Genomic DNA, 144179 nt, shown 5'->3' with positions numbered 1-144179 from the left:
ACTTTTATATACATTGGTTTAACAATAAATTTAATAAAATCCGAAAGAGGGATATCCCATTGAATGGACGAGAGAGACAGAATATTCAATTGTTGCACACTTGAAGTCATTGTGGTATCTATTCGTAGGGTTGCCGGTTAAGTCGCGATTATGGGCTCTGCGTTCGGGAATATAAAGTTTATTTTTGTTCATCATAGTCTGTGGTGTTAGGCCTGGTTTTTTTGGACGGCCTGTCATAGTTTGGGATAGGGGTGTGTAATGTTATTTATGTTGATTTTTGTGCGCGGTTTGGGGGCGGGCTTTAGGGCCGAGCGATATGCTCGAGTGATCGCGGCCCTTACAGCTGCCGACTTGTTTGTTTTAATGGTTTCATCAATTGTTGCGTATCCTGAATGGATTTATGGTAGTTTTACATGCAATATATTGTGTTGAGGTTATTCAAGAGTTGGGAGCACTTGGGATGAGCTCCGTTACTGGAATTAAATTTAATAAATCTCAACGCTATTATTATATATTTATATCCAAGGAAACTAGATATTGGTTTGGATTTGAGACGGTATTTGGTTAAATCGTCTTCAAACTATTTAATCTTCCAATAATTCGGTGTAGGTATAGGTTCCTTGCTTGTTCCCAACTAATATTATAAATGTGAATGTAAGTTTGTTTGTTACTATTTCACGCCTAAACCAACGAACTCATTTTGATGAAATTCAGTACAGAGACAGACTAGAGCTTGGGAAAGGACATAAGCTACGTTTTATCTCGAAAAAAAGACTTGGAGGGGTTAAAATAAGGGGTGGAAGTTTGTATGGAAGTTCGTCACTATCGAAGATGGCACCATGAAACTTTGTATTTGGGCACTTGATTAGAACTAAATAAATATTTGTTCTAGCGTTTTTGTAATTTGAAAATCTATGTGGGGTTGAAATAGGGGATGAAATTTCGTTAGGAAGCCCAAACAAAGTTGTGCTTTTACGCCAAGCGTCAAATTCTTATTGATTAAATTTGTTAAAAAAATAGAACGCTTAAAAGTAACAGGAGTACTTTCAGAAAAAAATAATCCTATTCGGAACTATAATATGTAGCTCAAGTGCATCAAACCCGCAATATTTTATGATTTAGCAAAGGACGGAGAAACGAAATAAAGTTTATTATAAAAACGTATTAAAATAATTCATGTATAGCAGCAGCAGTTTGTTTATGTGTATTACTTACGAATATAAAAAAAAATGCAACCCATAGTAACTATTCCACGCGGACGAAGTGGCGGATGAAAGTAATAAATAATGCTTAAATTAAATAACAAACCTTTATTTGAAACCGTAAGTAGCCTAAGCCATTATAGAGAGCAAAAAAGAAGAGAAAAGAATTGATTTTTAATATGAAAATCTTCGTTAGTTAAACTTCTAGTGGAGCACTTTTTTTGTGGGAACTGAATAATACTGAGCTGTCACTCTTAACTATAATATAATGCTCGTTCGTGTGACGTCGGCTCGAGTCGATTTTACTTCTTAAGAACACACTGTTTTTTACATATTTCTTTGTAGTAGATAAACCTTTAAACTAAGTATTTTACCGATATAAAAAGTTTATATTCCATCTTTAGAAATCTGCATTACCAGCGGGTATTTTATCTATACATACATATAAATAAAATTGGAGTGCCTGTTTGTAATATTGAAATAACCGTTTTTTACTACATGTATATGAATATATATACGGTACTTTCACCAAAAAAACATTTCTTAAAAAAAACTGGTTTTCTGTCTGTTTGTTCCAGCTAATCTCTGAAATGGCTGGACCGATTTTGATGGGACTTTTATTGGCAGGTAGCTGATGTAATAAGGAGTAACTGAGGCTACGTTTGTTTTAAAAAAAATATTTTATTTTAGAAATATAAAGTAATGTTCAAGAAACAGTCTAACTCTAAAAATAATTTATATGGCAAAACAACGTTTGCCGGGTCAGCAAGTTCTCAATAAGTTAGAGATCCCTTCGTTAAAATTGCAATAAAGTAATCCAATTAAATAAAATTCACGATGTGAAAGAACTATAATTATTTATTTATTTAGAAAATGGCCTCTAGCCGATCGAGTTTTATAATAAGTCATTACTAGATATATTGTAGGGATGTTTTATTAAGCCTTAATTCATTAAATAATTATTGTTGAGAAATATTTGAATCTCTTTTAATTAACGTTAATCCAGAAATACTCGAGTTAGTTGAATCGACGGTCTTATAAGTTATAACTATTGATTCTAAGCTCAGATCATTTATACGTCTAGATAGACTGTGACAGCTGTGAAAACGTTTAAAAAATTGAGGTTGACAGTCAACCTCTATGTTGAACAATGCACACACACTAACACAAAGTGACATACTAATCGCGAGTATAAGACGTGTTATTAAACTGATAAATATTGTGGTCGTGATATGTTTGTGGCCTACTTACAAAATAAATACGTAAGTATTTTAATTTTTTTGAATTTTATGTTCTAAAGAACTAAACGAGGACGAGGAAGTATGTCAGTGAAATAATAATAATAATAATGACACACTCTTACACAAATTATCTTGCCCCAAACTAGGCATAGCCTGTACTGTGGGTGCAAGACAACGATATATTTATTACAATATAATTACTTAAACATACATAAATACATATAAACATCCATGACTCAGAAAAAAACATCCATATTTATCATATAAATGATTGCACCTATCGGGATTCGAATTTGGGACCTCTAGCTTAGTAGTCAGGGTCACTAACCATTCAGCTATATGGGTCGAAATATGAGATGGAAAAGAATTGTAGAAAACAAAAAGAATCTACATTATAACCATTATTAATAATATACATATTACAAGTAATAAAACTAATTTAATAATTCAAACACTGTTTCCTTAAACTACACTGCTTCATAAGATACATAATAGCTTTAAGGGTAAATGTATACACATCTATAATAAAGTCCCAGCCACTGTTCAGGCATTATCTATAAATAAATTTAAATGTTTTATAAAAAAATGGCTCTGTCGTAAATCCTATTACTCCACTGCTGAATATCTAAATGATCGGACAGCATGGGACTAGATTGTGATTATTTTATAGCGATAGAAATAACTGTACAATATTGTATATTTTTATTGAAAAGAGCGCAAAAAAAGAATGCTGGGAGAGTTTCTTGCGCCGCTTCTTCTCTCTCAGAGCGCCATTTGTTTCCGAAGCGGTAGTAGTACCTAGTAGTTATTAGAAATGACATCAATAATAATTCTAAAGGAATCAATTTTGAGAAAATGCCTTTTATGCCTTTTACTAACAACGAATAGGATGTAAATACTACGTAATAAGAGGCAAGAATGCCTAAGTAAAAATTGAAATTTAGTTTAGTATGAAACGTGAAGTAATTTGACAAAAGTTTGAAATAGTAGTAATTAGAGGATGGCGATTGGCGACGAAGTATATATTATCCGGCTAAGTTTAAAAACGAAAAATTGCTTAAAACGTAGTGGATTTCGGCTATCTCTGTTTTTTACAAGATTATAGCCGTCATCTGTCAATCTATCAATGACTGCACGTTTCATACAATCGAATGAATCGCTGCTTTCTTAGAGAGTTTCGCTAGCCTGACTAACAATGTCAAAAACATGAGCGAGAATGTCAATTAGATGACAGATGACATAATCCAATACTTACCGATTAAGAAGTTCATAATTATCTGCCTGCTATTAGTAAAAATTCTAGTATTGCATTAACAACTAAAGACTTGACTTATATTATAATTATGAAATGGGAATAACAGATAGGTATGTTTTTACGTATTTAAACCGCTTAATTCACCGCAATTGTACAAAAACAAATATAGAGAATGGATTCCTGGATTCTTAAAAAATCTTGACATGCAACAAAATTGATCACTGGATGGGGTCAACAGAATAATTTGATTCACAATGCCCTTGATTGCAATAATTTCGATCGATTCCTGAACTATTGTGGATTTTGGCGCGATCTGTCAAAAATCGGGACGTGTGTGATCGATCGTGTCATTTGAATTGCGTTCTATTTTTGAAATGGTGTCATTTTTATTGGATTAACTCTGCGACTTTTATCAACGTCCTACTTACTAGCATTGTTCATCGTGTTAGTATGAGTTTAAGGGACATTACAATATAAAAAAATTAATGTTAAACGCTACACTAACATGTAAACTCTATTTTATCGTTATTATTTTATGATTTATAAAATGGTCCTTGTATACTTTGCTGAAAATAAAATAAAATTTTATTGATATATATATATAAATCCACGATGGCATATCTCTGTCTGTTATATATTTATTGTTAATACTCTTGATTGGGGCCAGCATATTGAGGGATTGGCAAAGAGTCTGCAGCGCGGTTAAAACTATTTAAGCAATGAACTGTAATTGTTTGAACTGATTCCTGCCGCCGAATTCATGAATCATTCAATTCACCTCCGCATGACATGCCACAAATTAGGATATCATCCCCACCATCTTGATATGTGGCGTTTCTCCTCAGTGATGGTTTTAAGTAACATTCTTCCAAGTACAACCAAGCCGTAGAATGAACTTCCTTGGGCGATGTTTCGAGGACAATACGACATCAAAAATAGCGCGTACACTTTTCTAAAAGGCCACAAACGCTCCTGTAATTCCTCTGGTGTTGCAAGAGAATTTGGGCGGGGGTGATCACTTAAAACCAGTTGAACCGTACGCTCGTTTGTCCTCCTTTTCCATAAAAGAAATATGGCGTGACTAGATTATTTTAGTTACATATTAATATTATGTGCTATGGTATATTATTATGGGGCAGTGCTGCCGATATCAATTCCATGTTGGTGCAGAATAACTATTCGCGCTATTAGATAAGAAACAAACTTGATATGCTTACAACTCAGTTAAGTCGAGTCAGTCAGTTTTCAGTTGTTTTCATTTGATGAGTCATTTAAAAAAATATATAAAATAATTTAGAACAAGGGTGTATTTAGTAATATCTCTTGATTTAAATTGCCGTAATTACCCTCACAACATTAGAAGAAGTAGCTATTTGAGATCCGGCTGTCTTTTACTTATGCTCATCGATTCCAAATAAATCGTTTGAAGAAGGTACAAGATCAACATTCAAGTGAACAGCTATGTTCCAATCAATCATTCGGTTCCAAATTCAAAGGCGCGATTCCATAAACTTTATAACTTTTTTCTTATCTTCTTGTCAAAAGTTTGATGTATAGGACCTCTGACGTAACGAATATCTGAAGGGGCATTGTAAGCAACACACGATTGAAGGCGGGTATTATTAAAAATGATTTTAGTATTCCAGACATAAAATTTGTATTTCGCTCGAAACAAAAGAATATCTCATGAAATCGAATGGCAGATAATTTAATCATCTTACTACAATATAGGGTTAATCACATCTTATTATAAAAGAAAGTCCTCCGCCGCGTCTGCCTGTCTGTCTGTCTCAAAAACTACTGCACCGATTTTCATGTTGTTTTCACCAGTGTATAGCGTGATTTTCGGGGAAGGTTTTAATATATGATTTGTTAAGTTTTTGTATACATTTTTATATTCATTAACGATATTTGTTGGAGGTGTCGGACAAAAATAAGCCGTTTGGGAGCTTTCAACGAAAACGCTGCCTTAACCCCTACGGGTTATCTCTAAAGATGTAATAAAATAATATAATGGTGGAATTGTGTATCATATTTAGGTCTACAAAAAAGTCCGCATATGTCTATTTCTTAAGGAATGTTATCCTTACTATATCAATTTTAATATTTAAAAAAAAGGATTGTGTGGTTTTATGAAAACACGGTAAAAGTGAAAAAATTTTCCACATTATGGACATTTGACTAAAAAATTTTGGAATAATATTCCATTAAGGGTATAAAACTCGCTTTATCAATTTTAATTTTAAACTTGGAAAACTGGAATGATAATGGGAAATAATAAAAGTAACAACATTTACATTAAACAAACAAAATAGCGTGGAGCACTGGCACAAATAAGTAATAGTCTATACACTACACGGTCAGCTGCTGCGAACTATAGGCGCCGCCCGACCGTCACGCGACATGCAACACACAGACGAAAAAGTTTGAGACGATGTAATAAAAGTTTCACCTTAAAAATTGGCAATTATAAAGCGGTAATGTAAAAGCCGTTTGCACAAATACAATATTAATCCTTTTCATTTTATAGTCAGATGTATACAAAAAATTAACAAATTACATACTAAAACCTTCCTCGAGCACCTTGCTATTCATTAGTGAAACACGAAGATAAGCGCAGTAGTTTTTGAGTTTATCGCGAACAGACATACGCGGTGGAAGACTTTGTTTTATAATATGTTTTAGACACCTCAATAACCTTCAAACAATTTTTCCAAACGGCAACACTTGAGAGCCTTTGGTATTGATTCTCAATTTAAATTTGGCAACACTTAAATATGGCGTCCGTCCATGTAGTAATGTGTTTCTGAACCCTAATTTCGGAACCCCAATCAAGAGGAACGTGGGGAGAACGCCCCTCCCAGTTGACCTCGACCAAGTGGGGTTCGATTCCTGCCGCAATATCTTGTCTGCGGTATTTTATTCAATTATCTCAAATGAATTATGGTCGCGGAGTCGGGATCGTTACTATGACAGCGGAACACGATTTACAAGTCGAGTCACTGATGTCAGATTTCAATACAAATATTATACATAGAACAGTTACCGTCTGACTGTCTGTTATCGACCATATGGGTACCACAAGGACGCCTATTTCCGCCGTGAAGCAGTAATGTGACATTACTGTGTTTCGGTCTGAAGAACGCCGTAGCTAGTGAATAAACTGGGCAAATGAGACGTAACATCTTATGTCTCAAGGTGACGAGCGCAATTGAAGTGCTGCTCAGAATCAGGGTTTTTCAAGAATCTTGAGCGGCACTGTATTGTAATGGGCAAGGCGTATCAACTACCATCGGCTGAATCGGCTTATTTTCATAAAAAAAACTGGATTCAAACCTGGGTCTTCTGCTTTCCGGATCACCCAATGTACCATCTGAGCTATTACAGTCTTGTATATAATGGTTAAATATTTCTTTGTGTTCTTATGTTATTGTAGCTGTTTCTCATTAAAACTCGGATAAAACTATATTCTACTACTAGATCGATTTCTCGCCCCTGAAACTAGAAACTACATGTACACTAAATTTCATTAATATCATTAAATATATATATATATATATATATATATATATATATATTATTTAAACTTAAATTAAAACTATGGCGATCTTGTGCGAGAGAGGTAACCTAGCTCCGCCCGATTTCTCAAGGCCGTTGGCTCGGTCCCCAGCCTTAAGTGTTTTAATTAAATTCTCGCAGCATGCCTCCCATATCCTTGTATATAAATATATATATATATTGTATATAAATATATATATATATTCAAGAATTGTTCGTTTAAATATATAAGATTCCTTTATTCTTTCCATAATTTTTGTAAACTATTAGAGCAAACAATTTGATACTTTGTTTCATGAAAATATATGGGAGGCATGCTACGAGAATTTAATTAAAACACTTAAGGCTGGGGACCGAGCCAACGGCCTTGAGAAATCGAGCGGAGCTAGGTTACCTCTCTCGCACAAGATCGCCATAGTTTTAATTCTTAATTAGAAGCATTTTTAATTTATTACAAACATAGTACATTTTTCATTACAAAAATAACAAAACTATGTCATGTTTATTTATTTATTTATTTATTTATTTAAGATTACCTACAGAAACTACAACATACATTCCACTATAATTACAGCATACTTAAAAAACTGATAATTGCGATTCTACTTACAGGCAATCGGACATGTATGAAACATAATTTTATGACGATTGTTTGTCGGCTATAAAATAATAACAAATTATATAAATCTAACAAATATTTTACATTTACTTCTACACATATAAGAAGAAAAATATATAAGAACATATTTAAATTAAATTAGTAAATAAAAAAACACATACTTTTTGACGTTGATTGTCGGCTAGATACTAATAACGTATTATATAAATCTAAAACATATTCTACAACTATTTCTACACAAATAAAAAGAAAAGTACACTTAAAGAACAAATTTATATTAAATTAGTATTTAAAAAATTACAAAGCCTACGCCTAAATTCATTTTCAGAATTATGGTTAATGTCTAAACCCTCAATCCTTGAAGATAGATAATTGTATGACCGCGAAAGCCTTACTAAAGTTGAATTGGCTCCAAGCCTCGTTCTGCGGAGTGGGATTTTAAACAATGCAGTTGCCTTACGAGGAGGTCGATGGGGAATATTGATGTCAAACAAACTCAATAGAGCAGGACACTCAATTTTACTGTTTATTATTTTGTACAGAAAAGTCATATCTAAGTATAAACGGCGGGATTTTAATGAAAGGGTTTGAAAATGACGCAAACGATCGTTATACGAGATCAAGTCTCGTACGTCAGGCGTACGGTAGGTGAGGTAGCGGATTATTTTCTTTTGAAGCCTTTCAATCCTGTCACTGTGGATATTATAGTCAGGGCACCATACTTGGGAACAGTATTCCAACTTAGATCTCACAAAGCTATTAAAAAGGACTCTTATTGTGGATATTTTTCTAAAATCTTTGGCGTTTCTCATTACAAATCCTAGAGACTTAGAAGCTGATGCAAGGATGTTGTCAACATGCTCAATAAAATTAAGTTTAGAATCAAGTGTTACTCCCAAATCGCGTATGCTATGTTAAGTAGTATTGGTAAACAGTTAATAATTTTTCATACAATTTTTAACTTCAGTCGTCACGCCGAAGTGAAATGAAGTCATCCGCAGGGCATTTGCCGCTCTTAATATACCAGCTGTTTTAGAGCCAAATGGTATTACCTGCCGCGATGGCAAGCGTCCTGATGGAATGACGCTGGTGGCTTGGGCACGGGGAAGGGCGCTGGTATGGGACGCTACTTGCATCGACACTCTGGCTCCTTCTCAGGTCTAAGTTACGTCAGTTGGTGCTGGGGCTGTTGCTTCGACTGCCGAAGACAGCAAGCGTCGCAAATATGTTGGTCTCAGTGAGTCGTACATCTTTGTGCCGTTTAGTGTCCAGACACTTGGCCCGTGGGGCCCAGAGGCGCGGAGAATGTTCAAAATACTATCTTCGCGCCTCAATAAGGCTACTGGAAACCCAAGCGCTGGCAGCTATTTCAGTCAACGGATCAGCCTTGCTATCCAACGCGGTAATGCTGCCAGTATTCTTGGTACGCTTCCAAGTAATGATAGTTTTAATTTTATGTAGTCGTAGTATTGTAAATATAGTTAAAAGATTTGTTTTGTTTGAATAAGAAATCAATAATAATATATTTTTAACTAGATTGAATCATTAACATGGCCCCAACTGTAAAAGTTAGATGTACAAAGACCGAACCCTTACGGCCGTTCCCAATTCAGTCTATCTCATACTTAAATCGTAAGTATCGTTGACTTTTCTGTCCCAATAAACTTATCGACGGTAACGCACCTTATCCGTAAACGCTGTCTGTCAATGGGACGACGTATAGCTTACCAGCGATAGAAGTTTGTATGGAAATTGCAATTCACGCGTCCCAATATAAGGCGATAAGGACCAAATAGGACAGCTTCAGATTATATAGCCGTTATAGATTTTTCATGTCTGTCCGTTTATTTCACAGCCACTATTTGCCAAAACTATAAGAACTATACCTACTGTTGGAACTTGGTAAGTAGATGTATTTTGTGAACTGCATTTTTATTCAAAAATAGAAAAAAAAAAAACAATTAATTTTGGGTGAAACTCAAACATTTTTTTTTCATCAAACTAATTTATATAATTTTCCTTTCTATATAACTTTTATATTATGTTACTTGCTGCCACGGAACTCTTCATGGGCGGGTGCGACTCGCACTTGGCCACTTTTTTTGTAATATATAGTGATTTTAATGAAATTACGTAATAATTAACAATGAATTAAAATACATAAATATCGGAATAAACATAATATTATTAAGTCAATAGGGTTACAATCACTGTAGTACTAGTACTGTATAGAATAAATCAATGGTTACTATCACGTAACAATATCGCGTGTTCATGAATGAACCGCGTCACCAAGTCTCCTATTCCACAAATGGTGAATGGACAATGGATTGTCAGGATTTACAATTTATTGCGTCACATTGTTCTTAGCTAACTTGACCGCGTTTAGCAAAATATGGACCACACCGGACGCCATTTCTAGCTATACAGGTTGCTCTAACTTCTACTCCTATAAACGTGAAAAAAGACATGATCACAGATTTTGGATTGCTCATCTAAGTTGGTGCATGTCCATTAATTTCTTTGATTTTATGCAAATAAATAATCTGTAATCCCTATTAGTGTATCTTTAAGAATCTATTTACAATTATTCTTTTCTTTATTCTCTTTGCATCTTCTACCGCATTTATCACAGGGTGGGCTCAAAGTAGCTGTTGGGGTTGATACCAGCGCCGGAATCCCACCACCGGAAGTTACGTCAAAATGCTGACTTCCACCGCACCCGCATCACGCTGTCGGTATGTCTGGTATTCAACATCCATGCGGTTAGAAATTTCTTGCCTCCCATAGCGCTTTGTGGAATCAATTACCGGCTTCAGTTTTCCCGAACCGATACAATTTAGGGACCTTCAGGAAAAGAGCATACTCCCTTCTTAAAGGCTGCCAACGCATTTCTTGACCTCTGGTGTTGCGGCTATCCATTTCCATCACGTGAGCCTATTGCCCGTTTGCCCCCTCTTAAATAAATCGAAATAACGCGTGTCATGGTAGCCGGCTATGACGTAGCGCCTCAAAACCAATGATATCGCGAAATATAACAATCAAATATTCAAGCGTCGCGGTGAAGATTAATAAAGGAGTGACGTCATTCATGTTTCAGTTAACACGGCCGATTGCCGTATTATGTATTATGTATTTTTATTTTATTGGATACCATATCAATACAGTATAAATGTTAACCTCAAAATTCAAATCAAAACTGAGTTGTTATTTAGAATCCTTAAAACAATATTGTCCTCATGCCCATTATAATGAATGAATGAATGAATGAAGCCTTTATTGCAAGCAAACTAAAAAGGTACATTTTTAACTTATGCTACAACTTAATATACTGAACGATTATAATTATATTTCACCAATCACAGTAATGGTCCAGCAATCTTTTTGAAATCATCTTCCCATCATATCGTTTGTCTCCCTCTATTACTTCCCTTATACTAGACACACGTCTCTATTCCAAGTACCGCTGAGTCACAGTAATTATTATGAAAATTCGGTAATCTGTCGCACTCTATGCAGCTATAATAAGCAATTCAACAGTACTGAACTTTTTAATAACAGTAAAGGCGGCTTTAAAAGGAGTGTTAATAAAAATCTAAAGGAAGGTTAAATTTAGAATAATTCACAAACACACACACACACGCACTCTCACCAAACCACACACGCACAAATATCATGTCTTATTATAAATATTGTAAATCCGTTATTAGATGTAAGTCCTACAAAATAGTATTATTATAACCTAATTTAAGTTCTGTGGATTTTGTGATGTTTTAAATAAATAAATAAATAAATTTCTTTTTCCACGTATCTTGGATACTCTATAATCTCTGCCCATTATTATATGACTAACTAAATAGATAATTCTAGACAACGATGTTCTGTAATTTATAAAGTATAACAAGTACCAAAATATAAACGTATATTTCATGCATTAATAAGTCTTTTACTTTTTCTTCTTACCTTTTTTAAATACTCGTCATTTTTCGAGCAGCCTGTATAGCCACCAACGCAAACGACAACGTAATAATCCGCACGCTACACTAAAGGAAAAAACCGAACCGAATCAGGACTTATAAACTTGTCACGGTTCCAGTTAACGACACATAACACTATAGATTTATACGATTCATAGAGGACCTACCATTCGATTTAGACTTTATTAAAAATGTATTGAATTTTTGAGATTTATGGTTGTTGTGGAATAAAATTGACAACTTTAGGATATGGAGCATGCAGAATATATACATTTTACAACGTCTTGAGTGTTATATAAGTAAATATGTTTCAATATATGGTTCGATTTATCCTCAATTATTTTCCAACAAATTTCTTGAAGATAAATTGAAGTATTTTTGAAGTTATACTTCTGTAGGCGTTGAAAAAAAATATGAGAGTGAAATTTAAACATTTCTGACATTTCCGACATTCATATTTTTTTTTTGGTTTCTTCGTCCATTACTAAGGCAGGCAAAGGGTTCAAGCCCATACAGCCGTTTGCAAGATTTTTACAATATTGTTCTTCCTACAAACATAGAATAGCAGGAGTAATAAATAATGTTGAGGATTTTTGCTTTGTTACGCCAAAGAAGTATAACTGCTTTTTTTTATGGAATAGGAGGACAAACGAGCGTACGGGTCACCTGGTGTTAAGTGATCACCGCCGCCCACATTCTCTTGCAACACCAGAGGAATCACAAGAGCGTTGCCGGCCTTTAGGGAAGGTGTACGCGCTTTTTTTGAAGGTACCCATGTCGTATTGTCCCGGAAACACCGCACAAGGAAGCTCATTCTATAGCTTTGTAGTACGAGGGAGAAAGCTCCTTGAAAACCGCACTGTAGAGGACCGCCACACATCCAGATGGTCGGGATGAAATCCTAACTTGTGGCGTGTCGTGCGAAGGTGGAATTCGGCGGCAGGAATCACGTTAAATAGCTCTTCGGAACACTCCCCGTGATAGATGTGATAGAAGACACACAATGAAGCGACGTCTCTACGCAACGCCAAGAGATCCAGCCGTTCACAGAGTACTGAGTCCCCGACAATTCGAGCTGCTCTACGTTGCACGCGGTCAAATGGATCGAGCAGATACTGGGGTGCGCCAGACCAGAGATGACAGCAATACTCCATGTGTGGCCGGACCTGCGCTTTGTAGAGCGCTAGAATGTGGGCCGGCTTGAAGTATTGCCGTGCTCTATTAATGACGTCCAGCTTCTTCGAAGCCAATTTGGCTTTGCCCTCCAGATGGCCACGGAATTGGCAATCGCTCGAGATTTCGAGACCCAGTAATCCGATACTAGGCGCAGCTTTAAGAGAAGTGTTCTCGAAGAGCGGTGATACGACAAATGGGGTTTTTTTAGTGGTAAACGCGCAAATTTGAGTCTTCTCGGGGTTAAATTGGACAAGGTTCAATTTACCCCATTCCGCGACCTTCTCGAGAGAGGACTCGATAGAAGACACAAGTTTCTCCCGGCACTGGTCGACGATTTCCCGAGAGAGACCCGCATGGCCCGTGTATACGGCATCACCAGTGCTGTCGTCCGCATAGCAATGTATGTTGGAGGTGTCCAACATATCATTGATATGCAGAAGAAACAGCGTAGGAGATAGCACACAGCCTTGGGGCACTCCAGCATTCACGGGCTTCGGGTTCGAGCAATATCCGTCGACAACGACCTGTATGCTACGCCCAGTGAGGAAGCTGGAGGTCCACTTGCACAAGCTCTCGGGAAGCCCAAATGATGGAAGTTTTGGGAGGAGCGCCTTGTGCCATACACGATCAAAGGCCTTCGCTATATCCAGGCTAACTGCCAGGCCTTCCCCCTTGCTTTCAAAAGCCGCCGCCCATCTATGTGTTAGGTATACCAGAAGATCACCTGCCGACCGTCCATGGCGAAAGCCGTACTGTCGGTCGTTGATCAACTGGTGACCCTCTAGGTATACTAAAAGCTGGCGGCTAATTATGCTCTCCAGGATTTTAGAGAGCAGGGAGGTGATAGCAATAGGCCTGTAGTTCGCCGGATCCGAACTGTCTCCTTTTTTTTTGGATTGGATGGACAAGGGCTGACTTCCATGAGTCAGGGACTACGCCTTTGGAATAAGAGTGCCGGAATAAACGCGTTAGCACCGGCGTCAACTCAGGGGCACACGTTCTAAGCACGATTGGAGAATTGCCATCCGGCCCGCTCGACTTCCTGACGTCCAACGAAAACAGAGCTCGCCTAACAGTTTTCTGTCTGAACTGTACTTCAGGCATAGAGCTCTGACACCGCGGGATGGTCGGCGGTGTATTTCCGTTGTCGTCAAGAGTCGAGTTGGAGGCGAAAAGAGCGCACAGGAGCTCGGCTTTCTCTTTTGCCGTATGGGCCAGGGTGTCATTCCTCATGTGCAACGGCGGCATGGACGGCTGGTTGAAGTTACCAAGAGCATCTTTCGACAACGACCAGAACTTGCGTGTTCCGGTCGGGTAACTGGAAAGCTGCTCGCCGATTTTGACGACGTGCTTAGACTTCGCACGGGCGATTTGCCGCTTAAAAAATCTGGAGGCACGGTTATATTTCCTCTAAAGAACTTTGCAGTTCAGATCCTTTGTGCCCAGCGCCGCAACCCAAGTTCGATACGCCTGTTTTTTGCAGTCAGATGCTGCTTTAACTGACGCATCGAACCAGAGCTGTGATCTGCCACCGATCGGTACTACAGAGCTTGGTATAAAAATATCCATGCCCTGCAGTATCACATCGGCTACTGCAACGGCGCAGGCACTAGGATCATCCGAAGGGAAACAAACCTTGCCCCAAGGGTAGGATGCAAAAAAGGAACGCATCCTATCCCAATCTGCTGACTTGTAGTGCCAAACGCGGCGGGTCGCTGGTGGTCTGCGACGTAACCATCGGGATGTGTAGTCAGCAGAAGATCTAATAAGGACGGCATGTGGCTATCCACATCCGGGAGCCGCGTTGGCGACTCAACCAATTGGAACAGACCATACGCCAATGCAAAATTATGCACAGATCGCCCTGCGTAGTCTGTGGTACGTGATCCAAGCCATTCGGCATTGTGCCCGTTGAAATCACCCAAGACTACGATTTCAGCGGAGGGGATCTGTGCAAGCACGTCATCAATTGCCGCTTGAACGCAGCCCATGAGATGATCGGTTTCTGCGTTACCACTATGGGACCTGTAGACACACGCATAGATACGGACGCGGTCCTCTAAATCTACGCGGAGCCAGAGAGTAGACAGGTCCCTACCCTCAAAATTGCCGAGACGGCGACAGCAGATATCCTCCCTAACGTACACACATACCCCGGCATGAGGCAAAAAATTGTGCTCAATTTTGTACTCGGGGTACGTTAAATATGAGGTATCGCTAGGTCGAGATATCTGTGTCTCCGTAAGGAAACACAAGGCCGGCTGCGCCGTCTCAAGGTGGTGGTGGAAATTGCAAAAGTCCACGTTGAGCGTGGAGCGGGGTGCCGTGGTGTTTCTGCCTCGTTTGCCCTCGGTCATGCGCGGTTATGTGCCCACCCCAGAATACGAAGGGCAGCCCGAGCGAGAGTGCTCGGGGAGGGATTCTCCGGCTCTGGTAGAGCCGGTACCCTGCTGGGGTAATGTCTCTTTATGGACCGCTCTCATATTTTGTTGGGGGGGGGGGGGGGGGGGTAAGGGATGGCCACCGGTCCTCGACACTAACTCTACTTCACGCTGGTATTCTGTGCGAGTGTGGTAATTAACCCGGACGAGTCTGGCCCGTTCTTGCTTGCATATATAAGTACACACAAACTTTTGTTATGGAGAAGAGGACGTTAGTGTCTCGTGATGTTAAGTGATTACCGTCGCCCATATTATCTTGCAAAACTAGAGTATTAAGAGCGTTGCCAGTTTTTTACGAAGGCTTCTTTGAACAGGATGTCGACTAGAGAAGCACCACAGCGATGGCTTTCTCTCCAAGCGTTAGTGTGCTGGAACTATTTTCCTATAGTAATGTCATGTCGATACACTCTAAAATAAGAGGCGCTATTTCAGTTGTAGAATTTAATAGCACATATTGTAATCTTGTAAGTATAATGTGAATGTTAGTTTGTTTGTTACGCTTTTACGCCGGAGCTACTGAACAGATTTTGATTTTTGATTGGGAATGGCCATAGGTATCATGGTTCCTGCGGGATTTGTGAAAAACTTCAATGGGCTACGACCATACCAATAGTAGGTTTAGTTTGACATAGCAAGCTTCCTCGAAATAAGATTCATATAATATGTTGGGAACTGGAGCGAAGACGGTAACCGGAACTAGAATAGGACATGAGATAATCTTCAATTCCAAACCTGCTTATTATATTTCAAAACCCTTTATCTAGGTGGACGACGGCGCGGTTATCAGCAGTATTTAAATAAAAGTCAAGTAATTTTTCTACATTTAGCTTTATGAAAACACTTTAAATTATGTTATGCTACCTCAGATTCGTTAAATTTTAATATTTTTATTTAAAATAGGATATCACTTATTTAAAGTCAAAACCTACCACCCACTCGAAAAAATATGCCTCAGACCTGAGAAAAACGGGGGCAAGAAACTCAGCGGGCTTTTTTTTCAGAGAAATATTGTTGCAATGTAATATCGAACAATAAAATTTATTTTTTAATAGCCTGAGGGTGGTCGCTCCATTCCCAATCTGTGGTATCATTATGAAACTGATTTATGTTATAGTAACCTTTAACACATTAATGTCTATTAACAATTCTTTTGAATTTCGTAATACATTTGTATTGAAAATTTTCCGGGATCTTGTTTTTAAAGCATATACATCGCCCCCACAAAAGATTTACTAACTCGTAGGTAATCTGCTTAGCTCAAAATATTTTTTTTATTTCCAAAAGATGGACCACAATTCCTTTTTCTGCCGCTTCAGTAAAGCGATATATGTGTTTCAGTTTAAATTCGAGTGAAGTTACTCGGTAGGCTGTGATAACACATAACATGTCTCAAGGCGACGAGCGCTATTGTAGTGTCGCTCTCAATGACGGGGGTTCTTTCAAGAGTTCTGAGCGGCACTGTCTTAGATGATTAATACGTCTAGATAGACTATGACAGCTGTGAAAACATGAAAAAAAAATTGTTTAGAACTAACCTCTATTTGAGCAATTCACGCACACAAACACAAAGTGTCATTAACACAAATCGCGAGTGTAAGACGTAGCTTGTCACGCACACTAAATTTATATTCCATGGCCTGTTTTTATCGTTTGTCTAACAGCAAAAATCTCTTGACGTATAAATTATCTAAGTTCACTGTAATATAATGGTCTGGGTGTATGCGTTATTATTATTTCTTTCATTCATAATTAGACCATTCAGGTTTACATTAATGATATACTGGATCTACCATATGGTCAGAGAAAAGGGTAAATCCACTTCCCTTGCCTTTTTAACCTATTGAAGTCAGTTTCTGAGAATCTTTATTGCAAAAAACTATTCAATATCTTGAAATGTCCAAAGCTTCCGATTTCGTAAGTCACGAAACTTTATTAGGAAAAATGGAAAGGTATGGCATTAGAGGCCCTGCTTTATTTTGGTTTAAATCATATTTAATTGGACGCCGGCAATTTACGCAAATAAACGTGGAAAACGTAAAGCAAGAAGAAATAACTCAACTGTAAAAGTGGAGTTCCTCAGGGCATTGTTTTGAGTCCTTTGTTCTTTATTATTTATATTAATGACTTTGATTCTCTCGATTCTCAAAATATTATTAATAGGCTTGATAATAATGAATTAGTTGTGAATTTATTGAAAACGAAGTGTATGCAATTTTGTGTAGAAAATGACGTAGACAAACTGATTTAAATATTATTTATAATGGAATAAATATTGAAAAAGTTGACAGTACTATACTTCTAGGTGTTATCATAGATTTTAAGGACCTTAATTTCTCTGATCACATTGATAAGGTATGCTCTAAATTTATAAATTCTGGTATGGTATGGTAGGACCTTAGAAGACTGAGGAGAATGGCTTCTAATAAGATATCTTTGATGGCGTACCATGGATGTGTCGCGTTAGTACTCAGATACGGTCTTTTCATCTGGGGAAATGGCACAGGAGTACATCAAGCATTTGTTGCTGAAAAAAATGTATTCATTGTATATGTGAAGTTAGTCCGACCTATTCATGTAAAGACTTATTTAAAAAGTTCAATATTTTGACATTGCCGAATATGTATATATTTGAAGCGTGTAAATTTGTAAAACAAAATAATCATTTATATAAAAGGCCATTGAATTAAATCCTCGTTCCACCAGATTACTGGATAGACTGGTTTATGGCCACTGTACCAGAACAACATAATACCCAAATAGTAGCTACGCAGTGTGTATGAATTATTTAATCATTTCCTCTAGAAATAAAAAAATAGCACAGAAACGATTTACTGGACTCGTGTTTATTGATAATCGACAAAAATTTTATCATGTTAAGGATTTTTGAAATATTAAGTGTTTTTTTGCATGCTTATTTATATTAGCCGAATAGAAGACACTACAATAAATTTAAGATCTAGATGTATACTGTATTCGATGCAATAAATAAATTTCATTTCATTTCAGAGAAAGTACAGTATAAAATCACTGAAAACTCTCATAATCGCCAAGTAGTTGTATCTGCAATTCTCTTTTTTATGACAATAAGGGATGAAACGAGCACGACGTTCAGCTGATGGTAATTGATACGCCCTGCCCACTACAATGCAATACCACTCAGGATTCTTGAAAAAACTGAAATTTCTGAGCGGCACCACAATTGCGCTGCTCACCTTGAGACATAAGATGTTAAGTCTCATTTGCCCAGTAATGTAACTAGCTCCGACGCCATTCAGACCGAAACAATAATGCTTATACATTACTGCTTCACGGCAGAATTCTGCGCCGTTATGGTACCCATAATCTGCAAAGAAGACTCTCACTGGTAATTCTAGAATATGCTTACAAATTACTTGGGAAGGCTCACATGATAAATCGTGGATTGTAAGTTCATTTTAAAATGGATATCCCAAAAGTAATGTTCAATACGATGAAAAAATAGTACATGCCGTATCAACTTCAATAAGCAACCCTTGTTAACGCTTCAGTGACTGTACGAACATTTACTGACAGCCATGAACCGACATTCGTCAAGGTGTGTGAGAACAAATAAACAAACTCCGCCTCCGTACAAAAGGCTTAGGAATACAGTGTACAATCGCAACAACTATGTGTAAATTCAAACTCATATTCTATTTTTTCTACTCCTCTACTTTTATCTGTCATTTATACAACCACGATCAATAATATAAATATATATACTTGGCTGAATGCGCATACTGTGCACTGCCAAAGAAAAAAAAATTATGAGTCTTTGAAGAAGTCTATACTCTGTGGCACAAAAAAGCATTATTTACCGTACTATAAATATTCTAAGTATAATGTCGTAAAAAAGCAGTATTTTTTTTTGGTGCCACGTACGACTAACTTGGTTACGGTAGGTTCATAGAAATATTTAGTAACACGTTGTAAATACTATATTACATACACGGACTAGTAAAAAACTAAGGACTCCATGTCACCTTACATAAAAGTGTAGCACCAAAACAAGTCTATTAACGTGTAAATACATAGCCACACTTACACTACTACAGGCCGATATGCGGCCATTATGAAAATTGTCATCGTCTGTGACAGATCAGTTTGCGTCTCAATAAAATATTTTAAAAATACCGTCGTGCGTTGTGAAAAAGTGTAAAAACGATACTATATAAGTATTCGTGGCCATATCTATACTAATATTATAAAGTTGCAGTGTTTGTTTGTTTGTTTGAACGCGCTAATCTCTGGTACTACTGGTCCGATTTGAATGATTCTTTCAGTGTTGGGTAGTCCATTTATCTAGGAAGGCTATAGGCTTTTTTTCAAAATTAGGGATCCGTAATAAAATTGCTATTTTGTAACACAAGGTGTAAAATCGAAAACCTATTTTTGCGTGCGCTGCAAAAACTATTGACAATAGAACAAAATGATATACAGGCAATATTTTATTACTTATAAAACTATCGCGTGAATTATACTTTATATGGCAAAACAACGTTTGCCGGGTCAGCTAGTATGATTATATAAAGGAAAAAACTTGTGTAACTAGTATCCCCGGTTACCGCACACTCACTAGCTTATCGGTGCTTCACTTGCTAATATCACGGCGCGGAGTCCTTCTTTTTTGACTCGTCCGTTAATACATACATTATATTTCCATGTTTAAATCATTAGACTAAATATTCTAATGGCATTTTGATTGAAAAGAGTGGCCGTTGAGTTTCTTATATGTTCTTCTTACGAGCTCTACTTTTTACGAACATGTGGTAAATTCAGTTATTTAAAAGAAATATTTATAGTGATGATTCAAAAGCGCTTTTTAATTATTAATTTAATAAGGTTTATTTGACTTGACTTTGACTTTAAGAAGCGATGCAAGAAATTCTCTCAGCGTACTTTTTTTGCGCTCTTTTTAAAATATACAATATACAATATTGCACTGTCACTCACAGGCTGTCCGATCACTTAGATATTCAGTAGGATTTACGACAGAGCTATTTTTTAATAAAACATTTAACCTTTATTCAGTTACAATATATTTAGTTTCGTCCAATAACATTTATAATTAAATAGCCTGACGAAATTCGTTCCATTCCCAGTCTGTGGTGTCAATAAGAAAATCATTTATAATAGCGGGAGCAATCCAAACAGTGAATACACTTTGGTGTTATATTTACATATTTATCATCAATGTTAAATGACTCATTACGTGATATATTCATTCATATAAATATATACTAGAACAATTAACCTAAAACTAAAAACCTTAAATAATATAATAAGGCATAAGACGAGCAGGACGTCCAGCTGATGGTAATTGATACGCCCTGCCCGTTACAATGTAGTGCCGCTCAATATTATTGAAAAACGCAAAAATTCGGAGCGGCACTACAAGTGCGCTCGTCACCTTGAGACATTAGATTTTAAGTCTCATTTGCCCAGTAATTTCACTAGCTACGACGCCCTTCAGACCGAAACACAGAAATGCTTACACATTAGGCGCCGTTGTGGTACCCATAATCTAGCCGGCATCCTGTGCAAAGGAGCCTTCCAGTGGTATTATTATTTTAAATTTCTTTTAATAACGGGTATTTATTATATTTTAATGCCTGCATTTACTCGTCAAGTTGGCAAATAAATATAAGGAGAAAAGAAAGTGCTTTTTAAAAGTAATCTAGTTATACTCAAAAACACCATATCAAGTGAAACAGTGTCGAGGACTTTTATCCCTAGAAAAACATTTGCTACTGTTAAGTTATACAGAATATAAGTATCCATTCCCTACTCTGTGGTAATACTATGTGATGTGGCAGTGACTGAAAATTTTATCAGAAATCTCGATAAAAATATCGATATGTACCACACCACTTATTACCACTATTAATTATTGCCTTTGAAATCTATATATATATAAATGAATTGCTGTTTGTTAGTCTCGCTAAAACTCGAGAACGGCTGGACCGATTTGGCCAATTTAGGTCTTGAATTATTCGTGGAAGTCCAGGGAAGGTTTAAAAGTTGAATAAATAGGAAAATGCTGCTAAATTAAATAAAAACAACAAATTTGTTTTTCCTTTGATGTGTCCATACATAATTTCTATGAGAGAATTTATTGACGCACGGTTTGACAGTTCTGCTGTGAAACAATTTCATTACGACAGCAGGGTGCATATTTTACGAAGTAATTTTTGATGTTATGATAATATATTATTGACAAATTCATATAAAACATTATTTAAATTATTATATGCAGAACAACGTCTGTCGGGTCAGCTAGTTACAAATAAAAAACAAATGTAAGTGGATCTAGCAAAGATCTCTAAATATAAAAATTAAATAGTCCAGTATGTCATAAAGTATGTCTAACTAAACCCAAAAAAAAAACAAAATTATAACATTCGCAACATGACTTAAATGCCGACATTGGTATTTGCAAAATAACATCGTCGACTTTCAAGAGTAGTACAAAAGCTGGCGGCTTCTTTTGTCGTAAAGAAGCCGACACTTTGACACGCCGCGCCAACACAAGAGGTGACGAGGTGACAATGACATTATCACATACAATGATCGGTCAAGCAATTGATGTGGCGAATTATTGTTTGGCTTACTTTGTCGACACCACTCAGGTACGGAATACAATCGAGAAATGGCTTGACAAGTTAAGGGTTGAACGATTGTCAACACTCGATAGAGTCATCTGGTAACAAATCTATTTTATTTGTTTATCTACACCCATACGTTCTGAAACAGTTAGCTTATTACCAACATTAAAACACCCGATGTCGTAATAACCATTACATGATCCAAACGAGTGTTGTAATGTTGTACTGAATTTCATAACAACACTCCTTGGATTTTTTTTTCGATCCCTTTATGCACAAAGAGTTTCAACAAACAGCCACATTCTTTTTGCTCGATGCGTGGTATCTGTATGAATTTAAAAAAAAAAACATTTTCGTTTACGCGCGTTCCACACTACCAGAACATGGCGCGCCGTTAAAAAAAGTGGGTTATTCGAAACCCCGCCATTTTTCTTGAAAAAATGAGCGATTCAAGTTTTGACAGCACACCGCCGGATATTTTAAACGCTGCAAAATAACATAATATTCAAGTGAATTTTAATAATTGCACTATACAAAATGTAAATTACTACTAAAATTAATAATTCTATCATTAATACTTAGTTTATTTGTATATAATCAGTAAGGGATGATATTAGGTTACTACTAGGGCTCGCTGTTTTAATGTTAGCAGTAAGCTGTTTCAGAATCTTTTAGAGGATTCATATTCTGGGTGTAGATAAAGTCTTGTATGCAACTGTTGATAAATGTATTAAAACACGCATGTGGTACTATTATCCCACCAGTAACCCACATTCGTGTTTTAATACCCATTATTACACAACAGTTGCATAAATAACTATTAACAGCTGACCAGAAAGACTGTAAAATAAAACAGATGAGTTTGTTGCGCCCATTCATCTCAGGCATGAGGCAATTATTTTAGAATGGGTGGTAGTTTTTTTGACTTTCAATAAGTGATGTCACATCCTATTTTGAATAAAAATATATGAATTTGAATAGTCATTTATTTATTTGAAGAGTATGCATTTGACTAGTCCTAGCCAACGCTGCGTCCAGAATTGAACTATTGTGTTCACCACTCATACTTATAGCTCGTCGTCAAGTCCTGCAGCCTTTACGAGCCGCAGTATATTCTTGTAGCAAGTATTACAAACTATGTGGTGTTTTTTCATAAGTTATCCCTTATGACTTCATATCACTTATTGAACGTCTAAATTTACCAACCATTCCGATATCTATGAATGCCTCAGACCTGAGCTTCTTCTCAAGGAAAAACTCAGGGGACATTTTTAAAAATAAAATACCGACGCAATAGAACTTATTTATTATAATTCTTTCCAAAGCAGTAATAATTTGTCAGTCCATCTTATGTTAATCTGTTATGTATGTGCTATTCTCCCCGTGTTTAATATAATATCTCATAATCTTCTATATTTACTCATTCCTAATATCTCATAGTATTTATTGTATACTGATAAGTGTGTTATTCTATAAGGTTGTACTGTGTGTACAAAATTAAAAAAAAAGACGTGTGGCACTCGGGGACTGCCGCGGTAAAGCTATTGCATAGCATTTTTTATCAACTTATGCAATTATAATTATTTATTTATTTTATTTATGCAGTATTTTTTTTTGATAAAATTAATTTAATAAAAACAAACGGGAAGTGAGTAAAATTTAACTTGCAAGATTTGATTACAGATAGATAACGGGACAGGTGAAATTAAATAAAAATGCTTGTCATAATAATAAAAATTAAAAAACGTGATAAAAAAAAATAAAGAAATTAAAAAAAATCAAGACGTACCCCAGGCTCGAACCTGAGACCTTCTGCACAAAAAGACATAGAAATATCTATATAGATCTAGTAAGTAAGTTTTAGGTCATTTTCGTTACGGAATTTCTGGATTCGGTCTCCACGCTCAAGGCCCCTCGATAGAAGCTATGCAATAGCTTAATAAAAATAAGTCAAATCGGTCCATAAACGATGGGGTAGGTAACAACATACAAAAATGTTTATTTCCTTTGAAGCCGTTCGAAAATAAATAACTGTTAAATAGAAAATCAGTGTTAGAAATTAATATCCTTCACTATGTGGTTAAAGTCCCATAATGTTATGATAAGATATTCTGTAAGATTAGGTACATAGATTAAAGAAGTACATAAGTATATTAATAAGTTGTGAGTAATTAATGAAGTGTGTATATATATAAAATAACATTCTTTTAATCTCTAGAATCGAAATGTGTAGTTAAAAAAACTAAAAAACACGCTTTTATAGAAAACCGAACGAAAAAATAGAAAATATTTGTTACTTTTTAGTTTGGTTTATTTATAAAAGCTTAAACTATTATTTACATAATTAAATTAAAAATTCTCTTTGGTATTCGAAAATTTCTTAATTTTATTTAAATCGTTTAAACACAATGGTTGAAATTTAAAATTAACACCAATTCCTGCCTTATAGACGATAGATGAAAATTATATACAAAATCTTATTTTGCAAATTGAAAAATAGGATAATTTTATCAAATTAATATATTGTCGTCGGTCGTCGATAAATCTATAAAGTTTGAATGAAATCTTGAGTCGGTTACAAACATATAGGTGAAGCTAATAAAAAGCGTGTAAAAATAATGATCACGTATCTTAAACAAATATGGTGAATTATCGGCTCAAACTTCGAATCGAATAAAATATTTTAAATAATGAATCTTGGAATGGAACATCTGTGGACAGATGCAACACGTGCTCCGCGGTCAACCGCCGAATTTCCGCGCCGGTGGTTTCATTGTCAGGAGTCATTTATTATTTCTTTTATCTGTGGAGATGTCAACTTTTCTCGCGATATTTGATATACTCGGCGGCTGGCTGTATAGGGCTACACCTTCGCGATTTCGTTTTAATTTAGTTTAAGATCATCAAGATCTGCAGCTCTTAATCAAAGAGAATGTAAATACTACGTAATAAGAGACGGGACTGCCTAAGTAAAAATTGAAATTTAGTTTAGTATGAAACGTGCATTCATTTGACATAAGTTTGAAATAGTAGTAATTACAGTACGGCGTTTGGCGATGAAAAATAATTCGCCTAAGTTTGAAAGCGAACAGTTGCTTAAAACGTAGTGGGTTTCGGCTATCTCAGTATTTTACAAGATTATTGCCGTCATCTGTCAATCTATCAATGACTGCACGTTTAATACATTCGAGTGAATCGCTTTTTTCCTAGATAGCTTCGCTATGCTGTTAATAGACTTCAAATTTAAGAATAGAATGATGTTTTTAAAAAATATGTAACTTTTAGGTTTGGAAAATATGATTCTTATGTTTATTGAATAGCTTTTTAGAATTTTTTTGTGTGATTAAAATAGGTGATAAAGATGACCGAATGAATATTCCTGTGATAGAATAACGCAAAGTATGTACGTATTGAGCCAAATCTGTGAAAATTTTCATTCGCTTAGTCTTAGTAGAAACCGGGTTTGTATTTGTACGAAAAAGACGATCAAAACAGTCAAAGAAAAAATTCGAAGGAATTCTGTGAGAAAATAAAATGTATTGTTAAACACGTCGCGTAATTTAAAAAATAACTTAGGACCACGGACGAGAAAAAAATAAGGACTCCGTGTCACCTTACATAACAGTGAGGCACCAAAACAAGCCGGTAAACGTGTTAATACATAGCCCCACGCATACACTTACACTAATACAAGCCGATCGGCCGCCATTATGAGATTTGCCATCGTCTGTGACAGATCAGTTTGCGTCGCAATAAAATATTTTAAAAATGCCGTCGTGCGTTGTGAGAAAGTGTAAACACAATAATATAAAGTATTTAGGGATATATGATTATTTAAGGGAGAAAAACTTGTGTAACTAGTATACCCCGTAACCGCACACACACTAGCATAAAGGTGCTTCACTTGCTAATATCACGGCGCGGAGTCCTTATTTTTTTACTTATTTTAATTAATCAGGCATAAACACTATTACAATAATGCACAGTATATACATATTGAACTTCTTTATAATTTCATTACGTCAGCTGTATCATAGCGTCAGTAATACGTCAGCTGTATAGCAACAGATATACCGCTATAAGCATTCCGGTGACGCGAACTCACGAGATTTCACCCATCCAAAAAGTGTTTAACTATATATATTTATATCTATATATATATATATATATATATATATATATATATATATATATATATATATATATATATAGTTATATTTATTCTTTAAGAAGAATCTAGAAGCTTCTCAATCAGTCAGCCAGAGAAAAACGTGGGTATTATCTGTTGCTGGGTTATCAATCATTATGAAAAAGGTATCAAAACATCGGCACTGGTGTATCAAGATTCTCGAGAAGGAAGGATGGCTTCCAACACCGTGTTCCATAAAAGAATGGTCCTTCTGACAAACCTCAGCTCATAAATCTCTATCTACACAAGCCTGGTAGAAGTCAAATATTTCGGATTTTTTATGGAAAAGTAGCACAAACGAGCGTATGGGTCAACTGGTGTAAAGTGATCACCGCCGCTCACATTCTCTTGCAACAGCAGAGGAATCACAGGAGCGTTGAAGGCCTTTAAGGAAGTTGTTTGAAGGTACCCTTGCCATATCATCCCGAAAACACCGCACAAAGACGCTCATTCCACAGCTTTGTAGTTCGTGGAAGAAAACTCCTCGAAAATCGCACTGTGGAGGACCGCCACACATTCAGATGGTGGGGATGATATCCTAATTTGTGGCGTTTCGTGCGAGGGTGGAAGTCGGCGGCAGGAATCAGGTGAAACAGCACTTTGGACCACTACCTGTGATAAATCCGGTAGAAGATACACAAAGCGACATCTCTACGCAACGCTAGGCGATCCAGCCGTTCACAGAGCACTGGGTCCCTGACAATTCGAGCTGCTCTGCGTTGCACGCGGTCAAATGGATCGAGCTGATACTGGGGGCGCCAGAGATGACAGCAAATACTCCATATGTGATCGGTTTGCGCTTTGTAGAGCTCTAGCGCTCTACTAAGCGCATATTCTAATCTGCAATTTATCCAAAGCTGTTGACTCGCCGTCATCTTGTCCCGATCTTCCGATATAGTCACGAAACAATATGATTTATCGTCAGTTTTAGAGAATACGGCATGCTCTAACGGCATGATTAATTGGAGTCCCTAAAACAATCCTAAAGTTTAACAGTGTTTAAATTTTCCTAAGGAGAAAGTGCGTATGTCGTTAAACTGACCTTAATGTTTAAAATATTGTATTAACGGTTTCGCCTTTGAGGTCATTTTGAATGAGCATCATAGTTTTATTTGCAATAATTATATTAATATATAAACTTATGGACTACATAAATAAATTTCTTCGAATTTTTTACCGGTTCATCCTGATACTACTATTGGAACTCCTGGTAATTTATTTCTATAAAACTGTATAGTCTACTAGCTTACCCCAATATTAGGGTGTTAACTGTGGTCTGTGACCACATGATAAATGTATGGGTGGGGCAGAACAGATGCGGTTTGTCATCTCTCTCTACCCGATGAGAATCTGAGGTCGTTGATGTTTAATGTCCTTTGAATAAACGGGCCATTGTATTGTTCAATCTCCTATACTTTAAATTTTATGATTTACCATAGATGCTTCTATAATATTCTAACTAATTCAAAAGGCTGTACAGATTTAAACTTTTAACTTATATTTGTGTCTTCAATATATGGCTCTTCCATTGGTATCAATGCTCCTATACAAGCTTTCTTATTCATGATTAACTGGCACCCTAGCTAGTGAAATTACTGGGCAAATGAAACTTAACATCTTATGTGTCAAAGTGACTAGCGCAATTGTAGTGCCACTCAGAATTTTTGGGTTTTTCAAGAATCCTGAGCGGCACTGCATTGTAATGTTGCTTAACATCTTGACTTTTGCTTCTCAATATATTCTTGATAATGTAATCTATGTTCATAGGCACATAAGTGAATTTGCCAGAAACTGTCATAACCATAATGTTAACACCAGGAACAGACACAAACTGATGATGCCTACTACTCGGCTTAGTCGAGTTAGTAAGTCTTTTGTGGGGCGATGTATATGCTTTTATAACAAGATCCCAGAAAATGTTCAAAACAAAGGTGTTACGTTATTCAAAAGAGTTGTTAAAAAACGTTTGTGTGATAAAGGTTACTATAACATAAATTACTTTCTTAATGATACCACAGATTGGGAATGGAGCGACCGCCCTCAGGCTATTAAATAATAAGTTTAATTGTACAATGTTACTTTGTAAATGTTACTTTAATTGTAAAACATATTTTTGATGAAAAAAAAAGCCCGCTGAGTTTGTTGCGCCCATTCTTCTCAGGCCTGAGGCATTCACTTTGGAATGGGTGGTAGTTTTTTTTTTGACTTTCAATAAGTGATTTCACATCCTATTTTGAATAAAAATATTTGAATTTGAATTTGAATGGGTAGAGAGTATCAATTACCATCAGCTGAATGTCCTGCTCTTCTCGTCCCTTATTTTCATTAAAAAAACTGGTTCTCTTGACCTCGCTTTGATTTGGTCGTGGTTGCCTAGGTACTTACCACACACGGTATAGATTTGTCGGTCTACTTAGTGTCGTCGATATCTTATAACATTGAGAATACATACAATCTCCTCATCATGACCAAACCATATTATCAATCTAGTTGTGTCAATCGGAACTACGCCTTTTGCATTCATTCCCATCACTTTTAGCAGCTTTAGAAACTTAAGAAAGACATCTCACATTCACAAATTCGACACGCTCGCCCCGTCACACGATTTACGAAAGTCAAATATTCATTTACAAAGTTTACAAGTCCTTAAACAACCCCAAATGTATTACACAAGCGATTATGTACCTTAACAAGATGCAAATAGTGCGTATCTGACTGTCGGAGAGGGTTCGAAGCAAAGTACTTAGTAAAGATGACATTGTTGAAAAGATCACAAGTACATTAGGCTTTGTGGCAATGTAACAATAAATTCAATAAGTCAGCGGGTCCAATTATATTCCGACTCGCGAAAATAATCCGTATTGTGTCCGAATAAGGTATATTAGAACACAATGGCTTGAAAAGATTTTTTTCACCGTAAATTGGGTTAGATGTATTGTCGACGCGATGAGAGTATTTGACAATTAAATGGGATTAAATATTTGCGTTTTGTTCGGATATTATCTGTGTTTGTTATTATTTTCTATTAGTTTACTGAATGACAGGATTTTTGACAGTTTTGAGTATTGTGTCTGTTTTTGAGATTAAAGATATCTTGCCAGTATTATTTTATTATTATTGTGATGGCTTAGTGGTATGATACTCAAGCTCTAGAGCTGTTTCGGGTTTGATCACCAAGTGTTTTGTGTGTTTTAAGTTTATCAAGTCCCGTGAATTGATATAGGAAACATATTGCGAGTGGATTAAATGTTTAAAACTCATAGCTTTTTTTAAGAAAATAAGTGACGAGATGAATAGGACGTTCAGCTAATGGTAATTGATACGTCCTGCCCATTACAATGCAGTGCCACTCAGGATTCTTGAACAACCCAAAAATTCTGAGCGACACCACAATTGCGCTCGTCACATTGAGACATAAGATGTTTAGACTTATTTGACCAATAATTTCATTAGCTACTGCGCCCTTCATACCGAAACACAGTAATGTTTACACATTACTGCTTCACGGCAGAATTAGGCACCGTTGTGTTACCCATAATCTAGCCGGCATCCTGTGCAAAGGAGCCTCCCACTGGTTTGAAGAGGAAACAAACTAAAAATACTTCTGAAAAACCAAGCACTTTTACGATGGCTTTTACTTATAAAGCAACCCCTTTTCTGCTGTCAAATAGTAATGTAAAAGCAATATTTTGTTTCGGTTAGCAGGACTCCGTAGCTAGAGAAATGAACCGGAAAAAACTTGTGTCTTCTTTCAAGTCCTCCCTTGAGATGGTTGCGGAGTGGGGTTATATGTACCTTGTTAAATTTAACCCCCAGAATATTCAACGTACACGAAGTATCGTCCGGGAAACACCGCACATGGAAGTTCGACAGCTTTGTTGTATGTGGAAGAAAGTTCCTTGAAAACGGTACTGTGGAGGAACATCGCACATCCAGATGTTGGGGATGATATCCTAATTTGTGGCGAGTCGTGCGAAGGTGGAATTCAGCGGCAGGAATCAGGTGAACGAGCTGGTCGGAACACTCCCCATGATAAATACGGTAGAAGACACACAATGAAGCGATATCTCTAAGCAACGCTAAGTGATCCAGCCGTTCACACAGCACTGGGTCCCCGACAATTTGAGCTGCCGTGTGTTGCAAACGATCAAATGGTCGATCTGAGATACTGGGGCGCGCCAGACCAGAGACGACAGCAATACTCCAAATGTGGTCGGAACTGCGCTTTGTAGAGCGCTAGAATGTGGGCCGGCTTGAAGTATTGCCGTGCTCTGTTTATGACGCCCACTTTCTTCGAAGCCAGAAAGCACAATCGGCAATCGGCTGGAGGTCCACTTGCATAAACTCTTGGGCAACCCAAATTATGGAAGATTTGAGGGCAGCGCCTAGTACCATACACGATTAAAGCCCTTCGTTATGTTCCCATGCTTTTGATAGCCGCTGCCCATCTATGTGTTATGTACCTCAGAAGACCGCATGCCGAAATGGCGAAAGCCGTACTGTCGGTCGTTGATCAACTGGTGACCCTCTAGGTATAACAAGAGCTGGCGGTGAATTATGATGATTTTGGAGAGCACTAGGTAATAGCTATTGCGTATAGGCCCGTAGTTTGCCGGATCCGAAGTGTCTCCTTTTTAACTTCCCGCTAAGAAAATCGATAATTTTCAAAAAATGGGACATTATTGATTTTACAGCCCAGATTTTTCATCAGATATTGACTTTTTCAGCTCCTAGGAAGCGTTCTTGACGATTTTTAAGATTGTGTCTGTATGTCTGACTGCGTGTGTGTGTGTGTGTGTGTATGTGTGAGATTTTAAATACAAATGTGACCGGTAGATTTTAAGTAATCTCTAAATGTGGTTAAAAAAAATGTAAATATGGTATTTTGGAATAGTTTTAAACAGCTTTACCGATCGTCTGAAAATGCCATGAAAATCGGTTTATTCATTCAAATACTTTTGAATTACTATTGCGGTTTAAAAAATTATAAAATAGGGTTTTATTTAACTTTTATCAGACTTTTGAGCTCGAAGTGCAGCAAATACAATATGAACCGTTTGGGTAACAGGAAATCACAGGGATGGCCTTTAGGGTCATTCTTTTATCTAATCTTTTTATGATCGGATGGAAAAAGGCTGACTTTCATGAGTCAGGGACTTTGCCTTTTGACCATGAGTGCCGGAATAAACGAATTAGCATCAGCGTGGGCATAGATAAGATCTGTCATTAAACGGTGACAGCAATGTATCCGTAACTAGAGATACGTTATTGAAAACGGCCGTATAACAAAAAGAGTAAATGTGAGTTAAAATAAAAATATTATATAATATTAATCCTGTTATCTTAAGATGCCATTCACTTGCATTTTAAATTGTGTTATTGTTGTGAAGTAATATAAATATCATGAATCATTAATCACCGAGTAAAATCAAAATAACTTTATTAATGTATGTCAAAGGAATGACACTTATGAATGTTAAAACTTTTCTTTTCTTTTTACATTTCCGAAAAGGTTGAGCTTTAATGATAAGAAGTGGCAAGAAACTCATTGTCACTCTTTTACATCAACATTTACAGCTTACATCGATTTACATATCATTTAAATTACAATATATGTTAAGTGATGCTACAAAAATACTCAAATGTCAGATAAACAATGCCTTATACGAGAAAGTAAAAAAAAGTTTATATAAATAAGTACATCAAAACAAGAGTTATTGATTACAGCATCAATCCACACACCCCGAAACAAAAAAAAAGTTAATGCGAGCATATTATTAGCGATTATAAAAAAATATAATAACCTTAATTTTTAAAACAGTATCCATCCTGTTACAAGTAGCTACCGTTCTCGAGCATGATGCATGGACCAGGCATCGCCTCCCACCACTCATGATCTTGACATTTCTTGACGAAACATGATCATGAAGTTTGTCATGTGTATCGACCAGTGGCGCGTGGTCGCTGACGTCAGCCTAGCAAAACTCTCTAAGAAAAAAGCGATTCACTCGATTGTATGAAACATTCAGTCATTGATAGATTGACAGATGGCGGCTATAATCTTGTAAAAAATGGAAATAACCGAAATCTACTACGACTTTATGCAACTGTTCGCTTTCAAACATAGCCGGATTATACTTTGTCGCCCAATTGTATATGTCAAATCACTGCACGTTTGATACTAAACTAAATTTTTTACTTATGCAGTGCCGCTCCTTATTACGTAGTATTTACATCCTCTTTGGCTGGCGTGTTATAGCTCAGGACATGCTTACGAAATAACATTAGAACTTCGTATTAGACTTCAAAATCTTGTTGCCAATAAGAATTACTTCACCGCTAACAATTGTTACACGCTTATAAGATGTTTTATGAGATTCGTGATAAGCGCCATCTGTTTTATCTGTATAATATTATATATAGTAGGGTAAAGGTGTCGCCTTACTATGGGGATTCCTTGAACGAAATATTAAACTATGGGTGAAAATATGGATTTATCTAAATGGAAAAGTAAATGTCTGAAATGAAAAATCTGTCGAATTCAATCAGCCTATATAGAGTTTAACAGTTGGGTGTTAATGATATATAAGATATATATAAGATACATAATAGTTTTAAGGGTAAATGTATACACTTCTATAATAAAGTCCCAGCCACTGTTCAGGCATTATCTATAAATAAATTTAAATGTTTTATAAAAAAAATGGCTCTGTCGTAAATCCTATTACTCCACTGCTGAATATCTAAATGATCGGACAGCCTGGGACTAGATTGTGATTATTTTATAGCGGTAGAAATGACTGTACAATATTGTATAATTTTATTGAAAAGAGCGCAAAAAAAAGAATGCTGAGAGAGTTTCTTGCGCCGCTTCTTCTCTCTCAGAGCGCCATTTGTTTCCGAAGCGGTAGTAGTATCTAGTAGTATAAGAAATGACATCAAAAAGAATTCTAAATGAATCAATTTTGAGAAAATAAATGCCTTTTATGCCTTTTAATGTAATGTGTGTATGCCTTTCATCCTAATTTTCTTAATTTTAATAACGTATAGTAAGTTTTCGTATATTTACTGTATGTAGGCAATTACAATTTTAACATATTTTTAGATGTAATAATTTTCTTCTTGCAAGTTCGCTGTAGTTCGTTACGTAGCAGTGTGATGCTACGAGCTACGAATTTTACAAGCGTGTATCGCAGAAGTTACATAAAAGGTATAACAGAATTTATTGTACGAAAATAGTTTTTTTTTATGAAAAAAGCGTACGGGTCAGCTGGTGTTAAGTAATCGCCGCCACCCACATTCTCCTGCAACACCAGAGGAATCACAGGAGCGTTGCTGGCCTTTAAGGAAGGTGTACGGTTGGTTGTAGGTACCCATATCGTATCGTCCCGCAAACATCGCACAAGAAAGCTCATTCCACAGCTTTGTAGTACGTGGAAGAAAGCTCCATGAAAACTGCACTGGGGAGATTTCCGATCAGATCGAGATGGTGGGGATGATTTCCAGTATAGTATTCATATAATAATTTTTTATTTATGTTTTTTATTCGATCGGCGCAAGTATAACAGTAATTGTAATTAAATTTCAAAATTAAAACACTTTTAAGGGATTAAAATGCGTGTAATTGTTACTGTCTTTATATTAGATTTACCCCCTCATACCACCCCCGAGGGAATAAATGGCGCTAAACTTCATAATGACAACTATGACAAATACTAACTTTGACTCATTTCATCTGCAGTCCCCCTGAAAGCGAGATCTGGAAGGGTCTTGAAATCTCGGGTTAACTAAAATAATATTAAAAATATAACTTTTACGTAAAAATCTAATGTAAAAACATAGTTACACGCGTTTTAATCCTTTAAAAGTGTTTTATTTAAAGAAATAATCAAAATTTATATCTATTATCAGCGAAGTACACTTAAAGGGACGTTAGTGTAAATAAATAATGTAATTTTTAAATGACGAATAAAATATCTATAACTAAAAAAAATATTTTGAATCATTTTAGAAGATGATTATTTTTGTAAATGGTCCTTTTTTTTTCAATTGGCTTTTAGGTTTCCTAAAAACTGTTAACATTTCATTGCATGTACGATACGTGGGTAACACTGAAAATGCTTAGAACTGGCGAGTTAGAAACAATGCTAATGAAAACTTTTTTTTTATGACTTTCGTTGTGGGCTTACTTAACAACAAAGCTATGATAGGCTGCGATTAGCATTTCTTAATGTCCATCTCGTGCCACTATTTACAATTGGTTTAATGATGATCCGCGTGAGGGACGTTCTTTAACAGCGACTACCGAAGATAACATCACTGCTGTGCGACGTATGATAGAGGAAGTTAAGAGAGTGACCTATCAACAGATATGGGCAAGCCTAGGTATTGGTATGAGTCAAGTTCAAAAAATATTACACAAATATTTAGGCGTCAGGAAGCTTTGTACCAGATAGATTCCCCATACTTTAACCGACGACCAGAAACACCTTGGCATGGACTGGTGTCGCTAAATGTTAGATAAGTTCAACGGCGGTGACTCAAATGCTGTATTTGACATCATCACAGGTGATGAAAGCTGGATATATTGCTACAAACCCGACACCAAAAGACAATCAGCTCAGTGGGTGTTTCGTTTCGAGGATCAGCCAACTAAGGTAAAGAAAGGAAGAAGTCAAGGAAAAAAGATGATTGCCTCATTCTTTGGTCGGAAAGGTCATGTCGCGAAAGTTGTGCTAGAAGATAAAAGGATAGTTACCGCAGACTGGTATGTCAATCGCTGTTTGCCATTTGTCTTGGAAAAATTCTCCTTTACCACGAAAATGCTTCAGCGCACTCCGCAAAACGGACCTGGCGCCCTGTGACTTTTATTTATTCCCAAGAACTAAAGATAAAATTCGAGGTTTTACGAGCTTTACGAGCCCTGACGTTGCGGTGAAAGCGTACGAAAATGCCATACAAGAGACCCCTAAGGAAGAATAGGCCCACTGTTTTTCTCAGTGGTTCCATCGAATGCGACGATATCTAGAGAGGATCGGAGATTACTTGGAAAAACAATAAAAGTATTGGCAACATTCTATATTAAGCCGTTTTTCACTTTCTAAATATTTTCAGTGTCACCTAGGTAGTAGCGCGAAAGTAGCGTAAAAAGTAGAAATTTTACGTGGGTTATTAGCCGTACTGTATTGTTACTCCATCACTATCGAAAGAAAAAGGATTTGTATACAGAAAGAGTACGTCTCATGGCAACTTTATTAAGTCCAAATTCAAATAGGACACGTGTATATTTTGTTTTTTGAAAGTAAGGGACGTAAGGGCTTGTCTCGACGAGCAGGACGTTCAGCTGGGATGGTAATTGATGCGCCCTACCCATTACAGTGCAGTGCCACTCAGGATTCTTGAAAATTCCAAAAATTCTGAGCGGCACTACAATTGCGCTCGTCACCTTGAGACATAAGTTGTTAAGGCTCATTTACCCAGTAATTTCACTAGCTACGGCGCCCTTGATACCGAAACACAGTAATGCTTAAACGTTACTGCTTCACCGCAGAAATAGACGCCGCTGTGGTACCCATAATCTAGCCGGCTTCATGTGCAAAGAATTGTTCCCACTGGTAATAAATTTAATTTAATTTTTATTAAATTTATTTTCATTATTTTTCAAAATTCTTTCACAATACAAATTTTCTATAAAATTGGTTATTAAGGAGTTCCGTTGGCCACTATGGCTTATCCACCGGGATCAGTTCGATAGTTCAATTTTCATTCCTTTTTTAATTTGGTTGCTTAAAGTCGCTTAACTTTTTTTTTATATAGGAATCTAATGGGCAAGAGGCTCAAGTGATGGGAAGTGGGGAAACAACCGTCCATGGACATCTGCAACACCAGAGCTACAGATTTCTGGGCCTTCAAGTTGGGAGTATGCTGTATACCTTACCTTTAAGGTCCCTAAGCCGTATTGGTTCGGGAAAACTGCAACAGGTAATTGGTTCCACAAAGTATCGTTTGCCAGAAGTCACGAACCGTGATATATGCGGTGGATGATGCATCAAGGCTCAAGATGATCGGAGATGACTTGATCGTCGATGATAGGAGTCGTTCTTCGTTGTATGTGGTCAGGTGGAAGAAGTACTGGGGAGAGCCCGCCCAGAGATGAGAACAGTACTCCATGTGAGGCCGAATAGGTGCCTTATATAGTTGCAGGCGGTCACTATAAGTGAAAGACTGTCACGCCTTACTGACTGTACCAAGCTTATTAAAGATTAATTTGGCCTTCTCTTTCAAGTGAGCACAGAACTTAATGGCGCTCGATCCATCAACGCTGAGTATGCTAATAAGCTGTGGCAGTTGGAGGAGTGATCTGGATTCGTAAGCTGTCTATTTCTGGTGGCTACTTAGTATTTACGTAGGCATTTCACCTTCGCACGACACGCCACAAGTTAGGATGTCATCTCCACCATCTGGATGTGTGGCGGTCCTCCACAGTGCAGTTTTCAAGGAGCTTTCTTCCTCGTACTACGAAGCTGTGGAATGAGCTTCCTTGTGCGGTGTTTCCGGGACGATTCAACATGGGTACCTTCAAAAATAAGCGCGTATACCTTCTTTAAAGGCCGACAACGCTCATTCGATTGTATACAGATGTATACAATTGTTTTTTTAATCTAGAGAAAAAGAGGAGTTCTCTCAATTACTCTCTAGATACATTCTTCTGTTTTGAGTTTTACAATCAAATCGTCAAATAAATCAATTCATACAATTTTTCACTTAAAAATAATCTGAACATTAAATATTAAAATCCTTTGACAGAGTATTTGAATTTAAATTGAAAAATAGGTCATGATGCTATAAGCATTTCGTGCCCCAAGTTGTAAAGCCGTTTGAATTACATCCATTTGCTAAATCTTCCATATAAATAGGATACAATTTTACGATGGAATCTGACCTCACAATATAGAATTACTAGCGGAAACTCGACGCCACAGTGTCTGTAACTTATGAAAAATTCTAATAACTATCAAACTAAAACCTACCTTATAACTCAGTAATAAGAGACACTCAATACAGAATCTTATGGAGACCGTTTAAGGCATTATAGACTGTAAGCTAAGGCTTTAGTGGAAGTTTTCCCGTGTGTTTATAAACTTAGAGTAAAGGAAGATATGACGCAGGCGCGGGTTTCCCGGTGCTAGTAGGCTTTGTGGCGACTGAACAGACGCCCGTGTCGCTAAATCACGCCTGAAACAGTCAATTTTGAGTCAAACAAGTCAATTCGAACCTTCCATTTTATATTATTCATGTCAGAGTGAGTTTGAGTCGGGTATGAGTGAGTCGCAGCGAAAGCCGGTTAGTTAGGGGTGGGCTGAGTATTACGTAATAGTTCCGGGTAAAATCAATACCGGGCGAATAAATAGAGGCGTCGAGGACAGCTGGCGAGCAGCCAGTCATGGAACCCGCGGTAAGTCTCCCGCTTTCCACATATTTGTATCCTGGTAACAGACTTACGCCCGTTTTCAATAACGTATCTCCAGTTACGGATACATTCCTGTCACCGTTTTTACAGTTTTAACTTTTAATATTAGGCTCTTAACTACAAAAAAAAAATACAAAATCATTTATTTCGCACTTTTCATGTACAAATTAACATTTTATACTGACCTCCACACTAGGCGTTGCCTGTCTCGTGGGGGAAATAATAGAATTAACAGAAAATAAAAATTGTATATTTGTATGTGTGTATTTTTTAGGATTGTACTTTAAGAAGATTTTCAGTTTCCATATAGGATAGTTGTATTAAATATTTTGATAGATCTATACATAGTTAAGTCCAATGCTTTATGTCGATAGGTTATTGAAATGTTAGTAAGCGTAAAAGGATAGATTTGTCTACCTTTACGGCCGTTCCCAATATACTATCTAGAGATAAATTACTACCTTCAACTGTCAGTAATTAGCTGTCAATAATCTGAAGTTGTTCCAATATACCCGATAAGTCATTCTTATCGCCTTATATTGGGACGCGTGAATTGCAATTTCCATACAAACTTCTATCGCTGGTACGCTATACGTTGTCCCATTAACAGACAGCGTGTACGGATAAGGTGAGTTGCCGTCGATAAGTTTATTGGGACAGAAAAGTCAACGATAGTTACGATTTCTATCTCAAGTAAGAGATATTGGGAACGGCCGTTAGTGAGTTAAACTAAGGATAGATAGGTTATTGAAAACGGCCGTAAGTGCATAAAAGTTTTTTTCGCCTTTTACAAGTCGAGTTGAACTCACCGTACCGGGCGTTCGTAATGACTATGCATATTGTATACATAAGTACTGTTACTAAACTATATTTAATCAATAAAGTGCACATTTTGTTTGTTCGTGTGTATGTAGAGCCAAATATTTGAAACCATTTCATTTTTTTATGACTATAAGGGACGAGACGAGCAAGACGTTTAGCTGATGGTAATTGATATGCCCTGCCCATTACAATGCAGTGCCGCTCAGGATTCTTGATGAAAACAAAAATTCTGTGCGGCACTACAATTGCGCTCGTCACCTTGAGGCATAAGATATTAAGTCTCATTTGCCCAGTAACTTCACTAGCTTCGGCATCCTTCAGACCAAAACACAGTAATGCTGAAGGCATTACTGTGTTTGGCACAGGATGCCGGCTAGATTATGGGTACCACAACGGCGCCTATTTCTGCCGTGAGGTAGTAATGTGCAAGCATTACTGTGTTTCGGTCTGAAGTGCGCCGTAGCTAGTGAAATTACTGGGCAAATGACACTTAACATCTTATGACTCAAGGTGACGAGCGCAGTTGTAGTGCCGCTCAGAATTTTTGGGGTGTTTCTAGAATCCTGAGTGACACTGCATTGTAATGGGCAGGGCGTATCAAATACCATCAGCTGAACGTCCTGCTCGTCTCGTCCCTTATTTGCATTTAAAAAAAATCAAGCCCGTGAACTCTGGAGTTCTTCATGCTGTAAGCTATCATCTTCACTATTTCTTCTTCAAAACAATGACGTGTTGGATGCTTTTAACATGCATCAATTGCCCGCGACAGTGGAGATACCGTAAACAACAGCCATACAGATCTCTCTCGGGAAGTAATGGAAGTGAACACAATACCGTTTTCAAGGAACTTTCCAACTCGTACAACCAACTATAGAATGAGTTTCCGTGCGCGGTGATTCTTCAGGACTATATTGTGCTAACCAAAATTAAAGTGTGGGCAACGCTTCTGTGATACCTCTGGCTTACAATAGAGTGTGGACGGCTGTGATCACTTAAGGTTAAAAAGAAATCTCAAATTCTGGACGGCATTGCAATATAAAATTTAACTGAAATACTTTAAAGGCTTAGTTGAGGATTGCTCTCCGCTGCGCTCAAGCAATGTGTGACGTTGACGTGCCACATGTTCTGTTAAACTTTGCTAATAATTGAAGCTAAAATGTCGGGTGGCGTAGTAAAACTTTGTAAAAATAATACTACAAGAAATAAGAAAGACACTGGGATCACATATCATCAGTAAGTATTTTGTATTTTATTAATTTCAATGTAAAATAACACGAAGCGTATGTTACAAAATTCGAAAGATGCCATTGAGTGTCAAGATGCCACGCACACAAGCATCTAATAGTTGCCGTAATAAAAAAGCTATTGTTCTTAGCTTCTTGCGGTATGTAGTTGAAACGCAGCGGAAACCAATCCTTAATCTTAGTTTAAAGGATTAAAACGCGTTTAATTGTAACAGTATTTTTTAAATAAGTTATTTGTGTTTAAAGTAAAAAAAATATTAAAATGTTAAGTCTCATTAGGCCATTAATATATGATACATTGAATAATGATTGCATATTACTGCTTGCCGTCAGAAAAAGACTCCTGTTGTTCAATTAGCCAGCTTTTTCCGCAAAGGAGCTTGCCTACCACTTAGCATTTTTGATTTGGTGCCGATATCAATCTTAAATCGCCGCCTAATTTAAGTTATAGACAATACGTTAAGCTATTATATAAAATGATAGATTTTTTATGAAAATAAGGAGACGAGACGAGCAGCGTTCAGCTATTTGAAAGGCCCTGCCCATTACAATGCAATGTCCCTCAGGATCCTTAAAAACGCCAAAAATTCTGAGTGACACTACATATGCGACCACCTTGAGACATAAAATGTTAAGCCTTATTTGCCTAGTACTAGCTACTAGCTACGGCACCCTTCAGACCGAAACACAGTCATGCTTACACATTACTGCTTTACAGTAGAAATAGGCGCCGTTATCATAATCTAGCCGGCATCCTGTGCAAAGGAGCCTCCCACTAACAAGAAAAAAAATTCTTCTGTACAAGTCGTGGGCAAAAATCCGTACAATTTATGTCTTCACAAAGTTGTAATATCGAATTTCCCGAAAATTGTTTCACACGCCGTTGGCATATAAAGCGTGGCCCATTTCCACGAAGCGCAGTTGTTAAGAGGGTCAGCGGCGCTCGCCTCGAGGTCAAACTGTTAATATCACTTGCTTACACTCTGTGACACCTTTATATAACTTTAATGTTATTCCAATAACGATCGCTGTAACTGATTAATTATTTTATAAGCCTGTTGGGATGTTATTTAGAGGTAGGTAAGTTGATTTTTATTTAATTCGGAACTGCCCTTAATGGAAGGAGAGTACTGCTTACGAAAAGGCTAACAACGCTCCTCTGATTCCTCTAGTGTTACAGGAAAATGTGGGAGGTTATCACTTAACTTCAGATGACACGTATGCTCGTCTTCCACGAGAAAACCAAGTCATTATCAAGTGCCATATTCGTGTTGGCAAATGTTTATATGTGTGGACTTGATAATTTTTAATCAATTTGGCCTTGTTGTAAATGTGAAATAAAATTTAAAACTAACTGACTCTAAACATGCATCGGTTTATATTTTAAAACTATGTTGTGTTGTGGATATTCTAAGCCTGTGAAAAATATTATTGGTACAATCTAGAATTATTGCTATACAAAAAAAAAATACAAAAATACATAAGAATTAAAAAAAATGCGTGGCCGGACTAAAGTTTAAAAAAAAGTAATAATAAAAAACTATTTCTTATGTGTCATTGCTTATTTTATTATTTATATTTTTATTTATTTTATACCGTTACAAGTTCAATTATTAATCCACTTGAATATAAAAATATTAAGTCTTAAGATATCGGATAATATCTCTATTAATATATTTAATAAAGCACATGGCGTCGCCGGTCGCGACCTCTTGCCGCCATCTTGTTTACCCTGGGCATGGCGATGCGATATGACAGCTGACGTCATTCATTCGCTCGACGACCTGAAATAGTTGTGGCAAAGAGCTTCTAGAGATGGCTTCTTTAAGAGCCATGACCCACGAATAAAAGTATCTACAGCGACCAAAATGTGTTGTGTCAACTTTATCACAAAATCTGTCATATTTAGGAACAAGGTCTTAGGGCAGGTTGAAGATCAACGGAACTTTACCAGCAGAACGATGTTGCTAATAAGCGTAAGTCGCTTTATGCGGATACCTCAGATGTTCCACGACACCACACCAAATTATTCACATTAGTGTGATCATCTGTGTTTAAGAAAAAGAACCGCTATATAGAGTTTATTAGAGTTTAAGGCCCTGTTTCACAATGTACAATATCAAATAATGTTAACCAGCTCAGGAACCACCTTTGCAAATTTGCAACAGGATGGGTCTAGGTAGCAAATAGCATATTTATGGGACGGATATATTATGTCTTATAAGAGCTATGAAAGGTTTATGATCATTGATTAGTTGACATTCCCAAATTTCGTTACACGAAGGTCTAAAACAATTAATTATAATTAATAATGATTTATTTCTCTTAAAAACTTAACAGTAACTAGTGGCCGGAGTCACCTTTTAGGCAAATAATACCTACTACGTGGCTCCGATCTTCCATTTCAGCAATGTGTTATTTTTAACAAAAGATTTAGTGAAATAATTATTATGAAATGAATAAAAATTTACAATTTAAATATTTGGAAAGTTATTTTTGAACACCTTAACAATGCAGCGACATAGATTATTGATTTGATTGTGACAATAGTGGTACAAGTGGCGTTTACAGATATCGATATACCTCTATCTCTCTATAAAATGCATGTTTATATTCTTTTATCGGTATAGAATATTGTAATAATAAAATAAAAAGTTTCATTAACAACTTTTAAGCTTACGTTTCCATTATTTCGTACTAGAAACAGTTTTTTTAATATTTTCATTGCCTCAAACGGAAATATAGAAAGCGAGGTTGCCAAACTTACCCGCCTATAAGTCATCTGGTAGATGTGAAGTGTTACTGGAACTTTAAAGTGGTCATTAATTTATATAGGCTATGACAATTTGCTTTTAAAGTTGTACATTGTGAAACTCGCCCTAAGTAACGATTTGTGTTAAATACGACATTTTACGCCAGTCCCCTCTCTGAACACTTAATACGATTTTCGTCGTCCCGTTTAATACGCCTCATACGCCAAGAACAGAAGAACAAAAGCCCCTGATACTGCAGAGTTTTCCTGGATAATCTTCCATTGATGGCAAAGTGGCACCCCACGGAATTCAATGAATTGAAGATTTAATTGGGAATGTGAAAAAAACACACAAAAAAGAGCCCTAAGTGAGAATGATAAAGGCGAAGAGGAGTCAACTCTTCTATCAATTGTCCAGGCAAAACAGCTGTTAATGATATAAGACGCCTTGCAGCTTCTTTAAATCAAAGCAAAGACGCACTGCAAAAGTTAAATAATGTTGAAGATCTTGTAATTTGCTAATGCTTCAAAATCTTTCTGTCAAACCAAAATAAGTGATTACTTTAAATAGCGTTATTAAAATTGTACCTGTATTCAATTTAATTTATAAATGTATAATTTAATACTTACATTTTATTTTTTAATTTATAGGATAGATTGATTTATAGGATATTGCCAATAATATTTCAAAACATCAAGAATTATTTCGTAAAAATGCTCCCTGTTGTTATAATGAAATTGTTTCACAGCGGAACTGTCAAATCGTGCCTCACTAAATTCTCTCATAGAAAATATGTCCATACAAAACAAATATTGATAATAAAAATAATTATGGGTCCCAAATCGAAATAAAAACTATCCTATCTCTCAAGTTGGACTAAACTGCATGAAGTAATCTCGATTAAAATCCGTTCATTAGTTTAGGAGTCCATCGCGGACAAACAACGTGTCACGTAATTTATATATATTAAGATTAGAACATAATATTATGTAGTACGATTTATTTTCCTATTCGCTTATGACGCGTTGTTATTTGGGTCCCTGTGAAATTGTCTTAAGCAGGTTTTTGCAATGGTTGTTTCTTCTTCTCAATATATTCCGTATTCCCGTAGATCAACAAAAGCCTTATTGCGAGTTATATACTCCATGTGATGTTCTGATTCTTGTGCCTATTGGCACAGCCTCTTTATGTCGTCTGGCTGGCTACTTGCCAAAACTTATAAATAGATTTTTCTTTACCGAAAGGTTATAGGAGGCATGGTATTCGCCTTTGTCTGTTTATCAAAGCATAACTAAGTAGAAACTTGACTTTCGATTTCAATTTGTACATTTGTGTGTTACTTCTTATAGCATATATATATAGTCCTTATAGCCCTATGCATGAACTGTCCATTTGGGGTTCCTTTGAAGTAAGTAAATAAATAACATTAGCTTTCTTTTGTTAGAGAAAACTATATCGAAATCAGCGCAGCAGGAAACATTAAAAATACACTTAAACTGATTCTTTAACAGAGCTTACACAAATTCAACTTATTTGACCTAAGTGCTTTAATAGAATAACGCATATTATCTATATATATAAGAATGAATTGCTGTTCGTTAGTCTCGCTAAAACTCGAGAACGGCTGGACCGATTTGGCTAATTTTGGTCTTGAATTATTTGTGGCAGTCCAGGGAAGGTTTAAAAGGAAAATGCTGCTAAATTAAATAAAAACAACGAATTTGTTTTTCCTTTGATGTGTCCATACATAATTTTTATGAGAGAATTTATTGACGCACGGTTTGACAGTTCTGCTGTGAAACAATTTCATTACGACAGCAGGGTACATATTTCACGAAGTAATTTTTGATGTTATGATATTGACAAATTCATATAAAAACATTATTTTATTTATTATATACAGAACAACGTCTGTCGGGTCAGCTAGTATATTCATAAAAAAAACTACGTTTAAAAAACCGACTTCAAAAACTTTGAGGTATCAAATAACTAAAAATTTAATTTAATACAAGATTTCTAACAAGATTTAAATTAAAGCCGGCGGGCAGTTATAATTCTACTACACTAGAACACTAGGCTTGTCTTCAAAACATAAATCTTAATGCAAAAAGATAAAAGATATTTTCAAATAAAGAGCACCGAAATGTCATTCAATCTTAAAAATAACCGGATTTATTTCCCTTATCGTAATACAATCAGAGATCAATTTAGAATCAGCCTCTTTTGTCATCGAATTCACAGATTGCCCTCCCGAATTGCGACAGGTTTAACTTTTGCGGGATAATTATTATTAGATTAAATCGCGCTTAAACATTACACGCACATATTTTAGAAACTATTTGTTATGTTTTTAAAGTGATAGCCCTTACTTCTAGGATTAACACAAATAAAACAAGAAAATAAAATTTTATGAACGATTTGTGAGCCGAACCCATGACCGTTCGAGTGACGTATCGTCATAAAATCTTGTATGCTTTGTTCAACACTCAGGTTATGGCTTCATCTACAGGATCCACTTTACAGTTGATAACCTGCTAAACCCCAATATTTGCATATTAGGAAATTGACTTGAGATGTCGCTCTTGTAATACAAAACAAACGAACACACAAAAATATTTTTATTTCTTAGGTAAATTGGATTACACTTGAAATATGTAATTTTTCTTTCTTACAGCTCGTTCGAAAGGCAGATTTCCTTAGAGAAGAACGAGCAAGAAACTCTAAGGTTGCTCTTTTCCAAACTGAATGATATCACAGATTCTTATTTTAAAACTAGCTGCTACCAGCAAACGTTGTATTGCCGATATTAAAATCGCGATACAAAAGTAACTGTTGATCGTAGATGGGTGAAAATTTGAAGTCGTATGTATTTTTTAATGCTGACTCATAATCAAACACATTTAAATATCTTCTCAGACCTACCCAATATGCACTCAAAATTTCATGAGAATAGGTCAAGCCGTTTCACGAGAATTTTATATATTAGAAGATTAATTTTACAAATCATTCCAATTACAATATATGCAAAGTGATGCATCAAAATTATACATGGCTAGCTTCGTTGGGTTGTTCGCATTGAAATCGTATAGCGTTCCCTCGGGCGTTCTTAAAAATATCGGGATAAAATATACCCTTCATCCTTTTCTATACCCTTACATCGTGTGTGTATAATAGTCTAACAAACAAACAAACATAACAAGGCCCATTCACATTTATAATTGGACGTAATTCCAAAGGTTCCAAACCACAATCATGTCAAAATTGAGTTAAGAACACAAAACTGGTCACGTGATTCATATTAACAGACTAAAAAAAATGACAGCCCTACTGTCACTCTTTAAATGACATCGTGACTTAGTATCCCAACCCATCGTGACATGTATGGAATACACTAATATTTATTAAACTTTCAACACAAATTCCTTAAAATGTGATGTTTGTGGCTTGGAACGTTTTTCAGGAACTACGTCCAATTATTGAGGTCATGGGAATAATAGTGACATGGATAGTTAATGATATTGATTAGTTAAAAATTGATCATTTTTGTATTTGTAAAAACAAAACTTTATAATTTTCAAATTTTATTTGTGTATTAATCCTATAAGTGAGGGTTATCACTTTAAAAACAACATATTGTTATGATTAACAAGAGCGACGTCTCAAGTCAGTTTCCTAATATGCAAATATTGGGGTTGAGCAGGTTATCAACTGTAAAGTTGATCCTGTAGATGAAGCCACAACCTGAGAGTTGAACAAAGCATACAAGATCTTATAACGACACGTTACTCGAACGGTTAGCTCAGTTAGTTAGAGCACCGGCTCGGAACGCCGGAGGTCATGGGTTCGAGTCCCGCATCGTTCATAAAATTTTGTTTTTCAAATTTTAGTTGTGTAATCCTAGAAGTGAGGGTTGTCACTTTAAAAACATAACATATTGTTTAAAAAGGGTATTTTAAACTGGTTTAATAAATATATATATTTATTTTATTACGCCTTGAAACTTTACGCCCACCCTGGTTCTAACAAATTTATTTATTTTACTTTCCACAAAGACTCGTTCTTCATGATGTTCCAAAAATTACCAAATATAATAAAAGTTGTGTATGTAATTGTGTTCGTATTTATAATAAGTTACCGAGTAGCATAAAAAATTTAAATTCTAGATTATTCAAGAATAAGCTATATAGTTGGCTAAATGATTATAATTTTTATAGTATTAAGGAATTTATGGAAATGAAATTCTGATTATATACATTGTGTTTAAATATTTGCATGCTAGGAATAGTGCTGGCAAAACATGTAAGCTCTTATTATTTATTTAAATTTAAACACCATTGTATACTATGTTTTTTGCAAATAAATATATTATTATTATTATTATTATTTAATTTAAACAGCTTACACCATTAACATTAATTACAGAATTATTAATTGAGACATTCATCCCACAGTACTTCAGGCATTCTGACATTATTCTCGTCTATTCATCCGCGTACAAGTCACAATCAGGGTTTACGTTCAGAAGATCGTTGAGTGCGGTGAGAGTGCGGGTTATAGGTGACTGTGCATGCGTTACTGAGTGCCTCTGCGGAAACGCAAACAGTTCATGCTTACGGTTACGGAGGTATTTGTTCGGAACAAGAAACCGACATAGCTTATCACCTAACTAGGGAGCATCGATCTTACCATGAAAATCTTTACAGGCACTCCTTTTCGGTACTCCCGCTGAATTTCAAAAGAATTATAGATCAGAGAACCCAGAAGAAATTTGGTAGGATTTAGGTAAGGACTTAATACCCGTACATCAAATAATCGCGCAGTGCAGCTGATGGTAACTGATACACCCTGCCCGTTACAACGCAGTGCCGCTCACGATTCTTGAAAAAACCTAAAAATTCTGAACGGCACTACATTTACGCTCGTCACTTTGAGACATACGATGTTAAGTCTCACTTGCCCGGTAATTTCACTAGCTACGGCGCCCTTCAGAGCGAAACACAGTAATGTTTACACATTACTGCTTCACGGTAGAAATAGGCGCCGTTGTGGAACCCATTAACTAGCCGGCATCCTGTGCAAAAGAGCCTCCAACTAGTTAAAATGTAATGTTTAAGTGTCTGAGTGATCACTTATACTTCCCTACTACCTACCCTACCTGTCATAATACTAGCATTTCGTCAGGAATCCCATGAAATAATCAATTTGAACATGGAAATTATAAACTTTATATCTGTTAGTAGTAAACGCGGAGTAAAGTAATTACTAATTTAAAACTTTTCGTCTTTATCTTATCTTTGTCACTACAGAATTACATGACAGGGAGAAGTAATAATAATAATATTGACTCACTTTTACACAAATTATCTTACCCCAAACTACGATAAGCACAAGATCCATCGATCCATTTGACCGCGTGCAACACAGAGCAGTTCGAATTGTCGGGGGCTCAGTGCTCTGTGAACGACTTGGCGTTGCGTAGAGACGTCGCGTCGCTTCATTGTGCGTCTTCTACCGCATTTATCACGGAGAGTGTTTGGAAGAGCTGTTTCGCCTGATTTCTGTCGCCGAATTCCACCTTCGCACGACACGTCATAAATTAGGATATCATCCCCACTATCTGGATGTGTGGCGGTCCTCCACTGTGCGCTTTTCAATGAGTATTAGTGAGAATTCTTCCACGTACTACAAAGCTGTGGAATGAGCTTCCTTGTGCGGTGTTTCCGGGACGATACGACATGGGTTCCTTCAAAAAAAGCGCGGACACCTTCCTTAAATGCGGGCAACGCTCCTGTGATTCCTCTGGTGTTGCAAAATAATGTGGTCGGCGGTGATCACTTAACACCAGGTGACCCGTACGCTCATTTGTCCTCCTTTTTCCATAAAAAAAAGATAAACATATACTTAAACTAATTAATACTTACTTAAACATACTTATAAACATTCCATGACTCTGAAACAAACATTCAGTAATTTTAAACTTGGAGTAACTTTACATTGCGTTTATTAATAAGACCCTTAAACTGTTCTATAAATAAGACAGAAGACGGTGGTTAGCTAAATAAAGAATATGACAATCAGAATAACTTGTACATTCTATTCTTTCCCGCACTTATATTCAACATGTTTTATCTCTTTCTCTTCATGTCACGGAATCGCTTCCGATTGGCTATTTGGCGACAAATCAAATTATTATATTAATAATCATTTCTTGTTTAATAATCGCCTCAATGTATCGACGCGCGCGCAACACTTCCTTGTAAACTAATTTATTTGAATTGATATTACAGTGTTACATAATTATTTAATTCAATGTTAGCCGGGCCGGTTAAGTTGATAAACAATTCAATTAATATTATGTTCTAAATCTACGAGTAGTGCACGAAAACTCTAAATCCTCGTGGCAGCGACTCTACTAAGGCAAGTGAGCTGCATGTCCGTTTAATCTCTATATAAATATATATAACTAGCTGACCCGGCAAACGTTGTTTTGCTATATAAAGTATAATTCACGCGATAGTTTTATAAGTAATAAAATATTGCCTATATTAGAGCCTGTACATCATTTTGTTCTATTGTCAATAGTTTTTGCGGCGCACGCAAAAATAGGTTTTCTATTTTACTCCTTGTGTTACAATATAGCAATTTTATAACGGATCCCTAATTTTGAAGAAAAAAAAACATAGCCTATAGCCTTCCTCGATAAATGGACTACCCAATACTGAAAGAATCATTCAAATCGGACCAGTAGTACCAGAGATTAGCGCGTTGAAACAAACAAACAAACACTGCAGCTTTATAATATTAGTATAGATAAAAATGGTCTTTGTTTGAGGCTCTTTCACGCCTAAACCACTGATCGTATCGACATGAAACTACCACCATTCGATGCGAAATTTATTTTATATGGTTAATGGCTACTAATTAGAAGTATTATTAGATAATATTAGGCAATAAGTATAGAAATATAATATATCATAATAATATAGTTATTCATAGCTTACATTATTATATTTTAATTTTAGAACCATTTGATGTTATGTTTGTATAATATGATAAGTTTATTAGTAGGTTATGTATAAATTAATGAGCGCATCTAGCTGATAAACGTAACGTTTGGCGATTAATTAAATGTAAGTAGATATATGTAAATAAATAAATAAATAAAAAAAAACTTGTTTTTTATTGTATTTGCAATAAGATGAATAAAATTTAATTTATTTCCTTTTAAAATTCGCCTAGCGAAGCGGGCGGAGACGGCTAGTAATAGTTATAACACAATTTACTTATTCATAAAAGTTACAAAGTATCAAAAAAATTGTAGAAAATATGTATTTACAATAACGTTAAAGGCATAAAAGGCATTTTATTTTCTCAAAATTGATTCCTTTAGAATTCTTTTTGATTGACGATCGCTGCCTGTATTTAAAAAAAAAATATTAATTAAATATAAAATTCTAGCTTTTACCCGCGACTTCGTGCGCGTGCAATAGTTTCTTTGGGTAGTATTTTTTAATATACTCACTGCAAATAATACACAACAAACTGCTGTGGTTAATATATTTTTATAAGCTACCAACTATATAACTTTCATCCCCACGTCTAATTTTTAAAAGTGCTAGAACAATTGTACGTAGTTCCGGAAAAATGTTACAAGCCACAAATATCTCATTTTAAGGAATTCGTGTTTAAATTTTACTAAATGTTAGTGTAATCCATACGTGTGGGTTGGGCTACTAAGTCATGATGTCATTTAAAGAGTGACAGTAGGGCTGCTATTTTTTGTAGTCCGTTAATATGAGTCACGTGACCAGTTTTGTGTTCTTAACTCAATTTCGACATGATTATAATTACGTCCAATTAATAATTATTTATTTTTAATCAAATGCCGGCAAGCCTTTTACCGCGATAAAAGATAGCCTATATCCTTTCCCAAGCTCTTGTGTATCTCTGTAATAAATTTGAATAAAATCGGTTCAGTGGTTTAGGCGTGAAAGCGTAAAAAACAAACTTATGTCAAATTACCGACCACCTCACCCGAAATGGTAATATATTTATTTATATTATGTACAATATGGTCTGCCTGATGTTCACTCAGGATCTATAGGGTGTACTTAGACATTACATACGTAAAACTTAGCTGAGTGTTAGCATAATCCTTTATTTCATTTTTACATTCATTTGACAGCTGAAATTTAGCTGAGCTTACGCTAAGACAGCCCAATGCAAACGTCATGTTCGCGTTTTATCACACTCAGCTAAGTTTTACTTAGGTTAAAGTATGTTATATTAATGTTAGCCTTAGAAACCTTAGCAAAGAAAAAAGACGTGTGGCACTCGGGGACTGCCGCGGTCAAGCTATTGCATACAATTTTTATCAACTTATGCAATTATAAACATTTATTTATTTTATTTATGCAGTATTTTTTTCCTTTGTTTTTTTTTTCTTTAATTCAAGTTACACTTTTTGAGCGTGATAACCGATAAGAAAACAATTTTTTTTCTTTTATTAAATAAATGAGAAGTTAATATTGTTCAAAATATATTTATTATCTTACAATACATTAGGTTATTCAGGAATATTTATCATTGAAACTATAGGTTTATGGTAACTGAAATAAGAAACATAAGTTTCAGACTTGATATCTTCTAAATATCTGGAAAATACCGCATGAATGGTGGTCTTATATTTTGTTGTGGATTCTTGTGGATCATTATTCATTTTCAAATTCAATATTTTCGAAAGAAAAGTTGTCAACCGATCTGATTTTTTACCAGCGAAGTTGATGTTGAAATCGCCAGCCAAAATAAGTGGAAATTTATTACCATTTGTACCAAGTATTTTCGACCCTACTTCAGTGTACTCCAGTTGCTCGGATTATTATTTGGATATACTAAGTGATCCGAAAAAGTGAAAAGAAACAGACAAATTTATTTATCGTAGTTTCATATTTAACACAAGATGGCACTCGTTTCCCATTGAATGGACCACAACTGTCAACTGGCACATTTTCATATTATTAATATTTCAAAAACAACAATGAAAATAAAAAAGTAATGATATTGAGGTTAGTTTTGATAAAATTAATTTAAAAAAAAGCAAACGGGAAGTGAGTAAAATGTAACTTGCAAGATTTGATTACAGACAGACAACAGGTGAAACTAAATAAAAGTGCTTGTCATGATAATAAAAATTAAAACAAAATGATTAAAAAAAAATAAAGAAATTAAAAAAAATCATGACGTACCCCAGGCTCGAACCTGGCACCTTCTGCACAAAAAGCATACATGATAACCGCTGTTACACGGCAACTGTAATAACAGTGGCGAAATATCTATATACATCTTGTAAGTAAGTGTTAGGTTATTTTCGTTACGGAATTTCTGGATTCGGTCTCCACGCTCAAGGCTCGCGATAGAAGCTATGCAATAGCTTAAAACAAACATTTCGCGCTTCAGCAAACACAAGCCAGACAAGCAGGAAATGCGTTATTATGTAGCACTTTCTGGATGTACGTTTTTTGAGTTTTCTTAGCCCACAGATCCACGAGTAACATGACAAACATAAAGTTTAATTTTCACTTTTGAACAACGTGCAAATCTCGCTGATAACGCCCTCCACTCTCTATCTATGTCGTAATCGTGTCTAAGGTCAGGAGTCAACATGTGACGGACATATCAAATTAGAAACACTCTTTGAGGTATACTGCCATTTAGCTTTATTGTATCTAAATCGGCATCAAAACATTCACTTGGCTCATTTGGTTTTTATTAATTAGTCTGATATGAATAGGAATGGGTTGGCTGGTCCATAGTTATTCACAGTGATGCAGATTGATCATCTTCTGTTATGATATTTGCGACGGTTATGTACATGATAATCACCGTTTACTTTGATCTTGTACCACACGGTTATGTAGACTATAATATAATCACCGTTTACTTTGATCTTGTACCACACGGTTATGTAGACTATAATATAATCACCGTTTACTTTGATCTTGTACCACACGGTTATGTAGACGATAATATAATCACCATTTACTTTGATCTTGTACCGCACGGTTATGTAGACGATAATATAATCACCGTTTACTTTGATCTTGTACCACACGGTTATGTAGACGATAATATAATCACCGTTTACTTTGATCTTGTACCACACGGTTATGTAGACGATAATATAATCACCGTTTACTTTGATCTTGCACCACACGGTTATGTAGACGATAATTTAATCACCGTTTACTTTGATCTTGTATCACACGGTTATGTAGACGATAATATAATCACCGTTTACTTTGATCTTGTACCACACGGTTATGTAGACGATAATATAATCACCGTTTACTTTGATCTTGCACCACACCGTTATGTAGACGATAATATAATCACCGTTTACTTTGATCTTGTACCGCACGGTTATGTAGACATTAATCACTGTTCACATTGATATTGTACCGCCCGTTCAAATGAATTTAAGGCTAACCTGTATCCCTTAGCTAAGTGAATATGAAACCTTGCCGAAACAAATTCAACAAGTGAGTCGCGAATACACGACGCATCCTCGTAAAATAAGTGATTTGTAAAATACTGTTGAATTTATCGTCAATTAACAAACAAAAGTGGTTCTTTGCTTACAAACAAAAGGAAAAAACTAATTTATTATTTAAAATTGCCATTGTTGGCACTTTATAGAAATCAAACTTCATTTTCAATGTAACTCTATGGGAAATGTTTGAACCTGAATAGCTTTTGATCCCACCAGAAACCAAAAATCGCTATTCATCAAGACCTTTCCAATGATATATTATGGTCTGTACGTATTGTGGTTATTACGAGTATTATTATTTGCAGAGGGTGGCTATTTGGCTATTCCTAATTGGGACCTAGTAACACCGCGTCCAAAATTGAACTATTCTGTTCGCCACTCATAATTATAGCTCGTCGTCAAGCCCTACAGCCTTTACGAGCCGCAGTATCTTCTTGACGCGAGTATTACAAACAGCTTCTAGGAGCAGGGTATAGTCGCCGGAGATGGTGTTACGCTTATGCATTAGTGGGGCGTAATTGCGGAGGAGATGAAGAGGCTTTTCGTCGGCCTCAAGGCAAAATCTGCAAGTTCTTTCGTTGTTATTCCGACCACACTGAGGTGCTTATTTAGGCGACAGAGCCCAGTAAGAATCCTGGTGAGTGTGCATGGAGAGATTCATAGGTTTTTTCGCTCAATGATAGGGCTTCATTCGCGTTTCTGTTATTGAATGCCTTTATCAGTGCTTTGGAATCGCTTAAACCTGTTGATTTGCTCCATCGTTTAAGTATTTCTAGTTGATATTGGTTCCTCAGTGTATGACAATGGTGCTCTTAGGCAGTCCACAAATAGGTTCCGTTCCTATTGTGGGGAACTTGAAATTATGCTGGGGAGTAAAACTTCCATCCCCTTCTTTGTGCTTTATTATGTCGCAGTTATATTGTCAAAGCCGTGATATTACAATTTCACTAGTGATATTACAATCAAACGGTAGATTATCAATCGACTTCATTTCTTACGATTTAACGGCGATCTTAGTGAGATTGTAATGTCACGGGTACACTATAGCGATATTGTCAGGTTTTAAGTTGTAATTCTGTGATATTTTGACAATTTTACTGGTCGTTAGTTGATGAGGCCGTGTCTGATTGGTCTTTTTCTTATATTTATTGTATAGTCAATATTTTTTAGACATTACATTATTAACTGTAATCAACTAACTGTTATCTAATAAATGAGCCTTTGGTCCGTCTGAAGTTATTGAGAGATATAGTAGTGAACAAAGACTGATTCGGTTTTGGCCCTCGCCAGCCGCTGCCGCGGCACGCTGCGCTCGGCTCGTGCGTTGTGATTAAAGTGTGTACCTACTAGTGAACAAGGTCTGATTCAGGCGCGAATGCTAATGCTAAGCTAATGCTTAGATAACAATTATTTGATTAATAACTGTGACATAGACACGCTAGAATATTTTAAATCTGTGGTTCATAATACGAGAATGACATGTAAAAATGTAAGACATGAAAGTAAAAATAAATGTATTAAGCAGTAGATTAGAAGTTTACGAATATCAATAGATAAAATGCGGTTAATTATCGCAACATACATGACGTAAGTTCAAGTTCAAATCCGATAACAAATATTAAAATGTTTCGTATAGGGAACTACTAAATGAAGATGAAAAGTTGACTAAGATACAAGAAATAACAGAATATATTAGGTACCTATACAGTTTTAAGTTACACTTACCTTATTATTTTATCAAGTTTAAGAAGAATAAGTAGATATTAAGTTGCTCTTCACTCATTGAATAAGATAAGTAAGTACCTACTTGAAATTGTATTGGAAATTTTAAAAAATTGTTTGTAAGATAGATGTATTTATTTGCTCTTGTTATGTATACATCTGCCCTTGGGTTGGACTAAGTATCCCGTAGCACGAACTAGGAGGTAATAAATATTATATTTGAATCTGGGAGATTTAGTCCACGATAATAATGATACCGCATACCACTCTTATTTCTCTTTTTATTTATTCTCTTCAAGAAAATAAAAAAAAACATCCTAACCTCTTACGGGTAAATCACGTAAATAAAACGCTGCATGACTTTGGGAGGCTAAAAGGATGGCGTTGGGAGGGTAAAAACTGTCAATTGTAAATGTTAAACAGTGAAATGAAACGTAAAAATAGTCTGGAACAGACTAGACTTGAGGCTTGATCAATAATAATTTTAAGGCTAAAATGGCTATGGCCCAGAGTTGTAAAGCCAGTTAAATAAAAAACTATTATTATTTTGCAGCCAGGCCATTTCCTTTCGTTATTTTCTTGAAAACTGTGCATTACATTGTAATAAGAGTAGTAGTACTATTATTGTGGATCCTTGTTCTCTATAAACTACAATATATAAAAATTGGTTAGGTTAGGTTATATTAGAACAGTTACCACAACGCACGAGCCGAGCGTACGTTCCGCGGTAAAGGCCGGCGAGTGCCAGAAACGAATTGTAGGTGTTTCTTAAATATTTCGTTACACACATTGATACGTAGGTACAGGCGAAACTTTGTTCAATTTTTAGAAGGTGTATAAAATTTCACTCAGCTATTAATCTGACTCTTGCTGCTGATTTTCAGTATTCCATCACATCCGATCAATTTAAGTTCCGTCTCCCTTTTTACAAGTAGGATATGCATACAATTTTTGTGTCTGAGTCTGGAAGGCGCCGTAGCAACTATTGACTAGCGCAACCACGGTGCCGGTCACTGTCTTGGGTTTTCGAGAACCCATACCTTTTTTGGGGCCGAAACTTGCTACTCACCATATTTTATTATACTCACCATCATCAGCCGGAAGACGCCCACTGCTGGACAAAGGCCTCCCTCAAAGATCTCCACGACCGCGACGATCGGTCCTGCGCTGCCCTCGTCCAACGGCGATCTTGACCAGATCGTCGGTCCATCTTGTGGGGGACGAGGACTTATATTTATATTGGAGGACTTATCTGCCTCGTATCGTGTATTGTGTTAAAAACCACCTTGTTTTCTCTCTTCGGCACTGTAATCCGACGTAGTTGTCTATTGCTCAATCTACTCCAACCTAACAATCACATTTTACAGATGTAGGAACATAATATAGAGCTATGTTCATCTGGGACAGTACTGTCAGCACAAATTTTTCTGCCGCGATTTAAAGCTGCTACAAAGCTGATAATGTTGTTGGGAGATGATTTCATGAACTCTGTTGGGCTTAAGCTTAAGTAGAGACTTTGAATATTTCTATCGCTCGAACTATCCCCAGTGCTGTTTGCATTGGCTTATGGCCCTGAGTTATGAAGCGTTTAGAAGCTGCCGAGATAATCTTTCATTTATTTGATTCACATTCCAAAATTTAATGACGATGCGGATACGACCCAGCGCTGTAACCACTAATGCAACTATCCGGATAATTCATGGTCCATAAATCTTAGCATTGTTCAAATCTCCAGTTGCAGCGCCATCTTCAGAATCTAGTTTATAATTTAGCATGCTCAACTCAAATAATTGCATATTGCGTATCTCAAGATGTGAGCGGGTTTGAATCCCACATTGTATACAAACATTTTGGTATACAAATTCAACTAGCATTATATTCCAGAAAGAAGAGAGATCTTTCAAAATAACAAATTATTTTTTTATGGTAAAGGAGGACAAACGAGCGTTCGGGTCACCTGGTGTTAAGTGATCACCGCCGCCCACATTTTCTTGCAACACCAGAGAAATCACATGAGAGTTGTGGGCTTTTAAGGAAGGTTGTATCATCCCGGAAACAGCGCACAAGGAAGCTCATTCCACAGCTATGTAGTACGTGGAAGAAAGCTCCTTGAAAACCGCACTGTGGAGGACCGCCACACATCCAGATGGTGGGGATGATATCCTAAATTATGGCGTGTCGTGCGAAGGTGGGATTCGGTGGCAGAATAGATTTAGAATAGAAGAATTCTGAGTTCGTTGTATTTCTGTACGCCACGCCATTGGTTGCTTTGTGGTAGGTACGATACAACTCATCATATTGTCACTGTTTTGAGCAGCAGTTGACACCAACATTATGTGGACAGTGTGTTCGTTGCATCACTTGTACCCATTAAGGCGCGGTCTCACTAGGATTGTAAACGCTACAACCAATGCTGCAATATTTGTGATGATCATGTGGCTAAGCTGCAAATGGGCATTTATTTTACTGATTTTTTTTTGTTTATTCATAATATACTTATTAAATTGAATAATTGTTTTGTTTAAGTTTTAGAAAAATACTAATTCTATTAAATTCTTTAAAGAAATAATGTTGTTATCGCTGAAAATTCAGAGATTTTTGACTGCAAAGTTTATTTTTGGGAAACAACTTCCAAATTTTATATTTGATATTTCAAATTATATATAAATATTCTATTCGGTTCAAATATTTTTTTTGTGCACTGATTTTTTTGCGTTGGTATATTTTTATTGCGTTATGTTGACTCAGATACAGATAGAGTTTAATTACTACCTTCTACTGTCAGTTATTAGCTGTCAATAATCTGAAGCTGTCCCAATATACCCGATAAGTCATTCTTGTCGCCTTATATTGGGACGCGCGAATTGCAATTTCCATAGAAACTTCTATCCCTAGTAAGCCTTACGTCGTCCCATTGGCAGACAGCGTATACGGATAAGATGAGTTACCGACGATAAGTTTATTGGGACAGAAAGTTCAACGATAGTTACGATTTATTATCTCAAGTTGGCCACAACCGGAGATAGACTGAATATTGGGAATGGCCGTAAGAAACCAATGTTCAACTTTCAACCACTCAACCACAATTTTTGTCGATATTGAGGTATGACCGCGCCTTAATTGTTGAGGTTACATTGTTCCAGAGGATGCGTAAGCCGCGGCGGCACCGCTGGCTCACCTTATCGGTGTTCTTCATCGCCTACTCCGTGTTCCAAGCCGTGGTGGGCACGCCATCCGAGCCCGCAGACAAGGCTGGCGTTACTCCAGACATCAAAGTGACTCCCTCAGCGCTGGGCACTACTAAACTGGAAGGTATTTTTGTGGAGCTGTAGCCATTGTGAAAATGCAAAAGAATCAGATCATAAGATTCTTTTTATTATAATGTTAATAATTTGGAATAATATCGCTATAATACCTTTTATATAAAAAACCAGACAACTACCAAATATGGGTTTCGTAGAGTTATAACTGAATCTTTGGGATTTTAGCAAGAAAGATGAGTAGTTGCAGAAAAAAGTTATCAAAGTTTATTAACTTTTTTTGCCAGCAAATTTTATGCAAATTATAGTACCTACCTATGTAATAAGGGTCAATGGCATTTGTACAACGTTTCTTATGCTGTCAGCTGGTGCGGCGAAATACATTAATAAAGATAATTAGATAGTTATGATTAAAAATGGTTTGCATTGCAGTTGTTCTGAAATCGAGACTATAATTTGCAGAGTCTCGGAATGGGGCCGACAAATTTTAATCGAATTCAACCCCAAGAAGACACAAGTTTGTGTAGTTATTGCTAAAAAGTCTCCCTTACTGATTGGTAAAGGGACGCAACCTCTTCATATTGACATCTTCCTAACGTTAACACAAACTGTCAGCTTCTAACAATTCAATCTATTCCCAATAATTAATAATGATAAATATATAAAAATATAAGAGTAGAGTTACCAAATGCATGTTAATCTATCCCTTGCTTTTCTCATCCAAGTCGCTCCTGCCACCTTCGAAAATCATCTTCCCATATTCGATACCGTTATTACATCACCATTCTGTCTGGATGGATCAAACAAAAATTAAAATTTCTTTATTTGTACATAATCATTTACAATCATTATCACATATGAAACTCTCCTGGTAGATTTAGATAATCTGTGTTAAGAGAGAATCGCTCATTGCAAGTTATACAAAACAAAATTATATACTAAAAATAATGAAGTTATTGTCGTGACTTGGATTATAAACAAACAAAACCAGAAAGGAAAGGTAAATTAAGGAATGATGTGTAGTTGCAGATGTCAATTACAAATCCATAAAGCATAGAAATATTTTAGTGCTCGACCGACGGTTAGCGCTGACGTCGGTCGAGCGTAGCAAGAACTATGAACATATGAACGCGTTCATTCCTTTCCTACGCGCGTAGAGCTATGTCGCGCTGACAAGAATCGTCGGTCGGACGTACTTAGAGCGTTCAGTGACTCGCTGACGGACGTTGCGACCGATCCCACCCGCGTATGCAACATCGTTATCAAAAATCGTAAATAAAATTTGTGTTCTGGCAATTTCTAATATTTTCTACAAATTTCTCCAAATTAGGCGCTCTATAATAATAGGGTGAACATGATATCTTCTCTGACTTTTATTCCGTAATCGTTTGCTTAAGTAGTATGCACATATTAGCAAGGTTAAAAATGGATGCGTTTTTCTTCGCAATTGTACACGCGCAATCAAATTTGCCGTCAGCCGAGCACTAAACGCAACATGGTCGGCGAGTATGGATACGCGCTACGCTTGATCGACATCAGCCCTGCTGCCGTTGATCGAGCACTAAATGCAGCCTAATACAAGTAGCAAGTTTTAAAATACCAAATATGATTATTGTCCATGATTCTGTATTTGGAAACTTTTTGAAACGCATGATTTTTGCTATCAGGTTCAAGAGTCTTTACGTTACAGATCAACAACCAATACCAAGTGTACAAACCAAGGAAGAGGTGTCTGCAGCCGCTGGAGGAAAAAAAGCGATGAAAGGACTCGAAGAAGAGGAAGATGAAGGAGAGAAGAAGAAACAGAAAGACGCTGGCTACGTAGACGTTAGTAATATTTTATGAGCCCAGGCTTATTTCAGGATCCCAAGATCCTCAAAAATTCAATACAATCTCTTCAGATCCAGCTAATATTAAACAAATTCCCACCCAACGCGTAAACCTGGTAATTACAATCAGTTACATTTAAGAGGAGGTTCAATGGGTGATAATTCCACGCCACCAAGTACATCTTCAGTTTCATTTTTGAGATTTAAATCCTAAGAAGAAAAATTTAAAGGAAAGGAAAATAAATGGGTATTATTCTATCTTCATTCCACTAAGGATTTAAGCAAAAAATTTCTTGTTACATATTAAATAGAAACTATTTTGATATTTGGTTGTCTCTTGTTAAGTTTGTCTTTATTTTACATACTCTTGTAAATGCAATTTTTTTTTATTTTGTTACACACTTCAGCAGCTAATTTTACTTGCAAATGTTCCTCGCTATTGTGAACTCGCCCTTACTAACGTGGACTTGTATAAGGCGAGATATAAAAGTAGACTATTAGATCTTCAAGATCTAGGAAAAGAAATGTAAATATTTTGCAAAATATGCGGGAAATATTCTTCAGTTATAGTCAGTTGTAAATAAATGTTGCGTAAGTGTTATATTAACTTTGATATATTGTAGGATAAAGAAACAGAAGAGATTCGCACAGAAGAGAAGCAGGAAGAGTTAGACGAATCTATTCCCACTGTTCACCCGCTCAGGAACTGCACCCCACCTGCCATAGAACAGGTAAGAAGTATAGTGACAAAAAGGGACAACCACGCACGAAATTACTTCTTTATTAAATTGTTTTTAAGTTTAATTTATAATCTGAATACAATCAAAGACAATTTGAACAGTAATACAAAATATATTTTAGCTATCCCGGTTCTACTGGTTAGGATATAAGGTCAAAGGAGGAATACAGTAGTGTCATAAGTTTTTGATAAGAGTGCAAATGTTCGAGTAAATCGGAAAAACCCGTAAATATTCTGTAACACATCTATACGTAGATACAGGCGAACCTATACACAACTCTTTGAAGGTGTATAAACACTTGGAGCTTAAAACTAATTGCTCTCTTGCTTAAAACTATTGAACAAGAATTTGTTGCTGATTTTCAGCATGCCACCACACCCGATCAATTTAAGATCCATCTCCCTTTTCACTAGTAGGAGGTTGCACTGGAATTAGGCCAGAGTCCTGTCAAGCTGTAGAGTGCGTGCAATATTTGTGTCTTGGTCTGGAAGGCGCCGTAACGAGTGACATTACTGAGTTAGTAATAATATTATGCCTTAAATTGACGACCGCAAGCACGGAGTAGTTTATAATCTTAATACAATCAAAGACAATTTGAAAATTAATGCTAAATGGGTAACAATAAAGGACTTTTCTACTTTTTCAATTACAAAAGTCATGTAAGCAAATAATAATTATTCAAAACTGCAGCTCCATAGGTCTGTCAATCATTATTTTAAATTATGACAGGTAACATTATTAGCTGCTTGCTTCATAAAACAATTAACATTATCAATCATTTTTCTTTTAATGTCTAAAACACAAAACAACATGAACTTGAGCGCGGAAACAATTTTCGACTAACCAACCAATAGTGCGGTGCCGACGCTTGCAGTGGATTTCCTTCTCCATGCAAGTAATTTTACCGCCTATTTTGTCGACGCAACGCAAATGTGTTTAGCATTTATCGTGTTTTTTTACGTGGCGCTATCTAAAACATGATCACTCTTCTATGCAAATGTTATTATCTCACTACTAATGACAAACACATTAAATATTCCATCGGTGAGTGTCAGAATAATTGGCGCATGGATTATCACGGCGAGTTTATCGAAAAGCCACAACACGCCACAAATTAGGATATCTAGATCATCATCTGGATGTATGGCATTCCTCCACAGTGCGGCTTTCAATGAACTCTTTCACGTACAATCAATAATGAGTTTCCTTGTGCGGCATTTCCAGAAGTATAGGACATAGGTACTTACTATAAGAAAACGCGTACACCTGTCTAAAAGAGTTAGTAAGAGAATTTGAGCGGCGGTGATCACTTCACAACAGGTGACCGGTACGCTATTTTGTGGTCCTCTTTCATAAAATAAATTGTGGGCGAAATTATATTATGGCATAACACCAGGTTGTTCCTTTACTCGTCACACATAACTTGTTAATGCAGTTTTTTAGAACTGTGATACCTTTAAGCTTAAAACATACTCTTTAACTTAAAGGCTGGCAGCTCATCACTTGACTCCTGGTATTGCGGATGTCCAAGAACAATACAAGTTATATAACAGTAGCGTAACTCAGCGGTCTCCTTGAAATTTATACCTACGTCTGGGGGAGCCTAGGGTTGGCACATATAAAAATATTGAGAACGCGGACGGCTTGGCGCAGCTAATTTAACTCGGAGAGCGACCAGTCTCGGCGGCGTACGGCGTGGCGCTGAATAGTTTTGTATCCCCAATATTGCTTAGCAGTCGTTTAAATGGTGTGTATGTTTGCTTGCGTCGATTCGGGCGCTGTTAACTTAAATTACTGTTCTATTATAGTACTGTGGTCCATGGGCGGTTTAATCGCCACTTCCCATTATGTGAACCTCATGCCCGTTTATCCACATTACATAAAAAATACTCAAAAGGTAACACCTCACTCTCTTTTCTCTTCAGCATTGTATTCTCTGTTGGTTTAGCGCTATCAGATAATGTTTAAAAAAGTACTGGTTCGTATACATAGGATATTCTTTTCAACCTATTTCTGCCGTGAAGCAATAATTTGTAAACTTTACTGTGTTTCGCTCTGAAGGGCGCCGTAGCTAATGAAATTACTGGGCAGATGCGACTTGACATCTTATGTCTCAAGGTGACGAGCGCAATTGTAGTGCCGCTCAGAATTTTTGGGTTGGGCACTGTAACGGGCAGGGCGTATCAATTACCATCAGCTGAACGTCCTGCTCGTCTCGTCCCTAATTTTTATAAAAATAAACTTTGGTCAATCCCAACAGTTTCCCCGGCCGCTGATGGGTCAGACGGTGAGGAAACATGGCGGCCTCATCCTGCACGTCCTGGTGGCCGCGTTCACCTTCATCGGACTCGCGATCGTCTGTGATGAATACTTCGTCTCTAGCTTAGATCGCATCTGTGAGGGTAAGAGTACTTAATTTACTTAATCAATTTCATTTATTTGCATAATTTCTAATGCTGGATAAATCATTTTTGCAACTTACTCACTTTAAAAAATTACGAGAATAAAATTTTAAAACATAATTCATTAACGATGCGTGACCCGAAACCGCGACCTCTATCGTTGATAAATCTTGTATGCTTTGTTCAACTCTGAGGTTGTGGTTTCATCTACAGGATCTACTTTACAGTTGATAATATCCTCGACCACAATATTTGCATATTAGGAAATTGATTTGAGATGTGTAAATTTTGTTTTCAATTTTCTTTATGTGTAATTAATTTCAGAAGTGAGGGTTATCACTTTAAAAAAAATAACAAATTGCTTATTTTACAAGAATTGATACAAGGTTTCAATAAATTTTCTCGATAGAAATAAAACACCAAAGTAGACCATGGCGCCACGTATTTGACTACTGCTATTGGCAATACTTTATGGTAAAATTATTATACTGTATTTAACCATCACAAGTTGAAAAAATGTTAAATGGCGGTTACGTGAACTGTAATGGTTTTGAACACTTTATATCTAGCTATCTCTTTTACCTAGTATTGGTGTGAAAGTGATTATTACTATGCGGTTAAGCCACGCCCATACTGTTTCAATTTATTTTGAATGTGTGTTCTCAACTTGACTTTTCTAATATTTTCAGAGTTGAAGCTGACTCCAGACGTAGCTGGTGCTACTTTCATGGCCGCCGGAAGCTCAGCACCAGAGCTGGCCACGGTGGTCATTGGAGTCTTCTGTGCGCAAGATGACATCGGTAATAAATAAATTATTTCTTTCGAAACTAATTTTTAAGTAAACTGGCACAAAACGTCACGTAACAAAAAAACTAGAGATTATGTAAATAAAATTTAATAATAAGGAATCAAATTTCTGCAGAACGAATAAAAATAAGGAAGAAAACCTTTCCTCAAACTGAAACAAATATTTAAAGATAATATAGAGATAATATAAAGCACTCTTAAAGTAATCTGTTTTTAATAACAAATCAAGCTTTATATAATCTACATAAAATGTTTCAAAGATTCTAAATATTCATTTCGATTAGACAATAACAGGCACTTTTGAATGTCACACAGTATTAAAAAACATACAATATTGAAAATAATGCGTAATACTGTAGGTAAAAATCGCTCGAACGTATATCGATAAGATTCGATTTCAACAATATGGGTATCGTATCCGAGGTTCTCGAGGGTGCAGAGAACGAATTTGGGATCGTTTTTGAAATCCATGATGGCCGACGCGCAAAATAATGTTTTCAATAATATGGGTATCGTATCCGAGGTTGTTGAGGGTGCAGAGAACGAATTTGAGATCGTTTTTGAAATCCAAGATGGCTCCCGCGCAAAATTATGATTTCAATAATATGGGTATCGTATCTGAGGTTCTTGAGGGTGCAGAGAACGAATTTGTGATCATTTATGAAATCCAAGATGGCCGCCGCGCAAAATTATGATTTCATCAATATGGGCATCGTATCCGAGGCTTATTAATTACCATCAGCTGAACGTCTTGCTCGTCATTTCCCTTAAGGTCATAAAATACATCACTTACTTTTATTCTTTACCTTATTTTTGTAGTCCAATTTTTTACTTACATTGTTTTGGATTTACCACTTTGTGGAATCAATTACCGGCTGCGGTTTCCCCGAACCGATACGACTTAGGGACCTTCAAGAAAAGAGCATACTCCCACCTTAAAGGCCGGCGACGCATCTCTTGACACCTGTTGTTGCGGATGTTGCGTGGTTGCCTCAACTCTCAAATCCCGTGAGCCTCCTGCCCGTTTGATATAAAAAAAAATGTTTTGGATATATTTCCGGTATTATTGATGATTCCTCAATGAATTGTTCCAGGGGTGTCGGGTGTGATCGGATCAGCTGTGTTCAACATTATGTTCGTCATATCGGTGTGCGCGCTCTGCGCCGGCACCGTGTCTCACCTCAACTGGTGGCCACTATGCCGGGACTGCTTCTTCTACGCCATCTCAATCCTGGTGATGCTGTGCACCATCGCCAATAACTACGTTTCATGGTAATTTAATTTAATTATGAATTATCTATATATATATATATATATATATATATATATATATATATATATATATATATATATATATATATATATATAATGGCTACTTATTTTTTGAATTCCAACGTTCATTCCCTTTCAAATTCGCCCAGCAAAGTGGGCGGGAACGGCTAGTCTATATATATTATATATAATGAAAATGGTCTTTGTTTGAGGCTCACTCACGCCTAAACCACTGATCGTATCGACATGAAACTACCACCATTATACCTACCGTTTATGGCTCTATTTTTATTGTATTTGTAAATAGATGAATAAAATTTAATTTATATCCTTGTAAAATTCGCCCAGAGAAGCGGGCGGGAATGGCTAGTTTATTATAATTACAAACATTGTTACTTAATGCCTGATATAACTTTTACAATGTAAGTCTCATAAGTCAAACATTTTTTTGTTTAATGTATTAAATTCCTCTGGCTCACTAGGAAACCCTATGCAAAGCCAACCAGTGATTACCATCTGCCATGTAATTTAATTTGATGTAAATAATGAATGTAATAAAACTAAATAATATTTATCTAACTTTAAAATATACCTATCTTATAATATGATAAACACTAATTTTTAATGATAATTATCATTGTCTCGTACCTATGGTACAGGCTATGCCTAGTTTGGGGCAAGATAATTTGTGTAAAAGTGTGTCAATATTTATTTATTTATATCGCGAATGACACGGATGTACGCAACTTGATGTTCGGCGTTGGATGTGGTTCATGAGCGGTCAAAATCAAAGTTCTTTCTTTGCATCAAATATTTATAGCTAAAGTTGTTGTAAATTTAGTATCTACTAGACACATGTTTCGTCTTGACAGACATCCAAATATTGCAGTGGTTACATTTTATTGTGTAAATAGCACTGGACAGGCTGTTCCAAATGCTAGACAGCAATTTTTTTGTGCCTATTTTAAGCGCCACTCGCGAGTGTCCAGAGAACTAATTTTGACGTTTAATGCAAATGGCTGCGAAGGAACGTACAATACTCTGAAGTATTTTTGCATTTTGAATTAATTTAGTTCGTTTCCGTGTTATTTAAACTTCAAGAATCTACGTAATAAAGTACACATTTTTTTTTGTACACAATTACGCAAAAGTACACAATAGTTTCCTACCATCTATCGATGTTTGCTGAGGTTGTCTTCAATAGTTTTAGTACTGTAGACTCTCGCTACATGGCCAACAGCGCCAAAATGGCAAATATCAAACAGACACTAAAGCACTTTGACAGCCGGCCAGTCCAGTGGTATACAGTAGAGATCAGTGATTTTTACACACATAGCATGACAGTTTTTGTTACTAAGTGATGTGTCGCAGGCCCGAGGCGCTGTTTATGTTGATAATGTACGGAGTGTACTGCGTGGCGCTGCGGTTCAACACGGAGCTGGAGCGCTGGGTGCTCACCTGGCCACTGCCCTTCAAGCTGCCGACACGAGAGGAGCAGGCCGCGCTCGTCACCTACAAGTATATAAAATCAAATGTCTGTGTGTACTTATGTATGCACGTAAGAAGTTATACTTCTTTGGCCTAACAAAGCAAAAATTCATTAAATTATTTATTCCTTGTGCTATTCTACGTTTGTAGAAAGAACAATATTGTAAAAATCTTGCAACGATGGCTTTAACAGTTAATTATTAAATAATGAATACGGCTGTACGGGCTTGAACCCTTTGCCTGTCCTATAATGGACGAAGAAACCAAAAAAAATAACGTATATCGCAAACGTCAGAAAATTTTAGGAACCAACTTCACCCTATTACTTTTGTATTACAGTGATGCGTGCGCATCTTAAATTTCACTCTCATCATTTTTCCATAACGCGCCTAAAGAAGTATAACTTCAACAAGTTTCAGCCCCTCCTACAACTCTATGTTTCTAACATGTACGCTATCTCTAGCAACTGCGCAACTGCGCAAAATACATTCAAGCTCGCCAGTCTCCTTTCAATTTCAATCAAAATCAATAACGAAAACCTTTTGAGCAATTTTCTCCTATCCGCGTGTTGGTCGCACTACACACCACAGGCTAAACAGGAGAATTCAGTGATATTATTTAATAATACATTATTTTTGGAACAAATTTTATCAAGAAAATGAAAATATTTTATGTCACCTATTCTAACTAAACAAATTAAATAAGGTGATCACTTACAGAAGTGGAGTACCTGCAGCCGTGGCTGCAGCCTCCGCACCCTACGCTAACGTCGAAGGTCAGAATAATGAGTCACCAACGGAACCACCAGGTATGTGGTTATCACCTTGTGATTCAGGGGATTCGGAAATTATTTACGAACAATTATTTAGTATGATTAACAATAATGTTCAGTATAAAATATTTTTCAGTTGAAATCTTTGAAAACAGGCTTATATCAGTATTACTTTACATCTCATACGAATGTAATTATAATTTAAATAAGTTTTTCTTCAAAATTTGTTTTGTTTTTAAAGTGATTACCTTCTAGGATTAATACACAAATAAAATTTGAAAACACAATTTTATAAACGATGCGGGACTGGAATCCATGACCTCTGGCGTTCCGTGCTAGTCTGCCAACTGGTTTAACCGTTCGAGTGACGTATCGTGATAAAATCTTGTATGCTTTGTTCAACACTCTCAACATCTCAAGTCAATTTCCTAATATGCAAATATTGGGGTTGAGCAGGTTATCAACTGTAAAGTAGATCCTGTAGATGAAGCCACAACCTGAGAGTTGAACAAAGTATACCTGATTTTATGACGGGTTTTTTGTTTTGTATTTGTTTTCAAATTTTATTTGTGTAAGCGTTTCTTCTTCGAGGTTTGTTCATCCAATACTAAATTATTACGAGTAACATCAGTAATAGCATAATACAGTAATAGGACAGTATTTTCTATTCATACTGGTGCGCCCGAATTGACGCACGCATACATATACATGATTTACACGGCCGCTAAGCAATCTTGGGGAGACAAAAGTATTGCGTGCCACGCCGCGGTACGCCGCCGAGACTGGTCGCTGTCCGAATCAAATTAACTTCGCCGCGCCGCCGTCCGCGTCGTGTATTTTACCGCCCAGGCGTAGGTATATATTTCAAGGAGACCTATGTGTTCTGTTACTTGTATTGTCATAACAGATGAATCAAATCCAATTAATACGTCGCAACTTTCATTCGATGTAGTTTTTACTTGATGGACAGCAAGGATGGAAATGTTATTTTATTAGGAAATGCGAACAACTACAACTTACAGAGTAGGTACATAAAGAAATAATATATATTATGTCTAATAAAATTGTAGTCAGGTAAGCTATCCACATGTAAAACTTTGAGCTATGCAATGTTAGGTACATAGAAAAAGTGTTTATACAACTAATTTAAATTAAATAGAAATAAATAATGTTTTACATTATGGCTATTCGGAGTAAATTAAATTTATAACAATTAAACAATTAAAAAACACAAAAAGAAAACAATAGAAATAATTATCTACACAAATGTACACTATATTATGACTATATTTACAATGATATTAACCTTTACCTACAAAACATCATAAGTGCTTTACTTATGATGTTTTGTAGGTATTTAAAAGTAAGTATGTATATAAATAAAAAAAAATCTAGTATTTTTTAATTAAATAAATATTTATTTATATTACTTTTTCAAATGCAAATAATATAAATGTGAGAAATCGTTAGTGAATATTAAAACGATTATAAACTTTTATAGAACAAATTATTATATTGAAGATCAAATTATTATAAATTACGCGTACAATCCCGCTTTCCTCAGTTATTCATCTCGATTTGGCGGACTATTGTGCGTGAGCCTTATGAGTCCTCCATTTCTTTACACACTTGACGGTTGAGTGAGCCGTCCATTTATTTTCCGTCTGGAATATTGTCTTTCCGCCTCCTCCATATTTTATTCTAAATCTCCATCATGTTCACACCCTCCTTAATTATCTGAAACGACTTTAATGATGAGTTTTATAACATCAAACTCACTAACTTCAAATTATATTTTCAGCGTACAACCCTCAAGGCGCGTACGACAATGCGGCGTACAACGCGGAACCGGCGCCCGTCTGGGATCCCAACTCTACTTGGGACCCGAACAATGCCTGGGAAGAAACCACTCTGGTAAGCAACCAACAATTAAATCTCCTTTTAAATATTTTAGCGCCGATAGCATATTATATAAAGATTTGAGAGCAATGGTATCTACTCTATTCAGATCAGGTGAAACAGCTCTTCGGAATATTCCCCGGGAGAATTTAAGTATACTTTTATTATTGATACCAAACTTTTGGAGTCCACCAAATCCATTCACTTTAATAATATAACAGGGGCAAAGTATTACTGCATTAGAGTCCTTGGGAATGAGTGCCGCCGACCATGGCCACATACTCAAGGAAATGCCTATTACTAATGAGAATAGCCTGGGTGTCTCATTGTCACATTTTTTCATTTTTTCCATTGTATTTCTTTGTTTTTATTTTGCTTTGTATCCGCGTTGCTATTTAATTCATTCATGTTATTTTTTTATGAAAGTTTTTTCTACTTTAATTGGTTATTTTTAGAATATTAAGTAATAAATATTATAATATTTCAAGTTTAGAATAAGTGAATTCGCTGTTCCTCACATAAACACTTACGGCCTTACAAATAAACTTGGTATAAAGTTATAACTGATGAAAAACAAAGAAAATGCAAAATGTTTACATTATCGTTGACAATTCTGTCAATACAATGATAATTCTGAAGTTTTCCTAATGACAAGCTGCCTTGCAAATAAACGCGGGAAACGTTATACGTCCGAACAAACCATTCGTAAGTAAAATGTCTATTTGTAAACATTTTACATATTCTTGGTTTATGTTTAGTTATAACTTTATGCCAATTTTATTTGTAAGGCCGTTAAATTTCATGAGGATTGCTTAAATTGTTTTATAGTTTGTTTCTTCTATATTTCGAACAATAAATAACAAAAAGCCCTTCTGAGGTACCCTACTTGAATCGGAGAACTAGCCGTCGTACTTTGGGGAGGGAGCCATATAAAGTGGGGCAACACTCGTGTAATTCCTCTGGTGTTGCAGTCAGTCAGCTTGGGTGGCAGAGATAGCTGAGTATGAGATTAACCTTTTACCTACGTTGGTTAATCTTGTTTGTTTTGTTGTAATAAATTTTTCGCGTACAGCTCTGCAGTAAATCTTAGTAATTTTGCTGTTTATTTGAGCAATAATCATAAACATTGGGACATGTTTTGACAAGAGAATAAGACAACAATTGTTGATGTACAAAATTATAAGTGAATACTTCTTTAGTGAAAACAAAAATTCTGATTTTCCTTTGATGTGTCCCTAGTCGTTCGGAAATCAAATAACAATAATAGTTTCAAATTCATTAAATCAAATTAGAATTTTTATATCTTTCTAACTTTCTCAGGAGGTAAAAAATAAACTTCCTTAAAACACGGGTAAATAACACTTAAAAAAGAATTCCTTTTGTTTGTTTTAAGTTTATTTTATACAAAAGTTTAGGTTTTTTATTTATCGATTGATTGGGTCAGCTAGTGTAATATATATTGTAATTTTTGTGTACGATACCGCAATAAATGAATATTATATTTAAACACATAAATGCTAGTACTTTACAATGATAATATATAAAGCAATTCGTGCGAAATTACTCCCTTACCATTCCAAAATATTCAAAATCTCCCGGCAACCCGTATTTTTTTAAGAGCACCTTCTTCTATCTTAAAGTGCCATTTGTATTAAGAAATGATAAGAAAAAATAAGAAGCAATAAGAATATAAGTGAAGCAACATCGTCTAATCCGAACATGACAAAAGAGATGATACCGCTGCACCTACATATACTACGAATCTCTTACTAATACTTAATATGCAATATGATGTTCCAGCAACAGGCCGGGCCTACTCCAGTATACAACCAGAACATCCAGAACACCCAGAACACATCACAGACCCAGAACGTCCAGAGCCCGCAGACGCCTGGACAAGCAGAGCAGCAGAAAACACAACAGGTAGGGAAGTAGCTGATTCTTCCATTCATATTCCTTCTGACTTTGTTTTTTCTTTCTGAATTTTTCTTCTGTCTACTGTAGGTATGCCCCTGTTCTTTACTTTTATTTAAATACGGAGGAACATTTTTTTCTGTGTTTCAGCTAAATAATGCATTATTTAAAGCTAATGTTATGCTTTACCAAAAGGTTACGAAAATAGAATATCATTTAATTTATTAATTGATATAATAATAATAAATGAGAGTAAGAGGTGGGACGTTATCGCGAACCCACCACACTCACCCTGATGAAGGACTTCGGAATGGTCCGAAACTAGTCGGTACCGACACCGACAAAAACGTGAGTAAAGCCGTATTAATAAATAATTTATTGATATCATCTCAACCAAGCTATGGAATGAGCTTCTTCATGCGGTGTTATTAAGAAAATCACTTAACTTGATCACTTAACATCAGTTGACCGTACGATCATGTCCTCGTATTTCATAAAAAAAAAAAACGCTCACGTAGATTACTTACAGACGCTTTTCAGACTTACAATATTTTTTTATGAAATTAAGCGACAAGTCGAGCAGGACATTCAGCTGATGGTAATTGATACGCCATGTCCATTGCAGTGCCGCTCAGGATTCTTGAAACACTCCAAAAATTCTGAGCGTCACCTTGAGACATAAGATGTTAAGTCTCATTTGCCCAGAAATTTCACTAGCTACCTCCTCCTCCTACCTCCTACTACCTACTCCTAGCCTCCCACCCCTAGTACCAACTAGGGTGAAGGGAGGGTGAGCTTCAGTCACGCCTACGTGATCGCGCACGCACACTTTGATCCATTTGAAATATTTGTGAGCATGACGTGTTCCAAAAAAATTAACAAGAGCCGAAACAAACTGTACATGTAAAAATTTTCATTTTATGATAATATTTATATATTATCACAAAGTGAATAAATTACACTGACACTTTTATTTTTGCACACTTGATATGAATTTCACCCGATATTGGGTATACCTCAAAGGAACTTCCATTGTGAAGCTCACTTATAGAAACCGCTTTGGGATATATTTGTCGAATTGACTATTTTTTTTTTTTATGGAATAGCAGGACAAACGAGCGTACGGGTCACCTGTTGTTAAGTGATCACCGCCGCCCACAATCTCTTGCAACACCAGAGGAATCACAGGAGCGTTGCCGGCCTTTAAGGAAGGTGTACGCGCTTTTTTTGAAGGTACCCATGTCGTATCGTCCCGGAAACACCGCACAAGGAAGCTCATTCCACAGCTTTATAGTACGTGGAAGAAAGCTCCTTGAAAATCGCACTGTGGAGGACCGCCACACATCCAGGTGGTGAGGATGATATCCTAACTTGTGGCGTGTCGTGCGAAGGTGGAATTTGGAAGGTGGACTCTAAAGCATCTTATAATAAATAACTTGTTTAACGTAACCCGCTGGTCGGCAGTGAGTGCGGTGATGAACATGAACGCTAGTCCATCGGGCTTTCGTATTAATTCGAATCTCATGTCCTATCATAAAATTATTCAAAATAAAATTTATACATAAATTAATATAATATATTTTTTTAATTTTTTTATTTATTTACATTAAAGTTTACAAAAGAAAATACTTAAAGCTAGCATCAGAAAACCACACGGGTTTGTAATATATGCTAACAAAGAGTTAAATCTAGGTACATTAACTACAGAACAGATAAATTGTGTAAATATATTTATTTTAAGTGACTTAAAAATTATGATTTTAGTTTTTTCTTAATATTAAGTATGAGGATTTATACAGTTCCGTACATCAGTGGGTAATTCATTAATTAGGCTAGGAACTAGGTAAGCATTCGTTCATTCGCCATATCTATTGAGCGCGCTCGGAGCGCATAAACGCATAAACATATCTACTTATATATTTTTTTTATTATATACAGGTGTAGCTAGTGCGGATGTACGTTATGCGTGTATCCACATCACTAAGTGATATATCTTTTCGTTTAACATTTATAAAATTATAAAATTTTGAGTTTTTTTGGTTAAAGGATACGATAAATATTTAAATATTATAATTATTTTGTTCACACATTACTGCCACGATAGCTTGCACGGAAAAAAATCTAGGAAGTTCATAACATCAGTGCTAGGAATTACATCCTAACGTAACGTGCTGAGAACTTTCCTTTTTGTTATCTTAGTTAATCTAAGTTGTTGAAATAATCCTTCCATGTTTTTAAAGAATTACTTAATATCTCTTTTGTTTTAACTTTCATTTTGTTACTTTTTCTTTTATTCATATAATGTTGATTGTTTCTTATTGTATTTGTAAAAAAATTGGTGGCAGTTTTCGCAAATAAAGATTATTATTATTATTAAAGAAAATTTTGTAATGCAGGCTCCACTACCGCCAGCATATTACAAAGCAAAGGAATACAACCCAGAGACAGCCATCGATCCTCTCGTCAAACCTATTGGAGCAAGTAAGTGATATTCAAACGATTTTTGTGCTGCAGAAAAGAGCTGTTCGAGCAATCTACAATCTGTCCAGTAGACATTCATTGAGAGATAAATTTAAGGAGATCAACATATTAACAGCACCATGTCAATACATATTTGAAAACCTAATATTTGTGCATAAAAATATAGATCGTTTTAAAAAAAACAGTGACATTCATAACTGCAACACTAGAAATAAACATAATATTGCTCTGATTCATGCTACAAGGCTAACGAAAATAGACAAATCATTCAGGGGTCCTTTTTTATAATAAAATCCCTGAAGAAATTTGCAAACTACAATTAAAAAAACTTTAAAATATTTGTTAAGCAGAAACTTTAAAAAAAAAGCTTATTATACAATTAAAGATTATATAACAGATAAAAGTGCATGGGATTAAAGCAATGTAAATAATTTCAGGTCTGCATACTATTTTAAATTATAAGTAGTAGGACTGTATTATTCTATTATTTGTATATTTTCTTGACTTCAAAAAGTGATGCGGTCATCCTATTTTGAGAAATAAACTATTTGAATTTGAATTTAAGTAAACAGCCATCTCCTTTAATATCATATTATATCTTGAAACGGGCAATTCTTGTATAGGTATACATAATCTGAATCTCGGAAACGGCTCCAACGATTTTAATGTGTAGTTTCGGGGGCGATAAATCGATCTAACTAGGTTTCAAATTCAAAAATGTAGTTTTATCAGTGTTTTAATGAGAAACTGCTACAATAACATTAAAATACAAAGGTAAATTTCGCCACTATATACAAGTAGTTGTTAAATAGCTCAGATGGGACATTGGGTGATCCGGAAAGCAGAAGATCCCGGTTCGATTCCAGATGTCCTATTAGTTTTTTATTGTTTAAGTTTGGTACCTTGTGATCTGGAAAGGTCTTGAAACGTCGCGTCGGGTTTACTGAAATAGTAGGTAATAAAAATGTAACTTTTACGTAAAAATCTAATGTAAAAACACAGTTACACGTGTAATGTAAGTGTTTTAATCCTTCAAAAAGTGTTTTATATATTAAATGTGTAACACTCAAAGAAAATACTATATTCATAAATGGTTTTTAAATAAACAGTAACAAGGCGGGCTTGTAACGCGGTTTTGTGTTCCACAAGTTTATACGTTAAGAAGAAGAACTAAAGAAGTTCTCATATCAATATATAATGTGTCCACTCCACAGATCATTTCCAGCTCTTCTACTGGTACATCGCGTTCCCAGTACACTGGTCCTGCCGCCACACCATGCCGGACTGCCGCGGTCGCTGGTACCCCGTCACCTTCGTCATCTCCATGCTCTGGATCTCCTTCTACTCCTACTTCATGGTTTGGATGATCACTGTCATCGGTGAGAACTTTTATCGTGTCCACCAAATTACCGTGCTATTAAATTACCTAATAATCTTAGATCATTCATACTTCTACATAGACTAAAACATCTGTGAAAATGTCGAAAAAATTGTGTTCAGAACTAACCTCTATTTTGAGAAATTCATGCACACTAACATAAAGTGTCATACAAATCGCGAGTGTAAGACATACCTTGTCACACACAGTAAACTAATATTCCTGGCTTGTTTTCGTCGGTTGTGTAACAGCAAGAGACTATTTAGACGTATAAATGATCTAAGCTAATAATAATAGTCCGTTCGCGACATGCTGCGCCCGCCACCAGAGTCTTAAAGAGATGTCATTGGTGCTACGGACGAACGAAAATGTAAAAAGAAAAATGTGAGTAGGTACTTATGTACACGCGTTAGAAGTATTACTTCTTTGGCATAAGAAAAAACATTAATGAAGCAAAAATGTTGTTGCGCCAAAATAATATAACTTCCATAAACAATAATTAAATCGGTTTTTCATCAACCATCAAGACAGACTTGCCAGTTTGCCCCTGCACAATACTACCGTCTGAGGCTGCCATGCATCTCTTAACCTTCGGAGTAGCGGATGTCCATAGGCAACTAGTTTTATAAAAATATTCAAATACTTTCAATAAACTTGACAGGTTACACCCTGGGTATACCGGACACGGTGATGGGTCTAACCTTCGTGGCAGCTGGAGTATCAGTGCCTGACGCTCTATCTTCTCTGGCTGTCATTAAGGAAGGGTGAGTAACGAGATCTTTTTTTTCTAATCTATTTTTTATTTATTTATTTAAGATGTACCAACAATAACTCAACTTAACATTAACAATTGATTTGCAATTACATACTAATTCTAGGTTGGTTATTCTAATTAGGTACATTCAACATATTAATTATGAAAAAATTAATTAACTTAGTAATAAAGCTTAATTCTAGAAACTATACAATGTAAATGAATGAATGAATGTAATGAAACTATACAGTGTAAATCATAAAGTAGTAAGTTTGAAATTACAAAAAATAAAAGTAAGAATTAATAAGTCATTAACAATCTAATACAATCTATTATCTACCGTGGTCGTTATTTTTTCTACAACTTTATTTCTAAATGACTTAAACGTGTCGTGAAAAATGTCAACGTCATGATCGTTAATATCATTGAATGTTGTAGATATTCTATTATAAGGACCGTATTGTTTCACATTCGTTCTAGAGTAATTATTTTAAAATATTTTATTAATCGGTTGTCTTGGTAAACGTCTTGGAATGGAGAAATTTAAGTTCTTATAATAAGGTTAAATGACAAACTCCAATAGGGCCCTCATATAGACAACTTATTTCTTACGTTTTTAGCAGACTTAGCAGACTAAGTTCTGCTGCATACACAGTAAAAAAGATTCGTTCCATGCGTGCCTGACTGCTGATGAATAGTCCAGTAACCGGTACCGGGAAGGTGCTGCCCCACCGAGAGCATTCTCCAGTTATGAAAAAGTTTGGTTGATTCCACAAGCAGACGAAGATACATATTGAACTACAGATTGTATCAAAATATGTGTAAACTTTATATAACCAACAAGTAAACGCAGTGTACCCGATGATAGGATCGACCAGTCACACCAAGTAGCGCCCATTACGAATAGACCAGCTATCGCTTCTCGTGTTTTATTTTAGGGAAGGAAATGTAATGGCGACACCGCTACAAGCAATATGACGAAGTCTGCCACGGACTTGGATTTTAACCAAATCTCCAAAGAAAACTGTTTTTAAATGGAAATCTAACGAAGTAACATTTTGATTTTGATTTTTGATTTACCATCTCTTCCACGTACAGTATAGGTAACATACATCTGGGCTATTTCTCACTACTTGCCGCCATGTTGACTTATTTGCGTCAAAATTGACCCTTGCCCAAACCTTAAACATTTCGATCCTGTAGCTTTTTTACCGACAAGGATGGCCCAGTCGGTCTACGTCGCACTCAAGCTTTGAATTTCATCTCAGGTTTCCTAGCGGTCAGTTTGTACGTTCTAGGACTCGAACCGGCGGCTATCGGATCAGAAGTAACTTCCTTAGCCTTTACAACCCCGCCGCCCTTATACGGAAAATGATTAGGGCTAAGAAATATTTTATTTCACTCTTGGATGTTGTTGTGTGACAGGTATGGTGACATGGCGGTGTCCAACGCTGTGGGCTCCAACGTGTTTGATATCCTGGTATGCCTGGGCTTGCCCTGGTTCATCCAGACGGCCATCATACACCCGGGCAGTCACGTCAACGTCATCAGCAAAGGTATATCAACAATTTTAAATATGTAATAACGTATTAAACAGATTTCATATTCATAATTTACCAAAATGAGGACGAATTTTTCATTTTCATCATGGCAGGCACTTGCCCGTTTGCCGCTCTAGTATAAAAAATCTACATGTGTACCTCACCAAAAGGTAGGTAATCACTCTCTTGCAACATCACTAGAGAATTGCTGGCCTTGGATGTAAAAAACGGTTGTCTCGATTACCCCGAAAACAAGGACATTCGAGGAAAAATCCTTCAAATTTGATGTTCCTCGCGTTGAAAATCACACATCCAGATGGTTAGGTACATGTTGGCTTGTGTTGTGTTAAGCAATGCTAGAATTCGGTACTAGGTATCTAGCTCAAACTACTATTCCGAGATGAGTCTCTAGAACCTTATTGCAACAATTTCTTCGTCTTTTTTGTACCTTTATTCACTTTGTACCTAACTCGGATGGGCAGTTTTCGGGAAGTTCCGTAAAATCTACTCGTCCCAATTACCACAGTGTATGAAGACGAAGGTTTTCAACCAATGTGTGTTGCCAGTGATGACTTACGGTACGCAGACGTGGTGGCTTACTATGGGCCTGATGAGAAAGCACATGGTCGCTCAGATGGTAATGGAGAGGGCTATTCTTGGAGTTTCCCTGCGAGATCAAATCAGAAATGAGGAGATCCGTAGGAGAACCAAAGTCACGACATAGCCGGAATGATTGCAAAACTGAAATGGCACTGTTCATGGCACAAATTTTAGCGGAGAGATGGCCATTGGGGCAGTAAAGTCCTCTAATGGCGACCATGTACCGGAAGACGTAGTGTTGGTAGACCCCCACAACGTGGACCGACGCTGTGCAAGATTACCGGAATTCATTGCAGTCAGTGCAGGACCGATCGTCGTGGAAACCTCTGTCTAGCAGTGAACGCCTTCCGGCTGATGAGAATTTATTGCGTACACAGAATAACCGTTTTATGTGTAAATAGACTTGTAAGTTCAACTAAACATATTTTAAAACTTATTTAAAAGGACTAAAACTATAGGAGAAATTTATATCCTTAGCTCACTTAATTAACCCTCAGTCATGAAATTATTGTGTACTTACAATACAAATTATATTTATATTTTCAGGACTGATATACTCAACGCTGTCACTATTCTCCACTGTTATATTTTTGGTGCTGGCAACCCATGCCAACGGTTGGAAGCTCGATAGGAAATTTGGTGCAGTGCTTATGGTATGGTATTTGCTGTTCATCACACTGGCAAGCTTGTACGAGCTCAATGTGTTCGGAATATTCCACCCCCCGGACTGCGACTCAATTTATTAGACTAGTAATACTACATCTGTGGTATCTATTTGTTTTATTTATCTACTTCACTACTACGACAAGGATCTTACTGAATGTACCTAATGTGCAAACATGTAAAAATTGTCCTTATCTTTGGTCAATTATATAATTATTTATATTTTGCGTGATAATGGTTATTTTTACCACAGGTTTTGTATGTAGATTGTATTTACCTAGAATATACTAAAGTTATGGAGTTCGTTCACTGTATGTGATAGTGAAATCTGTCAAAAGTGACGTTGACGAGATGGCGCACCTATTTCAAATTCGATATTATGTTCATAAAAGAAGGCCATTTATGAGTTTCGCAATGCTCTACAATTCCCCAACCTATTTAATTAATTTTTTTAATGCCATCATTTGAAAGTTATCAGTTCCAGTACTTAGTTACCCAACGATACCGGTTATTAAATTTTTAAAACTAAATCAAATACGAAATTACAGTAATAATAGTTATATTATAATTATGCAGATTTTGGGTATATTACTTACTGTTGGTACTCATAGTTAAAAAACGTTGTGTGTTGTTGTTGAACGATCACTCGTTTAAAGTGATCAAAACTCAAAAATTGCCTTCCAGTTTCTAGTCGGACTCCAAAATATATTCGTACAAAATTTTTAGATAGGTAGTTATATAGAAGGAAAACGTCGAGAATTAGTTCAATGAACTTTTTTGTTAGTATCTGTTGTTATTTTGTTGTATCGATTTAGAAAAAAGGTGTGTACTTATGCATGCACGAAAGATGTTATACTTCTTTGGCCTATCCAAGCAAAAGTCATTAAAATTATTTATTCCTCGTGTTATTCTACGTTTTAAGAAAGAACAATTTTGTAAAAATCTTGCAAGGATGGCTTTGACAATTAATATTAAATATTGAATACGGCTGTATGTGCTTGAGCCCTTTGCCTGTACTAATAATGGACGAAGAAACCAAAAAAATTACGAATGACGCAAACGTCAGAAAATTTTAGAAACCAACTTCAAGTTTCAACCTGTTACTATTGTGTTAAGCGCGCGCAAATTTAACTCACATCATTTTTTCATAACGCGCCTAAAGAAGTATAACTTCATAAAAACAAACAAAGTACCTATTCAATAACGTTATTTCTAGTAAATTTAACATTCTAATGATCTGGACTTAGTCGTACAGTTACGGCTTACCCTTACTTATCTATAAACAATTAAACAAGTAGACATTGTTTATATAATAAACAATTACACAAGGTTAAATACGCGCTTTTTATAAGGCACCTAAATCATATCATCCTGGAAGCACCGCGTAAGGAATCTCATTCCGTAGTTTGTTTGAAGTTGTTTTAAGTTTGTGTTTAACATATTTTGTATGGCTCTTGTTTTGTTTTCTTTATTGTTGTTTAAATATTTATTTACATAAGACATGTGTGTACAATATTATAATAATTATTTATCGTAATAATACCTTGTGAGTGATGGACAAGCAAGCTGTACACGTGATTAAATATCGCGTAATCGTATGGTCAATGTGCACGTTGGCGTGTTTACGAAATTACTTAGATAATTTGTACGTCTAGATATAGCCTCTTGGTGCTAGACAACCGATAAAAACAGGTCAGGAATATTAGTTTAGTGTGAGTGTCACTGAATGACAAGCTACGTCTTACACTCGCGATTTATATATGACTTTGTGTCAAGTGTCAACTGTCATCCTCAAATATTTACGACATATCCATACTATCTAGATGTATAAATGATATAAGTGAAATTAGTTCTGCAGTATTAGACCAGAAGGTGCACAAAACGTAATACGGACCTATGTGTTGGTAGATACGTTTTTAATATCAATGTGGTGTTTGGATATATTTTTGATGCTGGACCAAAATAGAAAAAAAAGCAATTTTATGGTTTAACGAAACCACGATGCATGTGAAGTTTTATTCACAATATAACATATTTATATAAGCATAGACAAAAAAAATATGTGTGCAATTCACACGTGGTAGAAGTGAAACCTTCAAAAATTTTAGCTTCAATAATTGTAGGTAGGGTAAGTCCTAGTACATGTTGCTAGGATGACACATGATTCCAACCGCTATGAAAGACATTACTATAACCGCTACTATATTTATGTTCTCCTAGTATCTATGTCGACGAGCACATGACGTCAGAATATATTAATGTTTCGCTGAATCCTATACATTTCCTATACATCTGTTTGTGTCTCTATCGTCTCGCTTTTTCGTTTCATCGAGTTGCAAATCACAACGATTCTAAAGAAGTTTCACTTGAAAAATCAAATTTACAAATTATGATTTATATATTCATAAAATAAAGATATGTAATAAAACACCTTTGTCAGGTGTGGGCTTCGAACCTACTCTACCTCTCGGGAACCAAAGCTTAAATCTGGCACCTTAGATACGAGCCAAAATTTTAGGCGATATAATAAAAGTCTCACTTTAAAATACGCGGCTACAGTCACTACGGTGCTCCGTAGCGAAATATGATAAAAAAGTTAAGGGCATCAAAAATTTTATGAAATTGTTTGAACACTTTTGGCAATGCTCTTGTGATTCCTCTATTGTTATAAAGGTGACATGATCTCGATGATCATATGTGTGCGCCGGGGTGATGAAATATCGTTAGGGGACCCGCGTGTAAGTTCCTATGTCCTCCTATAATATTCATAACGAAATTTACCCGTTTGTCCTGAACAGACAAACGCCTCTTTCAAATTATTTACAGTTAGTCCTCTTTCTTTCCTCTGATGCTGTCGACCATACGTTGATGTAACTTCTTTAAATTTTTGTCCTATCTCGTATATCGACTCCTACGATTTTTTTTTGTAGATAGGATACCAATTAATTCAAGTATTACTCCATAAATCAACTCCCCTTTATGTGTGTCCTGTTTATCTCCAATTAATGTTCTTTCCAAGATAACAATAATGAACGATCGGTCCCAATCTTCCCATCAATCTGTGCAAAAACCAGAGTTTGAGCAGACCCTTACCGCTTATTAGGACCTTCTGTTACATTCTGTCTGTCTGTTACATTCAATCTCCGAACTTTACAGGAACGATTTTCAGTTTAGTATTTAATCGCAAATTGGAGCGATGACGGCTTATGAGCTTTGTAATGTTATATCGAGAAGGAAGACATGAGTAACGGATCAGTTGAAACAAAGTTAGAGTCTTTATTACTCATATTAAATGAAGTAATTTAATTTCATTACATATTTTGCGGTCTAATCAGTGCTACTGTTTATGTAATCCTAGTGATACTTTTAAAAGTGGATCGACCATGGATCGTGGGGTCTACCATCAATTAAGCCCCAATCCTGTCCACAGATGGTTTCATATATAAAAGATTACAACTACGTTTGGGATTTATATCTATGTGTATAATAATATATTTTCTATCGCTTATTTATTGTTTGAACTGGTTGAAGAGAGATAAAAAAAGTAGAAATAGCTTTAAAATATGAAATTATGTTAATTATTATGTAGTCTTTGTTGTGTTTTGTGAGATTGATGTACATTTGTTAATTCTTCACTCTAGTAGTAAGGTGATATGTAAAGGCGTGATTTGTAACAAAATATTATAAACGGCTTTAAATAATATATCTGTAGTTATAGCGTTGGTAGACTTTAGAGGCACGGTGGAGGACTGTGCAGGTTTCCAGAAGCAAAGACTTGACAACATATTTAAATCATGGTGGAATTAATTACTATTGATTTTGCTCTGAATAATCTTTCCACTGCAGACTGCCAAACACATTTTAGATTGGATTTAAGTCTATCTATAACAATAAGGTCTCTTTCAGGCTTTCAGTGGATCAAATCAGAAACACAAAATACCTATTACTAAACTGATTTACAAACAAAAGTATATAAAAGTAGGTAAGTACTTAGAATATATAAAGATTCTTTTAAACTCTTACACTCAGTGCATGTTGCGTTAACTTTAAAGTCAGTATCAGAAAAATATTACTTATGTTAATGTTATATTAAGGCGAAGGGTAAGCAGAAAACACGCAAACAAGGTGTTTTAGACAAGTTTTGTGGTGAAAATATAGCACTTGGAGCTATGAACACTACTTCATCATGTTACACATACCCTTAAGTCTTATTTGTAGGTTGGCAATTTTTGCTGTTGGTAATAGTTAACACTCCAGAGCTATTTTAATCTACCACTTTTCTTTGCAGTTAAACAAGTTTTTTCTCGGCATGACGCATTTGTTTAGTACGACTCTCAGAGAAGTTATTCTTATAGCTTGTACTTTTTTTAAGTAATCAATAGTGAGAATTGTAAGCATATAAACTGTTTGCGCCTGTTAAAATATTATGTATTCTACGCAAGAATTTCGAAAATATAGGCTTTGATACATAGATGGCGGGCCGACAGCCGTGAGCTCATATCGCTCAAGGTCGCTGGCGTTTAGTGCCGCCTTAAAAGCAAAATTATTTCAATGATTGCAGGTTTACAAACAGTAATGTTTAAGTACAAAATATTAAAAAATCTAGTACTGAAGTTATGAATTGTCACCTCTAGGTACTTTACTACTATTAACCACTTTACTGGCAGCTGTCAAAGTGCCTGTTTGATATTCGCCATTTTGGCGCTGTTGGCTATAGCGAGAGTCTGCGGTACTAAAACTAATGATGACGACCTCAGCTAAACAAACATCGATAGATGGTGGGAAACTATTTACAAAAAAAAAATATGTACTTTATTACATTGATTCCTGAAGTATAAAGAACATGGAAAACGAACGAAATTAATTAAAACTGCAAAAATACTTCAGAGTACTGTACGCTTCTCTCGCAGCGTATTATATTGCGTCAAAATTAGTTTTCTGGACGCTCACGGGTGTCGCTTCAAATAGGCACAAAAAAATCTGTCAAACATATGGAACAGCCTGCCCAGTGGTATTTACTATTTATGCAGGTCAGTGGTTGACACCGACCACTATGATCGCAACGTTTCTTGCTAGCAAGATTTTGAGTAGATGTAGAAGAAACCTATACTTAGCTCAAACCTAAAATAGCTTTAAATTCTAAATGACCAATAGTTCGTTATTTGTAAATAAAGTCCTAAGTAGGTATCTGTTTCAGTTAGAATGTTGAATGTAAAGAAAGTGAATCGTAGAGTCGCATGAACTCAAAATTGTATTAAATTCCGCGTCTTAATACTTAATCTATGATCAACAGTAGATAGGTACTGTGTACAACCCTATCACAGTAGTCACAGATGGATTTAGTACCTTCCTACGTATCTTACCTTACCTATCTTATACTTCTCTAAATAGAATCCTAAAAATCGAACTATCTACCAGGCTAGGGAAACTCTAAGAAAAAAGCGATTCACTCGATTACAAGAATTGTGCAGTCAGTAACATGTTGACAGATGACGGCTATAATCTTGTCAAAAACGGAGATCCGAAATTCACTACGTTTTATGCAACCGTTCGCTTTAATTTAGCCGCACTATACTTCGTGGCCAGCGATAATGTAATTACTACCATTTCAAACTTACCTCTGTCAAATGACTGCACCACTTCCCTATATATTATTATACTCTTTGGACTGCACGTTTCATACTAAACTTAATTTCATGTTTTACTTAGGCAGTCCCAACTCTTCTTACGCAGTATTTACATCCTCTTTGCTATGTATTTAAGTCCTTATGCCGTGCCATGCTTTGGTTGTTAAAACAGGTATGTACCTATAGAATATATTTAATATTGGATAATATATTATTAATTATTATCAATTCTTGTACTACCAAAATATGGCCTAAGCATTACAGCTTGCAACAGATTTATTGAGGGATATAATTTATTTTGAGTCAGACCATAGATAATTTATATTTATTGAGGTTCTCTAGTTGTAACTTTTGCCTAATTAGTAAATAATACATTTTCACGAAATTGATACCATATCGCACAAGAGACACACGTACCTGCATTAATCCCGTTAAACTGATAAATCGAGTAATAAAACAATTGTGTATTTCACAAAATCTTAGTTTTGTTTCAATACTATGTACCTAATTGTTTAGTTTAACTTAAAGGGCCCTCCGTTACGTACTGGCGCTCTATTGAACAAATAAACTATTTCGTGTATTAATTAAGTACCTAAGTATATACCTTATAAAAGGATAAACGTATATATTCTATGTAAGCAAGTTTGCAAGCGCGCGCATTCCCAACATACTACGAAGTATTAACGTTAATTTTTTAAACTATAATATTGTACGCAAAGCATTTTGAACCATTGTTACATCGACACACGACGAATTATTAAATATTTTTGACAATAGATTTTTAGTACCTAGTAATAGGTTTCTATTTTTATATCTAATTATTATTTAATCTCCACGCTGTATATTAATTATCTGCTAAGAGATTTTTCAATTTCATATAGATCTTGTTATATTAAGTTTCTTCCTTTGATATTTTCTACCTCATTGTCTCTTCCAATTTATTTTTAGCCATTGTCATCTTGCTGTTTAGACAGCCGATAAAAACAGGCCAGGAATACTAGTTTAGTGTGCGTGACAAGCTACGTCTTACACTCGCGATTTGTATGACACTTTGTGTTAGTGTGCGTGAATTAGAGGTTATTGTATCAATTTTTTCGACGTTTTCACAGCTGTCATAGTCTATCTAGACGTATAACTGATCTAAGATTGTAAGTTTATCATCGCGTTTTCTTTGTATCATGCCAATTTATCTAGTTAGCAAATTATATTTTATTTATGAGATGTAAATTAACATATTTGTAAATATTCAACATTGTTTCAGATTTATAACACACTGTATGTAAAATAAGTTGATATGTGTATAGAGTCACGAGATTTGAATTTTAACTGCCGCTTACCCTTTTCCAACGTCGACGTAATGCCACAATACGTATGTCCCAACTTTTAATTAATTAATTAATTTTATATGACCCAACACTGTAGGGTTGTAAATATTGTAATTATCTGCACTATTATAAAGTGGGTTATTATTAAATTATTATGCTGGAGAACTTAGATAATTTATAAGTCTAGTTTGTGCCTTTGCTGTTAGACAACAGGCCAGGTTTTTTACTTTAATAAGTATACATGACAGCTACGTCTGACACTAACGATAAGTCAGACACTTTGTTAGCCTAGCAGCTATTCTTTTCGACATTTATACAGCTGTCACAATCAATTTTTTTTTATGACAATAAGGGATGAGACCAGCAGGAAGTTTAGCTGACGGTAGTTGTAACGCTCTGCCCATTACAATGCAGTGCTGCTCAGGATTCTTGAAAAACCTACAAATTCTGAGAGGCACCACAACTGCGCTCGTTACTTTGAGACATAAACTGTTAAGTCTCATTTGCCCAGTAATTTCACTAGCTATGGCGCCCTTCAGACATAATAGTAATGCTCACACATTACTGCTTCACGGCTGAAATAGGCGCCGTTGTAGTACCCATAATCTAGCCGGCATCCGGTGCAAAGAGCCTCCCACGGTCTATCTAGACGTATAAATTATCTAAGATACAGAAGAAAAGGATTATCCAAGGGAAGAGTTAAATACATTGACCAGTTGACAGCTGTCATATTTTTTTATTTGTTACTCTACAGTGACAACGCCGGCCAATAGTACAAAAAGCATTCAGTCACATTCTGCCATACGATCGTTGCAGGATAGTCATTTTATAAAAAAAAATGTAATATTTTTGACAACTAAGTAGTTTAGACCGTACTCTGTAAAGTAAGGGACATACTATACTGCTACCTGCTGGATCCATTAAAACTTCCCTTCGAGCACTTATAAGTGCTGGTAGAAACATCCACATTTGAAAATATTCAATATAATAATATGTACTGTTTAAATTAGAATAATGTTTTTCTGTCTAGGCCCCAACGTGTAAATATAAACAAAAATTAAAAATGCAATAAGTACCTATAGATCTATTTGACATTGCTTTTATTATATGTATCGTAGATTAGTTCTTGGACAATATTATATCTTAACTAGTAAATTAGGAGCGTGGTAGTAAGTCAATGGAATCGAAGTTTCGAGAAAACTACCAATATAAGAATAATATATCTTACTTTGGATGTCTGCTGCCAATCGTTACTGGTCCTGTACATTGTAGCGGGCCATTTCAGTTACCAACACAAGTGAACATCTTACCCTCACCACTTGTATTCCTAAAGAATTCATACTCTGTGTCATTAGTCATCTGTTGTGGTAGTCCCCTAGCTGTTGTGTCAAAGGTTGGTACTCCATATAACTCTCGATTGTCTTAGAGACTCGTCTCCCTAAACTGTTGACATCTTGCCGTTATAGTTTAAGGAAAAAACAGTTCAGTTAAATAGCTATCGCAATTTATTAAAATTCATATATTTTTATCTAAAGATTTATTGAACGTCGGAACCTACCACCCTATCGAAAAACCTATGCCTGAGAAGAACGGGCGCAAGAAACTTGCCGAGCTTCTATGCAAATTTATCTCCATTCTTTATTATTCGCCATGGGCAAAGATGGCTATAATAAGTATATTATGCATCATGGATAAATTATACACCCCATCCTTATATTAAAAACCATGTTTTATATGATATTGATTATATTTTATGATCTCATGTAGATTTGATAAATAACGTTTAAATACTTAGAATCACATCGCATGAAATAAATATTCAATTATAATGTCAATTCACTAACAATGTTCTATAATTGTGTGCCTACCCTAATGTTATATAATAGCTCTAAAACTGACGTCATAATATGACAGTATTTAAATATTATTAACTTTAACTGTCACATTGACAAATAAATTTCCGGTTAAGTTGCCACGGCTAGTGTAAGATCCGTATTCTAGATGGCGTCTCTATACTCACTATACAGGATGTCCCAAAGTTATGGGGACGTGAAGGGAAAGTACCTTAAATATCGAAGATAGGAGAAGAGTTATTAGTTTTTGGCCATTCTTTCGATTGGCATCATAAAAGTAGGGGTGGTTTTTTTACATTTAAGTCGGTTCGATTCCCAGACGAGGCAAGTAATTTTTAGAAAATCTTTGAATGCAGAATTACTAACTTTTAAAAATAACATAAAGACTTCTTTCAGTAAAATAGCCTATCTTCGATATTTAAGGTACTTTCCCTTCATGTCCCATAACTTTGGGACAGCCTGTATATTAAATATACGGGACGTAGACGCATAAATGAGACAACAATCGTTCATAGAATATTCTGGAAGACGAAATATTTTTCATAATATTGTGGGTCTTGGCGGTATCTTACTCCTACCAGGAATCTTTCTAGGCTAGGCCCCCACTCATATTATTATTGTATAGTTAATTTTGTATCTTTAAACATCACTAGGTAAGTACTCTCTATTTATGCCGTTACTAGCTCACTCAAAGTGACTCTATATATCCAAATAACATCATATCCAAACTTAAAAAAGATGGAAGTCGTATTACAGGTAAGTCTAACTGCCTAATATTTCAATTGCTAAAACAAAATGTTCTTGCCTCGTGTTCGCGGCCATCTCGCCCGTGACGTAGTATTTCTATTTCTAATGAGGGTATACAATAGACTTTGAACATTACTGCGACGAAATAAGGTGTTAACTTGAATGAAGGTTTTATTTTTATCGGTATAAGTTAATGTGGACGCATATACAACGCTGCTCGGACATTTTTTGACGACCTTCTAATAGGCGATTGTGAGTCTAGTTGGTTATCAATATTGATTGTAGATTGTTATTGTTTTTACAAAACGTAGTACGGACGCGAAGTATGTACGAGCTATGTAGGGTCTTACCAAAAAATACATAATTACTTACTCAATTTTATTTTACTTATTTTGGCTGTAAGCAAACATCAAGGTAAAGCTAAGATATGACCCAATTTCATCTAACATTAAGAATTTAATTACTCAAACATTATACTTCAGACTCGCATTACGTGTCTGTGTGCTTTAGTCAACACAGATATTTAGGTTATAAACGAAAGCATAATAATTTGTGTAGGTAGGTACCTAATAATGGGTTTCAATATGCTTTCTGAAATGTGATTAGGTTGTACCTGTTAATACTAATTCACGCGCTTTGTAATATCTTCTATAAATAAGAGCTAGTGTACCAATTAGTGTAGAAATATCCATGATTATGTAATATAGGTCTAACTGGAGTGATCCATTAAATAATATTGCCATATTACTAGGGCTGCCTAAATCATATATTTGCATCTAGTAACAAATCTTTTTTACCACTTCTAATATATTAGAACTGTAATAATAGAATTATTATATACCCAGATTTAATTATTAATTCTGTAATAATTCTATTATTAAGTATAAATGAAATATCTATCTCTTTTATATATACCTTGGTTTTTCTGAATATTTGCAAGGATTTTAAGCTGCCTGATATTTCAACTGTGTTTGAAACGTTATAATGATCAATGGCCGACATAAAGGAGAAGTCATTAGAGAGCATACTAGCAAAACTCTCTAAAAGAACCGATTCACTCGATTGTATGAAACATACAGTCATTGAGAGATTGACAGGTGACGGCTATAATCTTGTAAAAAAAAGGAGATGAGCAACTGTTCGCTTTCAAACTTAGCCGGATTATACGTTGTGACCAATCGCAATACTGTCATTACTAATATTTCAAACTTATGTCAAATGACTGCATGTTTCATACTAAACCAAATTTTTACTTAGGCAGTCCCATCTCTTATAACGTAGTATTTACATCCTCGTTTACAAACGTTTGAAATGAAACCGCTAGTAGTAACATTAATAGAGATATTAATCGATGCAGCGTTATTATATCCGCTAACACTACCAACTACTCGTTACTTAATCGCTTCATGATATAAATGACGTTTGTATCATCATCGAAATAACAGAAAACTCAAAGATTAGATGGTAGAGCTCTTTCGGTAGGATTTGCAAAAAAGACTAAGCCATATTTTATTTTATTTTCCTCACTTAAGTTTACTTTTAAGATAAAATAAGTGTTCACAGAACCCGAAGGTCTGTGATGCATAAGTGTAGTGATCACGGCCTCCAATACCAATCCGTTGAAACACTAGAGGAAAGCCGGCATTTATTGTTTAATACATCGATGATATAAGCGACTTTACTATTTATATAATATCTAGTAGACACAGCCCTAGTTGTGTTTGAGTCATGAGTTGATACATGAGTCAGTAGAAATTGTACAAATAATATTTATACATTTGTTTAGAGAATGTAACTTTTTCAAATCTTTATAATAATATTATAACAAATTTATTTTTTATCTGTTGTAGCTCTTAATCTATTATGGTGACAGTTGTGTTGCCCACGTTGAATGTAGAATTTCACTCTTTACGTGTTCGTAGATCACAACGCCTGTTTGAATAATATTATGTGGAAATTGTTATTTATAACTGTAAGATGATGTTAAATAAATTATCCATATTGAAAACACTTTTTCATTGTAAACCAACAACCAGTCATTCTACCACCCTATCTGAGCAACATCGACGGGCAAGTCGTCTAATCGGCAACATTCTTTGGCGTTACATACCAGTGAACGGCTCGATCACTTGTTGCGTAGAGACGTCACTTCATTGTGTCTTTTACCGCATTTATCACGGGGAGTGTTCCGAAGAGCATACGGGTCACCTGGTATTAACCAGGTGACCCGTATGCTCCTCCTCAGTTTCCATACAAAAAAATACAGATGTGGGATCTCTGCATATTCTGCCACATTTAAGATCACCATAAATGAATACACCGGGAGTAGTTAGGGACCTAGTCAGATTTTTTCCAATTAATACCAACAGCCAACAATATCTGGCATTCCTACGCGATACCCTGGACAACTACGCAATTCGCAAGAATATTTTCGCGTCACTTTGTGGAATCACGCTCAGAAGCATACTCCCTCCAACATCAGCGGGTATTGGAGATGTTGTTGATGAGAGAGGGCAGACGAGTACATAGGGGTCACATGATGGTGTGTGATCACTGCGTCCCCTCTTGCCACACCAGAAGAACCGCAAGATCATTACCGATATTATAAAGTGTGGAATAAACATACATACTATAAATTCGAAAAATTAAAATACATTATTAGCTGCAGGCAGCAGTAAATTCATAACAAGGTTATTTACGAGGGAACGTGGATCTCTAGTCAAATAATGGGATATTAGCAAGAAGTTGAGATGCCGAAACTACTCGTCGCGTTTTGATCTGAAGTCGCAACATTTCTACAGCAATGTCCCTACCTACCCCGAGGGCAGACATCGAAAAATAATATATTAAACCACAAACATTGTGTTAGAACCCAATGTATTAGTATGGAACACAAAATTTTAATCACTCTTACCTTACGTGGCTATTCACCGAAGAGTTCTAGTCCTAGAAGAAGTGTGATTGGCCACGCTAGCTCACGGCTAGTACATAATTTACTTACAGCATGTTCCAAAATGATGTTATGAAAAATTGGCTTAATGTGGTGAATTATGTATATTTTTTTTTTATGATAAAGGATTCCCGTCTAACCCGTGTGTTCATTTAATGTCAACATTGTAGCTCCACACTTTATATCAAACCATGCCGCTAATTAATCAATAGTTTTTGATGCGAATCAGCTACCACCATAATAGTAATCTACCATCTAGTGTAAGTAATTTTTGAGTTTAACTAGGCACCTTTAAAAATGTATAAAATTTTACAAAACAAAAATATTTTCAAATGACCTATTTGATTTAAGCACTAGACCATTTTAGATAAGCTTAAGATTCTAGATAACATAGGTAAATTGTAAGGAGTAAAGTGAAGTGATCAGCGGGTGGCGCTGCTGTAGCGGTGTTAAGTGTGAGGCAGGTAGTGGAGGGATGAGTAGAGCAGACGGTGGCGAAGGGTATAAAATGTCTCGCTCGGGATTTATTATTTTGCAGTGTTAGGGTTGTTAGTTAATTATGAGAGTATATATTTTAAAATTAAAAATTATAATTGTGAAATCTGTAATATGAGTTATGATTTATTGCTGTTTTTATTTAAATAAAAATAACGTTTATGTTTAAAATTATTTATTAATTTATAGTAAAGTGCATACAGTGAACATATTTAAGTGGGAGAGCAGTCTTCGACTGAGCATCATGAACACCGCGACTCAGCCATCCATTTCATCAAGCACTCACAGACTTCAGTCAACGTCACTGTCTCCACATTCGTTGAGACACATTGCTGCCAATTATTGTGAAACTGACATTGACAGAGACCTCTATTGGAAAATGTAACTAAATATTTTAACGACCCCTTGTCGTACTCTCTATACATAAGAAATATATACTGAGGCATACAGAAATCATGCAAGAGGGGTCTTATTCAATTTTGGGTATAACATAAGGTGTTTATATACATATATAGAATGAAATGTTAAGATAGTTTTAGCGGTCGGTTGTCTTGTGGCAATATATTAAATGGTAAATATAAGCCTGTTAGTTCTAAATTAGAAAAATATCATTGAAGCACACATCAATGTGTCGTTAAGTGCAGCTCTTAAAAATAAACATAATAATGAACACTATATTGTATTTACAATTTTGTTGAGTACATTAAAATATATGATACATTTGTATCAACGCACCCCAAGATCGTGTCGTTTGCAATTATTTACAAATTTTATGTTGTAAACTGACGACTAAACTATTTCGGTACAAGCGACTCGATCCCGAGTGACTCATTTTACTCTCTTACAAGCTATGACAGATTTTTTTATATTTTTTTAATTTTTTCTCAATTTTCATACAAGAAACCTATTATATTAGTAATCAGTTAATAGTAAATCATCAATATCCATGTAGTCTATGCACGGATATATTTCAGACCAATCAACTGTAGAATAATATTGCACAGATGTTACATTGTTCTACATTATTTTGAGTGTTGCCAGCAATTGAGATAAATCTCAAGTATATGAACCAATGAATGTTTTAATAATGCGGAATACACTAGGAAGGGTATTATTATTATACTTTTGAAATAAATAGAAGAAAACAAGAAAAATGCTTAGCTGGTTCACTAATTGAAAATCAGATGGTTCCTGCACAATATTATTCTACAATAAAACACATCGTTATGCGTGATTATAACCACACACATATCTATCTTACACATCTGAAACATTCCTTACATTAACACTATTTAATAAATTTCAATAAACACTAGCTAATGAGGATAAAAACTAACATCAAAGAACTAAGTAAATATTGAACAATTATTTTTTTAAACATGTCACAAAGTTATTTAATTAATACTTCATAAACACCGTGTTATGCGCTACACAGGGCAACGACATAACTAAATCTTGGACTGAGAGAATAAAATTGAAGACATTAATTTTAATATGCACCTTGTAAGAACCTCTTGATTAAATTAGCTGGGACACTAACCTGAGACAGTTCTATTCTTCCTACTGTGGCTTCTGTGGAAGACACCACAGATTTTTGATTGATCGGTGTAAAGATTACATAAAGTTTTATTTTCTTATATCAAGTGATGTATGTCGGCAGAGCATAGAGGTTATTCTGTCAGTAACAGACAAACATGCATGGCAGTTCACTCAATTAGCAAATAACGCTCCTTTGTCAAAGTCAATTATCACCTTGTTCCGCAATAAAAAAAACTTATTCTCTCATTCCCAGATTTCAGTGTAAAGAAATTGTAATTACAATAATAAAATATACCCTCTATGTGTGTTGTGTATATCTTAATGTGCCACATTCTATCTGATATTTCAATTTTAAAAGGCCTCCATATAAAAATACTTAGAACAATAACACATAGTACTATGACTGACATATAATATGCCTATACTTCCAAGATAACTCCATAAATAATATAAGCTCCTCTGTAAAGAGCTATTTGTTATCATTCTAATTGAAAAATTAACACTCACACAATTAGTTCACTTTGTTTTGTCACTTCACAGTGTCTGTAACACATTGGTAGATATCCATCGACCAATCATTCATCAACAATATTATTGTGCATATTTGTAAATTACTGGAACCTATTGAAAGTTTTTTTTATAAAAGATGTAAAGTCTTATTTGCACAGTATTTTCACTAGCTACCGCACCCTTCAGACCGAAACACAGTAATGTTCACACATTTCTGATTCACGGCAGAAATAGGCGCCAATTTGGTTTTCTGTCAAAATGAACACATCAATAGAATGCCACTCATCGGTCACAGCTTCGGTCTATACCAGCTGATTTTTCCTCAACTTATTATCCTTAAAAAAACTCATCAATCACAAATCTGATCAGGGTTCCGAAAGACCACCTTTGATTTGCTTATTAGACATATTATTATTTTGATATGATTATCTAAATAATGAATATGTCTTATGCCATAAATATTTCATTTTCTTCATTCATTATTTTTACCACAAATATTGCATGAATAATGTTTATCCGTGAAATGTATTCTATTATGTTTCTTCAAATAATTTCCAGTATGAATTGTGTTATGTATCTTCATATCACCAGATAGGTTGAAACTCTTACCACAAGTATATTGCATAAGGTTTTTCAGCATGATTTCTTTTAAGTTTCTTCATATTAATATCAGACAGATTGAAACTCGTTGTCACAGTTCAATTTCATACCTAATTATGACTTTTTGTTTTATTATTGAAGTAGGCGTTACTTTGCAGAAATCCATAATTATTATACAAATGATTTGAGTTTTTTTAGTGTTAATTCCGCCAATATTTGTCTTTAAACAATTCGACACGTGTTTCGCCAAGACTACACGAGACAAGTCCTGAGGATGCCTCGTGTAGAGGCGAAACACGTGTCGAATTGTTTAAAGACAAATATTGGCGGAATTAACACTAAAGAAAACTCAAATCATTTGTATACTTTTTGTTTTAACAAGCAATTGTTAGATTTGTGATATCAGTCATTACGTTGAGAATTGCACAAGAATATTGTAGTGAATCAAAATCTGTCTGAAAAAACTTTCACCAATTGACCATGTCACCAACAATGTGTAGGTCACCAAAAGTCAATAAATTATATCTCGTGATTTTTCAACCAAGTGGACAATTACAGATTAACCTTATAGAATAATAATTAAATTTATAAACCAAAAGAGATCTAACAATCTCTACATTATGTATATTTTTACCTTGGTAACAACTAAACTAAAAGCCGGTGACATGTGCAACAGGCAGAGACAGGAATTGTCCGACGGCAAACACGTCTTATATCATACTAGCAGCACGCCATGATGTCCGTTTCTATCATTCCATAGTGATATGACAAAAAATGTCAACTTGCTCGGGGAAAAAAAAAAAAAAAAGATTTTGCGAAATGTTCAAACGGCCAAGATTGCGAGCCACTAGTTCAATAAATGTTCGTCACTAGGCGGCGAGTTGACCGTGGTCGCGTGGTGGTGGTCGACCGCGGGACTTGTCGCGGGGGGGGGGGGGGGGGGGGATCAACGCCGGCAGCCCAGGCGGAGCTCGGCGCGTCGTTATCGCGCTCTTTTAGTGTTCGGTGCGCCTGCGGTTGCCGTGCGTCGTAATCTCTTTCACTGTAAATGATATAATATTTATACAATAAAGACAACAATTAAAAGAGATACACATGAAAATTATATAAATAAATGATATACAATAAAATAATGAGTTATACAAAATTTGTAGCCAAGATTTATCGCGACCGCTCGGGTTGAACAATATTTACGAACGTACATACGTCACTCAAATGGTTGGCTCAATTGGAAGAGGGCTCGGAGGGTGCCTGAGAGGTCGTGGGTTCGAGTCGCGCATCGTTCGTAAATTTTTGTTATAAATTATTTTAATCAATCCCATAAGTGTAATTACATACTGTAAATTAAAGGCGTTCACAGTATATTTCATAATTGATAATTTCCATGCCCAAATATAGGAAGACCAATAAAAAAAACCTTAAATAATTTATTTAGCTTCTAAAGCGGGGGGAGATGCTCCCACTCTTTACCCGACTGCATTCAACCCGGGCGCTATTTTAGTCCCGAGCGAATACTGAAAATTACTGTACTTCTATTGTTACTAAACTTCTTTGACTTTAGAGGACAGACAAATGGTAATAGGTTGCCCCTAGTAAAAAAATAAAAACTCCGTGTCACCTTACATAACAGTGTAGCAACAAAACAAGCCAATTAACGTGTAAATACATAGCCCCACGCACACACTTACACTACTATAGGCCGATAGGCGGCCATTATGAGAATTGTCATCGTCTGTGACAGATCAGTTTTGCGTCCCAATAAAATATTTTAAAAATGCCGTCGTGCGTTGTGAAATAGTGTAAAAACGATACTATATAAGTATTTGTCGCCATATATGATTATTTAAGGGAGAAAAAATTTTGTAACTAGTATCCCCCGTAACCGCACACACACTAGCATAACGGTGCTTCACTTGGTAATATCAATCGGAGTCCTTCTTTTGTTACTCGTCCGTGCCCCGTTGTATGATTATTTACTATACATTACTACTTTACAGAAAAAAATATTTATTCAGGCACAGAAGCTCTGGGTGTCTACCAAATAAACTGCGATATAACATCTACTATTTGCTAATTGTATAGAGCAGGGTCGTGCATACCATATAGGCAATTAGGCAGTGCCTACCTCGTTAAGAAGATACATATACATATAGCTCTAGTGTTAAAGTTGATTTAGTTTAATTTAAACTCAAAATCTAGAACAAAATACGATCGATCCTAAATACCTACGGTAGGCAGTCTCCAGATTGCATATTCGATATACAACTTCAATATTTACACGTCAAAACTAATACTGTCGGACTAAACGCAACTACGACTAGTTCAATCTTAGAGTGCCTACCTTGCTAGAAAACCTATGCACGCCCGTGGTATACAGCTACTGTTAAATATTTTATCAACACCCATAAATCCTCTATTAAATATTCTAAAATAGTTAGCTTATTGCCAACATTAAAACACCCAATGTCCTAATAAACATTACATCATCCAAACGAGTGTTGTAATGAAATTCAGTGCAACATTACAACACTTGTTTGGATGATGTAATGGTAACTTGGACTGGATTTTTAATGGTAGCAGTAAGCTGTTTCAGAATCTTTTATAGAGGATTCATATTATGGGTGTAGATAGTCTTGTATACAACTGTTGATAATTAGATATTAATATACTCATGTGATACTAGTATCAACCTATGATAATACCCCTTATTACACAAAAGTTGCATAAAAACCTAAAACTACCATTAAAATTCATGCAATTACCAGTCCTTCACTCCTGCCTTCATTGTGGCCGGTCTTTTTTGATGCTTGAAATCCGCTTTTAATAGTATTATAATCAGACTTGGATGCTTTTCGCGAAAAAGGAAGCTTTCAACAAAACTATTTTAACAGAAACCAAACCGAAATGTTGTCTTTTTCACGTTATTCAATGTAAGTCACAGGTAAGCGTACGTTACAGTATTTTAAAAACTACGTTAAAAAATTAAGGCAGTCACTGCAAAGCGGGAATTATTTCCTAAGCAAACTATTTAAAAAATGATAATTAAAACAAATATGTTTTTTTTTTCAGAATAAAAAAATTCATTTTATGTAAATCATCAACCGACTTCAAAAAACGAAGTGGTTCTCAGTTCGTAGTCGTACGAAATAAAACAACAATAACAACCGAAACTAATTAATCATATTATTTAATCAATTTATACAAAATACACATTTACGTACAAACACCTGATGCATTTACCTTCAGATATTCACTGTCACAAATTCGTCTAACACACCTTTTTCTGAAGAAATTTTATATGCAATTTTTATACCGCGATTTACTGCTAAATGACAAAGAAAATAATTGTTTTAAGCGGCATACACAATGTTTTGAAACATAAGAGTTCTGCTCTAAGCTACTTCTATCGTATCGTATCGGAAAATATTAATTTTATATAAACTTTAATATTTTCATAGTTTGTAATTACACACATAAAATTTGAGTCCTGCACAGGGAAGGCTATGTATATTAAATTTCGTAGGTCGTTAAATTGGCCAATAAATTAACGTTGATCCTACGAGACCGATATCCAACAGGTGCATAAATTAATGTTTATACTGACTTATATAATATAATTATTAAGGCACCAATGATTTATAAGGGTGCGGGCACACTGGCAACACATCGTGCTCGACGTGCACAAAACCTTGAGTCGAATCAATGGTCGAGACAACTTTATTGGTATGTATTAACTAGGGAATTAAACTAATGGTGCGTACAGATTGGTGAAACGTAACATGAAATGTATGTTATTCGTCGTATACATCGCTGCATTGTATCATGAAAGGTAACTTTGTAACAATTTCTCATAGTTTGGACGTCTTGTGGGTGCGAAATGTGCATTTCACGCGCACGAAACGAGCATTACAAGCCGCGCGGGGAGCGACCCGTGATTTATCGGGTTTTCGAACGAACACAAAGGCACGCGTTTCCGGCTGAATGGCAGAAACAGACGTACGCGGTAGGTTCGTAGTGAATGCGCGGAATTGAGAGCACTTTTCTTTATGGAAATGGAGGACAAACGAGCGTACGGGTCCACCTGGTGTTAAGTGATCACCGCCGCCCACATTCTGTTGCAACACCAGAGGAATCACAGGAGCGTTGCCGGCCTATAAGGAAGGTGTATGTGCTTTTTTATAAAGGAACCCATGCCTTATCGTCCCAGAAACACCGCACAAGTTAGCTCGTTCCACAGCTTTAGTAATGCGTACACGCTTGGAGCGAACATGCAACGAAAGATATAATGATACATTTCATGCTACGTTTCACCAGTCTGAACGCACCTTAAGATATAATAAAAGCACACATGGGCATGTATGGGCACACATTCAAAGTAGATTGAAACAACTAGGCAAGGGTTAACCGCGTAGTAATTTTTAACGTTTTGCCTCGATAGCAAGTGACAAATCTAGTAAGTTCTAGTTATATAATATATATTTTTTTTTTGTTTTCAATTTTAGCATATTGTTAATCAATAGAGTAAAATATTTTCTGGTAAAGTTTTAGCAAAAAATAAACAGTGAAGTTTGGCGAAGTTCGTTTTATCTCTCAAAATTCCGTTTATTGGGAGAAAAGCATCATTTTTAATGTTTATTTATACCGAGAATTTATTTTAATAGTACTTTAAACAATAACATAATACTCATAAATATTTAATGAAATATAGACTTAAAACAATATTTGTTTTTGAGGGTAGTCCTTTAAAACTGGCTACTAAGATTTGCATGAAGACTAACAGTAATTACTTTATAACTAGTAAAGTTGTCCGCAGGTCGAGTCCCACGTCCAACGCGTAGTGTTGCCAGTCTGTACCCGCCCTAATGTAATAACAACGGACAAATATTATTAAGATACAGCCGTGAATTTCTTCTTTAACTGACTTGCAGACGGCCGTGTCTTCACTGCAGCTTTGTTCGCGGCATCCTGGACGGATTTCACCTGATGCGTGAGGAAGAGGTAAAGGAAATTAGGCACAGGATCTGGGAGGAAATTTGTAATCTTACAGTATAAACGAGCGCGAATAACATCATCATCGTACTGCATAGCATCTCAAGAGAAACTTCAAAAAATTTAACTTAAATTATTGAAATTTATATTTAAGGAATTTTTTTTATTGAAAGTTAAAAACTTTAAACTACTACCCATTCGAAAATGAATGCCTCAGACCTGAGAAGAACGGGCGCAAGAAACTCAAAACTAGTCTTTTGTTTTTAATAGACTTCAATACAAATAAATTTATAATTGAAATAGCCTCAAGGCGGTCGCTTTTTTCCCAATCTGTGGTATCATTAAGAAAGTCATTTATGTTATAGTTAAAAACCTTTACCACATAGAGTTTTTAAACAATTCTTTTGAATTTCGTAACACATTTGTTTTGAACATTTTCTAGGATCTTGTTAAACCTTTACCACATAGAGTCTTTAAACAATTCTTTTGAATTTCGTAACACATTTGTTTTGAACATTTTCTAGGATCTTGTTAAACCTTTACCACATAGAGTCTTTAAACAATTCTTTTGAATTTCGTAACACATTTGTTTTGAACATTTTCTAGGATCTTGTTAAACCTTTACCACATAGAGTCTTTAAACAATTCTTTTGAATTTCGTAACACATTTGTTTTGAACATTTTCTAGGATCTTGTTAAACCTTTACCACATAGAGTCTTTAAACAATTCTTTTGAATTTCGTAACACATTTGTTTTGAACATTTTCTAGGATCTTGTTGTAAAAGCGTATTCATCGCCCCACAAAAGACTTATTAACTCAACTTAGCCGAGTAGTAGGCATAATAAGTTTATGTTTATTCCTGGTGTTAACACATGCTTTTTTTAACGACCTAGAAATACTGAGAAGGAAGTTTCGTTCCAGATTTCGCTGTATATGGAATAAACTAGGTTGAGAACTGCATGGTGGAAAACGCCACACATCCAGAATGGAATTGATAATTGAGTTATTAATGTGTTCCAACTTCATTGCTGGAGTTGAACAGCTCTTTAGATTATTTTGCGTGAGCAGAGTGAGTTTAGTGCAGAATAAGTGCAGGAGATTGCATATGGTTTTAGGGAACTACAGTGTTCACGGGGTACGATTGAAAGAAGTCCGAGAAGAGTATAAGTCTCCACATTAAACTATGGGATTTGCAGGACCACTATGACACAGACTTGTAGGTACTGACTTATGTCTGACTCTCAAAATCAACACTTAAACTTAAACTTAGAAGAAACAAATACCTACTGTCAAACTAGTGATAATAGATATCCTTCACGGGAAAGGATTTTTTATATGTCTCGAGTCACAATACTGTTACCGGGTGCTGTTTTCCTGAACCGATATGCTTAGATATAGCACATGTTATTAGTATTTTAGACGTCTACTCTAAGAGCTGAAAAACTATTTCGTGCAGAATAATTAAAACTTGTGGTAAAATGAATGGGTCCGATTTGATGGTTACGTTACATATTGTCATACCTCGTTTTTTAGACTTCTAGTCTAAGAGCTGAATAACTCAACAATTAAAACTTGTGGAAAAGCAAATGGGTCAGATTCAATTTAATGGTTTCGTTATTTCATACCTCGTCTTTTAGACTTCTAGTCTAAGAGCTGAATAACTCAACAATTAAAACTTGTGGAAAAGCAAATGGGTCAGATTCAATTTAATGGTTTCGTTATTTCATACCTCGTCTTTTAGACTTCTAGTCTAAGAGCTGAGTAACTATTTCGTGCAGACTAATTCAAACTTGTGGAAAAGCGAATGGATCCGATTCAATGGTTTCATACCTCGTTGGTCTGCGGCTGCGGCGCGGTCGTGCGGCGCTGCACGGACGGCGAGCGGCGGTCGGTGGCGGCGCCGCCCGCCTCGATGTGCTGCTTGCGCTGCCGCAGGATGGTCCAGTCGAACGTGTAGTCGTACTGGTAGTTCATGGTGCGGAACAGGATGCGGAACAGCTGCGCACACACGCACACACATTGATATAATTCAAATTAAAAAGTTTTACTTAAACAAAGAATGTATATCATACCTATTATGCATGTCGAGTTAGCCTATAAGTAGAGTGAACAACAAGAATTTTTAAATGTGTTCTTAGGTTTATAGACGAGCAGGACGTTCAGATGATGGTAATTGATACGCCCTGCCCATTTCAATGCAGTGCCGCTCGGGATTCTTGAAGAGCCCAAAAATTCTGAGCGGCAATACAATTGCGCTCGTCACCTTGAGTCATAAGATGTTAAGTCTCATTTTCCCAGTAATTACACTAGCTACGGCGCCCTTCAGACCGAAACACAGTAATGATTACACAATGCCGGCGTCCGTTGCAAAAGAACCTCCTACTGGTAAGGTAATATAGTTGTAAGCACGTCGGCTTCCTAATAAATAAAATAAAAAAAATACCATGTATACGTTACTATACCACAATTTACCCATGTTTAACGCGACTGTTACATCAATTAGAATAATTTCATCATGTCGAAAGACGTTCACTACTGGACAAAGGCCTCCCCCAAAGACAATTGGTCCTGTGCTACCCTCATCTAACGTGTTCCGGCGATCTAGACCAAATCATGGTCCATCTTGTGGGGGTCCTACCTATTGGTAAATTTCTAGATGTAGTGTTCTACATCTTCCGGTACGTGGTCGCCATTTTAGGACTATACTACCCCACCGGCCTTCTGATCGTCGAGCTGTTTGCCCTGCCCACTGCCACTTCAGTTTCGCAACCATCTGGACTATGCCGGTGACTGTGGTTCTCCTACGGATTTCCACATTTCTGATTCGATCTCGCAGGGAAACTCAGAGCATAGCCCTCTCCACTGCCCTCTGAGCGACAATGAGCTTCCGCAGAGTAATGTACAGTTAACAAGCCTACTGTACTGTGGTACATTATACGTTATATCGCTTACCTGTCTCAAATACATATAGTCGGGCGCCTCGTCGAAGGTGAGGCCGCGTGTGTAGTTCAGATACATCGCAAACTCTGCGGGGAAACCCTGCAGAAGATTATTACCATTATTAAAGATGAACTCGGAGCTAGAAGAACAATCCGCTTATTTGTATGTGAATATCATATATTTAACAATCTAACCTCCCATACACCCCAACAAATGATAATTTCCTAGCCATGGGAATAGATTTGTAATGATTTTAATATGACACTGACTATATTTATGATGGTACCGGGTTTATACTCAATATCGCTTGATGTCAAGCGACAATGAGGACAAGGATGTAGGGCTCGCAGTCAGAAAATACTTACTCCAGAATGTGTGGAGTAAGTAAGATGTAGTAACAGCCATTGTCAATAAACTTTGAGGTGGTTTGGTTATTATATGGACAACATGGATAAAGTAAGTGACTTACAAATGTTAGCTGATGGCTAGGTCTAATGTTTGAGTTGGACTTAGTATCCCGTAGCACGAATTAAGAGGTAAAAAATATTGTAGTTGATAGAGCTTTAGTCCACGATTATAATGATACCACTCTTATTAAAAGGTAATGCACCGTTTCCAAGAAAAAAACGAAAAAAAAATTCTAACCCAAAACGGGTAAATCACGTAAATAAAACTTTAAATGAGCGATGTCATGGCGCCGGAAGGCTAAAAACTTGCTAATAACTGTCAATTATAAATGAAAAACAGTAAATAGTCTGGGATAGAATAGACGGCATACTCAATTAAAATTTTAAGACTTAAAAGGCTAGAAACCCAGAGTTAAGAGTAAAGCCATTAAAAAAATACAATAATTATTTTTCTTGCATATCCTTTAATTCTTTTTCCGTTTTCGTATAATGTTTATACTTTATTCCGTTTCTATCTTAGATGCGGGAGTGTTCCTATGTTCTGTGTTTTATTTACTTGTTTTACCCGTTTGGAGGTAGTAATTTTTTTTTGTTATTTTCTTAAAAACTGAATTACCTTGTAATAAGATTAGGAGCACTATAATCGTGGACCAAAAGCTCTATCAACTATAATTTACAAAAAAATTGTTAGGTTAAGTTATGTTATGTTAGAACAGTTAAAACAACGAAACAAGAAGCCAGAAACGAATTCTAGGCGTTTCCTTAACCTAACAATTAACTTAACCCTTAAAACTGTCATAATTTGAGGTGCATTACCTTGTAATAAGAGTGGTAGCATTTTAATCGTGGACCAAAGCTCTATAAACTACAATATATTTTACGTCATAATTCGTGCTACGGGATACTAAGTTTTAATCTTTGATGCTAGCAGAAGCCAGAAAAACACAAATTGTTGATTTCTATCAGTGTTGTTTTGTAACCTATGACAGTGTCGATAGCGTCGGTGTTTTCACTTCAGTAAGGTTTCATTCAGGGACACTGTATAAGTTGATTTTGTTTTTAGAGTAAAATGAAGATAAACCAAGAATAACAAATGAAAATGATACAAGAAATATGAGATTAGACTATTGATGGCTTAAGTATGATTCCGGGAAATAAATCTGTACACATTAACAGCTCACATGGAAATTGGAAGTACACATATATGTTAGTTAATATAATTTATTTATATTAGAGGGGCTGACAGCCATAATATAGAATTAAATGTAAATGTTAATAAGAAAAGGCCATTTATGAGTACAAGTAAAAAATCAACTAAATATTACAATTCACTTAAGTCTAGGTATAACATTTGCGAGATTTAAAACTTATAAACTAGATTATATACAATACAATTCTATTTAGGATCTAGCCCTAAGTTACAATTAGCCACAATTCTTTTAGCTGTTTGCACCTCAGAGCAGAATAGATCAATATTATCCAAGTGTTTTAATTTTTTGAAAATATTTGAAGTGTGGTGGATAAATGCATTAGCTCTGTAATTGGAACGGCTGCGTGGGACACTGAGAAGGTTTATTTTCCGATGGTATATTAATATAAGTAGAATAATCTATATATGTATATAAAAATGAATTGCTGTTCGTTAGTCTCGCTAAAACTCGAGAACGACTGGACCGATTTGGCTAATTTTGGTCTTGAATTATTTGTGGAAGTCCAGAGAAGGTTTAAAAGGTGAATAAATATGAAAGTGTTCGGAATTAAATAAAAACAACAATTTTGTTTTTCCTTTGATGTGTCCCCCGTCGTCCGATATTTGTTTTGTATGGACATATTTTCTATGAGTTTATTGACGCACGGTTTGACAGTTCTACTGTAAAACAATTTCATTACAACAACAGGGAGCATATTTTACGAAATAATTCCTGATGTTATGAAATATTATTGACAAATTCATAAAAAAAAACAGTATTTTATTTATTATATACAGAACAACGTCTGTCGGGTCAACTAGTATGTTATATATATATATAGAAAAATATTATCATATCGTTTCCATATGATGATTCATGACGAAGTACTGTGTCATCTCGTTCCGTGGCTCTGTCGTGTCATACACAAGCTGGCAAGACTTCGAGACTAATGCATAAGCGTAACACCATCATCAATGGTGAATACACCCTGCTCCCACATGCTGTTTGTAATACTCGCGTCAAGAAGATACTGCGGCTCGTAAAGGCTGCACGGCTTGACGACGAGCTATGAGTGGTGAACACAATAGTTCAAATTTGGACGTGGTGTTACTAGGAATCATTAATCTAAATCATCACTCTTCAAATAATAATAATATTGGTTTTGTATCTCCAGCTAAAAATATGTAGATAAAGTACAGAGAGCACTATCTACCAAGACAATCTTACAATTGGGTTTCCACGGAAGACCAGCGTTGTGGATTCTTGCGAAACCACAACTACGCTGAGTTGGGGGCCCATTGAAGTCATTAGATCATAATTAGAATAGTATAACTTTAAGAACTTGAGTTGGGGGCCCATTGGCGTCATTACATCATAATTAGAATAGTATAACTTTAAGAACTTGAGTTGAGGGCCCATTGGCGTCATTAGATCATAATTAGAATAGTATAACTTTAAGAACTTGAGTTGAGGGCCCATTGGCGTCATTAGATCATAATTAGAATAGTATAACTTTAAGAACTTGAGTTGAGGGCCCATTGGCGTCATTAGATCATAATTAGAATAGTATAACTTTAAGAACTTGAGTTGAGGGCCCATTGGCGTCATTAGATCATAATTAGAATAGTATAACTTTAAGAACTTGAGTTGAGGGCCCATTGGCGTCATTAGATCATAATTAGAATAGTATAACTTTAAGAACTTGAGTTGAGGGCCCATTGGCGTCATTAGATCATAATTAGAATAGTATAACTTTATAATTAGATAAGTATAACTTTAAGAACTTGAGTTGGGGGCCCATTGGCGTCATTAGATCATAATTAGAATAGTATAACTTTAAGAACTTGAGTTGAGGGCCCATTGGCGTCATTACATCATAATTAGAATAGTATAACTTTAAGAACTGAGTTGGGGGCCCATTGGCGTCATTAGATCATAATTAGATTAGTATAACTTTAAGAACTTGAGTTGGGGGCCCATTGGCGTCATTACATCATAATTAGAATAGTATAACTTTAAGAACTTTGAGTTGAGGGCTCATAATTAGAATAGTATAACTTTAAGAACTTGAGCTGGGGGCCCATTGGCGTCATTAGATCATAATTAGAATAGTATAACTTTAAGAACTTGAGTTGGGGGCCCATTGGCGTCATTACATCATAATTAGAATAGTATAACTTTAAGAACTTGAGTTGGGGGCCCATTGGTGTCATTACATCATAATTAGAATAGTATAACTTTAAGAACTTGAGTTGGGGGCCCATTGGCGTCATTAGATCATAATTAGAATAGTATAACTTTAAGAACTTGAGTTGGGGGCCCATTGGCGTCATTAGATCATAATTAGAATAGTATAACTTTAAGAACTGAGTTGGGGGCCCATTGGCGTCATTAGATCATAATTAGATTAGTATAACTTTAAGAACTTGAGTTGGGGGCCCATTGACGTCATTACATCATAATTAGAATAGTATAACTTTAAGAACTTTGAGTTGAGGGCTCATAATTAGAATAGTATAACTTTAAGAACTTTGAGTTGAGGGCCCATTGGCGTCATTAGATCATAATTAGAATAGTATAACTTTAAGAACTTGAGTTGGGGGCCCATTGGCGTCATTACATCATAATTAGAATAGTATAACTTTAAGAACTTGAGTTGGGGGCCCATTGGCGTCATTAGATCATAATTAGAATAGTATAACTTTAAGAACTTGAGTTGGGGGCCCATTGGCGTCATTACATCATAATTTGAATAGTATAACTTTAAGAACTTGAGTTGGGGGCCCATTGGCGTCATTAGATCATAATTAGATAAGTATAACTTTAAGAACTTGAGTTGGGGGCCCATTGGCGTCAGTAGATCATAATTAGAATAGTATAACTTTAAGAACTTGAGTTGGGGGCCCATTGGCGTCATTACATCATAATTAGAATAGTATAACTTTAAGAACTTGATTTGGGGGCCCATTGGCGTCATTAGATCATAATTAGAATAGTATAACTTTAAGAACTTGAGTTGGGGGCCCATTGGCGTCATTACATCATAATTAGAATAGTATAACTTTAAGAACTTGATTTGGGGGCCCATTGGTGTCATTACATCATAATTAGAATAGTATAACTTTAAGAACTTGAGTTGGGGGCCCATTGGCGTCATTACATCATAATTAGAATAGTATAACTTTAAGAACTTGATTTGGGGGCCCATTGGCGTCATTAGATCATAATTAGATTAGTATAACATTAAGAACTAATCTGATATATAATCTGATAATACAGAATGTATAATGACGTCAATAAACATTTTGTTTTCTCTTTCAATGATAGATACTTACCTTGGTGAGAACCTCAACGGGTGTAGACATCTTCTTCTCACTGATGCGCTCATACTTCTGTTTCTTGGTGATCGCCTTCAGACCCTGCCAGGGTAGTGAACCTCTGTGAACACATCATCCATAAGTATTTAATTTATAATGTAAATGATATAATTATGTTATGTCTAATACCTGAAAAGCGGCTACACATAGGTTATCTTACTATATTCTAATAGGTTTAACCTTCATAGCGGCTAGAATGAGATTTTAATTTAGTTAAGCTTTTATAAGCCGTCAAAAAGTTTACTATATGTTTTTAGGTTTAAAGATATTTATTTTTCATTACAATTCTCAATATTCAGTCTATCTCCAGTTGTGGCCTACTTGAGATAAAATGGTAACTATCGTAGACTTTTCTGTTCCGATAAACTTATCGACAGGAACTCACCTTATCCGTACACGCTGTCTGTCAATGGGAGGACGTATAGCTTACCAGCGATAGAAGTTTATATGGAAATTGCAATTCACGCGTCCCAATATAAGGCGATAAGAATGACTTATCGGGTATATTGGGACAGCTTCAGATTATTGGCAGATAATTACTAACAGTAGAAGGTAGTAATTTATCTCTATCTGTAGATATATTAGTAGGAACAGCCGTAAGTCGCTTACAAGAGAAATAATTGATGAACAACAGTAATAGTTCGTTTTGTCGTTACGTAAATTCTATAAGGTTGCAGCACACACCTATTTAAATTAATCTTCATGATCTTCATAGTTGAGAAGTAAAACTTTATTTTTGACAATAATTAAGATGTAAAGTAAACCGCCTTTTAATACGAAACATAAAAGGTCCTCATCGGAACTGCTACATAGTACAAAAAGTGCAATATTATTAACATAATATATTTTAAAGGGCCGCCATGCTCTTGTGATTCCTTTCGGGTGTGGAATTTGGGTGGTGGTGATCGCTTAACATCAGGTGAGCGTACGCTCGTATGTCCTCTCTTCCATAAAAAAATCATTATTTTAAATTTACCAGTGGGAGCCGGCTACATTATAGGTACCACAACGTCGCCTGTTTCTGCCCTGAAGCAGTAATGTGTAAGCATTAATCGGGTTTATCAATAATCCTGAGCGGCACTGCATTGTAATGGGCAGGGCGTATCAATTACCATCAGTTGAACATCATGCTGGTCTCGCCCCTTATTGTCATAAAAAGGCATGGTATAATAATATACCCCCGCCTAAGAATACGTCATCAGTTGCGATGACTATTCTAAAACTATATTCGAGTGAAACAACGCTACAGATGTGAGCGACACGACAATAGACAATACAAATTGCGAGCACTCAGTATGAAATATATGGTGACGTAGTCTTGGGCCATCGTGGCAAGATTATTATACTATTGAATAAGGTATGGAGGGAGGTGGTCACCTGTTGAAGTACATGAGCACGTATCCCAGAGACTCCATGTCGTCACGGCGGGACTGTTCGATGCCGAGATGCGCGTTGATAGAAGCGTACCGCGCCGTGCCTGTGGAAAAAAAAACACACACAACTATCACACATATGATCCAACAATTATGGTAGACTATTGCGTACAGGGGTGTGCATACCATATAGGCAATTGGGCAGTCCCTACCTGGTTAAGAATCTAAATAATTATAGCACTAGTGTTAAAGTTGTTTTAGTTTAATTTGGTTCCGTTATTCTATAGATTCTATTCGCTTCATAAGGTACATAATAGCTTTAAGGGTAAATGTATACACTTCTATAATACAGTCCCAGCCACTGTTCAGGCATTATCTATAGATAAATTTAAATGTTTTATAAAAAATATGGCTCTGTCGTAAATCCTATTACTCCACTGCTGAATATCTAAATGATCGGACAGCCTGGGACTAGATTGATTGATTATTTTATAGCCATAGAAATGATTGTACAATATTGTATATTTTTATTGAAAAGAGCGCAAAAAAAGAATGCTGGGAGAGTTTCTTGCGCCGCTTCTACTCTCTCGGAGCGCCATTTGTTTCCGAAGCGGTAGTAGTACCTAATAGTTATTAGAAATGACATCAAAAAGAATTCTAAAGGAATCAATTTTGAGAAAATAAATGCTGTTTATAACCAAACTAAGAATGATATAAACTAAAATCTTATATCTTTAAACGAGCAATTCTTGTATATATATATATATATGTATATATAATTTGAATCTCGGAAACGGCTCCAACGATTTTAATGAAATTTAGTATACCGGAAGTTTCGTGGGCGAGAAATCGATCTAGCAAGGTTTCAATTAAAAAAAAATGTTTTATCCGTGTTTTAATGAGAAACTGCTACAATAATATTAGAATACAATGGTAAATTTCGCCACTATATACCAGACTATAATAGCTGGGCGAACCGGAAAGTAGAAGACCCCGGTTCGAGAATCAAGATATTCTATTAGTTTGTTTTTTGTTAAAATTTTGTACTTTCTTAAAAAGCCGAGCAAAGCTAGGTACTAGGTATTATGTTAACCAAATGGTCCCGAAATGATATGCGAAACACGAAATCAATATTTAGACCACAAGACCTAGCGCTGTCGAATTAAACCGCAAATAGGACTAGTTGGATGTACAATGCGAGTACCTTTGACGACCCATATAGCCGAATGGTTAGTGACCCTGACTACTAAGCTAGAGGTCCCGGGTTCGAATCCCCGGTAGGTGCAATCATTTATATGATGAATAAGGATGTTTGTTTCCGAGTCATGGATGTTTATATATTATTTTTTTTTATTTATCATATTACACATACCGATATAAAACTAGGTCATCTAAAAAAACCACAAAGGTTAACAGCTAATGCTAATAACACTTAATAATACGTCACAACTCACAACTCATGCTATAAATTAAATGAACAACAGTGAAAATATTTTAAAAGACATAAAAACGAATAAAATATATAACTTATAAATATGACTTAGCAGGTTCAAATTCTCTTAGCTGCTATAATTTTTGTAATAGACAATCTTTTAGTCTGTAATTAATGTTTTTAGTATTATATTTTGCCGCTCAATGAAGGGCAGCTCATTTAGCAAGCGAGGTATTAGGTAATCGGCAGTTCGTTCGCCGTACACGTTGCACACGTTCGAAAAGCTCCTGCTGTCTCACATCACGCCACACATCCAACTGCGTGAAGAGCAATACGGGTTCCGCGCTGAACACAGCACAACGCTTCAGCTATCCAGAGTACTGCATCTCCTCACAGCAGCCCGGAATAAAAGGGAGAGTGCTGTTGCAGTATTTCTGGATATGGAGAAGGCGTTCGACCGTGTTTGGCACCAAGGACTGACTTACAAGCTCTCCCAGACTTCAGCTCCAAGACGACTGGTAAAGATAGTCGCCAGCTTTCTTGAAGATCGCCGATTCCGAGTGCGGATCGATCACCATATAACGCAACCGCACAAGATCTGCGCGGGCGTACCACAGGTCAGTTGCCTTTCTCCCTTGTTGTACGCCCTGTATACGAACGACATCCCACTCGGAGCTTCCACCACACTGGCGCTGTTTGCAGACGACGCGGCGTACATCACCACTTCCCTCACGTCGAAACACGCCGCGTTGAAGATGCAGCGCCAGCTGGATGAACTACCAGCCTGGCTGAAAAGCTGGCGACTCTCGGCAAATGCCAGGAAAACCCAGGCCATCTGCCTATACAGGCAGTCCATAAGCCTGCGAAAGCTGAAGTTCTGCGGAGAGGACATCCCGTGGTCTTCGATGGTCAAGTACCTCGGAGTCACGATAGATCGTCGCCTCAACATGACGCAGCACGTCGAAGACACTGTGACGAAGGCCAACGTCGCCGCAGCGCTCCTCCGTCCGGTGCTCTCCTCCAGCCTCCCTCTAAAGAACAAGGTGGGGGTCTACAAGACCTACATCCGATCCCGCCTCACGTACGCAGCACCAGCATGGTACGCGCTCGTGACAGGCGGCTCAAAAAAGCGTTTACAAATTACACAAAATAAGATTCTCCGCCGTGTCGCGGGCGCCCCATGGTACGTGAGGAACACCACGATCCAGAGGGACTTGGGAGTTGAGACCCTGGACGCCTTCATTAGGCGCCTCGCCGTCGCAATGTTCTCGCGAGCAGACGCGTCGGACTTCGCACATTTGCGGGACCTGGCGCCCTTGCACGCGAGGCCACCCGACGGCCGCCGCTTCCCGCGAGATCTTCTGTCGCGGGTCGAAGAAGAGGAGGTGTGACGACGTGCTCGTCCCACTGCTCGGCTGATCGCTTCATAGGGGCTTGATCGCTGGGCCACCTGGGGCGACGATCGCCACACTACCGGATATGACGCCGCGCCCAATTATCCTTATATTGGGCGCAAAAACCAAAAGATGACCGCATGGGGAGCATCCGCTCCCCTACCAATTCAGGAAGAAGATGACCGCAAAGGGGAGCATCCGCTCCCCCAACATCTCAAGAAGAGGATGGCCTCAAAGGGGTGCACCCGCACCCCCACCCGACGACCTGGGCATATTCATGCCCAGCGCCTGAATCCTGATTCAGGGGGCAAATTAGCCCCGAAAATCATGCCCCACGCGCCCTTCGGGCGCGCGTGAGATGACATCACGTGTGTACACGTTGCAGGAGAATCGACAACAATGTATTTATGTATGTTTAAGTAATTATATTGTAATAAATATATCGTTGTCTTGCAACCACAGTACAGGCTATGCCTAGTTTGGGGCAAGATAATTTGTGTAAAAGTGTGTCAATATTATTATTATACTCTTTATTACAATTTCGTCTTATTTTCTACATTTATATATATAACATATTTTTAAAAATCAATATTACAAATATAAATATAAAAAATCCCTCCGGCGTTGGTTCACGACAATTCCGCCGGTGGTTAGGGCGACAGACTGAGGAACTTCCGCACGATGCGTGCCGTTCCCAAAACAGTTGCTTTCTGTAACTGACCCTTTATCCAGTTATTAAGTGAGAGCCTCTTGAGATGATGGTCGAGGCTCTTTGCTATAAGACCGTTTACGGAAACGACTATTGGGACAATTATTGTTGAATCAACTTCCCACATGTCAGTATCCTCGTGTGCTAAGTGTAGGTACTTCGACAATTTGTCTATTTCAGCTTTCACAAGGAACAGTTATTATTATTATTATTATTATTACCTTACTAGAAAACCAATGGACGGCGTTGATTGCGAACACCTATCCAAGCCTTAGTCAAAGTCAAATAAACTTATGGAATGAGCTTCCTTGTGCGGTGTTTCCGGGACAATACGACATGGGTACCTTCAAACAAAGCGCGTACACCTTCCTTAAAGGCCGGCAACGCTCTTGTGATTCCTCTGGTGCTGCAAGAGAATGTGGGCGGCGGTGATCACTTAACACCAGGTGACCCGTACGCTCGTTTGTCCTACTATTCCATAAAAAAAAAAAAAAAAAAACATTTAAATTACCATATTATGTTCGTAAAAAGTTGACAACAAGAAGTTTACAAGAAACTCAACGGCCACTCTTTTCAATCAAAGAGAGTGTTTTACAATGGCTGTGATATACATAACAAATTAGTTTGTAAGGTGCTGCATCCAATATATGAATTGTTTTAGTTAAAAGCGTTTTAAATACCAAATATTTCTGAAAAATTAATATAAATTATCTATATTGGATGCATTTAGAGCATAAATTCATTGTTTGTGTTATATATCTGACTAGCTGACCCGGCAAACGTTATTTTGCCATATAAAATATAATTCACGCGATAGTTTTATAAGTAATAAAATATTGCCTATATTATAGCCTGTACATCATTTCGTTCTATTGTCAATAGTTTTTGCAGCGCACGCAAAAATAGGTTTTCGATTTTACACCTTGTGTTACAAAATAGCAATTTTATTACGGATCCCTAATTTTGAAAAAAAAAAAAAAAACATAGCCTATAGCCTTCCTCGATAAATGGACTACCCAACACTGAAAGAATCATTCAAATCGGACCAGTAGTACCAGAGATTAGCGCGTTCAAACAAACAAACACTGCAGCTTTATAATATTAGTATAGATAAGGATGCTACGTGAACATGATGGTCGTGATTACTGTCATAGTTAGTAACAGGTCGACCTGGCACCACAAGCAGGTCAGGTCAGCACCTCAAGTTGCACTACAAGTGCGCTCGTCACCTTCAGACATTAGATTTTAAGTCTCATTTGCCCAGTAATTTCACTAGATACGGTGCCCTTCGGAATGTAACACAGTAATGCTTACACATTACTGCATCACGGCAGAAATAGGCGCCGTTATGGTACTCAAAATCTAGCCGGCATACGGTGCAAAGGAGCCTCCCACTGAATTCTAACTATTGTGACGTCAAGTTCAGGCAGACACTTCGCATGTCACCAATCAAAAATAGGGTTTCCATGCTGATGTCAGGCACGCGCATTAAAGGCCCTGAATTTTTAAAAGAAATATTTATAATGACTACTATTCAAGCGCACTTAGTTTAGATAAACGGACGGACGGACAGACAGACATAACGAATCTATAAGGGTTCCGTTTTTTCCATTTGGCTACGGAGCCCTAATAATATACTACTACACAAATAAAATTTGAAAACCAAATTTTTATGAACGATGCGGGATTCGAACCCACGACCTCCGGCGTTCCGTGCCGGTGCTCTCACCAACTGAGCTAACCGTCCGAGTACCGCCTCGTTATAAAATTCTGTTTGCTTTGTTCAACTCTCAGGTTGTGGCTTCATCTACAGGATCAACTTTACATTTGATAACCTGCTCAACCCCAATATTTGCATATTAGGAAATTGACTTGATTTGTCGCTCTTTTTTTCAAATAAAATTTGTTTTTCATATTTTATTTGTGTATTAATCCTAGAAGTGAGGATTATCACTTCAAACATATAACATATTGTTTAAATATACTACTTGTTAGTAGTAGAAGTTTGTCATCAAGTCTAGGTGGGCAATAGTATAATAGCAAGCTCGTGGAAGTCGGATCTTACCAGTGAGGTTCTTGTCTTCGCGGTAGGAGATGTGGGCTCGCGTGCGGAGATCCCGGTACTTCTTAGCCAGCCCGAAGTCGATCATATAGAGCTTGTTGCAGTGGCGGCCGATACCCATCAAGAAGTTGTCAGGCTTGATGTCGCGGTGGATGAAGCACTTGCAGTGCACGAACTCCACGCGCCCCAGCATCTGGTCTGTTGATCAACAATAACAACAATAAAAAAAAAAAGAATTTTTACACGCACGACACAAATTAGGATATAATCCCCACCACCCGGATGTGTGGCGGTCAGCTCTGCGGCATAATATACCGTTAGAAACATTAGAGAGCACACGAATGTTGCGACCGCTAGATAGTGTACTTCAGTTATTTTCACAGCATCATGACGTACGGTATTTTACTGTGGGGTCATGCTGCTGACATAGTGTTTGCTCTGCAAAAGATAGCTGTTCGTGCTATATATCCGCTTGGTTATAGACAGTCTCTCAAAGAAAAATTTAAAGAAATAAAAAAATTTGAGTGCTGTCAACATCAAATCAAATTGAAAACTAAATTTTATGGACTAACAAGCCAACCGTTCGAGTGACGTATCATTGATAAAATCTTGTATGTTTTGTTCAACTGTCAGGTTGTGGCTTCATCTACAGTATTTACTTTACAGTTGATAACCTGCTCAACCCCAATATTTGCATATTAGGAAATTGAGTTGAGATGTCACTCTTGCAAATCTAAACAATTTGTTGTTTTTACAGTGATAACCCTCACTTCTGGGATTAACTACCCAGATTTCCATCTGGGTAGTTAACAAAAAAAATTATGAACGATGTGGGACTCGAACCGACATCTCGCGTTCCGTGCGAGTGCTCTCTCCAACTGAAGAACTGAATCCTAGGGTTATCACTTTAAAAACATAACAAAATGATCAAATTAATACTTCAATCAGGGTTAAAATAAATATATCACATTCCTTCCACAGTTTTAATTGATAATATATTATTAATTGAAGTTGTACCTGCCAACATTAGCACAGTCTTGATTGTGAACTGACGGCAGCAGAAGTTAAACAGGTCCTCCAGCGAGGGCCCTAGTAGGTCCATCACAAGGATGTTGTGGTCTCTGTCCAGGCCATACCATCTGCAATATCAGATTGCTATATCATTTGTGATGACATGGAATCTATCATTATTATAAAACTCTATGTACAATAGTAATTATTTATAAACCATTAAATATATAAAGCACCTTATGTGTGGTATGCCAATGCCCCCCTGGAGCATCTTATACACTCTGCTTTCATATAGAAGCTGAGGGTGACGCGCTTTTAAAGATTCAACCTTGACGGCAACTTCCTGCAAAAGACAGACGGATATATATTACTTCATAAAACATAACTAAGTTAAGGGGAAATCAAACTGGTGGCTGGACGATCTTGTTAGCGGGAGCCCTGCCTGATGTGTTTTTTCTTATTATTATTTCGTTTAAAGTTATTATATATTTTATTTTATGAAATGCTCAAATAATGCCTCTATTTATTTACGGTATGTGTGCATTGATGCATCTACTATACTCAATAATTCTTGTTGTTATAAGTATTAATTTACTTTTGATTTCTTTTTTTGACTTACGCCTTTCAGTTTTTGACATTTGAGTATTTTTGTTGCATCACTTTGCATATATTGTAATTGAAATGCTTTGTAAAACAATAAAAATGTAAATCTTGACTTAAAAGAGTGGCAATGAGTTTCTTGCTATTTCTTCTCATTAGCTCAACCCTTTACGAAGTAGCGGTAAATTCAATAATAAAAAATATTTTTAATTTTTGACATTCATAAGTGTCATTTCCGTGAATACATGAATAAAGTGTTTTTTTATTTGAAACAAGAACATCCCGATGCACTACTTGGCACTAGGGAAATGAAAAATTTTTGGACATTGGATAATGATCATCAACGCCCGAGACTAAGAGAATAATATCAAAGTCTGTTTGGTATGCAATTAAGAATAGCTATATAGCAAGAGTGAGGTTCTGTTTACTAAGAGCTGTCAATCATGTCATCATCATAAGCCACAACTAATCTAATTCACTGTACATTTCAGCAAATTTACTAAAAATAATAAAGTCATAGTTAGGTTGTTAGCAGTAATGATATCAAAGATATAACTCAGGATTAATCTAAATATATATAAATTATGTGACACATTGTTTGTCCACGATTTACTCCTAAACTAATCAACAGATTTTAATGGGGATTACTTCATGGAGTGCAGTTTGGTCCAACTTGAGAGATAGGATAGTTTTTATTTCGATTTGGGACCCATAATTATTTTTATTTTCAATATTTGTTTTGTATGGACAGATTTCTATTAGAGAATTTAGTAACACACGGTTTGACAGGTCCAATGTGACATAATAACAACAGGGAGCATTTTTACTAATGTTTTGAAATATATTTGGCAAATTCCTATAAAACAGTATCTTCTTTATTTTCTACAGAACAATTTCTGTCGAGTCAGCTAGTTGATATATAATATCTTTTGTGTTTTTAACAAAATAAACCAAATTTCATATAAAATTACCAGAAGTGGGTATCATTTAACATAAGGGACATTATGATGAAAATTAAAGATATATCAACAGAGTTTATAAAGGCATCCACTCAAGAATATTGCCTCCTGATTGATGTGGTTGCCAGAGATAGATTCTGAAGTGGTATAGATAGGTAACAGACAAAATCCTAGATCCAAAATTTTACTTTTTTAGATTAAGGATTCCTGTGCTGCCCTCCAAATAGATACCGCAGGCGTAGTCACAAAGTGAGGCAACTAATACTACACCCAAGTGGGCGTACTCAGCCCGTTTCGAACAATGTGTGATAATGTGCCACATATTCTGTTAAAATTTGCTACTAATTGAAACTTAACGCCGGGTTGAGTAGTAAATCTAATCCAAGAAATAAGGACACTGAGATCACATAATATCAGTAAGCATGTACTTTATTATATTTGTTACAAAATTTGAAAGATGCCATTGAGTATCAAAATGTCACACAAGCATCTATTAGTTGCTGTGAAAAAAAAGCTAATGTTCTTAGGTAGTGTGGTATCTAGTTAGAGCACAGCGGAGACCAATCCTTAATCTAAGCTTTTGACATCCATACATGCCATTTCCTTCAAATAGATGAATTAGGTGATTTAGATTTGTTCTTTTTGTTGTCAGTCACGTACAGAGTTCCATGAAATTGCAGGTAACAGGAAATGACACCTGACCATGATATACTTAGTCATAACTTTTATAATTTACTATCTAGTGTAATATTTACCAGATGTAAAGGTCTAGATCTACACTACCTGGGCATGAAATGAAATTTCCTTATTGCTTTGAATACATTCTAGATCTTACATTTATAGTAGTCTCTTCTTTTGTGTTAACATTAAATTAGCATGCAAAAAACTTAAATTTACTAAAAATTTAGCGAAAATCCTTAACACTATGAAAATTTTGGTCAATTAACCATTTAAAAAGAAGTCCAATTGTTTTTGGGGTAAGGTTTTTAATTCTAGTGGTAGATAATTGTATAATTTTATACATATTTATGTAGAATGTTATTCCGGGTCAGTGGCCACAAAGTTTGTTGTTGCTCCTGTGACAATTTAATATATCTATTCTATTCTTAAATTACTTCACAGGCAGACCTATATACCACTCTACTAACAAGCCAAATCATATTACCATATATCTCAAAATTTGATAAATCAATTTGAAATTAAGTCAAACACATACTTAGTCACAGATCTCTGAAACCCTGGTAATTTGAGATTCTTTCTATTCATCAATATTTAAAAAAAACAAGTCAACATCTATGTGTTATCCAAGCTAACTAAAGCAACACATGTAATTATACTATTCATATAGAAAATAAACCATATTAGAAACACACAGACAGGCAACAATCAGATTATATTGTATGTATGTGTACTAAATTGTTGTTGAATATTCATGGTCTCTGTTTTGACATTCTATTGTTCATCTTGCAAAACTTTATGTTGCAATACTAAATCCTTGATATGTCAATTTGCAACTGTAATTTCGTTTCAAATATGAAGAAACCAGAATGTTCCATTTTTCTAATGGTGGCTAATTTATACTCTATACTCAATAGTATTATCCTTTATATGCCAATTTTCTTCTTAAATACATTAAATATAAAAGAGTGTTTATTGATTATTCTTAGCTAAGAGTTTAATAAATAAGGTTTACCATATAGCCATAGCATTAGCCAACATGAAATGATAATGTTAGGTCTATCCCAACTAATGAAAACAACTTTCTAAGGAATATATAATCTAAGTAATAATTTATTATATTCACTATAACTGTAAAGCAGTTAGTAGAAAAGTATTGACCTTACAACACCAGAAATTAGGCAAATTATCTTGTAAATTAAATTTTATAGATATAACTGAATGTCTCAACAGAAACAACAATAATTGAAGGATGTAGTAATTACAAAAGTGTGGTACTTTAATCAATACCACTTGTTTTGGGAACTTTTCTCTATAATATGAATGGTGAGTATATCTATAAATGAATAAAGACATTATCTAGGACAGATAGGTGGGTTGAACAAGGTTGTGAATGTATACATAAATATCATAAAGCTAAGCGTATACTGTAGGATTTTAAACAAAGAAATGAGAATATTTAGTCTAATAAAGTATTCCTATATAAAAAGTAACTGGAGAATTGGAGGAATAACTGAAATTAAAAAAAAGGTTCTCGTAGTTGTTTTCCGAGAAATAGTCCAACACAGCATCTCCAGAATTTAATATGGACGTCGTACTAACTTCTCAAGTTACGACATGTATTGACCTGTTAATTCTCGACCAACGGAAAATATTTTTTTGGATTTTATCAAATTATTGTTGATGCACAATAGCATAACATGTTAGATATCCATAGTTGAAGCAAAAGTTTGAAATAAAACGCAAATGAGAGAAAAGTCTTTGTAAGATCACGAAAAAGTGTCGTAATATAGGGCCTAGAACCTAGTCGATGTTAATGTTTTACCTCTCCATTATTAGTGCATATCGCTAAAAAGATATCTCCGAAGCTTCCACCGCCGATTTTACGAACAATATTATATTTTTCTGCTATTATCAGCTGCCTTCTGCTTAACAACATGCGTTCGAAGGACGCCATTTTCTCTTTTCACATCACTCGTTGACACTAAAACTGAACTAAATTCATCGTGTTATCACGAATTAACACTGTACACTTTAAATTTAGCGTTTATTAATGTTCAAAAACGTGAATCACTTTATATAAACTACGTAAAACTAAATAAATCCATTATAAGGCGATAGGTAAAAAGTTGTCGTCAGCTTATTCTACGTGACGTCACAATGGCAGTGAACAGTGATGCCAACACAGACACACATTGCACGTCAGTTGTCCAGTGAATGAGTTTTCTTCTATTTTCTACTAAAACTATACTTCTCAATATTTTCAAGGAAATATATATTTCTATTGATTAGATACCTACTCAATAACTATATAAATTAGTAAAAATAAATATCTTTAATATTATTTACATAACTCTTTGTACACAAGGTCGTGTACAAAACCCTACATACACATTTTCATATAAAAACAAAAATTTATACGAAAACAGTTTTTTTTTCTATAAATGCCAAAGCAATCTAGAAAAAAATACAAGAATAACTGTTTTTACTTATTTTCCACCTTTAAAAATGGCTATAAAAATAAAGATCAAAGTACGAATTTTCGTTGGATTGCTTCCAGACGTACTCGGAATACGAACGAAATGACGTGTGCGTGGTGACGTTATTATTCTTGTGCTAGCTCCTGTTGCTAGGATTCGGTGAAGCATAATATTTTAATAACATACAATATATCAAGCAAGTAGATAATAATCATCTAATAATGAATAAGAAATACTGAATTGCAGTTAAAACAACCGGAAAAGCAAGTGCGTTTTTTTAACGTGCCGAAGGATCCAAAATGAAGAAAGAAGTGAATGTCAGCTATAGCTGACATTCACTTCTTTCTGTATTTTATCAACTCTACATATATGTAGAGTTGATAAAATACGACTTAAATGTACCTAAGTATCTAACTTATCCTTGCGTAATGTAAATGAATACACTTACTATAGGTATTAACTTTATCTACCTCTGACAAAAATTACCTGAACATTTATATGTTTACCATAACCATACTTACTTTATTTTGCTAGATACACCACATGGAACATTTATTAGTACATTTAGATATGGATATAGCGAAAGCCTTTGATCGTGTATTCTGCTATTATTTGGGCTTCCCGAGAGTTTATGCAAGTGGGCAGTCCAGCTTCCTCACTAGGCGCAGTATACAGGTCGTTGTCAACGGTTATTGCTGCCCTGATGCTGATATTATATAAGCCCGAATCCCGTGAACGTTGGACTGCTCCAAGGCTGTGTGCTATCTCCTACACTGATTCTTCTGCATATCAATTATATTATGTTGGTGGTTAAATTATAGACGACAGTACTGGTGATGCCTTGTACACGGGCCGTGAAGGTCTCTCTCGGGAAATCGTCGACCACTGCCGGAAGAAACTTGTGTCGCCTATCGAGTCCTCACTTGTGAAGGTCGCGGAATAGGGTAAAATGAATCTTGTCTAATTTTATCTCTAGAAGACTCAAGTTTTTCGCGTTCACCACTAAAAAACCCTATTTGGCGTATCACTGCTCTTGGACGTCTCGAAACCTCGAGTGCTTGCCAACTCCGCAGTCACCTGGAGGTCAAAGCTAAGTCAGTGGAGTCGGAGGTCAAAAGCAAATTGGCTTCGAAGTAGCTAGGTGTCATAAATAGAGCACGGTAATACTTCAAGCCGGCCCACATTCTAGCGCTCTATACAGCGCAGGTCCGGCCATATATGGAGTATTGCTGTCATCTCCGGTCTAGCACCCCAGTATCAGCTCGAACCATTTGGCGTCGTGCTCAAATTGTCGTAGATCCTGTGGTCTATGAACGGCTCGATCACCTGGCGTTGCGTAAAGACGTTGCTTCATTGTGTGTGTTTACCGCATTTCTCACGGGGAGTTTTCCGAGGAGCTGTTTGACCTGATTCTTGACCTTCCGAATTGCACCTTCGCACGACACAAAATAGGATATCAGCCCCACCATCTGGATGTGTGGCGTTTCTCCACAGTGCGGTTTTGAAGGTATCTTATTCCACGTACACCAAAGATGTGGGATGAGCTTCTTTGGGCGGTGTTTCGGTGACCATACGACACGGGTAAAAAAGCGCCAGCAACGCTCCTGTGATTCCTCTGGTTTTTCAAGAGTATGTGGGCGGAGATGATCACTTACCACCAGGTGATTATACCCTTATATTGGTTCCCCCTCTTCCATATAAAAATACTAACTTATAAAAAACTTTACAATTGCAACAATATTATATTTTATATAAGGGTCAAATAAAACCATAACCATTTTAAAAATATTATAGTATATTATTGCCCAACCACAGAGTTAGTCATAATCAAAATTACTTTTGATCATTCTTCACGTGCCTCTTTATCACTGGAGATCAGCAGTCAGTTTTTTGAACTTCTCCATGGCTAGGCGAAATAATGTTTGGACTGTCTTGATGCCAGTCCACTCTCTTATGTTTCTGAGGCAAGATTTTTCTTCTTCCAGTACCTCTTTTTCCAAGAAATTTTCCCCATCAAAAAAGTTTGTAGCAGGCGGTATGTGATATGGTATATTGCGCAGTATATGACCGAGGTATGAGATCGTATGCTGTTTGATGGTTCTCACTAACACGATGTCCTTCTGCATTCAGACAAGAATATCTGCGTTAGACACTTCAGCTTCCAACTTATGCGGAGCATCCTACGATATGTCTACATCTCGAAGGGTCTTATATCAATCTTTTTACGTAAGTCTTCCACAAAGGTCGTTACGAGAATTACTGTACGCATTTTATCTTTATCTAGTACTAGCTGTTAGACGCGCCTTCGCCCGCATTTACCAGTGTTACCATATTAGTAAATGCTCCAATCATATATGTATTATACTCAGTTCAGTGGGATAATGTATGTAGGGTTTCAATGTTGCCACATGCTTAAAATAAACAAAACAATAATTCAAACAAAAGCCGTTCTTACATCCAGCGAAAACAGAGCTTGCCGAACAGTTTTCTGTCTGAGCTGTTCTACAGGCACAGAGCTCTGACACGACGGGATGGTCAGCGGTGTTTCTCCGTCGTCGTCAACAGTCAAGTTCGAAGCAAAAAGAGTGCACAGAAGATCGGCTTTCTCTTTTGCCGTGTGGGTCAGAATAATAATTAAATTATTTTTTATTTTCCTACACGACACAATATTATGTGATCATATAAAATACACTATAGTAATGAGTACTGATATTACATGCAAAAAAATATAATAAAGGCCTACCCAGAACGGACGGGATGGCAAATTTGGATGGTTTGCTGCACACACAAGCCGCTGACATACCGCGGCATTCCAGCGTCTTGCGACGGCATGGCAACTCGCGCCGCGAAACGACAAAGCATGACTCGGCATCTTCTTCTGCTGCCCGATACACATTTCGCCTCGTTTGATCGAGTGTTGATGTGCCTCAGTTTTAAAATAGTGACCCCCCGCCTCACTCCGCGGTACGTCCCTCCAAATACCGTAACGTACCGCAGTTATATGCCACGGTATCCCGCCGCGGAAGTCCGTGGCACGTCTTTCTATGTTGAATAATGAAAACTCTTTCGATGCCACAGCATAATTTTAAAGCATAGCAAGCTATGTCGTATTTCTATATATATTGTGATACCTGTCTCTTGACAACTTGATTGAAATAAAAATATTCCAAAAGTTATAGGATACTACATTGGAGTGATTTGGTTGCAACATCCACTGTCATTAAAGTCAAAATTGTTGTTCTTTATGCATTCATTCTTTACTCATAATAGAATTCACAAAAGTTGAGTGGGTTTATTCCAAAAGCTTTAAATTTGCTAATTATACATTGTGTTAAAGATAAAATAAAAAATCATAACCCCTTAGATTAAATGCTACTGTAAAAGGAATATTTCATATTAAATGGTTCCAAAAATCTTGATTACTCCCCGACTTATTTATTCTACCAGTATACTAAAGTCATCGCCCTGAACTCAGTCCAATGGCGTAGGGCTAGAATCAGCTGAGCGGCGTGTCAAACGAAAAGGCGGGGCCTCTATGCTTTGAGCTAAGCCGCCAATCGCGGATATTAGAATTATCGCTAAATTACAAATTACATTCACTCAATAAGTCAGTACCATAGTTAGTACACTATATACTAGAGATAGATGTGCAACTCATGTTTTTATTTTGTAAAATCAGTGTATTTTTACGCTCTTAGCGTACCGTCGCTAGATGGCGCTAATGTTTATAGTTTTTAATTTTACTATTGTTGTAGACCGTCTTGAATGCATATTGATGTTTGTTTTGTGTGGGTGGAAATGATTATTCGTTTATTAAGTTCAGCAGTCACCTTTAAATAAGGAGAGCCATTCAATGATTACAACACGATAGTCAAGTCTTTAATAAGTAAGTTAAGTGAGTTTTTTGCTATCACTAGCTCCATCTATCATGTATGTTAAATTATCGCCATCGTGGTGAAGTGCCTACCTAGCAGCGTACCTAATTGAATAGGTGGCAGCACTTTCAATGCAATTTTTTTTTCATGTGCCAATGTAGGGACTAGGGAAGTTGCACCCCCCTGGTCAGTATTCAGTAACCCGTCAGCTCGCGAATGGATCGGATGTGCAAATTTTGCGCTAGCGTCAATTGCATGATTTTTGATGTTGTAGTGTTAGTTAGTTATCATTTGTTAGTTTTTGTCATGTACTCGAATTAAAAGTATTTTAACATGCTCATGTCTCTAGGGCGTAATAATTGTACCTACGTCGCAGTTCGTTGGATTACGTACAAATTCAAGAACTTCCGCTCGGTTTGAAGTTGCCGTCTCGAAATTCTTACCAGCGTCTGCACATGCGACAGTACACTACCGGTCCGTCTAAAAGTAAGCGTCCACGCAACATAACGGGGCTCCACCACATTTTTCGGGCGCCGTTCGACAGGATCTCCAAGAAGAGTACGGTAATCGAGGGATCGGGCAAGGTGGGTGTCGCTTGGCCGCCGCGGTCTACGGACCTCACGCCGCACGACCTTTACCTTTGATGACAAGTGAAAGAATACGTGTTTCGAAAATCTTATGCCACTGAGGAGGAAGAGAGATCGTTACAGTATTCGATACGATTAAGACTGACACAACGGTGTTACAACGTCGTGTAATGATGCACTAACGTCACGTAGAGCAGAACCTGCGGTTGAGAGACTCTAAGCAATTGGATATAATAATGAATTGAGTATTTAATAATACAAAATTTTCGTTGTTTGTCACCCTGTCTGCCGGCCACCCGCGCGACCTTCGCAGGTAACATGAATGAAATGGGTGTGTGGGCAGTGAAAAATGAAAATAACCGCAGGTTTATTTCCTGAAAATCGATATTGATATGTACTCATTACATGATACCAATATACACCTTAGATATGGTACAGGATTTTTAAAAATCCTGTATAGGTATATGTTTACTGTACCCTCTACCATTAAATAGACAAATTAATTGTTTACTGCTTGAGACAGTGATAACAGTTGAATATGAAATCAACATATATTTTAAGCTGTTAGTGGTCTGTTAGAATTTCGAATTGGATTCTATGATTTAATAATTTTGATATTTATAGTATTGGTCTACATTCATGAGTTGTAATAAGACTATATTTTGGACAATACTAAAAAAAAATCAAAACAATAAAGTAGCACTTATGATTTGTAGCCAATTATATCATTGTTTTAATCTGTGTATTGCAAATACATTTTCATTTTGTGTATCATATCCTGATGAAGTTGCCTCTGTACTGTAGAGGGATGGACATGTTTGCCGGGGCTAGAGTACCAGATTTCTTTGTGATCATGATATCAAGTATCGCAACATTCTGGAACCAGTTGCGAGAATACAAGAATGAGAATCTGAGCACGCTGGCTTGGTGTCTGGATTGCTCAATTCTCAAGCATTGGCGTTCGGCCAGGAGGCTAATAGAAAATAAATAGACCTGAATATAGAATTGTATTTTAATTTAATTTTTAAATTTAGATGTTTAATATTAGTGTACTTTATTCATATATTATTGTAATTTGAACTGGGTGCATACATTTTAATAAAGATATTATTATTAGTAATTTTCAAATGTGTGTGTTTTGCCTATATGGGTAAGGAATTATACAGGCACTCTTTTATCTTCCATTGTGTAACCATTTTTTAAAAATATAGTATAGACATTGCTGTTCCACAATAATTTATTGCTTATTTTGAAAAAAAATTAAAAGAGTTAAAGCATCAAAAATTAAAAGAGAATACCAATATATATCATCTATTGAAGTCAAGCAAAATAAATTTCTCTGTAAATTTGGTGGTTGTTATTCCACAAGATAGCATTTGTCCATTTTATATTATTCTACCAAACAGTGTGTCCACTATTGCACTATAATAAATGTCAACTAATAATGAGTTATATTAATATTATTATAATAATTAGTAAATATGAATGTTGTTCTCACTGATAAGAATTTCTCACAAAACAGTGTCATGAGGTGTAGCATTGAACATGAAAATTTCTCACCTTGTGCCTTAGATGTTAATTAGCTTACACCTAAAAATCCTTTATTGAATCAATTGTTTTGATTAGCCATACCATACAAACAGTTTATTACATATTCTAGTATGAATTTAAGGTCATAAACTAGGAAGTAGGAACTGCTAAAATTTCACTTACCTCTCCATCCCCGATGTTAATTCCTAAGTAAATATCACCAAAAGAACCACCGCCAATTCTTCTGATGATTCTGTATCTCCCCACGGTCACATTTTCGTTCCTTCTCATAAAATTGAAGGACATTTTTAAAGTAAAAAGTAATTAATGGGAATATAAAATCAGACTAAGTAACTACCACATTATAGTTTATACACACGTAGACAGTTTGTAGTAAATAAACAATAATATTTCATTATAACTTACACATAAATACTAATAAAAAAAATTAAATTTTAAAATATGTACATACTACGACTTGAGAACGTGTTTTGACTTTTGGAGGAAACTTGACGTTGACATAAGACATTTGACGAGCCCTCGTTTTATTGACGTAGGAGGGTGAAACTGAAAGTTCTTTGATCACTGATTTCAGCAGAACTAGCAATTCTGTTATATCTTTTCAGAACAGTGTCCAATCACGTCAGTAGCCACAGGCAGGTGCAGGGGCGTCTAAGTAAACGATTTATTATTTATGAACTATACAAATTAGATTTGTAAAAAAAATTTACGAACGATACTCGAGTCGAACCCGCGAAAGAGCCATGAGACGGAACCCGAGAGGTCGCGGGTTCGAGCCCCACGTCTCTCATAAATATTGGTTACAAATATAATTTGTATAATCAATCCCAGAAGCGAGGGCTATCACTTTAAAATAACAAATTGTTCACTTATAAACTGCGTTTTTTAAACCAACTTTCAAAAAGGTGATTCTCAATTCAGTTGGTATATTTTTATGTAGATATTGTTTCATGATTGTACACCGATTACACTGAATTTTATGATCCCATGTACGTAATTCTTCTTTGATGCGGAATAGTTGCCATAAGGTAAAAAAAAATTACATATTTAGTGACTGAGCGTTTGGAGATTAAATAAAACAACTGCTTGAGTAGTATGAAGACTGTGAGGAATATGTGGAAGATATATTTTACTTCAGTTACACGATATATATACAAAACCCTTCTAGTTAACCAATTACAATTGATACTTAAAAAATATTTACAAGTTTAGAAAATACACACCAATACTAAAGCTTACATTTTGACCAATAGTTAAACGTTTCATTCAATAAGAATTGAGAATAATATTATGTGTTCCATCACGCTCTAAAACTAATGCTATCGCAGTAAACCGGCCAGCGAGCGCGCGCTTGGATCCATCTAGATCTTCCATCCTAGATCATCCGATGTCATTGATTAAAATTGAATAAATAGTGAATAGTGATCGACCCCGCGACGCCTTAGTAGAGTACGCTCGGCCTTGCTGTGAGGTTGTGTAACGCGGAGCATATGACTGATCACGTTAGTATATCTGCGGTCTTCGAGAGAACGTGACGATGCTTGTACTTCGATGAGTGACTACTGCTGATCTGAATAAATCTATGACTTGATGTACAGCATTATGAAATGGTTCTTATAAGAGCTAATATTAAGGTATATAAAATAAAATGTTCTTTTAAGAACGAATCTTTCGGCATACGCTTATTACAGTTAATATGCACGATTAATATTTCTACGATCTATAATGCTACGAAGGTATTACAAGTTAGATATTAGACATTTGTATTAATTGATGTTATTGGTTGTAGGTACAGCTACACATACCTATGGCCCAGTAGTTTTCATTTTATGTACCTACATTTCAGTTTGTGCACGGATTTTTTAGGAGTTTTTATTTAGGTTGATTATATATAACTATTAACCCGTGTCCCGGTAAGTGGGTCTTAGGCTGCCTGTCATTCATGACGTCTCACAAGGACGTGAAATTGAGTTTTGTACTGCATTTTTTCGGAGTCGATTACTTTTTTCCGTTTCTTGTGATCTATATTGTTTAAAGCGCGCGGCACCTTTCGTAGACCTACCTATAGCTACTTAAAAAGTTTAGTATGTAATATATTATGACCTCAGAATACACAACAAACTAGAGGCCGTCAACGCGCTTAAATTTGAGGTGGTGTAAACCACGCCGAAACGTCGTGGTTCATTATCTTGTCAATTAATCAATGCGATGCGCGTACTGTTTACATCTAAATGTTTTTGCACAGAAAACTTTTACTCTAACGAGTGTTGTTGTCAGTTTTTATTTAATTATGCCGTCGTGTTTCGTTCCCACTTGCATAAATGCTATCGGACATACGAAGAAGTCGGATGGGATCACGTTTTATCTGTGATTAGCACATTTCCAATCCATTTAATTAAAATATTTATTAATTTAATTTAGGTAACTTAATTGTCAACGAATATTATTATACTTCTTTTTTTTTAATTTATTTAGTGATATTATGCGTCTATTTCGTAAACGTTGTCACCGAATAGCGAATTAGTTTACTCAACTTTTTAAATTATTTAACCAAACTTTCGGATCAAACAAGCTGTCGGATCTTGGTTACAAAGACGATCCAGGTAACTTCTCTCTTCTATCTTCGTTAAGGTTAACGACCACTTGACTCCATTTTATAAAAATCTGCTCATTAAAGCAAAATTGTTAGCAAAGGAGAAGAACTTTCGTTATATATGGGTTAGACATTGTAAGATAATGGCCCGAAAGTCCGATACATCTCCCGTGTTTTTTATCAAAGAAGAAAAGGATTTAGGGAAAATTATTTAATAATAAATATCGTATTTCTTTATAATAACTTTATGTATTTAGTACACACTTATATTTCACTGCAAGATGCTTGAAAAATGCATACAGATCCGATGTCCTTTGTTCTTGTTATCGCAAGACCGGTCGAAGTGATGTGTGCAGACGGATCCGGCACGTAAGTCAATCAAGTAACACGCATTTATCACACCGTTTCGCTGTACACAGCGTTGCTTTATGGCACATTTTTGCGAGCGCTTTGCATAGTTCGGGACTATTATCGCTTGCATCTTACTTAGATAGTGCTGTTCTTTATATTATAATAATTAAATTTGTGCGTACTTTTGAATTACCAATTAACTATCTTTGTATAATAGTAATTAACTTCTACATCTTTGCATTATTCAAATACATTTTTGTTATTTTATATTTTCTCTGATATATTATATGCTTAAATATTTGCATTCATCAATATTTTATCCCATTTTCAAGACGTATTCTGAATATTTACTGTGAATTGTCGTTTGTAAATTTCTTAAAGGACGTGTATTGCTCAATAATACCTTTGCTTACCCCTATTGCTTATTTTATTATCATAATGTTTTTATTGGAAACTGTAGTCACTAATGTTATAAAATGTTCTTTAAAGGGTGTAGGTTTCTTAAGCTTAGATGTAATAATTGTACAAATTATTTAAGTTTTCTTTAGTGTTAATTCCGCCAATATTTGTCTTTAAAACAATTCGACACGTGTTTCGCCTCTACACGAGGCATCCTCAGGATTATGAACAGAAAGTAAATGATATAATACAAACCGACGATTTTGAACGTCTGAACTCGGACCCCACTAAAAACTTTACTTCAGAATTAAAAGAGTCCATTAAAAATTCGTCATTTATTTCTCCAAGTAAATTAAAATACGTAGTTCCCATGAATCCGCGACCTCCCATCTTATACGGTTTACCTAAAATTCACAAAGAAAATAATCCTGTCCGTCCAGTAGTTTCTTATATCGGTGCCCCGACGTACGACCTTGCCAAAAAACTTAACGTAATAATAAAAAACAAATCATTATTCAATCCTCAGTATAGTTTGAAAAATAGTCTAGATTTGATAAATAAAGTAAAAATACCAACCTTCCACCAAATGCCAAATTATTGTCTCTCGATGTAGATAGTTTATTTACCAATGTTCCATATGAACAAACTTTAATTATCCTTGATGATCTCTTTGAAAAACAGAGGATACATCCCGGTGAAAAGGATGACATCATCAATCTTACTAGGTTATGTATGAAACAAAATTATTTTAAATTCAAAAATCAATTCTATCGCCAAAAGGAAGGATTAGCAATGGGATCACCATTAAGTCCAATTATGGCTGAAATATTTATGGATAATTTTGAGTGTAATTACGTGGTGAGAGACCCACATATCCTGTTTTATTACCGATACGTTGACGACATAATAATTTGCTGGACAGGCACCGAACGTCAAATCGATCTATTCATTAATAAAATTAATAAGATCCACCCAAAAATAAAGTTTAAATTGGAATTCGAATCAAACCAATCTCTAAATTTTTTGGATTTAACATTAACAAGAGTAAATAATAAATTAGAATTCAAAATCTATAGAAAGCCGTCATATACAGATATTGCTATTCCCGCGTCATCTTGCCACCCCGTACAACATAAACTAGCGGCCTTCCGCTGCTATGTTCACAGATTAATGTCAGTCCCACTGTCCCGTGACAGCTTCGCGAAAGAACTTAATACAATATACCAAATCGCGGTTTCCAACGGCTATACAAAACAGTTAGTGAACAAATTAATTAAAAATAAACAAAAACGTTTAATTAATTCAGAACTTTATCCCGTCCCACCACAATCAAATACTAAATATGTGGGTAGTTTGACATATATTGGTCCAATATCGGATAAAATATCTAAAATATTTAGGAAAAACAATATTAATGTGTCCTTCCGAACGAATCACAATGTCAGTCGAATATGTAATGGCAAAGATCGATTAAATAATTCCGAAAAATCCGGCGTTTATAAACTAAGTTGTGACACTTGTAACGGGGTATATATAGGTCAAACAGGTCGAAATTTCGAAATTAGATTAAAGGAACATATTGCCGCATTTACGAATAATCATCCCGGAAAATCAAACTTCGCGAAACATTTAATTGATACAGGTCACTCACTCGGAAACAATAATAATTTTAATATTTTGCATACATGTGAAAAGGGATTTCGCTTAAATGTGTTAGAGCAATTAGAAATAATAAAACACAAAAATAACAATATGTTTACATTGTTGAATGAACAAACAAATTTAGTCCCATCACCTTTGTTACGTGTCTCTTCCGGGGGTAATACGTCACAACAGTCGACCAATCACAGCGCGTCATTTCATGGGACGAGGGTATAAAAGAGCGGCTTCCGGCTCATTTGATTCAGTCTCGTGCCAGATTTTGGCGAGACAACACGTCCTGAGGATGCCTCGTGTAGAGGCGAAACACGTGTCGAATTGTTTTAAAGACAAATATTGGCGGAATTAACACTAAAGAAAACTTAAATAATTTGTATAATTATGGATTTCCGCAAAGTAACGCCTAATTCAATAAATTTTCGTAATAATTGTGCTTCAGATTATTAATTTCAAATGGCTATTAATAATTTAAAATTTTATCATCAGAACACAAGGGGGCTTCGAACTAAAACAAGTGCTTTTAAACGGAACCTTCTTTTAAGCGTACTTATTAGGGAAACTTGGTTGTTAGAGAGTATTAGCGATAGCGAATTATTTGATGATCGCTATACAGTATGGAGACGAGACAGAAATTACTCAGCTACTAAGGAATTATACGGAGGAGGTGTTCTAATTGCAGTTCGCTGTGAATTAACAGCTGCCATTCAGCCTGAATGGAATTCATCTGCCGAAGACTTGTGGGTCACGGTGATGATAAAATCTAAGAGTGGTATGTCCAAAATACATTTCTGTGTACTTTATTTATGTGATGAACATCTTGGCTACAATTTTAATTCTCAGCTATCAAATTTTACAGACAAACTATCCTTAGTAGTTGATATCTGTCCTGATGACATTTTTATTATTGCAGGGTCTTCAATATGAAAGACATCCAATGGACTACGTACCATAATGATGATCACCCCGTACCCACAGGTATTAAAGGAGACGCGCAAATATATTCTTTTGATATTTTACTAGAAGCAAGCTTGCGGCAATTCAATTGTCCTTATAATATCAACAACCGAGTACTAGATTGGATTCTAAGTAATAATACCTTATCCGTTAAAACCTGTCTAGACCCCTTAGTACCGGAAGATGCTCATTACAAATCTCTCTTTACATCATTAACTCCTAGTGAAACTGATTTACTTAAGGTTAGCCCTAGGTTTAAATATCTGTACCGATCAGGTGATTATCTAAATATCAATTCGTCACTTAGAGAGATCGATTGGGATATATGTCTAAATTGTGGGACCTTGGATGAAGCTGTGGACTGTTTCTATAATCACTTATATAACTTAATTAATAGCTATATACCGAAAAAAATATTAATGCGACACTTTTCCACCGTGGTACACTATACCTTTGAAAAAAATACTTAAAGAAAAATTTAAATATATAAATAAATATTACACATATGGCAATACCGATGATTATATGTTTCCTTTTTATCCTTCGGAAAAGAGCTAAGGAATTGGAGGATGAATGTCATAGGAATTACATTAAAACCATGGAAACTCCTATTGCTGCAAATCCTAAACTATTTTGGTCCTACGTAAAATCAAATAAAAAAGGCTCCAATTCCCTACCATCCACATTAACAATAGAGGGTCATGTAGCTGATACAGGTGTTAAAATATGTAATCTCTTTTCTCAATACTTTCAGTCTAATTTCCTCATTCCCACGTCACAGCCTTATCAAAGCTCACATACAGTTAATCATTGTCCTTCTGTTTATAGCAGCACTATCAGCACCGTATATATTGATGATTCTACAGTTAGGAAATACCTTAAGTCAGTTGATCTTACAAAAGGATCGGGACCAGATCATATCGACCCATTATTTATATCCTCTTGTTCCAATAGCCTTGTTAAACCATGGACAATACTCTTTATCAGATCAATTAATGAAGGTATAGTACCTAAAATTTGGAAATCCGCTTTCGTTACTTCTGTATACAAAAATGGAAATAAAAATGACATTAAAAATTACAGGCTTATCTCCAAGCTATGTATATTTGCCAAAATCTTTGAACGTTTTATTCACACTCAGGTTTACAGCTCTCTAAAATCTACGTTCATACCTGAACAACATGGTTTCATGCAGAATCGGTCGACCACCACTAATCTGTTATCATTTATTGATTACACAACTGCAGGTATGGACGGAGGTGGACAAGTAGATGCTGTTTTCACCGATTTTAGTAAAGCATTTGACCGAATTGATCTCTGCATACTATTACAGAAACTTCAATTTGCTGGAATACATGGAAATCTATTTAGATGGTTCACCTATTACATTGAAAATAGGTCTCAACAAGTTGTTGTAAAAGGCTATGCCTCTTCTTGGATTACTGTTCTGGAGTGCCACAAGGCTCATTACTAGGCCCTCTATTATTGTATATATTTATTAATGATGTAGGCGGTTGCTTTGAAACATCAAATTTTTTACTGTATGCTGATGATATGAAAATATTCTCAAATATCACCAGAGATTCAGATTCTCAGCTTCTTCAAGCAGATCTAGAAAGATTTGAGGCATACTGTCTTCTTAATAAACTAGACCTAAACGCGTTAAAATGTCATTCCATTACTTTTTCTCGTAAGTATAATATAATAGAATACAAATATAAAATAAAGGGCGTTGTTCTTAATTCTGTTAATGAAATTAGAGACCTCGGTTGTTACACATGACAGTAAACTTACATATGAAAAACACATCGATACTATAGTTAAAAAGGCCAAGAAATCTTTTGGTTTCATCAAACGGATATGTTCTCAATTTTCTAGCATAAAACGCATTAAAATACTATACTGTAAATATGTTCGAAGCACCCTTGAATATTGTTCTCAGGTTTGGAACCCTCAATATGAAGTTCACATTAATAGACTTGAAAAAATTCTAACAAGTTTTTTAAGATATTTACAATATAAGTGTAATACATATGATGCAGATTATATAATAAGATGTAAAAGGCATCACATACTTCCATTACAAATAAGACGTCAAATAGCTGATACTGTTTTTTACTCTAAGTTACTTCACTCTAAGATAGACTCTTCTAAATTAACATCACAAATTGGTATCAAAGCGCCCAATAACTACACCAGGATAAAATGTACTATATACGTTCCTCATTGCAGTACTAATTACAGGCAACATACATATTTTATAAGGTGTCCACAAGGAATAAATAAATATCAGTACACTTGCCAGATTTTGATATATTCAATACGTCACCAAACGCGTTAAGAGGTACATTGACGAGGCGTTGGATGAGTGTGTGTTCTCTTGATTGCTAAATACCTGAATACTATAATATCTTACTTTTATCTATATATTATTTTTTGATATTTTTTTTGTATTTTTTTTAATTATTTGTAACACGCTTATAGTCTCTTATATGCGAAAACTGTAAATGGTTAATAGATGTATATTTTTTGTCACCTATTTATGTCATGTAATACTGTTTGTTTTCCTAATAAAATAAATAAATAAAATAAAATAAACTTATTGAAAAAATTCAATTTTTTAATAAGTATTGCTGTGTGAAAATAATTAGGTATGTGAATGTAATTAATAATTTCGGTATATACTGAAGCATAATAATAATCATAATAATAGCATGTCGCTTTTTCTTTCTCCACTGCCAAATTAAAAGAAATAACCCCTAGTAAGTATATTATTTTCATAATATAGTATGGTATAGATATTACTCCTAAATATAAAAGCTAAAATATCCTTAAATAAGTTATCTTTCTTTTACAATATCAACATCCAGTTTATTTATTATTCATAAAATGCGCCTTATCAAGCAATGATTATTTTTTTACCAATTATTTTTTTTAGTTTATTAATTAAATACAAATTTAACTTTTGAGGTTTCAAAGCAATAAAACCACTGCGGTGTGTACTATTGCTAAATTCGTCTACCTACAGAGCTACAATCGTCTGTGACAGATCAGTTTACGTCGCAATAAATTATTTTAAAATGCTGCCGTGTATTCAGAAATTGTGTAAAATCAATGATAGGATACAATAAAAATGTCAAGGAATTACCTTTCACAGATAGAATAGTTTTTATTACACTATTTTATGGTCTTTTCATAATACAAATTCGATTTGATTTTGGGACACAAAACCTCCGCTACGCGTGATAGTAACATCCGGTGTGACCGGAATAAACGGGGACCCGAAAAATAGGGTAATCCATTTAATGGTGTTCTAAGTACATAAATCATTATGTGTTTCAAGATGCAATGATTTATGATAACAGGTCTCTCTTTACCAACATTTTTTTAAAGTAGTGTGGAACACTACTTCTATACGAGTATCGTTTTCATCTTTGATCTGGAACATCCCATTATTAGTTCTAAACATTAAATGGCATGCAACGCAGAGCTACCCGAATTGTCGGGGAGCCAGTACTCTGTCAAAATTTCCATCACTTGTGTATTTACTTAACAACCAAATCACTATAAAGCACATAGTTATTCTCTAAAAATCTACTTATTTGATACCACGTCAGTGACAAACAAACGAATTTAGAAATGTTACGTAAAATATGTACGTCATGTTTGTATCAGTTGAAACAAAGATTCTACAAACAAGACATGGGCACAGGAATAAAACCCCCTATCCTTACTTTCAAGGTGTGACTGTTTTTTTTTTGTAATTTATTTATTTTCTCATACTATGCCTGCGATATTTATATTAGAAAACAATCTAACTAACAGAAATTAAAAAATCGGAGTTAAAAGTAATGTGGCTATATAATACTATGACTATTAACGGGACATAATTTTTGTTAGCTGGTATCCCCCGTAACTGCACACACACTAGCATAAAGGTGCTTCACTTGTTAATATCACGGCGCGGAGTCCTTATTTTTTTACTCGTCCGTGACCAAAACTAAATAAGTAGTAAAAATTAAAAAAAAACCGACTAGAAAAACTAAAAATGCGCAAAGGAATAAATATTTCTTAGATCATTTATTCGTCTAGAATCTAGATAGATTATGGCAGCTGTGAAAACGTCGAAAAAAAATAGACTTTAGAACTAACCTCTATTTTGAGCAATTCACGCACACTAACACAAAGTGTCATACAAATCGCGAGTGTAAGACTAGAAAAACTAAAAATGCGCAAAGGAATAAATATTTCTTAGATCATTTATTCATCTAGAATCTAGATAGACTATGGCAGCTGTGAAAACGTCGAAAAAAATAGACTTTAGAACTAACCTCTATTTTGAGCAATTCACGCACACTAACACAAAGTGTCATACAAATCGCGAGTGTAAGACATAGCTTGTCACGCGCCGTTTTCAATAACCTACCTACCCTTAGTTTAACTTACGGATACATGACAAGATCTTATGTATCCATAGTTATGTCCAATATAGTCCAATGCTATGTGTCAATAGGATATTGAAGTGTAAGTTAGCATAAAAGGAACTTCATAACTACATCATTATATGTCGGTGGAAATAACTACCTATCCATATATCTCCACAAATATGCACTCACAGTTGGGGTTGTGTATAAGCCTGGACACACAAATTTTAATGACTTTCTTTGTAACTATCAGGAACAACTTCTTAAACAAAAGAGAACTATCATCTTTGGAGACACAAACATCGACTTGTTAAGCTCTGGCAGTACAACTAGACGTTACAGTACCATGCTTATGGAATCCGGCTATAAACTGATTAACAAAATTGATCCAAAATACTGTACACGTGAGATAGAAACCACTAGAACAATCATAGACCACATTTCTACAAATCTAAAGAAAGACAATTTTCATACAGCTATCATTGAGTCATCCTTATCAGACCATAAGAATATCTATACAGAACTAAAAAGAATACGACCACCAAAGAAACAAATAGTTCAATACGAGTCTATAGATTTTGCGAAATTATATAAAACGGTTGAATCGACAATTTTAGAAGTCAATACTCCTGATTACTCACTATTTGATGAGTACATTAAAAAGATGATCTCCGAAAATAAAATATACAAATACAAAACACTTAATCAGCCACAAAATGAATGGATCAACAGACAGATATTAGCAGGAATTAATGAAAGAAATCAATTATGGTGTAGACTAAAACAACACCCTAACAATAGTCAACTAAAAAAAGATTTTAAAACAAAAAGAGACAACCTAGCACAATTAATAAGGAAGACAAAAGAAAAATATTACTACGGAGAATTCTCAAAATTCACAAAAACCCGAAAAAAATGTGGAAATTAATCAATACCCTTTCTAATAACAAAACTGTTAATAGTTGTGCTCCTCCAAACCTAACCTCTGAAAACGGCACTGTTACTACGGACCCAATAGGTATGCGAAATTTTTAACAATTTCTTTGCAAATATAGGGACAAATTTGGCCAACAAAATACCCAAACAGTTTCATAATAGTAACACATACACACTACCCATAGTTAACCACAACACCAAACATCATAATTTGTCTCAATTTACTCCGTGTACTATAAATGAGGTTTCCAAAATTATAGACAACTTAGATCCCAACACGAGTACAGGACTGGATGGTATAAGTACCAAAGCCATAAAATGTATCAAAAATCTTATAATAAATAAATTAACAAAATGTCTAAATCAACTTTTGGCTGAAGGTATCTTTCCGGACAGTCTAAAAGTTGCTAGAGTTACCCCACTGTACAAAGCAGGCAATAAATCTAACCCTGGGAACTACCGACCAGTTTCAGTTCTACCGACATTCTCAAAAAATTTTGAAAAAATCATATATAACAGATTAGAGAAATACCTAACTGAGATAAACTTTATATATGATAAACAGTACGGTTTCCGGCCAAAATCAAATACAGTTGGTGCCACCATTGATCTAGTAACCACAATAAAAACCAAAATAGATCAGAGGGAAGTGGCAATAGGAGTCTTTATTGATCTCAAAAAGGCTTTTGACACCGTCAGCCACACCCTGCTCCTAGAAAAACTGCAACACATCGGTATAATAGAAACCGCACACAAAATCCTAGAGTCATACTTAAAAAGTCGGTACCAGATTGTAAAAATTGGAGCTCATCAAAGCAAATCCAAGCTGCTGACATGCGGGGTTCCTCAGGGATCCCTTCTAGCACCTATATTATTCCTGGTGTACGTAAATAACATACATCAAGCAGGTTTGCAGGGTCATCTTACCCTTTATGCAGACAATACATGTCTATTTTACTTCGGCAAAAACTTAGAAGAACTAATGGGAAATGCACAAGATGATTTAAATATACTGCAAAAGTGGTTTCAATGTAACCTTTTAACTATCAATGCCTCCAAAACATCATATATGATATTTAGTGCTAAAAATAAAAAACTACCTAACATTCCTAATCTTACCATCAACGGAGAAGTATTGAAATGAAATGAAATGAAATGAAATGATTTATTTGTATGAATCGTGGTAACATAGTTGTTAACAATTAATTGGTGTACAGCACAATTCGCCAATATATCGGCATACAAATATTTGATTGTCAATATTGGAATATCATATTTAATTTATACTTATACGTTCTTAATACACATTACATAGCTTTAATTCAATGAGATAATATAAAATAAACATTAGTTTGTAGGTACCTCTCAAAAATTACATTTGAATACTATTATTTTTGGCTAAAGAATTCTTTTAAACTATAAAAGCATTTATCTTTTAGCCATAATTTTAATTTTTTATGCATTAATGTTTTAGGCATCTCTCTAATATTCTTTGGAAGGTGGTTAAATACCCTAATACACATAACATTTGCGTTATTTTGATGAAGCGCTGTTCTACAGTATGGCATCAGAAGGCGAGTTGGATCTCTTAATCCTAATATGGAATAGTCCTTTGCTGGTTTAAAAAGTTCACCATGTTTTTTAATGAACATACAAATTTCTAATATATATAGACCAGTAAGCGTTAACAGACGGTGCTTTTTGAATAATGGTCTACACGATTCTAGAGGACTGACATTGCATAAAGCTCTTATACATTTTTTTTGTGCCAGAAAAACATTTGAAATATTAGTGGAGTTTCCCCATAGTATTAACCCGTACCGTAAAACTGACGCAATATAACCGTGGTATGCAGTAAGTGCAGCATTAAAGGATACAGTTTGTCTGAGCCTTCTTAAAGCGAAAACGAACTTATTTATTTTGCCTGCCACTGTATCACATTGAGCTTTCCAGTTACAATTGCAATCTAATATAATGCCTAAAAATTTTATTGTGTTTGTTTCTTTAATCGTTAGGTCACTGTGTGTTATATTTAGAGATTTATGTATTGTTTTATAATTAGAAAATTGTATATATTTAGTTTTTGTCATATTAGCGAATAAATTATTGTCATTAAACCATGTCAATATAGTTTCTAAATTTTTATTAATAGTCATATTATAATTATTTATCGCTTTATGCTCGTCAGGAATAATTATGGATATGTCATCTGCAAATAATACACAGTTATAGTCAACCACATCGGGTAAATCATTCAAATAAATTAAAAACAGTAAGGGTCCCATAAGACTTCCTTGAGGAACTCCAAATTTACTAATTAAATAGGGTGACTTGTATGTAGTCATCTCCAGTTTCTCATTTATGTTATTTATTTCTACAATTTGTTGTCTATCGGCTAAATAACTTTCAATCCATTTTAGAGCAGGGCCTCTTATACCATATTTTTCACATTTATATATTAAGATATGATGATCAACAAAATCAAATGCTTTTGACATATCAAAAAAGGTTGATATTACAGGTACTTTCTTGTTAATACATGTAGTTATTTCTTCTATTAAGTAATAAGCAGCCAAAGTAGTTGATTTGTTGGCTTGAAATCCAGTTTGTTCTTTTTTTATAATATTATGTTTATTTAGAAAATGCATTATTCTTACATACATTGCTTTTTCCATTATCTTTGAGAAAATAGATATAAGAGTAATTGGCCGATAATTATTGATATCGGTTTTAGTACCCTTTTTGAGTAAAGGCTTAATAACAGATAACTTTAAGCTTTCTGGAAAGACACCCTGTGAAAAGGATATATTAATTAAGTAAGTCAAAATATGAGAGATATTGTGCTTGCAGTGTTTGAGTATATGTGTAGATATGGAATCATAACCTGTTGCCTTTGTATTTTTAAGAGAATCTATTATCTTTATTACTTCGTTTTCGGAACATGGAGAGAGAAATATACTGTTATTGATTGCATTTATTTTGTATTTATATTGATTATTCCAATTATGATTACAATTTTTAGTCAAATCAATAAAGGAATTATTAAATGTTTTTGCAATGTCTGATGGATTTGTTATATCAACGTCGTTATAATGAATTAGGTCAATACAATTTTTAGCTATCATATTATTATGACTACCTTTTTTCTTTATTATATCCCATGTAGCTTTAGTTTTATTTTTTGAGTTTTGTATATATTGATTATTTAGGTGTCTCTTAGAGCAGTCAATACAAGACCGTAATATTTTGCTATATTTTTTTAACTTTATCTTACTTTCATGAGACTTTGATTTGTAGTGATTAAATCTCAACTGTCTTTTCTTAATACAAGCTAACTTAATACCTTTTGATATCCATTTATTATTTCCAACATAATTGGACATTTTCTTATTATATATGGGAAAGCAAAGATCGTATAACAGGCAGAAAAAATCATGAAAATTTTTGAAGGCTGTATTGGCATTTGACTCATTTAATACATCGATCCAATTTAGAGATTGTAAGTACATATTAAATTTATGTATATTCTCTTGACAATAATCCCTAATATTTTATAGACCAATTTTTTGGTTTATTTATATTTTTATTTTCGGTAAACTTACTAGTTGGCATGATTCATGATCCGATAGAAAAAGTTTAATTACTTTGCCTTCCGCTGTAGGAATATTTGTCGCTATTATATCTAGGCATGCTTGTTGTCGAGTTGGTTCCGTTATATTTATATTAATATTGAAATTACTTAATAGATTTTGAAATAATTTTGATATCTGATTTTCTTTTAATATATCAATGTTAAAGTCTCCGGCTAATATAATCTTTTTATTATTATTGATGGTTAATTTATGGAGAAGTAGTTCTAATTTTTCAAAAAATAAAGTAATATTTGAGTTTGGTGTCCTGTATATACAAACAATGTAGCAATTTATCGCTCTTACTTCAACAGCACAACATTCAAATATTTTTTCGGTTGAGTATTCAGTACACTGATCGAGAATCTTATAATCTAGAGATTTCTCCAATAAAATACAACTACCTCCTCGTCTTTCATTCAATCTACAAAACGTCGAAACGACATCATAATTTTGCAGTATGAGATTAGATTCTTCTCCCCTTTTTATAAAAGTTTCAGTAAGACAAATGATACTTATATCTACTTCTATTTCAGACAACGCTAGCTCAATCCATTCTAGCTTATTTAAAACACCAGCAATGTTTTGGTGCAAGAGATACATTTCCTTACATGGTTTATGGTTGAAAAAAATTAGCTTGTGTATTATTTTCTAGATTAATTGTTTGAGTCGCTTTATTACAATAGTTTTTAAATGACAATATCGTTTTATCATCTTGTGTAGACATTTCTTTTTGGTTTCTCACGCTTCTATTTTTGTATTCTAGTTTATTTAACCAATCCTTGCATACCAAAAATTCCTGTTTATAATGCTGACTTTCTAATTCGTTGTTGATGTTGTTGCAAACTTTATTAATATAATTATTTTTAGCATTATAGTATCCAGTATAATTTACATTTGAATTCAAATATTTACAATTTGGATATTGTTGACATATTTGTTTTAAATAGTTATTAATAAGAATTTCGTTAAGATGAGGATTTTTCACAATATTCAATATTATAATATCAGTACCTTTTAGGTAGCGTAGGAGGGCAGCAGTCTCAGACATAAATACGAACGGATTTCTATCGTGTTCGCCTAAACTAAGAATGAATTGGTCCGTTTGGCAAGTTTTTATTTTGAAACACGATTCGATTATATTTTCTGTACTGGCTGAAGGTTTTGTTTCTGCTGAGATTTCATATTTTGAAGTCAAATTAAACGTGGAGAGTCGAAAAGCCATACCCACACATTGTTTACCTCCAAAGATAAATAAACGTTTTTTCTTTTTGGGTTTATTTTCCTCATGTTGCATGGATGTCGACACACTTTTTTTAGGCTTGAGATGATTATCATAGGGATTTACAATATCAAAATCAATCCTACGTTTAGCTTTTAAAGTTCTAACTGATGAGAACTTTTTGAATTTCTTATTAGTGCTATTTTGGTCGGTGTATATATTCAAAGTAGTTAATTTTCTTTCCAGTTCACTAATTGTCTTCTTTAAGAAATTGTTTTCTAAAATTAATTCTTCTATTTCTCTATTTGCCTTGTCTAATAAACATTGCAACGTGAGAATTTTTTCTTTGAAATCATCTAATTCGCAATATATTGTAGACAGGTCCGGTAAGCTTTTAATGTCTTCACTAGTGCTAGGTGATGTTTCTAAGTAAAGGTCATCCATACTCTGATTCTGTTTCCGTTTGCGTAAAGTGATGTATTCTTTTTCCATAATTACTGTTTATCCAATTTAGAACTACCTTCATGAATTCACTTTATTTATTATCACAAAACCAAAGCTAAATTTAGTTAAGTATTAAACCTCGTGAGTGTTAGTTTCGTGCTAAAGTGGTTTATGCAAAACACATATCGGTGATAATTCGTTCAAATACAAGTATAAATAATATTGCAAAAGACTTTTGAAGAAAAATACCTTGGATTGACACTCAATAAACACTTAACATGGAAATCACACCTAATAAATATAAAAAACAAACTTTCATCTCTAGTAGGCTCTCTACACAAAATAGTTCTGTGTATCCCAAAACAAGCTCGACTATTGATATATAATGCCCTAGTTAAGCCACACTTACTCTACCTCATTGAAATATGGGGTAATGCAGGTAAGACTAATATAAAACCAATCCAAACGCTACAAAACCGAATAATAAAAATTTTACATAATACTACTTAACTCCTACAGAAACTATTTACAAAGAAACGAAACTATTGAACATTATTCAACTTTACAACTACTACACATGCATACTTACATATAAGATAACTCATAGACTCATTCACTCCAATACAACATTCACAACAAAACACAATACCAACAAATATGGTTTACGTCACGCCAGACACCTTGAATTACCTAGTATTAGAACCAACTATGGTAAAAATAATATAACATTTGCAGGAGCACAGCTATACAATAAGCTTCCGAAAACTGTAAGAGAAGCGACTTCGCTCAACATCTTCAAAAAAAGGCTGCTATATCATTTACAAAGCAATGAATAAAAACATCTTATCATAATAACAATAAACTATATCTTGTAACTTGGACCACCGCCTTAAAAAACCGGAAAGCAGCAATGAGCAAAATCGCCTCTCACTCACTGATTTTATGTTCTCATGTAAGTGACGACAGTCTTAATGAGAAATTAAAGTTCTTTAAACCGAGATTTTTCTACGTCTAGTAAGTTAAACTAAGGATAGATAGGTTATTGAAAACGGCCGTTAACTAGTAGAGATTCTATCTAGACGTATAAATTATCTAAGAAATATTTAATCACCATTGTTGAAGCGTTTCTTTGAATAAAAGAAAATATTGTTTAGTTGTAGTTCTCATGATCGCTGATGGTGTGTTGAAGCTCGGTACAATACAGTACATAAAATATTTTAACGGGTAAAGGGAAGTGAGAAGCGGGTGTCAGAGAGGTGGCGCTAGTGTAGCGGTGTGAAGTGTGAGGCGAGTAGTGTAGGGGTGAGGAGAGGAGAGGAGAGTGGGTGAGAAGAGAAAGTTTAATGTTGTAAGTAATTGTAAAATCTTAAATGTAATGTGGTTTCTGATAGAATATTACTTTTATTATCCCTGACTGCTTTACAATATAGTTTTTTCCATTGTTTGAATAGAATTTGAAACTGAAAATGGGTATAAAAATAATGTCTACTTGATTCAGTCATAATAATTAATACTTGCCCATTTCAATGGATTTATACATTTCCTGCAGATACTTATTGAATTAAGGTTTCACATCATACATATGTACACTATTCGACGCACCTTTTTTTATTTACAGAATTATCGCAGAAGTACAAAAAAAAATTTAACTTTTAATTTTAATAT

General features: G+C 35.6%; 2 protein-coding genes across 4 annotated transcripts; one reads left to right on the top strand and one right to left on the bottom strand.

The window, feature by feature from the left end:
* Nucleotides 1-37485: 37485 nt before the first annotated feature.
* Nucleotides 37486-90201, top strand: LOC126977235 (probable sodium/potassium/calcium exchanger CG1090). The gene is made up of 16 exons (XM_050825964.1): nucleotides 37486-37736; nucleotides 57985-58153; nucleotides 59792-59928; nucleotides 60554-60661; nucleotides 62931-63072; nucleotides 63762-63872; nucleotides 64974-65151; nucleotides 66523-66669; nucleotides 67359-67447; nucleotides 69213-69325; nucleotides 71111-71233; nucleotides 73621-73705; nucleotides 74920-75084; nucleotides 75745-75847; nucleotides 77263-77393; nucleotides 78525-90201. The coding sequence occupies exons 1-16, from the start codon at nucleotides 37725-37727 to the stop codon at nucleotides 78722-78724; spliced, it is 2013 nt and encodes a 670-aa protein (XP_050681921.1). The 5' UTR covers nucleotides 37486-37724; the 3' UTR covers nucleotides 78725-90201.
* A 1595-nt stretch (nucleotides 90202-91796) lies between these two features.
* On the bottom strand, nucleotides 91797-126369 carry LOC126977280 (casein kinase I-like). 3 transcript variants are annotated; one of them, XM_050826040.1, is made up of 9 exons: nucleotides 119236-119585; nucleotides 115410-115516; nucleotides 115180-115301; nucleotides 114166-114360; nucleotides 108570-108669; nucleotides 107151-107253; nucleotides 102231-102317; nucleotides 101109-101276; nucleotides 91797-95329 (listed from the first exon to the last, which is right to left on the bottom strand). In XM_050826040.1, the coding sequence occupies exons 1-9, from the start codon at nucleotides 119365-119367 to the stop codon at nucleotides 95327-95329; spliced, it is 1017 nt and encodes a 338-aa protein (XP_050681997.1). In that variant the 5' UTR covers nucleotides 119368-119585; the 3' UTR covers nucleotides 91797-95326. The 3 variants fall into 3 exon arrangements, with proteins under 3 accessions (XP_050681997.1, XP_050681996.1, XP_050681995.1); XM_050826039.1 differs by lacking the exons at nucleotides 91797-95329; nucleotides 119236-119585 and adding exons at nucleotides 97448-99267; nucleotides 126066-126369; XM_050826038.1 differs by lacking the exon at nucleotides 91797-95329 and adding an exon at nucleotides 97448-99267.
* Nucleotides 126370-144179: the final 17810 nt, after the last annotated feature.

Source organism: Leptidea sinapis, chromosome 44, assembly GCF_905404315.1.
Source record: "Leptidea sinapis chromosome 44, ilLepSina1.1, whole genome shotgun sequence".
Lineage (NCBI taxonomy): Eukaryota > Metazoa > Arthropoda > Insecta > Lepidoptera > Pieridae > Leptidea > Leptidea sinapis.
This window is presented reverse-complemented; position numbering and strand designations above follow the sequence as displayed.

Excerpts from the sequence above, each read along its gene's own strand:
- LOC126977235 (XM_050825964.1), top strand. Across the intron at positions 59,929-60,553 it reads AAGACGCTGGCTACGTAGAC|GATAAAGAAACAGAAGAGAT; the intron begins GTTAGTAATATT and ends GATATATTGTAG. Across the intron at positions 71,234-73,620 it reads AGCAGCAGAAAACACAACAG|GCTCCACTACCGCCAGCATA; the intron begins GTAGGGAAGTAG and ends TTTGTAATGCAG.
- LOC126977280 (XM_050826038.1), bottom strand. The coding sequence starts at position 119,367 with ATGGCGTCCTTCGAACGCATGTTGTTAAGCAGAAGGCAGCTGATAATA. Across the intron at positions 114,361-115,179 it reads GACTGTGCTAATGTTGGCAG|ACCAGATGCTGGGGCGCGTG; the intron begins GTACAACTTCAA and ends GTTGATCAACAG. Across the intron at positions 107,254-108,569 it reads GTGCTCATGTACTTCAACAG|AGGTTCACTACCCTGGCAGG; the intron begins GTGACCACCTCC and ends ATGTGTTCACAG.